General features: G+C 31.1%; 1 protein-coding gene across 7 annotated transcripts; it reads left to right on the forward strand.

Moving 5' to 3' along the window:
• Positions 1 to 13,809: 13,809 nt before the first annotated feature.
• Positions 13,810 to 92,007, forward strand: LOC143234635 (histone deacetylase 4-like). Of its 7 annotated transcripts, none has more exons than XM_076472115.1 (27): positions 13,810 to 14,116; positions 53,857 to 54,003; positions 61,014 to 61,192; positions 61,835 to 61,940; positions 62,746 to 62,860; positions 63,785 to 63,834; positions 66,802 to 66,927; positions 67,763 to 67,866; positions 68,521 to 68,634; positions 72,241 to 72,364; positions 72,981 to 73,155; positions 73,366 to 73,525; positions 74,049 to 74,295; positions 75,394 to 75,525; positions 75,717 to 75,850; positions 76,342 to 76,391; positions 76,796 to 76,863; positions 78,360 to 78,514; positions 79,606 to 79,661; positions 80,657 to 80,744; positions 83,468 to 83,587; positions 86,263 to 86,360; positions 87,086 to 87,204; positions 88,037 to 88,106; positions 88,264 to 88,412; positions 91,101 to 91,251; positions 91,676 to 92,007. In XM_076472115.1, the coding sequence occupies exons 1-27, from the start codon at positions 13,951 to 13,953 to the stop codon at positions 91,725 to 91,727; spliced, it is 3,255 nt and encodes a 1,084-aa protein (XP_076328230.1). In that variant the 5' UTR covers positions 13,810 to 13,950; the 3' UTR covers positions 91,728 to 92,007. The 7 variants fall into 7 exon arrangements, with proteins under 7 accessions (XP_076328230.1, XP_076328231.1, XP_076328232.1 ...); XM_076472117.1 differs by lacking the exon at positions 13,810 to 14,116 and adding an exon at positions 23,741 to 24,109; XM_076472120.1 differs by lacking the exon at positions 13,810 to 14,116 and adding an exon at positions 54,230 to 54,360 and having other exon boundaries at positions 53,864 to 54,003.
• The last annotated feature ends 52,172 nt before the right edge of the window (positions 92,008 to 144,179 follow it).

Genomic DNA, 144,179 nt, shown 5'->3' on the forward strand with positions numbered 1-144,179 from the left:
TCAAGAAAACACTATGTTTTTACACTTGTAGAGGGATCAAGAGAACACTATGTTTTTACACTTGTAGGGGATCAAGAGAACACTATGTTATTACACTTGTAGGGGAATCAAGAGAACACTATGTTATTACACTTGTATGGGGAGATCAAGAGAACACTATGTTATTACACTTGTATGGGGATCAAGAGAACACTATTACACTTGTATGGGGATCAAGAGAACACTATGTTATTACACTTGTATGGGGATCAAGAGAACACTATGTTATTACACTTGTATGGAGATCAAGAGAACACTATGGAGATTATTACACTTGTATGGAGATCAAGAGAACACTATGTATATTACACTTGTATGGAGATCAAGAGAACACTATGTTATTACACTTGTATGGAGATCAAGAGAACACTATGTTATTACACTTGTATGGAGATCAAGAGAACACTATGTTATTACACTTGTATGGAGATCAAGAGAACACTATGTTATTACACTTGTTATTACACTTGTATGGGGATCAAGAGAACACTATGTTATTACACTTGTATGGGGATCAAGAGAACACTATGTTATTACACTTGTATGGAGATCAAGAGAACACTATGATTACACTTGTATGGGGATCAAGAGAACACTATGTTACACACTTGTATGGGGATCAAGAGAACACTATGTTATTACACTTGTATGGGGATCAAGAGAACACTATGTTATTACACTTGTATGGAGATCAAGAGAACACTATGTTATTACACTTGTATGGAGATCAAGAGAACACTATGTTATTACACTTGTATGGAGATCAAGAGAACACTATGTTATTACACTTGTATGGGGATCAAGAGAACACTATGTTATTACACTTGTATGGAGATCAAGAGAACACTATGTTATTACACTTGTATGGAGATCAAGAGAACACTATGTTATTACACTTGTATGGAGATCAAGAGAACACTATGATATTACACTTGTATGAGAACACTATGTTATTACACTTGTATGGAGATCAAGAGAACACTATGTTATTACACTTGTATGGGGATCAAGAGAACACTATGATATTACACTTGTATGGAGATCAAGAGAACACTATGTTATTACACTTGTATGGGGATCAAGAGAACACTATGTTATTACACTTGTATGGAGATCAAGAGAACACTATGTTATTACACTTGTATGGAGATCAAGAGAACACTATGTTATTACACTTGTATGGAGATCAAGAGAACACTATGTTATTACACTTGTATGGGGATCAAGAGAACACTATGTTATTACACTTGTATGGGGATCAAGAGAACACTATGTTATTACACTTGTATGGAGATCAAGAGAACACTATGTTATTACACTTGTATGGGGATCAAGAGAACACTATGTTATTACACTTGTATGGGGATCAAGAGAACACTATGTTATTACACTTGTATGGGGATCAAGAGAACACTATGTTATTACACTTGTATGGGGATCAAGAGAACACTATGTTATTACACTTGTATGGGGATCAAGAGAATTACACTATGGGGATCAAGAGAACACTATTACACTTGTATGGGGATCAAGAGAACACTATGTTATTACACTTGTATGGAGATCAAGAGAACACTATGTTATTACACTTGTATGGAGATCAAGAGAACACTATGTTATTACACTTGTATGGAGATCAAGAGAACACTATGATATTACACTTGTATGGAGATCAAGAGAACACTATGTTATTACACTTGTATGGAGATCAAGAGAACACTATGATATTACACTTGTATGGAGATCAAGAGAACACTATGATATTACACTTGTATGGAGATCAAGAGAACACTATGTTATTACACTTGTATGGAGATCAAGAGAACACTATGTTATTACACTTGTATGGAGATCAAGAGAACACTATGTATTACACTTGTATGGAGATCAAGAGAACACTATGTTATTACACTTGTATGGGGATCAAGAGAACACTATGTTATTACACTTGTATGGAGATCAAGAGAACACTATGTTATTACACTTGTATGGAGATCAAGAGAACACTATGATATTACACTTGTATGGGGATCAAGAGAACACTATGGTATTACACTTGTATGGAGATCAAGAGAACACTATGATATTACTTGTATGGAGATCAAGAGAACACTATGTTATTACACTTGTATGGGGATCAAGAGAACACTATGTTATTACACTTGTATGGGGATCAAGAGAACACTATGTTATTACACTTGTATGGGGATCAAGAGAACACTATGTTATTACACTTGTATGGAGATCAAGAGAACACTATGTTATTACACTTGTATGGGGATCAAGAGAACACTATGTTATTACACTTGTATGGAGATCAAGAGAACACTATGTTATTACACTTGTATGGAGATCAAGAGAACACTATGTTATTACACTTGTATGGAGATCAAGAGAACACTATGTTATTACACTTGTATGGGGATCAAGAGAACACTATGTTATTACACTTGTATGGAGATCAAGAGAACACTATGTTATTACACTTGTATGGAGATCAAGAGAACACTATGTTATTACACTTGTATGGGGATCAAGAGAACACTATGTTATTACACTTGTATGGGGATCAAGAGAACACTATGTTATTACACTTGTATCAAGAGAACACTATGTTATTACACTTGTACAAGAGAACACTATGTATTACACTTGTATGGAGATCAAGAGAACACTATGTTATTACACTTGTATGGGGATCAAGAGAACACTATGTTATTACACTTGTATGGAGATCAAGAGAACACTATGTTATTACACTTGTATGGAGATCAAGAGAACACTATGTTATTACACTTGTATGGGGATCAAGAGAACACTATGTTATTACACTTGTATGGGGATCAAGAGAACACTATGTTATTACACTTGTATGGGAGGGGATCAAGAGAACACTATGTTATTACACTTGTATGGAGATCAAGAGAACACTATGTTATTACACTTGTATGGAGATCAAGAGAACACTATGTTATTACACTTGTATGGAGATCAAGAGAACACTATGTTATTACACTTGTATGGAGATCAAGAGAACACTATGTTATTACACTTGTATGGGGATCAAGAGAACACTATGTTATTACACTTGTATGGGGATCAAGAGAACACTATGTTATTACACTTGTATGGAGATCAAGAGAACACTATGTTATTACACTTGTATGGGGATCAAGAGAACACTATGTTATTACACTTGTATGGAGATCAAGAGAACACTATGTTATTACACTTGTATGGGGATCAAGAGAACACTATGATATTACACTTGTATGGAGATCAAGAGAACACTATGTTATTACACTTGTATGGAGATCAAGAGAACACTATGATATTACACTTGTATGGAGATCAAGAGAACACTATGATATTACACTTGTATGGAGATCAAGAGAACACTATGATATTACACTTGTATGGAGATCAAGAGAACACTATGTTATTACACTTGTATGGAGATCAAGAGAACACTATGTTATTACACTTGTATGGAGATCAAGAGAACACTATGTTATTACACTTGTATGGAGATCAAGAGAACACTATGTTATTACACTTGTATGGAGATCAAGAGAACACTATGTTATTACACTTGTATGGAGATCAAGAGAACACTAGTATGAGAACACTATGGAGATTTTACACTTGTATGGGATCAAGAGAACACTATGTTATTACACTTGTATGGGGATCAAGAGAACACTATGTTATTACACTTGTATGGGGATCAAGAGAACACTATGTTATTACACTTGTATGGAGATCAAGAGAACACTATGTTATTACACTTGTATGGGGATCAAGAGAACACTATGTTATTACACTTGTATGGGGATCAAGAGAACACTATGTTATTACACTTGTATGGGGATCAAGAGAACACTATGTTATTACACTTGTATGGAGATCAAGAGAACACTATGTTATTACACTTGTATGGGGATCAAGAGAACACTATGTATGGGGATCAAGAGAACACTACACTTGTATGGAGATCAAGAGAACACTATGTTATTACACTTGTATGGTATGGATCAAGAGAACACTATGTTATTACACTTGTATGGAGATCAAGAGAACACTATGTTATTACACTTGTATGGGAGATCAAGAGAACACTATGATATTACACTTGTATGGAGATCAAGAGAACACTATGTTATTACACTTGTATGGGATCATTACACTTGTATGGGATCAAGAGAACACTATGATTACAAGAGAACACTATGTTATTACACTTGTATGGGGATCAAGAGAACACTATGTTATTACACTTGTATGGAGATCAAGAGAACACTATGTTATTACACTTGTATGGAGATCAAGAGAACACTATGTTATTACACTTGTATGGGAGATCAAGAGAACACTATGTTATTACACTTGTATGGAGATCAAGAGAACACTATGTTATTACACTTGTATGGAGATCAAGAGAACACTATGTTATTACACTTGTATGGAGATCAAGAGAACACTATGTTATTACACTTGTATGGAGATCAAGAGAACACTATGTTATTACACTTGTATGGAGATCAAGAGAACACTCACTTGTATGGAGATCAAGAGAACACTATGTTATTACACTTGTATGGGGATCAAGAGAACACTTGTATGGGTATCAAGAGAACACTATGTTATTACACTTGTATGGGGATCAAGAGAACACTATGTTATTACACTTGTATGGGGATCAAGAGAACACTATGTTATTACACTTGTATGGGGATCAAGAGAACACTATGTTATTACACTTGTATGGAGATCAAGAGAACACTATGGTATTACCCTTGTATAGAGATCAAGAGAACACTATGTTATTACACTTGTATGGGGATCAAGAGAACACTATGTTATTACACTTGTATGGAGATCAAGAGAACACTATGTTATTACACTTGTATGGAGATCAAGAGAACACTATGTTATTACACTTGTATGGGGATCAAGAGAACACTATGTTATTACACTTGTATGGAGATCAAGAGAACACTATGTTATTACACTTGTATGGGGATCAAGAGAACACTATGTTATTACACTTGTATGGGGATCAAGAGAACACTATGTTATTACACTTGTATGGAGATCAAGAGAACACTGTTATTACACTTGTATGGGGATCAAGAGAACACTATGTATTACACTTGTATGGAGATCAAGAGAACACTATGTTATTACACTTGTATGGGGATCAAGAGAACACTATGTTATTACACTTGTATGGGGATCAAGAGAACACTATGTTATTACACTTGTAGGGGATCAAGAGAACACTATGTTATTACACTTGTATGGGGATCAAGAGAACACTATGTTATTACACTTGTATGGGGATCAAGAGAACACTATGTTATTACACTTGTATGGAGATCAAGAGAACACTATGTTATTACACTTGTATGGAGATCAAGAGAACACTATGTTATTACACTTGTATGGAGATCAAGAGAACACTATGTTATTACACTTGTAGGGGGATCAAGAGAACACTATGTTATTACACTTGTATGGAGATCAAGAGAACACTATGTTATTACACTTGTAGGAGATCAAGAGAACACTATGTTATTACACTTGTATGGAACACTATGTTATTACACTTGTATGGAGATCAAGAGAACACTATGTTATTACACTTGTATGGGGATCAAGAGAACACTATGTTATTACACTTGTATGGGGATCAAGAGAACACTATGTTATTACACTTGTATGGGGATCAAGAGAACACTATGTTATTACACTTGTATGGGGATCAAGAGAACACTATGTTATTACACTTGTATGGGGATCAAGAGAACACTATGTTATTACACTTGTATGGAGATCAAGAGAACACTATGATATTACACTTGTATGGATTACACTTGTAGGAGATCAGAACACTATGTTATTACACTTGTATGGAGATCAAGAGAACACTATTACACTTGTATGGAGATCAAGAGAACACTATGTTATTACACTTGTATGGAGATCAAGAGAACACTATGTTATTACACTTGTATGGAGATCAAGAGAACACTATGTTATTACACTTGTATGGGGATCAAGAGAACACTGTATTACACTTGTATGGGGATCAAGAGAACACTATGTTATTACACTTGTATGGGGATCAAGAGAACACTATGTTATTACACTTGTATGGGAGATCAAGAGAACACTATGTTATTACACTTGTATGGGGATCAAGAGAACACTATGTTATTACACTTGTATGGGATCAAGAGAACACTATGTTATTACACTTGTATGGGAGATCAAGAGAACACTATGTTATTACACTTGTATGGGGATCAAGAGAACACTATGTTATTACACTTGTATGGAGATCAAGAGAACACTATGTTATTACACTTGTATGGGAGATCAAGAGAACACTATGTTATTACACTTGTATGGGATCAAGAGAACACTATGTTATTACACTTGTATGGGGATCAAGAGAACACTATGTTATTACACTTGTACACTCAAGAGAACACTGTATGGGATCAAGAGAACACTATGTTATTACACTTGTATGGGATCAAGAGAACACTATGTTATTACACTTGTATGGAGATCAAGAGAACACTATGTACACTTGTATGGATCAAGATCAAGAGAACACTATGTTATTACACTTGTATGGGGATCAAGAGAACACTATGTTATTACACTTGTATGGAGATCAAGAGAACACTATGTTATTACACTTGTATGGGGATCAAGAGAACACTATGTTATTACACTTGTATGGGGATCAAGAGAACACTATGATATTACACTTGTATGGAGATCAAGAGAACACTATGTTATTACACTTGTATGGGGATCAAGAGAACACTATGATATTACACTTGTATGGGGATCAAGAGAACACTATGTTATTACACTTGTATGGGGATCAAGAGAACACTATGTTATTACACTTGTATGGAGATCAAGAGAACACTATGTTATTACACTTGTATGGAGATCAAGAGAACACTATGTTATTACACTTGTATGGGGATCAAGAGAACACTATGTTATTACACTTGTATGGGGATCAAGAGAACACTATGTTATTACACTTGTATGGAGATCAAGAGAACACTATGTTATTACACTTGTAGGGGATCAAGAGAACACTATGTTATTACACTTGTATGGGGATCAAGAGAACACTATGTTATTACACTTGTATGGAGTCAAGAGAACACTATGATATTACACTTGTATGGGGATCAAGAGAACACTATGTATTACACTTGTATGGGATCAAGAGAACACTATGTTATTACACTTGTATGGAGATCAAGAGAACACTATGTTATTACACTTGTATGGAGATCAAGAGAACACTGTTATTACACTTGTATGGGGATCAAGAGAACACTATGTTATTACACTTGTATGGAGATCAAGAGAACACTATGTTATTACACTTGTATGGAGATCAAGAGAACACTATGTTATTACACTTGTATGGGATCAAGAGAACACTATGTTATTACACTTGTATGGGGATCAAGAACACTATGATATTATTACACTTGTATGGGGATCAAGAGAACACTATGTTATTACACTTGTATGGAGATCAAGAGAACACTATGTTATTACACTTGTATGGGGATCAAGAGAACACTATGTTATTACACTTGTATGGAGATCAAGAGAACACTATGTTATTACACTTGTATGGGGATCAAGAGAACACTATGTTATTACACTTGTATGGGAGATCAAGATCAAGAGAACACTATGTTATTACACTTGTATGGGGATCAAGAGAACACTATGTTATTACACTTGTATGGGGATCAAGAGAACACTATGTTATTACACTTGTATGGGGATCAAGAGAACACTATGTTATTACACTTGTATGGGGATCAAGAGAACACTATGATATTACACTTGTATGGAGATCAAGAGAACACTATGTTATTACACTTGTATGGAGATCAAGAGAACACTATGTTATTACACTTGTATGGAGATCAAGAGAACACTATGTTATTACACTTGTATGGAGATCAAGAGAACACTATGTTATTACACTTGTATGGGATCAAGAGAACACTATGTTATTACACTTGTATGGGATCAAGAGAACACTATGAGAACACTATTACACTTGTATGGGGATCAAGAGAACACTATGTTATTACACTTGTATGGAGATCAAGAGAACACTATGTTATTACACTTGTATGGAGATCAAGAGAACACTATGTTATTACACTTGTATGGGATCAAGAGAACACTATGTTATTACACTTGTATGGAGATCAAGAGAACACTATGTTATTACACTTGTATGGGGATCAAGAGAACACTATGTTATTACACTTGTATGGGGATCAAGAGAACACTATGTTATTACACTTGTATGGAGATCAAGAGAACACTATGTTATTACACTTGTATGGAGATCAAGAGAACACTATGTTATTACACTTGTATGGGTAGATCAAGAGAACACTGTTATTACACTTGTATGGGGATCAAGAGAACACTATGTTATTACACTTGTATGGGGATCAAGAGAACACTATGATATTACACTTGTATGGAGATCAAGAGAACACTATGAGTAGGAAAGAGAACACTATGTTATTACACTTGTATGGAGATCAAGAGAACACTATGTTATTACACTTGTATGGAGATCAAGAGAACACTATGTTATTACACTTGTATGGGATCAAGAGAACACTCAAGAGAACACTATGTTATTACACTTGTATGGGGATCAAGAGAACACTATGTTATTACACTTGTATGGAGATCAAGAGAACACTATGTTATTACACTTGTATGGGGATCAAGAGAACACTATGTTATTACACTTGTATGGGGATCAAGAGAACACTATGTTATTACACTTGTATGGAGATCAAGAGAACACTATGTTATTACACTTGTATGGAGATCAAGAGAACACTATGTTATTACACTTGTATGGGGATCAAGAGAACACTATGTTATTACACTTGTATGGGGATCAAGAGAACACTATGTTATTACACTTGTATGGGGATCAAGAGAACACTATGTTATTACACTTGTATGGGGATCAAGAGAACACTATGTTATTACACTTGTATGGGGATCAAGAGAACACTATGTTATTACACTTGTATGGGGATCAAGAGAACACTATGTTATTACACTTGTATGGAGATCAAGAGAACACTATGTTATTACACTACACTGTATGGGATCAAGAGAACACTATGTTATTACACTTGTATGGGGATCAAGAGAACACTATGTTATTACACTTGTATGGGGATCAAGAGAACACTATGTTATTACTTGTATGGAGATCAAGAGAACACTATGTTATTACACTTGTATGGGAGATCAAGAGAACACTATGTTATTACACTTGTATGGGGATCAAGAGAACACTATGTTATTACACTTGTATGGGGATCAAGAGAACACTATGTTATTACACTTGTATGGGGATCAAGAGAACACTATGTTATTACACTTGTATGGAGATCAAGAGAACACTATGTTATTACACTTGTATGGGGATCAAGAGAACACTATGTTATTACACTTGTATGGGGATCAAGAGAACACTATGTTATTACACTTGTATGGAGATCAAGAGAACACTATGATATTACACTTGTATGGAGATCAAGAGAACACTATGATATTACACTTGTATGGTGATCAAGAGAACACTATGTTATTACACTTGTATGGTGAACTCTCGAAAGGTAAGCTTTCTTTCTGAGAAGTGAACTTTGGAGTCTTCTTTAGTATTTAGTATCCTATGTGTCATAAATTTTGTCTGAGCTCTGTTTGAATGTGTTTGGAGCACAGAACGGTCCGTGATGTCAAACACATCCATAATTGATTTTTTTTGTAATTCGAACTGACTCTTGTCTCTAGCGATGAAAAGAGTTGGCAGAATTAGCTTTGAAGCAAGAACCAAGTTAATAAAACATGTCATATTTTTCTCGTGGCACAACGTATTTATCTTTATAAGTACGAAGTTCAAGATGTTCCATTTATCAGATATCGCCCAATAAACTGGAGTTGTTTGGACGTTACAATACTAAAAGAAGAGGAATTGATATACGACAAAAGACATTTGTAATTCACCACAAAGCTACACGATGGGCTGTCTGTGTTCTGCTCACTGCAGGTAGCTAAACCCGATTTATAGCGTTGTAAGCCATCAGACATATCGCTGTGCCACTTGGAGGTAGGGGGATGACACGATAAAAGAACTTTTAACAGTGAAAAATCTTATAACTAACCAAATAAAAATGTATTTGACAAATATGTTTCAAGAAAAAATACACTTAGTCAATACCACAGACGAAATGGTGTCGTCTCTGTAAATTAAATTTTGTTTGTAGATTTCACTTATAACGTGTAGCTGGATGACTTCTGTTGAGTTAGACAAAAAAGTGGTTAATGATGGCATTCGTTACTTCTGTATAGTGTGAGCTGTTCACGTAAGTGTTTCAACTTTGTAAAAACAAAGAAGCCCGGCATGGCCAGGCGCTCGACTCGTAATCTGAGGGTCCCGGGCTCGAATTCCAGTCACACCAAACATGCTCGCCCTTTCAGCCGTGGGTGCGTTATCATGTGACGGTCAATCCCACTATTGGTTTGGTAAAAGTGTAGCCCAAGAGTCTTACACTGCTAAAATAGAGACGGCTAGCCCTCATGTAGCTTTGCACGAAATTCAAAAACAAAGAAAAAGCTTTGTTTCCATTACACTTGTCACTAAATGGATTGAAGTCGTAATTTATATACAAAAAGCCAACCCTTGTTTTTATCAGGAGACCTATATAAGTTAATTGAGAATGTTAAAGATGCATAACAAGGACTCTAAAATGTAATAATAGCTTGATAAGTCTTACTGGATTTAGGATACTAACTTTATATTAAAGCATCAGTCACTAGATGGCGCGAGTTAAAAAGTGCGTGTCTGTTATCGATGGCTAGATCATATGGAAAACTAAAAGCTCCCAGTCACGCAACTTAACCGACCATTTCCGTAAAATTTATGTTTCTAATTTTTCCAAGAATTCTGCCACAGAAGCTTGTAACCACAAGAACCAAAGAAAGTTGTATATTTCAAGGTCATAAGAGTGAAAGAAGTGGCCCTTTTAGCCACAGTGCAGCAGCTCAAAGAGAAATTGATCCAATGAACACTGAATATTATTCAATGTTTTTCTGTGTTATAATAAAGTGTTAACTTGAGTAACATGCTTACCCAGATATGATTTCTTATGAAACTTTTATCGAAATATAATTACACTCTTGGTATAAAAACGTGCTAACACGTAGTTGTAAACAATTCTAAATAATCCCTGAGACTTATATTTTATTATCAATTCGACTACTGTTCTTCCGTCTTAGATGTTTGTTTCAAGTGCCAAATATGTGGCGGTGATAATTTTGTAGCTTTAATTGGAAAAAGGCTTTCTTTCGAACGAAGTTCCGAGCTACAACAATGGACTGGCTTATCTGTGCTCTGCCCAACACGGGTATCGAAATCCGGTTTCGAGCGTTGTAATTCCATAGACGTACGGCGGTGTCAGTACGGGTAATTTAATGTTATGTGTACGTGTTTTTGTAATAGCAAAGCCACATTTGACTATTGCTGTATTCACCGACAGAAATCAAACCCTTGATTTCCCAAGACTTACTGCGGTCTCACCGGCGAGCTAATAAAGAGAAACTATTTCTTTGTTGTTAATCATATAGATATACAATGGCCTATATATATAATATACATGGTGCCGACCACATGTATCAAAACCCGGTTTTTAACGTTATAAGCCGTCAGACTTATCGAAGTATTACTGCAGTCTAAAAGATTTTTTTTAATTTCCTGCAAAGCTACACGATGGCTATCTGCGCTAGTCGTCCCTAATTTAGCAGTGTAAGACTAGAGGGAAGGCAGCTAGTCACCACCACCCACCGCCAACTCTTGGGGTACTCTTTTTTTTCAACGAATAGTGGGATTGATTGTCACTTTATAACACCTCAACGGCTTAAAGGGCGAACATACTGGATATGACGGGGATTCGAACTCGCGACCCTCAGTGTGCAAGTCGAGAGTCTTAACTTCCTGGCCATGTCAGAAGAAAATAAATTAAGGTTAGATTATAATTAAAATGTCGTTTCTAGAGAACGTTAAGAATATTCTTGTTTCGAAGCTTATTGTGTGACGTCACACTTCGAGACATTCACTTTAAAAAACTACAAAACGAAACAATCTTAGGGAAAAAACAAAACATTTTAATGCAGTTTGTTACTGAGCAGAAAGCTACACAAGGAGTCATCGGTTTCCTGCCCATCATTGTGAGTTGCAGAGTTACCCCTGAATATCTGGCGACGTTATTACGAAGTTTAGCGGAACATTTCTTGGAAACAAGTGGCTAGATACTAAGAAAGGTAGATTAACGGGAACACTGGACTTGTCAGCAGTTGGCTACAGTAAAATCGACTGTGATTTAGTCGAGCGTATTTGTCAACAACAACAAAAAAAAAAAACAACTCCTAAATGTAACAAAAAGAACAAAATTGTAATAAAAAGAAAGAACCGTTTTTTACAACTGTGTTTTTATTGTTTAGCTTATCCTCTTAAACTTCAACGAGTGGAGAGTTCTAAGTCCCAAACCCACCAGTTTTTGTCATCTTTTTTCTTTGGATTTTTCCTGGGTTACCAGGGTGATCGAGGGGACGATAATACTGGTGGGTGTTTCACTGTCGTTAACAGAAAAGTGTTAGTAATACAAACAAATCAATCCACAAAGAATATACGTTTTTTATTCGAATTTTGATCTGGAAAGGTTATTTGTTGCCATAGCTACTACGACCTTCTAATGTAAGCCACACCGTCTCAACGCCATTGTTAATGTTCCTCAGAGCTTATAAACTCTGAGAACGTTAACCGTGCTCCAGTGTTTAGTTTTCAAATGTTGTAAGCTGCAGAATACATCATTGTTAACCAACACTGGGTCTAACCACGATATACTACTGAGCATGCTCTTTCAGCTGAGGGTGTGTTAAAAAAGTGACAGTAAATTCCACTATTCAGTTCAAGGAGCCAGAAAAAAAAAGGAAGCCGTTGTGACTGTGGTATATTTTAACTATCTGCCTCCACTCTGAACAGTGGTTCGAAACTGGACACAGCTATTCCTTAGTTATAGGGATGTTCCATCTGACAATTAAGCCTAAGTTATGATGGCAATTACAGTCTACTTGGTTACAGGTGTGGCGAAACAAAGTTTCTTCAAGATGTGACATCGTTTAATGTGAATAAGAAATTGACGGATAAGACCACTAGCATCAGGTCACACCGTAGTGCAGACATTCGTCTATGAGTAACTAAATCTATCTTCTGATATCGTGCTATTTGACAGCGTAAGTAATCTAAATAACAACATGAAGGATATATGTCGTTAAACTGAATAACTCTAGGATTTCGAATGGATACCTTTTGCCAAATGCGATGCTTACGTCAATGATACCATACAAAGTCTTACCGTATCTGGTATTGTTACAGATTGTTGTCGGCCGCGAGAAGGGAACGTTTAACGTCCAATATGGTGGCGTCGAACGAAACCGGAAGTTTTGTTTCATGACGTCACGTGCAAGGCCTCTACACTAATGGGCTAACGACTCTGAAGGTCACTGCAATGACAAATTACTAGCAGTTAGATTAAAAACTAGTGTTATCATAACACAAAGTGTTGTTGTTTTTCTCTTTTTTTTTTCACTGAAGTTTCTTTCTTTAGCCATGAGGGATAGCATTTCATGTCGATTACGTCAACAGATAAACAAAACTGAAACTGAAACAAGGAAAAGGGCTACAGTTATTAGTTAGCGCTGTTATTCTGCGTGGATATTGTGGTTCAGTTCTGACCTCTTCCTCCCTAGATGGCGCTAGTGATGATGATCCAAGTGCTAAGTTTGAGCCCCGCCAAAACGCGGAATGTTTTTTTTTTTAACGTACAATTTAATCTGTATCAACAGAGTAGTCCAAGATGCACTTGGAGTTTCTCGTGTAAAGACAGATTCATTTACAAGAATGTGCGCGGCCAACGTAAGTCGTTTAAACAACTTAAAGACAAAAAGTAGAAGAAACTAAAACAATTTGTGATAAGAGACTGACTGTGAAACATCGTCATGTTAACAGAGTACAAATGATACGTCGCTATAGAATTTTAAAATTTATTGGTGATTCTACAACTTGTATATTATCCAAATTAGCTGTAGTTTCTTTTTACAAACAGTGTGAGAGACGTGTTAATATTACCATCTAGAAATGTGTGTTAATATTACCTTATAGAGACGTGTCTTAATATTACTATCTAGAAATGTGTGTTAATATTACGTTATAGAAACGTGTGTTAATATTACCTTACAGAAACATATGTTAATATTACCTAAGAGAAACATGTGTTAATATTACCATCTAGATATGTGTGTTAATAATACCTCACAAAAGCAAGTGTTAATATTACCTTACAGAAACGTGTTAATATTACCAGAGAGAAGCATGTGTTTATATTATCATCTAGAAATGTGTGTTAATATTACCTTATAGAGGCGTGTCTTAATATTACCTTATAGAGGCGTGTCTTAATATTACCATCTAGAAATGTGTGTTAATAATACCTTATAGAGACGTGTCTTAATATTACCATCTAGAAATGTGTGTTAATATTACCTTATAGAGACGTGTCTTAATATTACCATCTAGAAATGTGTGTTAATATTACCTTACAGAAACGTGTTAATATTACCATCGAGAAATGTGTGTTAATATTACCTTATGGAGACGTGTCTTAATATTACCATCTAGAAATGTGTGTTAATAATACCTTATAGAGACGTGTCTTAATATTACCATCTACAATTGTGTGTTAATATTACCTTATAGAGACGTGTCTTAATATTACCATCTAGAAATGTGTGTTAATATTACCTTATAGAGACGTGTCTTAATATTACCATCTAGAAATGTGTGTTAATATTACCTTACAGAAACATGTGTTAATATTACCATCTAGAAATGTGTGTTAATAATACCTTATGGAAACGTGTCTTAATATTACCTTATAGAGACGTGTCTTAATATTACCATCTAGAAATGTGTGTTAATATTACCTTATAGAGACGTGTCTTAATATTACCATCTAGAAATGTGTGTTAATATTACCTTATAGAGACGTGTCTTAATATTACCATCGAGAAATGTGTGTTAATATTACCTTATGGAGACGTGTCTTAATATTACCATCTAGAAATGTGTGTTAATAATACCTTATAGAGACGTGTCTTAATATTACCATCTACAATTGTGTGTTAATATTACCTTATAGAGACGTGTCTTAATATTACCATCTAGAAATGTGTGTTAATATTACCTTATAGAGACGTGTCTTAATATTACCATCTAGAAATGTGTGTTAATATTACCTTATAGAGACGTGTGTTTATATTACCATCTATAAATGTGTGTTACTATTACCTGATGGAAACGTGTCTTCATATTACCATTTGGATATGTGTGTTAATATTACCTTATAGAGACGTGTCTTAATATTACCATCTAGAAATGTGTGTTAATATTACCTTATAGAGACGTGTCTTAATATTACCATCTAGAAATGTGTGTTAATATTACCTTATAGAGACGTGTCTTAATATTACCATCTAGAAATGTGTGTTAATATTACCTTATAGAGACGTGTGTTACTATTACCTAATGAAAACGTGTCTTCATATTACCATTTGGAAATGTGTGTTAATATTACCTTATAGAGACGTCTGTTAATATTACCTGATGGAAACGTGTCTTAATATTACCATCTAGAAATGTGTGTTAATATTACCTTATAGAGACGTGTCTTAATATTACCATCAAGAAATGTGTGTTAATATTACCTTATAGAGACGTGCGTTTATATTACCATCTAGAAATGTGTGTTACTATTACCTGATGGAAACGTGTCTTCATATTACCATTTGGATATGTGTGTTAATATTACCTTATAGAGACGTGTCTTAATATTACCATAGAGAAATGTGTGTTAATAATACCTTATAGAGACGTGCGTTTATATTACCATCTAGAAATGTGTGTTACTATTACCTGATGGAAACGTGTCTTCATATTACCATTTGGATATGTGTGTTAATATTACCTTATAGAGACGTGTCTTAATATTACCATCGAGAAATGTGTGTTAATAATACCTTATAGAGACGTGTCTTAATATTACCATCTAGAAATGTGTGTTAATATTACCTTATAGAGACGTGTCTTCATATTACCATCAAGAAATGTGTGTTAATATTACCTTATGGAAACGTGTCTTAATATTACCATCTAGAAATGTGTGTTAATATTACCATCTAGAAACGTGTCTTCATATTACCATCTAGAAATGTGTGTTAATATTATTTTACAGAAACATGTGTTAATATTACCATCTAGAAATGTGTGTTAATAATACCTCACAGAAGCAAGTGTTAATATTACCTCACAGAAACGTGTTAATATTACCATAGAGAAACGTGTTAATATTACCATCTAGAAACGTGTGTTAATATTACCATCTAGAAACATGTGTTATTATAATATAAAAACACGTGTTAATGTTAAAATTTAAAAACGTATGTCAATACTACTATTTAAAAAAGACAAAGAATCGAAACTATTTTATATTAAATATGACCAATCAATATATTTTAGGAAACACTTAACATTAACTACAAAAAGTAGAAGTTAAAAAAATCACATATCAAAGAGGCCCCGGCATGGCCAGGTGGTTAAGGAACTGGACTGGTAATCTAAGGGTTGCGGGTTCGAATCTTCGTCACATAAAACATGCTCGCCCTTTCAGCCGTGGGGGCGTTATATAGTGACGGTCAATCCCACTATTCGTTGGTAAAAGGGTAGCCCAAGAGTTGGCGGTGGGTGGTGATGACTAGTTCCCTTCCCTCTAGTCTTACGCTGCTAAATTAGGGACGGGTAGCGCAGATAGCCCTCGTGTAGCTTTGAGTGAAATGCATAACAAACAAACGAACATATCAAATATATTCATGAATAACATTATCATAATAATGCCTTTATTCCTGTATGTCTTACTTATTTCATATTTCTATTTTTTCATAAATTTCATTTAAATAAACATTTAAACCCAACCGGCGACGTAGCCTTTAAAAACACGTTTTCCACAGAATATCCATACAAGTATTTGCTTGTTTGTTTTGAATTTCGCGCACAGCTACACGAGGGCTATCTGTGCTATATAAGCATTGTTATTCACCTTTGACTAAGCTTGAAAATCACCCTCAAATCTGTAGCTGACGTTCACGCGCTGTTTTTCTGTTTATTTGTACTTGTACTTTGTAACTGTCTACAGAGCTGAGAGAAAACATTGTAGGGGATAATACCTTACAATTAACTGTCTACAGAGCTGTGAGAAGAAATAGTGTATGGGATGAGACCTTGCAGGTATGTGTCTACAGAGTTGTGAAAGAAAACAGTTGTTTTTTGTTGTTTTTTTACTTCTAGTATTAAACGATTCACTACAAGACAAATTTAATAACGAAGCACGGTTCGTGTTCTTTACCCTTTACTGGATAGTTGTTCTCCATGCTTATGTTCAGTTGCTATTCGATATAGAACACAAGATGCTAAAACAATTTTAACCCTTATTGTAAAAGTCCCTCTCTGTGGAACAGCACTAAGTTTAAGGACTTATGACGCTGAAATCCGACGTTTGATTTCCAGCGGTAGACACAACAAATAGCCCAATGTGGCTTTATTCAGAGGCAAACAAACAAATGAAATGTGAAAATAAATATTCAAACAACTAATTAATCTGATGAAACTATCTAAAAATAACTAATTAAAGATCAGTCTTTGCGAATGAACTGCCAACACCATTAATGTGTGAACGTGTTTCATGTTTCACTTTCATTTACGAACAAACAGGCTGAGACACCAGTTTAATGCCCAGGGGCATAAAAACTGAAAACAGGGCTTGAAATGGTACATTAAATCAGTAGTTTGTATTTATATGCATATTTTATTTCAAACATAATTAACTTTAAAACGACCATATTTCATACCTACTTTATCTCACACACATAATTTACACCTACTGTATTTTATACCTGTGACAATTACTTACTTTTACTAATTCTTCTTTACACCCTCAGTGTTTGTTGATATTACTATATTTCACACCTACTTCATCCCACATTAAATAAATGGTGTGACAATTACTTACTTTTACTAATTCTTCTTTACACCATCAGTGGTTGTTGATATTACTATATTTCACACCTACTTTATCCCACATTAAATAAATGGTGTGACAAATACTTACTTTTACTAATTCTTCTCTACACCCTCAGTGTTCGTTGATATCACTATATTTCACACCTACTTTATCCCACATTAAATAAATGGTGTGACAAATACTTACTTTTACTAATTCTTCTTTACACCCTCAGTTTTGTTGATATTACTATATTTCACACCTACTTTATCCCACATTAAATAAATGGTGTGACAATTACTTACTTTTACTAATTCTTCTTTACACCCTCAGTGTTTGTTGATATTACTATATTTCACACCTACTTCATCCCACATTAAATAAATGGTGTGACAATTACTTACTTTTACTAATTCTTCTTTACACCCTCAGTGGTTGTTGATATTACTATATTTCACACCTACTTTATCCCACATTAAATAAATGGTGTGACAATTACTTACTTTTACTAATTCTTCTCTACACCCTCAGTGTTCGTTAATATTACTATATTTCACACCTACTTTATCCACATTAAATAAATGGTGTGACAAATACTACTTTTACTAATTCTTCTTTACACCCTCAGTTTTGTTGATATTACTATATTTCACACCTACTTTATCCCACATTAAATAAATGGTGTGACAATTACTTACTTTTACTAATTCTTCTCTACACCCTCAGTGTTTGTTGATATTACTATATTTCACACCTACTTTATCCCACATTAAATAAATGGTGTGACAAATACTTACCTTTACTAATTCTTCTTTACACCCTCAGTGTTTGTTGATATTACTGTATTGCACACCTACTTTATTCCACATTAAATAAATGGTGTGACAATTACTTACTTTTACTAATTCTTCTCTACACCCTCAGTGTTTGTTGATATTACTATATTTCACACCTACTTTATCCCACATTAAATAAATGGTGTGACAATTACTACTTTTACTAATTCTTCTTTACACCCTCAGTGTTCGTTAATATTACTATATTTCACACCTACTTTATCCCACATTAAATAAATGGTGTGACAAATACTTACTTTTACTAATTCTTCTCTACACCCTCAGTGTTCGTTGATATTACTATATTTCACACCTACTTTATCCCACATTAAATAAATGGTGTGACAAATACTTACTTTTACTAATTCTTCTTTACACCCTCAGTTTTGTTGATATTACTATATTTCACACCTACTTTATCCCACATTAAATAAATGGTGTGACAATTACTTACTTTTACTAATTCTTCTTTACACCCTCAGTGTTGGTTGATATTACTATATTTCACACCTACTTCATCCCACATTAAATAAATGGTGTGACAATTACTTACCTTTACTAATTCTTCTTTACACCCTCAGTGTTTGTTGATATTACTGTATTGCACACCTACTTTATTCCACATTAAATAAATGGTGTGACAATTACTTACTTTTACTAATTCTTCTTTACACCCTCAGTGTTTGTTGATATTACTATATTTCACACCTACTTTATCCCACATTAAATAAATGGTGTGACAATTACTTACTTTTACTAATTCTTCTCTACACCCTCAGTGTTGGTTGATATTACTATATTTCACACCTACTTTATCCCACATTAAATAAATGGTGTGACAAATACTTACTTTTACCAATTCTTCTTTACACCCTCAGTGTTTGTTGATATTACTATATTTCACACCTACTTTATCCCACATTAAATAAATGGTGTGACAATTACTTACTTTTACTAATTCTTCTCTACACCCTCAGTGTTTGTTGATATTACTATATTTCACACCTACTTTATTCCACATTAAATAAATGGTGTGACAATTACTTACTTTTACTAATTCTTCTTACACCCTCAGTGTTTGTTGATATTACTATATTTCACACCTACTTTATCCCACATTAAATAAATGGTGTGACAATTACTTACTTTTACTAATTCTTCTTTACACCTTCAGTGTTTGTTGATATTACTATATTTCACACCTACTTTATCCCACATTAAATAAATGGTGTGACAATTACTTTTACTAATTCTTCTTTACACCCTCAGTGTTCGTTGATATTACTATATTTCACACCTACTTTATCCCACATTAAATAAATGGTGTGACAATTACTTACTTTTACTAATTCTTCTCTACACCCTCAGTGTTGGTTGATATTACTATATTTCACACCTACTTTATCCCACATTAAATAAATGGTGTGACAATTACTTTTACTAATTCTTCTTTACACCCTCAGTGGTTGTTAATATTACTGTATTTCACACCTACTTTATCCCACATTAAATAAATGGTGTGACTATTACTTACTTTTACTAATTCTTCTCTACACCCTCAGTGTTAGTTGATATTACTATATTTCACACCTACTTTATTCCACATTAAATAAATGGTGTGACAATTACTTTACTTTACTAATTCTTCTTTACACCCTCAGTTTTGTTGATATTACTGTATTTCACACCTACTTTATCCCACATTAAATAAATGGTGTGACTATTACTTACTTTTACTAATTCTTCTTTACACCCTCAGTGTTTGTTGACAATACTATATTTCACACCTACTTTATTCCACATTAAATAATTGGTGTGACAATTACTTACTTTTACTAATTCTTCTTTACACCCTCAGTTTTGTTGATATTACTATATTTCACACCTACTTTATCCCACATTAAATAAATGGTGTGACAATTACTTACTTTTACTAATTCTTCTCTACACCCTCAGTGGTTGTTAATATTACTATATTTCACACCTACTTTATCCCACATTAAATAAAGGGTGTGACAATTACTTACTTTTACTAATTCTTCTTTACACCCTCAGTGTTTGTTGATATTACTGTATTGCACACCTACTTTATTCCACATTAAATAAATGGTGTGACAATTACTTACTTTTACTAATTCTTCTTTACACCCTCAGTGTTTGTTGATATTACTATATTTCACACCTACTTCTTCCCACATTAAATAAATGGTGTGACAATTACTTACTTTTACTAATTCTTCTTTACACCCTCAGTGTTTGTTGATATTACTATATTTCACACCTACTTTATCCCACATTAAATAAATGGTGTGACAATTACTTACTTTTACTAATTCTTCTCTACACCCTCAGTGTTTGTTGATATTACTATATTTCACACCTACTTTATCCCACATTAAATAAATGGTGTGACAATTACTTACTTTTACTAATTCTTCTCTACACCCTCAGTGTTTGTTGATATTACTATATTTCACACCTACTTTATCCCACATTAAATAAATGGTGTGACAATTACTTACTTTTACTAATTCTTCTCTACACTCTCAGTGTTCGTTGATATCACTATATTTCACACCTACTTTATTCCACATTAAATAAATGGTGTGACAATTACTTACTTTTACTAATTCTTCTCTACACCCTCAGTGTTCGTTGATATTACTATATTTCACACCTACTTTATCCCACATTAAATAAATGGTGTGACAATTACTTACTTTTACTAATTCTTCTCTACACCCTCAGTGTTTGTTGATATTACTATATTTCACACCTACTTTATCCCACATTAAATAAATGGTGTGACAATTACTTACTTTTACTAACTCTTCTTTACACCCTCAGTGTTTGTTAATATTACTGTATTTCACACCTACTTTATTCCACATTAAATAAATGGTGTGACAATTACTTACTTTTACTAATTTTTCTTTACACTCTCAGTGGTTGTTGATATTACCATATTTCACACCTATTTTATTCCACATTAAATAATTGGTGTGACAATTACTTACTTTTACTAATTCTTCTTTACACCCTCAGTGTTTGTTGATATTACTATACGTTACACGTATTTTAGAACATAATTTCGCTGGTTATGAAAACTGTTCTAAACTATAATGACAGCCATAACATTTTTATGTTTTCATTATTTTTTCTACTTTATTTATACAGTTGATTTGTCTGACTGATATTGATTGAAAATGTTAAAATAATTCTTGTTCGTGTCGTGATATATTTTGTTTGTTTTTAACCAGAAAGATATGAAATGGGATATCTGGGTTCTACCCATCACAGCCGGTTCTTAGCGTTAAAACCTTTCAGACTTATCCTCGATCTAATGGGCCTTATACTATGAATATATTTACAAACAGGCTTTGGATTGTCATATTATTGTTTTTATTAAACTAAATTGTTCAAATTGGCCAAATTTTGTAAGACACTTAGAATTTTTATCGAAAGTAAGTGAAGCTTTGCTTGTTTGTTTATTTCGAATTTCGCGCAAAGCTACTCGAGGGATATCTGCGTTAGTCGTCCCTAATTTAGCAGTGTAATACCAGAGGGAAGGCAGTTAGTCATCACCACCCACCGCCAACTCTCGGGCTGCTCTTTTACCAACGAACAGTGGGATTGACCATCATACATAACGCCCCCACGGTGAAAGGGCGAGCATGTTTGGTGCTACGGGGATTCGAACACGCGACCTTCGAATTTCGAGTCGAACGCCTTAACCCACTTGGCCATGCCGTGCTGTAACCAAAGCACCAAACAGAATGTTCCATATAATTTTCATGTTTTCAAATCCCCTAACTTGTTAATATTATTTATAATACTCAGATAATTTTAACCTAGTTTTAATTGTAATCCTTACCGATTAAACTGAAACTTGCTTTTCGTTTCTAAATATTAATTTTAATATATTTGATTATTTAGTAGCGACAGTTTCCATGTTATTTTAATTATTTGAGTTTAACTACCATTCTGTCTGTAGTACCGAGAGTTCACTTCAAAATATTGTTTTGAAGAACTGAAAACAAATTCAAAGGTTTAAACTATTATGAAAACTACTTACATCGGCAGTGACTTCATAACAATTTTACAACTAGTATATATCATTGCAACGTGAGCTACAATTTACCAAAAAATATATTAGATTGTTGTAAATATGTTTATAAACACAACAGAGAAAGGCGAAAAAATTCGCTTAATCTATACCGAAATGCATAAGGCACTGTGGAAATTTCATTTGAGTGAGTAATAGTTTACTTTATTCTAACGATTAAAGAACGTGTTTTAAAATTACTAAACGTTTTTCAAGCTTTTCATTTAATATTCGACTCACGGGGCAATACGTAAGATGGTTGTATAATTTGTTTTTTCTTAAAAATCAAAGTATCGTTTCCATGACATCGACTCAGCCATATTAGCGTGTTTTGTTCCAAAGAGAGACGTCAAAAATCGATTTTATATCTAAGACCCAGTTTTGTTGTATAACCTTCACGTACGTGTATACCCTCTACTAGTATTTCAGACTCCTGGTTTGACTGTTCACGTTTATTTAAATGCAAGGTTCGAGATCTGCGCAGTGCGTCCATCAAAAAAGCCCAACAGGGCATGCACTATTTAACCTTGATAATGTTTTGACATCATAACACTAGATAGCGCTTATGAGACCAGGATGTTGAAAATGAATTGAAGCTAGTCTACTTTCTATGACACACGAGAAAAAGTTAGAGTAATGATATCGGAAGAAAATTGTGTTTTTTTTAACGGTTAGAGTTAAATTAGATTTATATCTATATGAAAATACAAACAATCGTATTAATAACAACAAGTGAACAATTAAACAAGTGAAAGTTCTTTAGCCTGATTTGCCCGAAGGTCTGTTACAGCGAGACACCCACGGTAATAGGCACAGTGAGTACGGGAGGGAAGTTGTATTTACCGGGAAATAGTCAGGTGAGTTCCCTTATTTCACTCGGCGAGTATTTAAAGGCTATTTGATAATTCATAATTGATTCTCGTTTACGACAAAAATGATAAAAGTGGTGGATTTTGATTAACAATTTAGGGTTAGTTGAAGTTATTAGTAAAATATCTGATAACAAATGCATTAAAATCAAATAGTTTTTAATACGTTAAGTTGTACAACAAATTATTCTTGTTTCTGAAACGGCTTAAAGCTACGCCAATTTAATAAACTTATAAACATCAGGCACGTGATGCATGCGGAAGGCAACATTTTAGTTATAAAGCGTAATATAAGTCTTGTTATATAGGGTTTGGTAATATATTTTCAGCATGCTCCTAATATGCTAAATATCAAATTTCAGCAAACAGAAAGTTGCATCTACTTTTCATATAAAACCACAACGATGTATACTACTTGTAGACAGGTTTTATACTAACTGGAATATTTAGTAATGTTTAGAAGCAAATCCTGTGTACATTTAGGCCTAACAGTGATATTTATTGTTAACTCGCTGAAAGACAAAGTACAGTTAAACAGGCTGTTGGTTACACTCTTGAGAGCAGTTATCAACACAGAACCTTATTTTGACTGTTCCCTTATAATTTATCTGTCTATTTGTCTGTTTTCTTATCGCATTGTATCTATATATATATCTTTTTACCCTTGCTTATGTATAACTCGCTATTTATAAAGCTGACAAACCGTTGATAAATATTATAAATATAACACATTTGTAAAATACCGAACCAATCTATAAATCCATACAGTCGCGTAATTAAAACATTCCTAAAAAGGACATGAACGTAATTCTCTGAATTTGCTGTTACCTTCAACAAATATCTGGATATATTCTCTAAACATGGACATCGCTAATAAATGTAATTCAAGTTGCGGAGGTAAAGCCTAGGCTATCTTGTCCCCATATTCAATGTAATGACAATTAGAAATACTTCATTTCCGCTAGGGTAAACCGCTTTTATTAGTTTTAATAACAATTAAGAATTGACATTAAGGTGATGAAAATTACTTCTTCGTTAATTATTTATTCCACTCGGATCGGAAATCTTAACTACACAGTCTTTTAACTTTCGAACATTAACTTATTGCAATTTTCAGCATTTCAAAGTATTATTTTAAAAACGTTTAATATCGTGTATCCTTAACATAATAGTAAACAAAACGTAAATAAATCCTCTTGAAGTAAGTTTGATTCAAAGTAACCTTCCGGCTACACATTTTAGTGAGGCCCTATTCAAAATTCACCACGTTTTAAAAGCAACTAATATAAACTGCAAGTGTGCTTCAATGTTTTAGTCATAATCTAACTCTTATTGGCGTCAAATCGAGATAGTCAAATATGTGATTTGTACAATAATACACGTTTGGGTGTTTTACGTTACAGTACAAGCACGTTTTAAATTAATGCTTGACATGGCCTGTAGTTAAAGGGCTCCACTCGCAACCTGTGGGATCAAACCCTGTCATCAAAAATGATTGGCCTTGTAACCATGGAGCACTTTAATTTAGCGGTAAAACCTATTATTCGTTGGTAAATACTAGTTCAATAGTTGGTGTTTGGTAGTGTTAACTACAGTAGTTGGTTTTCCTTCTAATCTATCGCTTCAAAATTAGGAACAGCTAGCACACTAGGTGTCTGAGTAACTTTGTGTGAAATTAACAAACTTTCAAATTTACGTGCAGGACTATTATTATTTTACTTGAACAATTTTCAGTTACTTAAAGTATTATTATTTATTGTTTTTCAGACAACTTTATTTGTAATAAAATACCGTTAGTTTACTTATGATGTTCTCGTTCCGGGAAATTAAGAAAAATATGATAATTATTCTTCATGCCTTCCTTTCTATGTGGCGACCTCGTGTCCATTACATCAAATGTAAGGTTGAGTATCATTAGCAAATATAAAAATGTTTATAGCATATAAAACCATATTTACAAAATATTTTGATTGAAAAACAACAACTAAACACGTGTTTTAGAAACATATTTGAATATTAAAAAATATAACCAGATGGTCATTATTAGGCCTTTCCAGACCTTTAGTGTTCTTTTGGGTTATTATGGAAGGCTCTTCGCTGCTTTCGGTGTGATGCCCACAATTCAACCTTTGTCTGTCTCAGGTCTTCAGTTAACATAATGTTTAGAGACAGCAAGGGACCATTTGAGCCATCTTAGCTGTACCATCTCCTAAACTAAGCTAAAACTATTAATTGAAAACAAACAAACTGATATCCAGCCTTTATCATTCATATAATTATCGTGTTTTCTCCTAAACTCGCTTAAATTAACTGCTTTCACATCTGAAGGCAATACGTTCCATAGACCATCCATTCTGTTAGAACAATAAAACTGTTTTAGCCGAAGATGTCTCCTACCTTTCTAAAATGTATATTTGTGTCCCCTAGTCCCACTGTTCTCACCATTAAGTATGAAAAAAGGCGATATATCAACACTGTCAATCCCCTTAAGAATCCTAAACACCTTGCTCAGACTCCCCCCCCCCAACTCTTCATTTTCTCAAGAGAAAACAATTTTGGAAATCTTAACCTCTTTCCATGTGACATTCCTTCTATTCCAAGCACCATTCTAGTAACTCTTCTCCATCCAACAATTCAGTGTTCATCCTATGGTAAGGAACCCACGACTGAACACAGTACTCCAAACGTGGCCTAACCAGTGAATTATACAATGAAATTATAATATCTTTAGACATGATTTCAGGTTTTAGCTATAGTAATGCTGAATACAAATCTGTTTTACCACTTGGATGGTTTAAAAGATTTATCAGCCACTATGAAAAAAATTCCTTTCTTTTATAACACTTAAGGTTATTCACATCCAAGTTATAATTTAAATTATGATAACCCACATGCATTATATTGCAATTATTATTATTATTATCAAACCTTATCTGTTATTTATTTGCCCAACTCATTAAATGATCTAAATCCTTTTGTAAATCAGCAACATCCTCTTCACAGCCATCAACCTCCGAGATCTTAATACAAATTTATTAACCATTCCTTTATCCGTGCCATTGATGCAGATCCAATAAAAGAAGAAAAAGCCCTAAGACTGAGCCCTGGAGTACCCCCACTTGTGACGTTAATCCAGTTTTACTGAACTCCATTTATAACAGTTCCCTGTTTTCTTCCACCCAACCACTCTTCTATCCAATTAGCCAACTTATCTCGCCCACACACATCTACAGAGATAACTTTTTACAAGCCTTTCATGTGGTACCTTATCAGATGCTTTTAGAAAATCCAAATACACCAAATCTACATACTTTCCCTCATCTACCAAACACTTTTTCCACAACTGATGTAAGACTGATTCATCTATAATTACTGGGACAGTCTTTATCATGTACCTTCAAAAGAGGACATATATTAACTAAGTTCTAGTCCTCTGACATCTGACCACTGTCCAAGGACTTGCAAAAAAAATAGTAGCAAATGGCTCATATATCCATCCTTCAAAACAACTGTTGAAATATTATCTGACCCAGGAAACTTATTATTCTTTAAACTTTACAGTTTTTTCTTCAGAAGCTCAGAACTAATGTGATCATCTTGTTCAATCTTGTTTCCACTTATCAACTAATCAAATTGATGACTAATGTTAAATTTCCATTTCTCATGTACTACACCAAGTACCTTCCGGTCTTCCACTGTGTCCTCAAGTTTCTTCTACTTTATTCACACACTTTGAGATATGGAAAAGGAAGTGAAACTTTGGAAAGTATAAACATAATATGGATGTTCTGGTTTGTTTGTTTGTTTGTTGCTGTAAATATTGATATAGGCCAGTTGAAGGTTGGTTATAAAATGGTTCAGGTAACAAGGTTTAGAAATTAAAACGCAAACTAGCCAAGTGCATTGGTAAAACAACTTGTTGTTTACAAGGTTTAGCCTTTACTCTTTTGTTATAAGAACAAATCGGTGAGAAACGCAAATAATTGTTGTATATAATTGTTTTAAGTTGTTTTTATCATAAAAATCAAATGTTTTATGGTCAACCTGGGTTAGTATTAAATGGTGTTTCCTCTGTACTAAAACGTTAATACTAAATACTGTTTCGTACACGTTTCGCTTGCCTGTTGTCGGTTTTGTACAGGTTCAGGATATTTGAACATATTACTTAGAACAGCCTTTCAGTGTATAGTACGTTGTGGAATATGCCGTTGCAGCAGTGAAAACGCCTACCTGGGGTTTGGGCGCGTGTAACATTGTCATAGACTGAAGGGTTGTGCGTTCGTTGTCTTTGTAATATTTACCTACATTTGAAGATCATTTACGATTTTACGTAGTAGTGAAAGCGTGAACAGTTTGTAAGCTGAGAGAACGACAATATGTAATTTTCATGTAAATTAAACATAGCTGTTCATTCTCTGGAGAAATTTATACAAGACAACATAATGGGCTATTTGCGCTCTGTTCACCTTCGGGACATCGAACCCCGGAGTCCAAGTGATTTGTGCTTTTTTTTTCAAGAATGAAAGTAATGATAAGAAATGAAAGGTGTGTAACTGTGTAATATTACTTCACACTATGAAAGGTGTGTAACTGTGTAATATTACTTCACACTTTAAAATTAAACCTCAACAAAATCAAAAATGTTACCACTTGAAAATAAGTTCATTCGAAGGTAAACAACATGCCACTAGTGACATTTAGCGCACGGGTAGGGGTTTTCTTGTTTCTGGGGTATGCCGAGGTGGATTATTAAACAAATCTTAAATGAATCGAAAAACCATTGGCAAAATAAATTGTAGTAAGACAACTGAAAGAAAGAGAACAATAATGGTGTGCTGAGAATCTTCCAATAAACTTATCCTTTCAGTAAGCACGTGTCTGTCATCGAGTTCCCTGGAGTTTGTGTGTGTGTGTATTAGATGATGGGTGGTCCAACATTTCTCTTTTTAACCTCTGCTATTTACCTTTAAAAAAAAAACAATTTTTGAATAATTGTATATAAATACTTTCTTACTAGGATGATAAAAAGCCAATAACAGTAGAAGTCACGTTTTATCTAATTACGTAGTTCGAACACTTTTGGATGTATCTTTTTATCAAATTGTTCTCGCGAAATAAATAACACTATGTAACACAAATTTTGTTCCTGGATAGTACGTGTTATTTCTTAATTACTTGTGTTGTAAAAGTACAGAAAGTGGCCGTTATTCCCTTCAAACTTTGCTTTTGTGATCTGAATAATGAAATTTAGAAATTAACCTATTTGCTATGTAAAAAGGAACAAATTTGCACATTTTCATTTACATAAGGTCTGAATAAAACAACATATGAATCAAGATTTACATGTATTTATACTAAAGTTATACAAAAATGTTTAAAAGTGTGTAGTTTTTCGAGATTTGCGACTGTAATGTAAATCATTTTCACGTATCAGTCCGCAAATATAGTCTCCCATCATGTTTACGTTATAATTCCCAGGTAACAAAAGCAAAGTTTGAAGAGAAAAATAGGTCTTTTCCATTTATTTTAAGCATAAGCAATTGGGAAATAACACTTTCTGTCCAGGAACAAGAAAAAATAAAAATTTTGTTACATAGTGTTATATATCATTATGCTTACCAAACTTTTACCTTCTTTCCTGCCAGGTGGTTAGAGGGCGCTCGACTCGTAATCCGAGGGTCGCGGGTTCGAATCCCTGTTACACCAAACATACTCTCCCCTTTTAGCCATGGGGTCTTTATAATGTTACGGTCAATCCTATTATTCATTGGCGGTGGGTAGTGATGACTAGCTGCCTTCCCTCTAGTCTTGTACTGCAAAGTTAGGAACGGCTAGTGCAGATAGCCCTCGTGTAGCTTTGTTCCAAATTCAAAACAAACATAACCTCCCTACATTGTTTATTAACTGTTTTCCTGGTAATGATATGAGAGTCCATTAAAATTGACTAATAAAGATGATTCGGCTTAATAGTAAACGTTTCTGTGACTGACCAAAGACAGTCTGCGAAGTGATAAACGTTTCTCTGACTGACAAAGCCAAATTAATATAGAATATTATATGCTTCTTTAAAAAAAAAAAAAAATGTGGACTATATTTTTGTTCAAAAATATCACTCAATATCATAACATATTAATTTATTCGTCAGAAACGTAAATTATTTTGTATTCCTCTTTCATACTTATATTACTTTGTTTTTTATAAGAGTGACTTTGCATTGTATTTGGCTGTTTTAGAGAAAAGTCGCATTGGGTTATCTGCGACGAATCGAACCATATATTTTAGAATTTAAAGTCCGTAAACTTTCCGTTATCCCATCAGGGGACGTATTTGTTGCATATCCTTGTTATTCCATTAGACACTAATTGGAGTGTATTTTTATGACGAAGACTTCGATAAGATCCATTTAAACAAAACTAATGTAATAATTAGTAGAATGTGTTTTTTGTTTCTTTCACCACAATAATATGTGCGTTACAACACATTCGTGGTGAAGTTTGAGGCCCGGCTTTAGTGATTTCTTGTAAATACCCTATACGATTAGTTCAGATCACAATGACTTTGTGGAAAATTTAAATAATGCAGATGTTTAAAGAAAAAAAATATTCGTTTAATGATAAATGTTTAAAAATGATGTTTCTCCCAGTCTCAAAATGCAATAAAAATGTTTACTTAATTTACTGTATAAAGATTGTTATTGTTACTTTGAATTAAGCACAAAGCTACACAGTGGGCTACCTGTGCTCTGCCCATCGCGGGTATCGAAACCCGGTTTTTAGCATTGTAAGTCCGCAGACATACCGCCGAACCACTGGGGGGGGGGACCTGTATAAAGATAAAAATACTGTGAGATTGGGAGCAGTATCAAATGCTGTATGCATTTGAACGTGTTGGTGCGTTATCGTCAGGTGTGTAATATTTTTTAAGGGTTAAAACTTTTGAAGAGCAGTACGTGTAGATTTTAAATCTTTCAAATTACTGTATTTTTGTTTAAAATATTTCGCATTGAGCTACTTAAAGGCTGGCAACCCACACAGTCATTCCTAATTTTCAATCGATAAGCTAAAGCAGTGTTTTCCAACCTTTTTCGTTGCAGCGCCCCCTTTATTAAACAATGAGTGCTCATGTCCCTCTCTCTCTCTCTCTCTCTCTCTCTCGGCATCGGGATTTGGTGATTTAATATCAGGTATATTTTCGACCTCCTCCCAACGAATCGGTGATTTAAGAACTGTCAAATGCTACTGATAGTGTTCTAACACAAAACACTAAGTTAACTTTCCCTCTTCAGGGACGTGCCCTTGAATATAACACTAGTAACATGTAGCTTCATTTTAAATTATTTGGCCACAAACAGTTTATACCGTTGTTTTTTGTTTCGTTCGGTTTGTGTGATATCGCAAACAGTTTCGAAACCCAATTACATTTATTGACAAGAATACTTACCAGCGCGTATTTATACATAAAATATCCGTTTTAAATACCACAATTATATCTTACTCTTGGTGTGATAATTTTAATGTCCAGTGTAAGTGGCATTATTTCTTATGTGTATGATATAGCAATCTATGTGTGTTAATAGGTGGCCCGGCAGGGCCAGGTGGGTTAAGGCGTTCGACTCGTAATCTGAAGGTTGCGGCTTCGAATCCCCGTCGCACCAAACATGCTCTCCTTTTCAGCCGTTGGTCAAAGAGTAGTCCAAAACTTAGCGGTGGGTAGTGATAAGTAGCTGCCTTCTCTCTTGTCTTACATTACTATATTAGGGACGGCTAGCGAATATAGCGCCTGAGTAGCTTTGCGCGAAATTAAAAAACAAAACAAATTCTGTTAACAGATCATTTTATATGCATTTTTATTAAAGTAACAGAACAATCAATCTGTCTTTTATTATATATAGGATTGTGTAATAATGTAGAAATGTTAAGTTTGTGGTTCTTGGTTCTCTGAATGTTATGGAGAGTGTTGAGTTTAATATTGTTTATAATTCATTAAGATTTGTGTTTAATATTTAACAATGCTGGTCATGTGTATTATATGACTGGTCTGATATATAAGTTTTAATAATGTTTCCTGTGGATGCTACTATGTTGTTTTAACCTGTTTTTATTTCGAGTTGGTTTATTCATTGACACACCTTTTTCGGATGTATGCTTTCACAAAGTTAATTTTGAATCATACGTTAGGCCTAAAAATTTTGTCGACGAACTGGTATCAATAATAGCTCCGTTCAGGTATAATTTATGAAGATTTCTGCGTATTTTAAGTGGTTTTGTGAATAATATTAATTTTGTTTTCAGTATATTAATTTTGACAATATATTTCTGATAGTTCTCGGCCATTTTATTAAGAATTTATTTTAAATTGTTTCATACTATTGAGGGTGTGTTTGAACTCCTGCAGATGGCCACATCGTCAACAAACTGTGAAGTTCAACTCCAATTAATATCATTTATGGCATGTCGCTTACATACGTGATGTACAGGCTAGGGCTAACTTACCGTCTCTCACCTTCAACATTTACTCTACATTTTTATGCCATCAAGAAAGTTTGGATAACTAGCGAATAACTTCTGTTGCTAATTCCATTTATTTTAATTTTAGTCTTAAACTACATTGTCAAACGTTTTCGTGATATCGTGAAAGCGAACGGTTTTGTTTTCTTTCGGTTCAAGTTATTTGTTACGGTGTTAGTAAGCCTAACTAAGTTGTTTGCTGAAATTTTCTGAAACCATTTTGAACATCAGGTAATTTTGATGTCATTTCTTAAACTATTGATAACTATTCTTTCTTAAATTAAGTTTGGACAATTTATTAAACTGATTAGTCTGTAATTCGCTCGTTTTCCTTCCTTTAAGAACATAAGTATTTTAGCTGCTTCCAAGAGGCAGGGATATATCCCGAATTTAGGGATAGATGAAATAAATCTTTTGTTCGTTATGTGGACGGTATAACCTCAGGTTTACTCATTGTGTTTGTTACTTGTGTGTATGTGCTGGATCGTTTCTAATAAAATTCTAATATAAATAAATACCGAAAGTGGTGCTACAAGTGGTTCGCTCAACGAATGGATGAGAAACATTGAGGGGGCGTTACTTACGACAAACACACCCACACGATGCTTTCTGCTCAAACGTGTTGAAAGAAAAAAAAAAAAACCTCATTACTTATGAATTAATTTTAAGAAATATAATTTTTAAACTAAAAAAAAATTACGTCTGCTGCCTAATTTTTAAAAACCTCCTTTTGGGAGCAGTACAGTACAGATTGGTAAATGCTGGGCTGGAGGGTCTATTAACATGTTACCAACAAAAACAACGGTAAACTCTAGATTAAAAAGTGAGACCTGGTCGTCACTTTAATAACGCACTGACGACCACGTAGTGCAGCACGTATTTTAAAGGCAACAAGATGCGAACCATGAACTTTAGGATTCACAGTTCTGGTACTAACTAACTACTTGGTCACACCCGATCCACACACACACACACACACACACACACACACACACACACACACACACACACACACACACACACACACACACACACAAAAGCGCTCATGAAATTTGAAATGTACTAAATGTGTTGACCCGGCATGGCCAGGTGGTTAAAGCACTCGACTCGTAATTTGAGGGTCGCGGGTTCGCTTCCCCGTCGCGCCAAATGTGCTCACCCTTTCAGCTGTGGGGGCGTTATAATGTTATGGTCAATCCCACTATTCGTTGGTAAAAGAGTAGCCCAAGAGTTTGCGGTGGGTGGTGATGACTAGCTGCCTTCCCTCTAGTCTTTCACTGCTAAATTAGGGACGGCTAGTATAGATAACCCTCGAGTAGCTTTGTGCGAAATTAAAAAAAAAACCAAATGTGTTTAGGCTTACCTAGACTATGTCACATGATACAGTATTTAGATTTTTAATAACATCTTATGTCAACAGAACTTAATTTGTAATTTCAATTTTATTGGTAACAGAGAAATACTTATGACTGTAAAATCTTGTAATATAAGAAGAGAATGCAAAGCTATCAGTTTACGATGTTTTAAAAGTAGATAAATTTGTGTATTGAAACAGCCATAGTTTTAGGGTTTCTTACTGTGCCATTTGTATATTTGAATACGTTTGTTTCCATACTGTTAGATGGGGATCATGTAATCCTTGGTATGATTTACAGTTACTTGTATTAACAAAGAAAAGATATTGGACTGCTTTGAAATATCATCCATTCGTCACTGATAACAAAGAGTCTTTAGTTCGCGCAATTTCTTGGTTTGTATAATAAAGCTATCTTTTTATATAGAACTGCCCTTCACGTGAAACAGTAGTGCTGTGTCAACATCTCCTTGTTGTTTTCCGTTTTAACCCTGTAAGCAGTTAATTGGATTAGTTGTCACGATTTTATTTGTACGTTTTGCTGTTGTCTTTACTTTTTTCCCTTACAAAACGGCCTTGAAGAAAATATCTCAAAGCGAGAGGGCGCTGGCGTCGCCAAAGTGAAATTGGGGTTGTTGAACGTTGTGCTTTTATATATGTTTCTTATTTTGCTGTAACATTGTTATTATCGTATATACGAAAATATAATATAAACCAGAATAGGCTTTCGAGAACACTGTCACCCCGTTTTCCCCTTTTTATCGTAGAATAAGTGATCATTTGAACTGAGCTCGTATTAAATTCAGAAAACACCACAATTAAATCACTTTCAACTTTTTTCAATAATTCACCTTCGTTTTATAATATATTACATTTATTCTTTTAAAATTCAATCTGGCTATTAAATTAATTGCTTAATCATTTTGAGGAAATAATTATTTGTTAGTAAATGTTTAAGCTAGTGGCTTTTAACCTGTTTTTGGCTGCGGTCCAAAATGTGGTCGCGGATCTAACTCGGCGACCATGCCTTTTAAAATAGAACCACTTGACGCAGCCACTGCTGAACTACAGAGAAAAGTTCGGACAATTCAGGGTTGCGATCCAGTGGTTAAGAACCATTGTTATAAGTTGATGAAGCCATTTTGATTTAAGACTTGTGATGTGACCATGTATCCCAGGCTGCAAACTGAAGGTTCAGGGTTTGCGTCCCTTTGCCACAACTTTTTATTTCTCTCTGTTGGGCCGTGGGATCGTGTATACAATTCGATTATGTAATCCAAGAGTGGTCAATGGGCCCTGTTTATTAGCTACATTGTGTCTTGTCTGGTACTTTAGGAATAGCTTTGGTTGATGTCTCCTTCGTGTACCTTTTCGGAAGTACCGAACCAGACAAGCAAACAAGGTTTGAGTTATTGTTTACGTGTCGCCCTTGATTCACTGTCTCAATACGTCCCTACTAATGTGAACAGTTAGAGCGCTTGAATGTTGCACTGAAAGAAAAGGCCAGCTTTGATCAGTCATAAATGTGTTACACCAGGATAATGTACGGCCCCATACAGCAAGGATCACATCTGTAAAGATTGAAGAGCTAAACTGGGAAAAACTTCCACATCCTCCTTATTCTCCAGATCTTGTCCCATCTGATTATCATCTATTCCGAAGTTTACAGAACTATCTTGATGGTAAACAGCTTGTAACACACATGAAGATGTCAAAACTACCCTATCTACATTCTTTTCCTCCAAACCCCAAGAACTTTATACAAGTGATATTCAGAAGCTTGTGAATCGTTGGTAGGAGATAATTAATAATAATGGAACATGCACTACAGATTAAATAACATTAAAATTGTTTGAAATCCTTTCTCTTTTTCTGAAGCTAAAATCGGACATTAGTTCAGGGATGACCCGATACATCATCTCTACCAAAGCAGTGATCAAACTCGGTACCGTCTAAAATTGTTTTTAAACATGAGCTAAGGTTACCAATCTGTGCGTGAACCTGGAGTTGTATACTGATTTGTGTGAGCTCGGATATAATTGATGGAAAGAAAGTCACTAAGTAGACGAACCAAACTTGTATGTGTGCGTTCTTTTTGTTGTTCTCTCGGCACACAATACACTCTCCACCACCACGAATCGAACCCTGGATTTTTGTAAGTTCTAGACTTACCCCTCCCCAACCAGTGGACGTACATGTGTTTATGTGTAAGATAATCATGTAAATAAGTAATTAAATATTATATGATTAGTATATTATAATACAAGTACTTCAGTGAACCAATCACTTTCCACCCAATCCCAAGATGGATGACATCTCATGTGCGTGGGGGGGAGCAGTGATGTCTTCTAAATTACACCCATGTATTTATAAAATATATTGAATATTGAAGTGCAAAATAAAAACACCTTCAGATAGTATCAAAAGATGCTTTTGTCATTTTCTCTCTCTCTCTCTCAAAGTGGACACCCTCATACATTTAAACATGACTCCCACTGATTCAGGTTTTCATAAGTCTGCTTAATTAAGTATGCTACCTATGTATTAAGACAACTGTCAAACAAAGAAAATTTAACTAGTCGTCGTACTCTAACACGTACGCTGCCACTGTGTGCCTTAGCGGTGTTTCAAAGTCAAATTTATCTTGTGGTATACGAGTTTAGGACCACGTGACCGTTCTCTGGCGCTCGTGAATGTTGTTTTATTTATACTTATTTTATAACGCGGCAGCGAACGTGTTAAACAAACAACAGGTTTTATTGTAACGTTTATCATTCGCTCTCAGCTGGAAATGTGCGTTATGGTTTATGTTCAGCAGCATATCGCAGGCAGGAACATCAGATCTTTCGTGACGCAGCCCGACACACTAACACCAGAATAACGCCTGACTCTCAGACACATAATTTAAGTACTTGTGTAAAATAAATTCTGTTCGTAGGTAATTACTGCCATTATTCTTGTACTAATTAAATATCTGAATCTGTGATTACCACGAGAAACAAATGTTATTTCTAAAACAGTTTTGTTCTCCATCAAGGGATGAGACATCTTAATAAAAGCCATTCCATCCTCTTTAAGTCCTCGTAAAGGATTTAATGTTAAAACAGAAGAAGAGATGGATCTACTCTTTGTGACCAGCAACACAAATAAGATTAAAAACAAAACAAGAGCTGGTGAGTTCATTACTGACGGTGCTTTGAGTTTCAACACGTGTATACGAACCTGTTGCTAATCTACTATCAATCTTAACTTCGTCGTGGGCGTAGACAGCTCACTTCTTTTGTTTTTGTCCTGAAACAGTGTGGAGTTGTGTGATGACGTTGAATGGACAGCTTTGTCACGGAACAGTGTGGAGTTGTGTGATGACGTTGAATGGACAGCTTTGTCACGGAACAGTGTGGAGTTGTGTGATGACGTTGAATGGACAGCTTTGTCACGGAACAGTGTGGAGTTGTGTGATGGCGTTGAATGGACAGCTTTGTCACGGAACAGTGTGGAGTTGTGTGATGGCGTTGAATGGACAGCTTTGTCACGGAACAGTGTGGAGTTGTGTGAAGACTTTGCTAGGACTGGAAGCCCAATCTGTTTGAATGTGAAAGATTTATATTAAACTTAAGCCACTTTTTTCTACGCACGACGTAAATGAATACTGATACCAAGGTAGAATGTAGCTGAGGTTCGATGTTAGGTCTGCTGATTGTTGTGGGTAGGTGAGATATGTATCATTAGAACTGGTGTCTTGTATATTGTGGATAACAGAAACAGGACCCCGGTAGCCATTGTTAATCATTGGTTTCAAGAGTGTGATTTCAGTTTGATGGTCGATAATGCGCTGTTCCATCACATACGTACGTCATTGCATACACTGAACAATTTTCTTATTTGTGTTTTTATGACAAAGGCACTAGGGCTACTTTTCAGTTCCTTAACTTTGAATTGCTGGCAGCACCAACCGACGAACCCTTGTAGTACTCTTTAGCAATGAATAGTAAGGTTGGTTGTCCTATTATAACTCTAAACCCCACCCTACCACTGAAAGGGCAGTCGTGTTTGGTGCCGGGTTTCGATCCCACGGTTTGCGAATCGAGCATCATAACTACCCGACCATGCCAGGCTCAAGAAAATGGATTGGTCAGTTTTTACTTCAAACCGTAGCTCTGCGTGTTTCTTAGATTATGCAAACAACAAAGGTAGACATTTTGGTTTTTTGTTGTTTTTAAACAGATTATTTGTAGCCACATCGTGGTATTCGCTGTGTTTACTGCAGGAAATTGAACACCAGGTTTTAGTAAGATCGTAATCTTACCGTTGTCCCACCGGTGGACAGAAGCAGAGTTGGATCTCGTTGTTGTTAAGAACAAAGCCTCACTTTGCCCACCACGGGTATCAAAACCTTAATTTGAGCGTTGTATGCTATCAGTTAGCCACTAGAGGGATTCACAGATTGAACTACATTATTGTGTTGCAGTTTTCTTATTTTCTTTCATGTAAAATAGTTGTTGACATTTGAAAACATTCTTAATATAAAATTGGTGATTCACTCAGCCCATCCTCATAGAAATTATGAGGATTGTCACAATTGTGTTCTGGTTATTGAACTTTCTTAGGCCTAATTTACTTTCGCTTCAGTATGTGAACTTTCGATTACAGTTGTATTGAGTTACGTTTGTATCTGTGTATGTGTTGATTTAGTTTATAGTGTGAAGATATAAAGTAAAACAACAAACTAATAAGGCCCAGCATGGCCAGGTGATTAAGGCACTCGACTCGTAATTCAAAGGTCGCGGGTTCGAATCTCCGTCATATCAAACATGCTCGCCATTTTAGCCGTGGGGGCATTATAAAGTGACGATCAATCTCACTATTCGTTAGTAAAAGAGTAGCCCAAGAGTTGGCGGTGGGTAGTGATGACTAGCTGTTTTCTCTCTTGTCTTACACTGCTAAATTATGGAAGGCTAGCGCAGATAGCCCTCGTGTATCTTTGCGCGAAATTCAAAACAAACAAATAAACACTAATATACATAAAGGAACACTAGACATCGCTGGAATGTTTTAAAACAGTGGCTCCACCCCTTAACTGTAAACAGCAAAAAACTCAGTAGTGTCGCTCATTAGATATAATAATAAAAGAGAGAAATCGACATCAAGTGATGATCATAATTAATTTGATAATACATTTTCGACACAAAACAAAGTAAAGAAACAATCGTTTTATTATGGATTAAGTATCGAACAGATTGTTTGTTTCGTGAATAATAAATTTAGGTACATCTGTGTATCACTGTTGCCCGGGAGACACAGCGAGAAGGAACGACATGATGGACACCTAAACGTCCAACAGGAGGCGTGGTATTTATGTCCGAAACATTCGGTAATTTTGTTGTTGTTTCTGTTTACGTCCAGAAAGATGACTGTATTGTTTTTACCATTCCTTGTTGTTTCGTATCCACACTGGTTTTAAGTCAAGTCTTCGTCAATTTGTCTTCGTTCTCTCGATGCAAGTCGGTACACTTTTCCATGTATTGAGGTGTGAACAAAGAGGCCATTGGTCGTTTGAAACTTTTAGATGGTATTGATATTTGCACGAGACTTGTGTTGTTTACCGTAATCCAACATCCTGGTTCTAGAGTTATGCAAGCTGTAACCCATGTAATGACGAGACTTTAGCGTTGTTTACCGTAATCCAACATCCTGGTTCTAGAGTTATGTAAGCTGTAACCCATGTAATGACAAGACTTTAGCGTTGTTTACCGTAATCCAACATCCTGGTTCTAGAGTTATGTAAGCTGTAACCCATGTAATGACAAGACTTTAGCGTTGTTTACCGTAATCCAACATCCTGGTTCTAGAGTTATGTAAGCTGTAACCCATATAATGCAGTCATTATATTCCATCTGTCTGCGATCACTGAATTATTCGAGTTAATTAAGGGCTATAGAAACAGTCCGACTAATACTGCCCCACCCCCACATAACAAAAATCCGGGTTTCTATACTCTTAATAGGCACAACACACGTAGTTCATTCTTACAATAAACAAATAAAAACTCCCAACAGACAAAGTGTAACAGTTCAACTTCCAGAGCCCCCCGCTAGTGCAGCGGTATGTCTCCGGATTTACAACGCTAAAATCAGGGGTTCGATTCCCCTCGGTAGGCTCAGCAGATAGCCTAGTGTGGCTTTGCTCTAAGAACACGCACGCACGCACAACTTGCAGAACGTTATTTTGTCGCAAGATGTCGCTTCTTTAGTTTTGAGACTAAAGAAATTATGCAGAAATACGTGTTGTGTATGTGGAAAGTTAAACCATTATGGGCTTATTTTTGGTCCGACTGTCAAACAAAATATTTCAAAAATATAACATGATCATACTGAATCTACTTTTTACTAACCCTAGGGTGTATTCGATGTTTAGAGTTGAGGAAACTGCACAAATATTGCACATCGAGCAGTAAAGTGCAACTTGACAATGTCACAGTATAATGGGCCCTAGCTTATCTCTGTGATTCCTTAGTAACGTGTAGTGTCTACCTGTTTCTTTGTGTAATTATTACCTTCATTCAAGCTGAAGGTCGGGCCTGGTTTACTGGTTAGCGTATTTGAACTGTGGATATTAGGATTCAAAGTTCGCGACCTGTTGCGACAACAAATGCGCTTCACACTTTGGGGCCAAGGGTGCTCTATGACTTAGTGTCATCCAGATCTGGTTTTTCGATCAGACAAGAATTGGGTGCTATTGACTAGCTTGTTCAAAATCGAGAACTGCTATGTGCAGATCATCCCCGAGTCGCCCTGCATGGTTAGGTGGTTAAGGCACTCGACTCGTAATCTGAGGATCGCGGGTTCGAATCCCCGTCATACCAAACATGCTCGCCCTTTCAGCCGTGGGGGTGTTACAAATGTAACGGTCAATCCTACTATTCGTTGGTGAAAGTGTAGTCCAAGAGTTGGCAGTGGGTGGTGATGACTAGCTGCCTTCCCTCTAGTCTTACACTGCAAAATTAGGGACGGCTAGCGCAGATAGCACTCGTGTAGCTTTGCGCGAAATTAAAAAAAACAACAACAAATAAACAACCACACAGTTACCTCGCGCGAATTTCTGAAAGAAACTTCGAGTGAAAGTTAACGTTATTAATTAAAGTGGACTTGTTTATCACAGAGGTACTCATGTATTGTTGTTTTCACGTGCTTCTTAAAATCCTTCTATTAAATGCAAATGCGCAGATAGCCCTCGTGTAGCGAAATTCAAAACAAGCAAACAAAATTTCAAATACGCCAGCGAAATTACTTACTTAAATTATTTGTGGCTTATAGTGTAATGTTCTTTTCATTATAATCATAGTGTTAAAATATTAAAACTACATCCACAATTATACACTACTTTTGTGATCCTATGAAACTTCATGACCTTCTAACGCCCTCTATATACACACAAAAGAACGAAGGCACTGCGATACAAATAGTCCACAAAAGCTACGAAACTTCTTACTGGTCCATAGTTTCATAGTCACTTATTGATAGCTAAAGGAGTTCTTTCGTGTTTTTTGTTGTTGTTTTTTTATTTAAAGAAGACAGTCACACACCCCCTCCCCTTCTACTGTAGGTGTTGTATACTGGTGACCAATGACGAAGTGTGTAAAACAGTCCCTATATTTATATGTGGGGATTTTAGTATTTTAAGTTGCTGCACGAGACTGAAGGTGACACTTGTTTTAATTATGTTCACTAAATGTGATCGCGCTGCACGAGACTGAAGGTGACACTTGTTTTAATTATGTTCACTAAATGTGATAGCGCTGCACGAGACTGAAGGTGACACTTGTTTTAATTATGTTCACTAAATGTGATAGCGCTGCACGAGACTGAAGGTGACACTTGTTTTAATTGTGTTCACTAAATGTGATAGCGCTGCACGAGACTGAAGGTGACACTTGTTTTAATTGTGTTCACTAAATGTGATAGCGCTGCACGAGACTGAAGGTGACACTTGTTTTAATTGTGTTTACTAAATGTGATAGCAAAAACCTTGAAGAACAACAGGTACCAATCTAGTATCTATTACGCAGTTCTGATAAAACCGTGTTCCTAATTAGATCAGTATCATATTGTACTCGTACATCGGATTGTTGTGTTCTAAGTGTACCTTTCCGCATGATGCAGCTGTCAACTATTTGAAGACAATTGGATGACGGTGTCTTTAGAGGGGCCCGGCATGGCCCAGCGCGTTACGGCGTGCGCTTCGTAATCTGAGGGTCGCGGGTTCGCGCCAAACATGCTCGCCCTCCCAGCCGTGGGGGCGTTATAATGTGACGGTCAATCCCACTGTTCGTTGGTAAACGAGTAGCCCAAGAGTTGGCGGTGGGTGGTGATGACTAGCTGCCTTCCCTCTAGTCTTACACTGCTAAATTAGGGACGGCTAGCACAGATAGCCCTCGAGTAGCTTTGTACGAAATTCCAAAACAAACAAACAAACAAAGTCTTTAGAGGTTAGTTTCCTGATGTCATTCGAGTTGCATTGTTCTTGTCCTTAAGGGTTCTTATTTTGTTTTACCTCCCGATTTATTTGTCAGTGAAATTTTATGATGTGACACGTTGACCAAACAGCCATATCGGAGATCCCAAGTCTCAGACAAAGCTGCCCCAAACGTGTAATTATTGATCAAAAGAAGGGCAATCAGTCGTCAAAACACGCCACCCAGCGGAATTTAATGCCACTTTTTAACGCGAACGCAGTTGAAGATGCTGAGCTTATTCAGCGCCTTATAGCATCCTTGAACTTTAGACCTCTCGAACCACAGCCTGGATCGTTTGCCACTAGATTGCATCTGTTTAAAGAAGACTAGTATATTTCTACAATGAAATTAGGTGATTTTTTTTTAAATTTTATTATCAAGTGTTTGTATAACCTTAAAAACACTCATCATGATATACACGTGTAGAATATTTGATTTTAGTATTTTTGCGCAATGCTACGCAGAAGCTGAGCTATCTATTCGTAGCCTTAATTTTGAACCGAATGCTAAGGAGGAGGTTGGCTCTTGCTGCCTGTTACTGGGCTACTCTTATGGGATCGAATAATGGGGTATAATCCTTATTCTCATGGAGCATACACAAACTCATGTGTGACGAGTTGCGAACCACAAATTATCGGATTCGCTCGTATTTCTGGAAGCGCTACTTTACATTACCACTACAGTAAGTCATTTCGTGGGACATTAGTACACTTATAGCGTATATCGCTAAAATTCGGAGTTCGATTTTCCGCGGTAGACAGAGCTAGTAGCCCATTGTGGCTTTGGTCTAAAACAAATGATGGACTCAGCAGATAGCCGTAAAATAAATAAACCACTGCACTGGATTTAATAAGTCATTGTATCTTCCATCTGTATTTGTATACAACTTTTGTTGCTAGTACAATAGGCCCGGCATAGCCTGATAGTGACGGTGCTTGACTCTTAATCTGAGGGTCGCGAGTTCTAATCCCCGTTACACCAAATATGCTCGCCCTTTTACCCATGGAAGCGTTGTAATGTTACGGTTAATCTCCTATTCGTTGGTAAAAAAAGTAACCCAAGAGTTGGCGGTGGGTATCAATGAGTAGTTGTCTTCCCTCCAATGTTACACTACTAATTTAGGGAGGGTTAGTGCAGATAACCCTCGTGTGGCTTTGCGCAAAATTAAAAACAAACTAAACCACACTTAATACAAAATAATCTTATTTCATCATTACGCCAATTCTTCGCTTCGGTAAACAACCACGATGTTTGTTTTTGGACTTTAGTGCAGATAAAAACTCGTAGCTTTCTCTAGGATGGCAGAAGCGGCAGCTGAATGAATTGTTTTGGTTGATACAAATTAAAAATATCAAGAGCACTTTGTGGCAGCAATTCCTGTCTGCAAGAACGAATATTAACTGTTTGCTACGTCTAGCTTAGCTTTGTTTATCAGCCTTCTTCGGCTGCATTGCGCGTGCGTTTTCGTTGCTGTTTGTAGTTACACTTGTAATAAGAACGATTTTGAGTGTGTTTTTGTTTTTTTTAACTTCTAGTTGGTTAAGTCATAAGCTACAAGTGTTCCGTATAATATATATTTAAAGATAATTGTGAAATTACGGATGACAACTGATGTATGCTCGCAAATTACTGAAACAAAAGTGGATGACACATTTTATTACTATTATTATCACACAAGGTACTCTCTAAAATAGTCGCAGACAACCAAGTATAACAATGAACTCGAGAAACAATGAAGAACGGTAAAGTCGAAGAATTTTGTGAATCCTAAACATGGTAGTTTCCAGTTAACGTGTTATGAGTTAGGTTATTTTCCAATTAATGTGTAGTAGGAAAATACAAACAAACACTTGACTTAATGTCTAACACTATCCTATGACATACTCGATACTGTATTCATTACTATTGTCCAATTTTCAGTAAAATGCTCGTTGTCGTTTTATCAGTGATGCTTGTAAAACTGTAATCATAAGGCTGGAGATACTTGTAAACATTATTTGCTGTAATAAAACGAAACATTTCCGCTAATTTAAATAATCTCGAAGAGCTTAGATTGGTAGCGAAGAAGAACTTGGAAGTTTTAATGAGTAGAAATCTCGATTTTCAAGAATCAACTTAAAAATAGCCCTACAACCTTAATAGGAGTTTGTTTAGTAGCTGTACAATGATTTTTGTGCAATATTCCTAGCCGTTTTTGCTATAGGCTTCGGTGCTTCAATGGTTTCGAAGAGAAACTTGGTAACTATAAATTAAAATACAAACGAAAATAGGTCCTTGTCTTTTAAAATTCAATATACAAATTATCTAATGGCCTGCAAAGACGTTTTTAGTAGGTTTTCTCAGGGTTTAGTAAAATATTCTTAACCGTTCATTCTGTAGGCTTGTGAAACAAAAATAATATAGATGATAATATAAAGAATTAATGGTGAATCGACTTTTTTTGCTATTATCAGTATTTTAGCAACATTAACAATTGAGATAAAAGTTTCTTTTGAAGAAAGTTTGTTTTTAAGATGGTGTTTGTTCGTGTTTTCTATTAGAATTTTGTGAAATTACTGGGCGACCTAACTATGAACCATTATTATGTTGCATGGTATGTTACGTTCTATTAGTTCCTTCACAAGAAGTTTTTCTTGTGTTTACCTTACAAGAAAAATTACATTACTGGCAAAACTTTGAGGGGGGGGTCACACTTTTATGATAGTTATAGCATGGGATCAAAACCCATCGCCAATCATGCTAGTTCTTTCAGCGTGATATAATAAGATGGTCCATCCAACTTATCATTAGTAAATTGTAACTTAGTGGTTGGCAGTTGGCCATGTTGAATAACTACCTTCTTTTCAAAATTAGTGCAAACAGTCCTTAAGTTGCTTTACGTAACAAACAGATCGCCCATTATATAAACGATGTTGCAACATCTTGCTACCTTCTTTGGATTTTCAAGACCACAAAATCAATTGGAGTTCACCCCTTTAATCTAAACAGCCGTTGAATTTGTTTATAATTAAACACAGAGCTACATAATGGACTATCTATGCTTTGCCCACCACGGTGTTGAAACCCATATTCTAGCGTTTTAAATCCGCAGACATACTGCTGTTCTACTTGGGGCATTGATTTTGAATTCATCCTTCGATAACATGGATTTATTATTTGTTTGTTTTTTATCTTGTTAATCGTACCAAGAAATGTGTTCAGTTTCATTGCAATGTTGTTTTGGATTTGAGTGTTCTCTTTGGTGACTGCATCTTTCATCTTGCAGATGAGGAAGTTGATAAAGTTGATTTGAGTGTGTGGTGTTAGTCCATGATGTTCTAAACACTCCTCTATGAGTTTTCCATTTCTTGATAACATGTGAAGTCTTCTTTCACCGAAATGTTTTTATTTTAACCCTACAATCTTATATTAAGTAATGTCTTTTTTTGTTTGTTTGCAAATTTTTTTACAGTTTTGATCTAGCAACACCAAATTTGACATGCGAACCCCATGAAGCCTGGAGTGTGTCCTTATCTTAATGACCTGCAGTGCTACCCATTAATGATCAGATACACGATTAGCGTTGCAAGGTCGTTAACTCAAATTTAACCTTGGAGTTCATATTCGTGGTACTCTCCTAAGATCCTTGAGCTGCCGTGTTTGAAAGTTTATTATGCTCCCACTTACAAGCTAGGGGGACCAAATGTGTCACACGTTCTCGTGTACCACAAAAGCGTGTCATAATAGAGTTAGCAACTGCTTACAGTTTTCCTTAGGGAACAATTAGAAGTAACTGGGAATGTTGGAGGACCTTGATCGGTACATTGGGATCGTTGTGAATAACTAGTGGGGGGAGGGCTATGAATTCGGTAGCGGAATGCGGATATTTTATGTGAGAAGTTAATCTCGTTATATGAATATACTTTCACAGAAAGATCTGTGACAGTTACCCATCCATAAGTCGAACCGTGGTGGCATTGCACTGTCTAATACTGGGGAACTCGCCGTGAATAGAATATATAAATATATAGGTACTAAATAAACCGTAAAAAAGCAACATAATTCTTATATACAATTAAAAATCTTCACAAAATTACATGCATATCCTGTCGTATGGAGACAACCACCACTTGTAATCCACTCTTGTACAACGTGACGTTTTACCTACAGTCGTAATAAAAGTAGCTCGCACTTACCCGTCATGATTCACGTGGATCTTTACTTTTCACCACGAAGTAATGTAAAACCTCCAAGTGAAAATGAGTCACCTGCTGATGATGATGAATCTGCAGGAATCTCTTATTGAACCCTAACTTGAAAGTCGATACGTCTTGAACAATGCATTTAACTCAAAACTGTATAGCATTCTCTTCTTCTCTTACCCGGATTTAGGTCTAAAAACTTGGGAGGGTCGGATTCAATGACCTCTTCGTTCCTTGTCACCTGATGAATGTATTTGAGAAATGCTACATGAGGGCCAGAGTACACCACACTTACTCCGGCCACTCTCAGGACAATTGATGTCCATGTAATAGTTTCAGATATATTCGTGTAAAACTACAGCTTCTGACAAACTGTTCCATATTCTGCACTATTATTGTTTTTGTTTTAATTTTGCGCATATCTGCGATAACCGTCCTTAATTTAGCAGTGTAAGACGGGAGGGAAAGCAACTAGTCATTACCGCCAACTCTTGGGCTACTCTTTTACCAACGAATAGTGGGAGTAATCGTCACATTATAACGCTCCCACGGCTGAAAGGACGAGCATGTTTTGTGTGACGGGGATTCGAACCCGCGACCCTCGGATTACCAGTAGAGTGCCTTAATCACCTAACCATGCCGGGCCAAAAAAATATATCTGTTGTTGTTGGTCTTTAATTAAGCACAAAGCTACACAATGGGCTATCTGTGCTCTGCCCACCACGGGTATCGAAACTCGGCTTTTAACATTGTAAGTCCGCAGATATACTGCTCAGCCACTGGGAGGCGACTACACAGAGATGTTCCACAGTTCAGGTCTAATCATGTCAACCAGATTCATGAGCCATTGTCTGCTTTAGTTCAAGTGTAACCACAGTTAATCCGTCTATTCATTGTGTTTAACATATAACTCGTTCAATATTTGAACCACATTAGCTCAGTTCAACAGATCACTTTCTAAAGTTACAATCTACCGTACTCTCTTCTGTTTACCTTATATCTTGTTAGTTTTACTGATCTATCCTCATCTGTTTCTCTTCTTCAGTTAATCCATGTTCTGTTTCCAGATCCTGTACCAGTCCCACTCTTCGTTAGTAAAAATAGCACTTCAACAGTCGGCGGTGGGTGGTGTTAGAACAGAACGAGAGCAGACAGTTATCACGACTACATTAGAGACATGTAATACACCGAGTAGGTGTGAGTGGAATTCACCAAACACACACTCTTCAAAATCACTAATATTCAGGGCTAACTCTCGTGAGAAATGATCGTTAACTCTTAGAAAACACAGAAATAAAATGAATGTGTTAAATTGAGGTAGAACAGTTGACAAAGTTTGTTACAGTCTTGTCTTCAGTTTATTATCTATATTACTAGCACTGTTACAAAGTTCGTTACAGTCTTGTCTTCAGTTTATTATCTATATTACTAAATATTGTCTTGAGTTCATAGTGTTTCTTTTCAAATTTTCAGGTTTGATCAACTAAATGGTAGCTGATAAGAGAAGTGAAATAAAACAGTTTATTTATATTTTATTATTGTTAATTTATATTAACTTTACATGTAATGTTTTAATAACATAAATAAAGACAACATGTATTCAATACTGATCTTCATTTATTGAATCTTTTAATTTTTAACCATTTTATTAGAATTTATTATTTTTAATGTATGAAAGACTTACAGTGTTTATCGAACGCTTGACAAATTTTGTGAAGATACTTAAACTGTATCACAACTTAGGTACGACACTCGTACTGCCACACTTTTAATATCTGAATGAAGCCTACTTTAGATACAATAATATTTTATTATCTGGTAAGCATTCAAAAGAATCATATACCGTTAAAGTACCTTGGTCAACAGCATCGAAACATAACTGGATTATAAGGCGGTGTATTTACGTTTACACATGTGCATTTATTATTATAATCTTTGTTTTTTAATTGATATAATTAGTTTGGTTTTAATAACGATAGTTTAACCATGAGTAAGATGTTGCACAATTTGTAACTCGCCAAATGATCTCCTTGACAACGACCTGCGTCTCCAAACAACCAACGCCCAGAATAGCAGCATCTAAACTGTCAAGTCGTATATTCTCCCTACCTCACTTACATCCCGCCGTGTTCTTCGCTGTCAAGTGGTCACATGAATGTTGGGCAGAGACATATTAATTACGTTTGTTCAATTATTTAGTGTAACTGGCATTTCTGTATCAGGTTTTGCAGTTGTCTCGCTTGAGTGAATTACGCACGGAGATGAAACGAAGAAGGAAAAAAAATCGTAACTAAAGTAGAATTACCGAAATTAATCTATCAGTGGACGTTTGTTTGGTCGGTATATCAAAACAAGACATACAATCAATGTTTCGTTTCGAAACGTGTACGTTGCTTTCATAGTTACGGGTACTTGTGTACAGCGACACAAGATCTTAATGTTGAGACGACTGGTTATAATCAGCCAACCAGCTGAACCTACCGCCAGCGCTTGGGCTACTTTTTACAACCAGTTAAATTCAACAGTTACTCTTGTAACGCGTTCACAGCCTGAAAGTGCGGAGCGCGCTATTTTGCGGCAATGGGACGCGAATCGTGAACCCTGAGATTCACGGTCCAACACTCTAACCTTAGATCACGCCTGCTTCACAAGTACAAAAATAGTGTTTTTTGCAGATTAACAAAGTTTTTAAAAATATGTTTAGTTTTCTTTCTTATCTTCAGCAATAACGACCGTTTCTCTGCCGTATACAAATTACTATAAAATCATCTACGTTTTTTTCCAGGCAGGCACACGTACGTTTTTAGTCCCCCGCTAGTACAGCGGTAAGTCTAGGGATTTACAACGCTAAAATCAGGAGTTCGATTCCCCATGGTGGGCTCAGCAGATAGCTCGATGTGGCTTTACTATATGAAAACACACACACACACACACTCACTCCTGTTGTTTCATTATTGCGGCTTCATAAAGGCTTAAGTGTGTTGTTAGATATTAACAGACGGTCCCTAACCGGTGTTACTGCCGGTAATAATATGTTTATGATGTGTTCACATACCTTCTAATCAAAATATAATTAAGTTAAAATACAAACGGGTCTTTCCACGAATGAGGAGGACCCGATAACATTTGTACTTAATAATTTTCGTAACAGATGTAATAACTTTTGTATGCTGTGCAATAAGTTTGTGTTATCGTCTTGTAATGAGACTCGTTTTTAAACGACACGTGTATTTAGAATAAATATAAAAAGTTTCTTTTATGGCCTGTGGAAATCATTAAAAGATACTTTAAATGTAAAGTTTGAAAAATAACTTAACAATACTTTTATGTTGTTTTCCTTTTCGAAAGAAAATTTAATATTAACGAGCACGTGGCGTCATTGAAATTTATAACATCTAAATAACTCAGTGATACTAATAACATTCAGCCACTCAGTGGTGCACAAGCATGTCTGAGAACTTGCAGCGCTAAAATCCGGGTTTCGATACTCGTTGTGGGCAGAACCCAGACAACTCTGTACTTAATTACAAACAGTAACATGCGATACATGTCACTTTATGCCACGTCATAGCAAGAGGAGAACTTGATTTATCATGGTTATATTTTACCACTTTTCTTGAAACTTACCTCCTAATCTTTCGTTAGCAGCTTTATATTTAGAAACAAAACTTTCTATTCTAGTGACTCGGAAAGCGTTATGTAAATAAATCAACACTTAATGCTCTGTGCAGACTAAAGACTTCCTATCTTAAATTGAACGTAAAATGGAAACGTCAGTAAGAAAAAACAAAAGTATTTCGTTTTACATACTTTGGAAGAGATTTGAGTTCCTGTTTGACAAATTGGTTTATAGCATACGTCCATTAGGCTCGACACGGCCAGGTGAGTTTAGGCGTTCGACTCGTAATCTGAGGATCGCGGGTTCGAACCCCGGTGGCACCAGACATGCTCGCCCTTTCAGCCGTGGGGGCGTTATAAGGTAACGGTCAATCCCACTATTCGTTGGTAAAAGATTAGCCCAAGTGTTGGCGGTGGGTGGTGATGACTAGCTGCCTTCCCTCTAGTCTTTCACTGCTAAATTAGGGACGGCTAGCACAGATAGCCCTCGAGTAGCTTTGTGCGAAATTGAAAAAACAAGTATACTTCCGGTACGCGCAAGCCCCCAAGCGACAGGTTATACAGACCACTTATAGCTAGCGGTAGGTTTGAAGGTTTGGTTTGTTTTTAATTTCGCGCAAAGTTACTCGAGGGCTATCTGCGCTAGCCGTACCTACTTTAGCAGTGTAAGACTAGAGGGAAGGCAGCTAGTCATTACCACCCATCGCCAACTCCTGGGCTACTCTTTTACCAACGAATAGTGGAATTGACCGTCACATTATAACGCCCCCACGGCTGAAATGGCGAGCATGTTTGGTGCGACGGGGATTCGAACCAGCGACCCTCGGATTACGAGTAGAGTGCCTTAATCACCTGGCCATGCTGGACCAGGTTTGAAGGAAGGTGGGATTTTCTCTCATTTGTCTTTTTAATTAGGGCTTATCTTAGATGGTTGTTTTATTCTTTTTTATGTCTAAAATTCATAAAATCGTTAATGGTAATGCGTTTTACTCGGAAAACAGACGGACGAAACCAGACAACTGTGAAATTTAACGAAAAAATTAATTTTGGAGTGCCCTCTAGCACACTTATTCTGAATAATTTTTAATTTATTGTAACGGGGATGTTTACTAATTTTAATGGATGATAAATGGGTTTAACAGTTTACCTACTGCACAAGTTATCTTCTCGTCTAAAGGTATAATAAACTTGAATGTTTTTCTTTCAAGATCTTCATCTGGTTTTATTTGTATATTTTATCTTTTCTCGTTATAATTTTATTACTTAAGTCATGTTAAGTACAGATATTTATTAGACATGCCGACAAAAGTTAAAAAAAACAACAACAAAACTCGACCTCTTAACTTATCTTGCGGACATAGTTAGGCCCTAGAGTGACCCGGTTTGTAGCGTGCTGTTTAAGGGGCCTTCAGTTCTAGAATCGGCGTCTATCTCGTAAACAGAAAAACTAAAAAGTTCGTTATAAGGATGACTGTATAATCTCTCCATTACATCAAGGGAAGAGTATCCCAGGAGTTGGCGGTAGGTGATCTCGACTATCGGTTTGCCTTTGGTGTATCAAATCCAAATTAATTACGTTTAGGGTAGATATCCCTTTGGTAGCTTTGTGGTTATATCGGAAAAGAAACAGAACTGTTTTGTCTAGCAGCAGTGTCTTAGGACTGTGCAATACAAAAGAAACAGAACTGTTTTGTCTAGCAGCAGTGTCTTAGGACTGTGCAATACAAATGATTTGGAAAAATGATCAACATAAACAGTTTCTTGATAAGCTTACGAGAGCTGGTAAAGGAATTTCACGGAGGACCATTGTTCCGTTTTACGTTTCATTCCGTTACGTAAAGTCAACTATATTCTCTCTTTATTTGTCAATAACTGAGTTGAACGTGTCTTAATAGCGCGCATGTTTGGACTGTGGGTATAAAGGATTGTGATTTCTAAAGATACGTTTCCATTTCGGGTCTTTGACTACCCGATAAGAGTACTAGTCAGATTCCGCTGTTTCATCAGACAAGAGTTGACCAGAACTTTGACTCATTAACTGTAGGCTGTCGTTTTAAAATTAAGGACGTGTTTACACAGATAGCCTATTGTGTAAATTTATGCAAGTTTCTGAAACAGATTGGAAATAATTCGTAATGGAACTGATAAAATTACCAGAGCACGATTGACGTCTTACAAAGGAGTACCTGGGCAACACTTACCTCCCGCTTTGGAGAGACTACGCCAGCGTCCTCTTGTGGAATATGTTGAAAATTCCGAATTTGAAATAATTGTTTATAAACAACTGATTCATGAACATTTCTAGCTAGTTTTATGTACATCACGTAATAAAATCAGCCCAATCTGTTGTCGATTCTTGTTTACTTTTTAATTCAACATTGAATTTTAAATTGTTCTCTGATGTTTCAAATGAGTTCGAATCAGGAAGGTTTGTTAAAATTAATACTTTGTAGACGGTTAGAATTTGTTTGTTTTGAAGTTAAGCACAAAGGTACACAATGGACTATCTGTGCTTTGCCCATCATAGGTATTGAAACCCGGTTTCTAGTGTTGCAAGTCCGTAGGAATGCCGCTGTGCCACTAGGGGGCGCGAAGTGAAAAACTGAGTTTAAGGCTTAAATACTACTAAACGTTATAGAGGTTGATAACAGTCACTTCTATACATCACTTAATACCAGTTTTTCTTTACTTGATCTTAATAAATAATTATGTATCTTTGTGTAATATATAAATTCTACTTCTGTGTATACTTGTTACTCCTTTTTATCAATATCAGCGCCCCCTAGTGGCACAACGGTATGTCTGCGGATTTACAACGCTAAAAACCGGATATCGATACCTGTGGTAGGCAGAGCACACACAGCCCATTGTGTAGCTTTGTGCTTAATATAAAAAACAAAACACAACTATCAGTGTTATTACGGGTAAAAATGTCTTTGTTCTGATGACCATTGTGACGTAATGCACGAAAATAAAGATATGTTTGAACAACGTGAAGTGACGTAACTTCATTTCCTTAAAAAAAAAAATAGTTTTGCTGTTTAGTTTTACCTGGTTTTGATTAAAGTATTTATTTAATAATTAATCTAAATTAATATTTCACTTCTTTCAGAGCCCAGCATGGCCAGTTGATTAAGGCACTCGATTCGTAATCCGAGGGTTGCGAGTTCGAATCCCTGTTACACCAAACATGCTCACCCTTTCACCCAAGAGGGCGCTATAATGAAACGGTCAATCCCACTATTCCACATTAGTTGGTAAAAGAGTAGCCCAAGAGTTGACGGTGGGTGGTGATGACTAGCTACCTTCCCTCTAGTCTTACACTAATAAATTAGGGACGGCTAACGCAGATAGCCCTCGTGTAGCTTTGCACGAAATTCAAAACAAACCAAACCACCTCTTTCATGGACTAAGTTTTTAATCTAATTAAAAATTAAATTGTCGCTAAGTGTAGAGTAAATCGGATTAACTAAAAATAGGAATTTCGTACTAATTAACACTTAATTGTATTAAGAACTTTATTCCAACAATGTAGAGCATTAGTAATTTCTTTAATTTTACAGATCAGCAACGGTTGCTAAGGGGGAGGAGTGATACTTTTTATTCTTTATGTATCATTCTGTCCTCCGAACTACTTTTCTATCGTGTGAAGTGCTGGTTTTGCTGCCACACATTGGCAAGTCTCATGAACGAATCAAAGTCGACCCCAGGTAAGTCAACAACCATCTTACGTTTCTTGGCTTTGGTTTTGTTAAATTTGGAACTAGTTCAGTTTGGAGAGAATGTTAATTCATAAAAAAAAATATCGGGCCATAAATCGAGAAAATACTCAATATCATGACTCTATGTTTGTAAACAAGTTTGACAAAGATATTTCTCTAAGGATTGTTCGTTTGTTTCGTTATTTCTCTAAAAATGACATTAGTTTGTTGATAGATGCTATTTCTACTTTGTCGACCTTAATTCTGAACTGGTGAAGTAAATGGAAGTCAGTTAATCTGGAGGATTCACCACCACCACCTCTTGGACTGGAACTGAACATCATTGAGGGACTTTGATTACACTTAGTGAGTGTTTTCAGCCTACTTGAATAGTGCGATTGACCATCCAGTAAGGGACTTTGATTACACTTAGTGAGTGTTTTCAGCCCACTTGAATAGTGTAATTTGACCATCCAGTAAGGGACTTTGATTACACTTAGTGAGTGTTTTCAGCCTACTTGAATAGTGTGATTTGACCATCCAGTAAGGGACTTTGATTACACTTAGTGAGTGTTTTCAGCCCACTTGAATAGTGTGATTTGACCATCCAGTAAGGGACTTTGATTACACTTAGTGAGTGTTTTCAGCCTACTTGAATAGTGTGATTTGACCATCCAGTAAGGGACTTTGATTACACTTAGTGAGTGTTTTCAGCCCACTTGAATAGTGTGATTTGACCATCCAGTAAGGGACTTTGATTACACTTAGTGAATGTTTTCAGCCTACTTGAATAGTGTGATTTGACCATCCAGTAAGGGTCATTGACTAGAGAGACTGTTTTTGTCCAGTCACCTACTGTAGATTATGAACTATTAGAAATGAGAATCTTAGAAATATAAATATTAGGTTGAATAGTCAAAGTAAACCATCGCATTCAGTATTTCTACCCACAGTGGTTACTCATAGTTAAGATGAAAGGATTTTGCTAAGATAACTGTTCTGTAAGATGTTTGAGGTTGTTGTTCTGTTCCCAGTATTTCTACCCACAGTGGTTACTCATAGTTAAGATGGAAGGATTTTGGTAAGATAACTGTTCTGTAAGATGTTTGAGGTTGTTCTGTTCCCAGATATCATTAAGTCTAAGATTGTGGATATCTGTTTCTGTTTATTATTTTGTAACACAACTAGTAATCTAAAGATGTTCGAGATCGTTATATTTTACCTTTATTATCTGTTAGTTTCGTAAGACAAAGTGTTCTTGACATCTGGCAAACCTTGTTAAAATAGTTGATACAATCCAGGAATCGTATGTTTACCATGTAACAAGTACATCGATGTGCAGATGATGGAAAATATTTCGGAAAGCGGACACTTCCTGTTCAGAGTTAAACAAAGGATTTGACATGAATGTTACATGAAAATGTTCACATTTTACTGCAACAAAAATGTTAGGTTATGAACTGCAAGTGCCAAGGTTCGAGACTCCGCTCAAGATACTGCATACTTTCAGCTGTGAGTGCATTGTTATGAGATTCAAAGAGCCGGATGAAAGCAATAACAAAACAAACTCTAATGCTACCGTTTTTAACTTTTGTCCGTAATTCAAAATTAAAGACAGCAATATCTGAACTTTCGTGTTTCTTAGGAGGCTGCTGGCTCTCGTGCGCAGTGGGTGTTATTCAGTTTCAAACTTCTTATTCTGACCAGATTAAATAGTTTTGTGAGAAACTTTTTTTGAGTTGAGGCGAACGACTATGTAAGTGGTTCAGTCGCCTGTATGTAGCCAGTCTCTGAATCTTGGTTTGTCTCTGCATGACCATGCCCTACACTTTGGGGCCATGGCTGCGTTATTAGAGAGACTGTCAAATTCCACCATTCGATTAAACTAGCCAAGAAATCTGTGGTGAGCGCTGTTGATCAGCTAGTTTTAGTTCGAAGATTGTGACAGCTAGTACAGATACTCTTTGTGTAGTAGTCGAGAATATCCAAAACAAACTCGGATACAAATTCATTACAGTAACAAGGAAAACTTCAGTTCAACGTTTATATATTTTAAAAAATTCACTTTTGTTTCTTTTACTTTCGTGTCCGGTAACATGACGCTAATTGAAACTTAGTTGCGATCTCTCGCTATGAAAGTTGGGAAATTGTAATTATAAAACTAAGAGCAAATTACGTGTAGAGCTGACCTTGTATATGGAGTGTCTGTTCATCATTGGACGACCACAAGAACAAATCGTTGACGAGTGTGACTCAGCTGTTTATTCAAATTATTTTATGACCTTATCAAAAGTCAACGGAATGTCCTTACTGAAGAGAACTTTCTCATACGTAAACTCAAACCTTCAGTTAATTATATCAGCTCCCTGTTTAAATCACTAATGGTTCGTAAAGTTAGTAGAAAAAAAATGACAACTCATTTTGTGAACAGAGAAACGCAGATCGTTAAGAGACCGATTTTAGTGCAAATAGTTCACATTAATATCTGTATGTATACCTACCTGCGAAGAGACAAAACGGCTTCCAGTATTTACACAGAACGGCAGTTTGCTTCCTTTACACTTTGAATTAACGTTCCCTGACGCGTGCCAGTTACCATGGTTACCGTGAAATGATACGTTCTGCGTATGCGCAGGTTAAAAATAGCACAAGATCAATTATTGTTTTAGTGGAAACAAAGTGAAATAGAAGAAACACAATATCTAAATATAACTGGCTCGTAAATAAGTAACACGAATTTATTGATGTGTTTACACGGTAAAAAAAATTCGCTACAATGTACGAGCAGAGCTAGAGATAATTTAATTTATTCGTAGATAATAAAATACGAACAGTTAAAGTAAAGCGTAGCTATCTCGAATATCGGATAATTTCAGTCTGACAGGTCCGCCACGATCTGTTTTAAGTAATAACTAAGCATTCTGAATGAGTTGTATAGGTAGTTTCTGTTTGAAGCTTTGACACAAGATATATTAGTACAACGCTAACGTTTGACAATCCACAATGAAGTTAAAATACGACTGACCCCTGCTTCAAAATACAAGTCGTTTTCGCGTAATAATTTTACTGTACTTAGTTTAAAAAAATACTGAGAGACCGGGAACAGTCTCGTGCATACTTTGTGTTAATTTGTTACCGCATCATCGTCTTATACGTCTGTATGAAAACGTGCACAGATTCTGTGGTTAGATTACAACATATTAAATCTCGTAACATGTTACTTTTTTACTCGCATAAAAAAACATTGCAGCATCGTTTCGATTAAAATATTACGAAACGCAGAATATACGATGCAACATTATCAATACACATGTAAAGTTTGTAAAATGCGTAACTTCAAGTTATTGAAAAATATTCAATATAACAAATAAATTTAATTTCGGAGAGACGCGTATCGAAAAACTTGTATCCATGTCTTCCCTGCGAGTTAAAAGGGGCCGAAGACCGCCTGGAAGAGTCACCTATTTGCGCTACTTCCGCCACTGTACAGTAGTATGTTGTGTGCTAGTCAAATAGTTGATACTAGTTACGTGATGTAAGGAAACCTTTACGTTGCAGTTTGTACTGTCGTGACGTCAGTGAAACGTGCGCGTACCATGAATCATGAGGAGAATTATGCACTGTGTAGCCTACAACACATGATGACAAATGAACTTTTTATAAGCAATAAGTACGTCTAGTAACTGTTTCGTTTTACTGTTAAGCACAAAGCCACACAATGAGCTAGCTGCGCTGTTCTTACCATGGATATCTAAACACCGATGTTACAAATCTGCAGTCGTCCAGCTAAACCACAGGAATAACGAGAAAGAATCACACTATTACGTGTATACTTAAACACACGTATACATAAAGTGTGACTATCTGTAATAATGTTTCCCCATGTGTGTGACCGCTATAGCTCCAACAGAAAAGAATCTAGAGATGTGAAACTTTGCGCGCATACTAAAGGGATTTTGAGGGTATACATAAGAATATTATTTATTTATATTTGACATAAAAAATTAACCAATAGCCCCTTCATGATTCTGCTTCCTTGGGGGTCTATAAAAATCATATATTTCTACTTCTATCTTACTGGATGAACAATATGTAAAGATATTCCATCACGTATTGTTGGTCTAAAAATCTGTCAAAACTGGGAAAAAAATCCACATAGTTTACCCAAAATGAAAAAAAAGGAAACCAAAAGAGTATGGGTCAAATATTTATTAGCCAGTCAAAGGCATCAGGACCCATGGAACAGTCCCTCGAAATACTAGAAAGGGTTTAAATAAATAAACTTTGGGAAATGACACCAAGCAAAATAGTTAAAGAATATTAGTGAGTGAAAAAAAATTCAAACAAACATTGGAAGAAAAATAGAATTAAAAAAATGAACTAAGTTTGAGAAAAGGCAGAAAAACAACGGGAAGAAAAATATGGATTATATATTATTGGATAATTTGTTGAATAAAAAAAATATAATAAATATACATAAAAAATGAACACAAAAATGGTAACAAACAAATCAGTTAGAATTAGCGTATTGTGGTAGGTATAGAAGAAAATATAGTAGTGGAGACGCTTGAATGGTACGTTGAGACCTCTTTGAATCAGGAGGAGATCTCAGAATCTCTCAGCGGATTGTGGCTATCTTATGCTAGTAGTGGAATAAAATTAATATAAAATTATTATATCTACTTCTCCTGATTAACATTTAATAATCGCGTGCTATATTCAGAAAATCATTGCAGTGATACAGGGTGGTTCAGAACCTTTCTAATTCTCTCCTTCCGCCTCCACTAGTGGTTCAGCGGGAAGTCTGAAAGTGTATAATACTTAAAACCAGGCTTCAACTTGTGTTGGGCACAGTACAAATAGCCTATTGTGCTTGAGAAACATATTTCCGTAATGTTTGTCTAAGTCGTTTACCTTGCAAACTATTTGACTTTTTCATCTTTATCTCTCTTTGAAGGTTGAACATTAGAACACAATCAAAAGATTGTGCGACTGTTATTCAACTGTCTTCAAAATAATAGTTTTACTCCGGTAAAAAAATCCAAAGAAAATATAAACGTTTTCTTCCTGATCCTCGAGCTTTGCGCGAAATAAAAAACAAACAAAATAAGCAAAGTTACACGAGGGCTATCTGCGCTGCTTCTCCCTAATTTAGGAGTGTAAGACTAGAGAAAAGGAAGCCAGTCTTTACCACCTACCGCCAGCTCTTGGGCTAATCTTTTATCAACGAATAGTCGGATTGATTATAACATTATAATGCTCCCACGGATGAAAGTGAATAACGGGGATTCAAACCTGCCACCCTCAGATTACGAGTCGAGCGTCTTAACGAACTAGCCATTGCACCAACACATAACTGACTGCAAAGTCTTCTCAAACGGAAAGACTTGTAGAAATGGCCACAAAAGTTGGAGGACTTGAAAAAGGGTTGTGAGAAAACTGTTCAGAATAGCCAATGACATCTGTGACGTCGTGTATGAGTCGGCTTTTAAAACTGACTAAAAACCATATTGAATTTCTCCCTGACTATGTGTGTGCTTTTCTTACAGCAAAGCCACATCGGGCTATCTGCTGTGTCCACCGAGGGGAATCGATCCCCTGATTTTAGCGTTGTAAATCCGATGTGACATCGTGTATGAGTCGGCTTTTAAAACTGACTAATACCATATTGAATTTCTCCCTGACTATGTGTGTGCTTTTCTTACAGCAAAGCCACATCGGGCTATCTGCTGTGTCCACCGAGGGGAATCGATCCCCTGATTTTAGCGTTGTAAATCCGTAGACTTACCGCTGTACCAGATTTCCTAACATTCTTTACCAGGTCCAAACTTTTTAATAAAATATGCAATGTGCTTCTTCTGACGTTTTTGTATATCGGTACTTTTTATATAGCTATCACACGTTTATATTATACAGACGTTTTTGAAAATATTTTAATAGCTTTGGGTTTTGCTAGAAAAGTACCCGAAGAAAGTTCTTTATGATTATAAACTATCAGTTACTGCTTTGCCACTAGGGAGCGTGAAGAGTTTCACGTATGACGTAAGTAAATAGTGGCACGTTGTTGTCAGAATATTTCGGAAACTTTAAAATATAAAACGTTAAAAATATATATATCCTTTAATGTCGCATGTGGTTCTGTGGTTAATTTAAGTCAAACAATAAAAATGTTTTCAAAAGCATATTGTAAATGAATGTGTAAACACGAGCCCAAGAGATTAAAGTTATCTTTAGACGGTTTGACGTCATTAGTCAGTGTCATCATGACGTTGTGGGTCACCATAGACGCATGACGAAATAGAGTAACGTAACAATAAGCTAACGGAATACATTGTTCGTTGTTTATAAAAACAACGATATACCCCTAATGTTGACGGGACACGACAAACTGAAAGTGGCCGTAATATAACGTGCATTTAAGAAATTCGGATATCTAAATTGTAAACTAAGCCTAAACGTATACGTGTTTCCACTCTGAAGCCAAACAGATCTGATTATTAGTCCTAAAGTTAAAGGATTTATAAGTAGTATCCAATTAGATGATTTTATGTGGCGTACAAGGTTCGGAGTATTACCTTAATAATCTATATAGTATAAATATTTAATAAGTTACGTCATAAAAGAATAAATTTGGTTGCTTGCTGTCTACATGTCAGCAGTTTAACGTCTGTTGTTCTGATATTTATAGTTTAAAATTTGATTTAAACTTGATCGATTTGCTTTGTCGTTCTGGAATCAGTTTAGTAAAATAATAATTTATAATTTGGTTGTTTTATTCAATACGTATTTCCTACCAAGTGTACTTTAATTGTTTGTAAACAATATTAATGCGCTATTCGTGCCTCATTTATAGCTGTTAATCGTATGGTAGAACTTAATCATCGTCTGTGATTTGACTGTAAAACGTTTTTGTGAATCCACCGCTGCCATTTCTGTGATATATAAACAATATATACGTGTTTGTGCGCGTGCACGAGAAACACGCGACCGGTAACAGTTTCATTTGTTTTCTCGTGCAGATCTTAATGGAGAGCGGATGGAGGATATTACCAGCAACGTTAGCGTACAATTTCAACAGCAATTACTACAACTTAAACAACAACACAACTTTCAACAACAGCTGTTGTTGCAACACTTCCAACAACAGCAGCAGCAGTTAGCAGAGCAGCACGAGCTCCAACTTCAACAGAAAATCAAGGCACGTAACGAAATCTTAGTTGTCGTATGTATCGTTGGAAAGTATGTTGTAAGGTTTATAGTAGGAAGTTTTAGAAATATTAACTTAATCGTGTATATTTGACTTTACTTAACAGATGGTTTGAGGAATAGTCTACCATGTATGTTTGTTTTTATGTTACATATATTAATTTTTAATATATATGGATTAACGACAAGTGTCAATACGTTCTTTTTATCAACTGAATACCTTACAGTTGATTTTTTCTCAACTACACAAGTTGAGATACATTTTCGGAATTACTTGTAGAATAATTTCATCGCTTCTCAGATAACCTTGTTGAACGTCTCAGGTTTGTTAGAATGTACTGCTCTGTTGGGATGTCACGGCCGTCTCCTATGCCATTTTGTTTGTGAGTGGTTTAAAGATAAGAAACCCAGTGAAGAGAAGTACTGGGTACTTGGTTCCAGATTTTCATGCAGTGGTACTGGAAGGGTGAGTGATGTGTGTAAATGAGTTTTGTCACGTATTATGTTCATAGCGTTTCCATATTTCACGCTATTTTGATGTAGTTTTACGTTGTACTGCTGCACATCGACTGTTTTGATTCTTTCCTTCATAGCTGGTATTCTGTCTTCATTGTTGTTGTCTTTCGTCTTCCAGGAATTCTTGGAGCAACAGAAGAAAGATGAGGAACAGAAACTGGATAAAGAGAAAAGAGAAAAAGAAAAACTGGAAGCTTTGAAAAAGAAGAACAAACACGAACACAGTAAGAACGTGAAATGTTAGACAAACACGAACACAGTAAGAACGTGAAATGTTAGACAAACACGAACACAGTAAGAACGTGAAATGTTAGACAAACACGAACACAGTAAGAACGTGAAATGTTAGACAAATACGAACACAGTAAGAACGTGAAATGTTAGACAAACACGAACACAGTAAGAACGTGAAATGTTAGACAAACACGAACACAGTAAGAACGTGAAATGTTAGACAAACACGAACACAGTAAGAACGTGAAATGTTAGACAAACACGAACACAGTAAGAACGTGAAATGTTAGATTATTTCTATTTTTTTACATCAACCAATATTTCTTATCAACTTTGGAGAACTAAACTGTTTTAAGGGAACATTCTACAGGAATCCTACTTAGCATATTAAGAATCGAACAACCCAGGCATCATTTTGTATATTTGAATTTAATGGTTTGTGTACAAAATATTGGTGTGGCCTACTATTCCACATAGACTGACATTAATTGTTTGACACTAGTTTTTTTCGTGGTAGAATTCTCAAGAGTTGACACATTATTCTTTTGACATGACAATGAACGTGAGATAACTAATCAGGTTGAAAGATGCTAATATCGAAATACGAGACAGCTGCTCATTTAGATTGTACGTGCAAATAATTTAATTTTTTTCCTAGTATAAAAAGAAAAAACCGTATTTTGACTTGTTTCTTTTTTATTTGTATGAACGTTTGCAATGTAAATAATAGCTTTATCCAGGCTACAATTTATCTATGTAGATTTGTCAGACTAATCGTTTCCACTTTGTTTGTAGGTGCTGTAGCATCTTTAGAAGTTAAACAACGGCTTCAAGAGTTCGTTCTCAGTAAACGACAGAGAGAGGCGACCTCTAGTAGTGCTAACAATTCTCCCCCTAATTTACGAAACTGGTAAATGTTTTCTTGATTTCATGAGTTGATAACTAACCATGACCAAATGGAAAAGTTTTTTTTTTTTTATAAAGAGAAGAAACGACTACTCTAGACCGAGACCTTTTCAAACGATTTCCTGAGATTTAAAAACTAATAGACGTGAATGAAAATATACAATTAATTAGAAAGATAATATGCTTTTGTTAAATACTGAAACAATTTTAAGTAATAATTTCATAAATTAACACAAAGAATAGGATAATGTTTCAATAATCGTACGAATTACGACTGTTGTTAATGTACGTTTTTCGTTGTATTCTGAAGATTGGACGTAACCGTCCTATTTATTAGCATCGACTGTCCTCTCCCAACTTGCACGTATATTTTACTCATTATGACTTTAATTTGTTTTTAAACACGAAGCAGCAACTATACTAACGTGTTCAGTTTGTTTCGTCAGCTTCCTTCTCTAAATACTTAGTTTTGTTTTTTAAGACGTCATGTAAGTTTTAGTTTTCTCTTAGCTCAGTAATACGAGAACTTTATTGCGAAATGACTTTGATTTTTATAATACTGTATTAAACTATATATCGCAGATAAACCTTGCTATAAAATGTTATCTAACTAAATACGGGGTTGTCTTCACGGTACTACAACACTGTATGAGCCATTACTCGAAAGGTAGTTTTCCCTGTGTTGGTTATCGGAAGTCAGCACCCTTCTTCCGGTTCGGCTGCAAGCTAACGTTTCAAACCGCCATGTTAAGCCTTCTTGTTTGAATTAAACGACCACATTACACATACATGATTATACCCGTTTAACTTGCTGTTCTAACTTAGAATATGATTACTACCATCTTCTTTTCTCTAGGGTTTTCATAACCAACATCGATACACGTATATAATCCTGTTCTTTTTTCTTTTCTTTTTTTTTCCGCTGTAGGCATCCTTTGCTCGGCAAATATGACGATGACTTCCCGCTCCGGAAAACAGGTAGGCCTAGTCTGTTTTGTGAACTTTTTAATCTTATGTGCTGCACAACAAAATGTTATACTTTTCCTGGATTAATGCATCAAGTAAACTAAAAAAAATTTGTTTTGTTTTTTGTTTCGTGCTGTAATTTGAATGTTTAATTAACAGTTTTGAAACCGTTCTAAACGACTGTATTGTATGCAAAAGTAGTACTCATTAGTAGTAGTAAAGAAACAACACATCAACCCTTAAGTAACTTTCGTAAGCTAAAACAACATATATTATTGTCGATTTCGTTTTTAAACAATTTTAATGCAAAATTAATCTTATTTCATTATACAAATTTATTTGTTTGTTTCACATATGTTTAACACAAAGAAAGAACAAACAAGTGTTTTGTCTTAGAAAAACATGAGGGGTTTTATCAAGAACTAACTCTAGAAATGTAGATAATCATTGATAATTAGGTGGTTAGAGCGTTCCACATGCAATCTGGGTTAGTTAGGCCTAAACTTTACAGTACTGTCAATAAATAAACTTAAAATGTTATTCTACGACCTAATGTTAGACCTTTTTAAAAACTTTGATATGATGTTACCGTGTTGTTATACGAAACGCCCTAAAGTATATTTACATCCGGTAAAATGAAGTGCGTGCACATTTCCACAATGGACACAAATTGAATTTTTATCTATTTCCGATAGCTATCATATAAATTAATATTGGCTACAACACTCATCGATTAGTTTAATCTATATTCGATTATCAAACAAATCGATTTGCAGTATCTTCAGCATAAATCGGAGATCACAGTGTAAAAATTCCAACCATTTTATTCGGTTTATGTAATTATGCAGGTAATATTGTTTCTTTAATCCATTTCGATGGACCTGCCTTAACTTTACAAACTTGTTACGTTAAAATGTGGAGTTCGATTCCCCGCGGTGAACAGAGTGTATATAGCCCAGAGTACAGTTTTGTGGTCGAAATACAAGAATAACAGTGTTTCATAACACTTCACGCCACACAAAAGACCAAACATATGGTATTATTAAAAAAGTTGTCTAATATAACGTGATTATTAAATTAGTGAAAATAACCTAGTTTTGTCTTTTCTTAGTTAACATATACTTCAGAAAGCACTTAAACGTATTAGATTTAATCAATATACACCATTTTTAGACGCAAAGACAGAAAACGAAATAGTTGTTGTTTTTTTCTCTGTCCTTGAAGGGAAAAAATAATTAAATCTGAGAAACTTTTTCCTGAATTTCGTACAAATATCGCGAAGTTACGGTTTCGTTTGATACTGTAATCGCATATGTGGTACAAACAAGGATACTGTATGGGGATTGGTAAGTTAAAAGACGTTTTTAAAATAAAGAATCCAATAGCGTTTGTGTAACCAAAAATAAAACAAGGAATCTCTACGTTTCTTGCGCATTATTTGTCATTAACCTTTCTGTGATGATAAGACTATTTCGGTTGAGTCTGGCGTTTCCAGCTGGACATCACGTGATTTTAATGTTTTGTATAAGCCGTGTTTCACATACGTTGCCAACTTAATTTTTGTTATCAGCGAACTGACAAGTTACATAAATAACAACAACTAGCAAGTTTGTGTACTACTAACGCAATAGACAGAAAACTGGTCTTGCCTCCTGTCGTGATAGCGTCACTTCATGACGTCATTGGTACTGGACCTCGTGGTGTGGCTTTGTCACTTTCATTTCGGAACTGGTGCTTATCTGAAAAAGATTTACGTGTAATTCAACACTACGGAAAATGCATATGTATCTAATGTAGTTGTTTTACTTTGTTACTGGAGTTTGGACAATTAAACATAGCTAATCCTTTCACAGCAGATGACCATGTAAACCTCTGTAATCATGACGTAACAGTCTCGTCACAGCAGTAAATCATTACAAACCTCTGTAATGAATCCTGATGTAATGCTCGTACACGTGAACTACATAAACTTGCCATAGCAGTTGAACGTGTAAACCTCGATGAATTTCACGTCTTGTAATTCGTCATAGCAGTTAGTTGTAATTAGCGCTAATTAATCGGAAAACTATAGAATTTGACCAATGACTTTTGTAAATTTCAAACATTATAAACCGTTTAACTTCAGTCAATTAACTTCGTACGTTAGCATTTCTACGAGGGTACTGAATGTTGTCATCGGTGTAAACTTACGGGTGACTTCATACTAGCTAGCTAGAGTGCGAGGCTGTCACGAAAAACTTAATCCGCTTTCCGTGAACGTCGATAAAATATTCATTTCCAGACTAGATACAAGACTCAGTATTACTTGTAAGTTTGGTTTGTTTTGCATTTCGCGCAAAGCTACTCAAGGGCTATCTGCGCTAGCCGTCTTTAATTTAGTAGTGTGAGACTAGAGGGAAGGCAGCTAGTCGTCACCACCCATCGCCAACTCTTGGGCTACTCTTTTACCAACGAATAGTGGAATTGACTGTAATATTATAACGCCCCCACGGCTGAAAGGGCGAGCATGTTTGGTGTGATGGGGATTCGAACCCGCGACCCTCAGTTTACGAGTCGAGTGCCTTAACCACCTGGTCATGCCGGGCCTACTTGTAAGTTTGTAAAACTCTTGTATATAAATCATCATTGTTAATAACTATTAGTAATAATCGTTACTATAAATATTTTTTTGTGTACATGATAATCAGTGGCATAGCGCTATGTCTGCGGACTCGTATAAACCGTGGTTTGATACCCGTGGTGGAAAGAGTACAGCTAACTCTGTGTAGCTTTGTACTTCTAAAGAATAAGTTGTGGGTATCAGTATTTATAACAGAAGTTAATTAAATGTTGATAAATGTTAATCCTAATTTCCGGCTATTTAATATAATAAATCGGAGACTCTTCCGAGATAAAGTATAGTACGTAACAGATGGAATAGTGAACAAGTTATACTACGTGGTTTACGAGTCAGTGATGTTATCTTTCGTCTTTCTGAAGCATCCGAGCCTAACTTGAAAGTCCGTTCTATTCTGAAGCAAAAAGTGTTAGACAGACGTAGTAGCCCATTGTTAAGACGTAAAGACAAGGGACCAATCCCCACGAAGAGGAGACCGCCACTTGCAAGTACGTTCAAATCCTGTTACTCAATGTACTCTTTGTTGTGATTTTTGTGGTCTGTTTGACACAGCTGATGCGATTGGTTGTTTTATTAAATGGTTTGGTAACTTTGCATGTTACTTACAAAGTTGAATAGAATAATGTTTAAAATATTTGTAAATATAAAAAAATAAATATTAAAGCGTTATTTTACTTCGTCGACGTATGAAATCTAATTATTTAATAATTTTAAAAAACATTTGATTTAAAAAATACCTCGCTTTATTCTAATTCGTACAGTTTTATTTGTATCTGAAACTTTCTATGAAATACAAAATTAATATCCTAAAACTTAAATATGATTACCATGGTAATTATTTTAAATATTTTTGTTTAAAGGTATTGGTGGATATTTTTTATTATTCCATAGGTTAGGGTGAATAATATAGCCAAGAGTGGCGACATCTGTATTTTGGTGAAACTTGCGGACAGTCTAGGCTGTCGTTTTGTTTACTTTTTATGTAATTGTAAAATGTATAACAAAAATTTGGTGATAAGTAATCGCTTTTAATATTTTACGTTTGTATATTTTGCGTACCACTATGTTTTCACGAGATGAGAAACCCGAGAGCGTGCTGGAGGTAAACAGACCTTCCTTCATCAGAGATTGATTGGTTGCGAATAAGTGAAAAACTTGTAATTTCTGAAGAAATTACCGGTGGCGTCCGGGTTATCTAATTCCATGTTTTTTAAAAGCTAGAAATCTGTCCCGAAACGCTTGGGTGATTGGATTCTATATCTTAAAGTAAGTTTTTGATGTGACATGATTTCTGTTGAAACGATTAAAGCCGTCTGTTTACAGGAGACGGAAGTAGCAGTAAATCTGATTCAGGATCAGGATCACCGCAAGAGGGAGCTAGTGCTCATTCCTTCCATTCAACCAGTGAAAGCACTCCGATACAGGAAGTAAGAAGTTGTGAATAGAAAGCTTAGGTAGCATAGATGTAATTGAGTAACAGTTTTAACAAAACGTAAAAATCGCAATGATTAATTTTTTAGAAACTATAAAATACTTGTTTGAAATTGGTTGAAACATTGTCTTTGTACTCGCTACATGTTCATATATATAATACGTTAATAAATACGTAAAAAGGGTTTTAAATATTATATTAACAATAATCATTTATAAATATCGAGGATGATGGTCCACTTCCTTTGTATATTTACCACTGTTCAACAGGGCGACAGAAAACTGTATGAAATATTCATTAGCTCTCTCCAATCTAATAAACATAATTAATAAAGTTTCACGTAAATAATAATTATTAGGTGATTGGTACTAGAGAGAGTACACAAACCTGTTTACTTGTATACTCCTTTTACAAAAATCACATGACTACTATTCATTGATGGATTGGGAGACCACACAAGGGCAGCATTACCATTGGTTGAATGCATGAATAATGTTAATTAACTGACTGATTGAAGAGGAATTGCTTAGTTTAATGGAACAAAATGTTAACTGTTTGGTAGGAAGACAACATATGGCTTTTTCTATTAGCCAATTGACTTAAGAGAGTACATTTGTAAACTTAAAGTTTGTATTTTATCAACATCCAGGAGCCGGGCCCACATTCTGCACTAGGTCACGGGAAAGATGTGGCACTTCGTTCTTCTCCATCTATGCCAAATATTACCTTGGGGCGTCCACCTTTACCAACGAGTAGTAGTTTGGTGAGTTCTATGTTTACATTTCTATGTAACTCCCACATCCTTATTTTATCTAAAACTGTCTTTGGGCCTGTTTTGCTTTGTATACTTTCAATCCTGTATGGAAACAAACTAAACTATTTTTTTTAAAGTACCTATTCTATTGAAGATGTTGGAAAAATACATTATATGTCTGCATATTACACCATTAGTTATGTTCATGAATCATAGGTTTTACTGTAAGAATATTATGCTTTTTTGGTTTGTTTGTTTGTCTTTTTAACAAACTATCCTGGAAAAAAAAATTACCCATTTTGTTATTTGTCTTTCAATAAATACTTCAGTAATATATATTCATTTATAATGGTTTGACAGTGCTGCATGGGTATTATGGGGGGCACTCATTTATTTAAGGGAGAAGATTTTGTAAAACGTAACCAAAATCAGTAAACTCGTGTTCACTGCTGTTACACATCACTGTATATTAGTATTGTTTTTGCTTTAGTTCTGTTGTATTTTAGTTTTAATTTGTATTTATCATATTTTTCATATTAATCTGTTACTTGGTGTAGTACTGGCCCTGCATTGTTATCTCCTGGAAAAGACGGGAGAAACATTTTAAATTACAGACTGTCTTAGCTTGTTACAAACTTGGACAAGTGGTGGCTTAGATAGAGAAAAACGTTGCTTAATGAAATATGAAAACTTTGATTGGATCCATCCTTCCTGGAATCTGTTCCTTTCCCCAAAATTGGTTATCTGTTTTAACCACTTACCATTATACAGTAGCGTGTCATCTGTCAATTAGTTAGTAAGCATAAAAAGGACATCACATAAGGGACGCACGTTGTATTATCGTGATGTCGGTAAAATATGCTATAAATCTCGAAGAATTATGAACTCTAATCAGTGATGTCGAGAAACCCACTTGTTGAGAAATTTATATGCAAAAACGGCTCGTTTGGGTTGAGAAAATATTTTACATAGAAGAGCGAACTATGTAAAATATTTTCTCAACCCAAACGAGCCGTTTTTGCATATAAATTATGAACTCTGTAGACTGATACAGCACTACATATGAACTACAAAAACGGGAAAAAATAAAATTGTTACTCCCAATGTTGATTCCATTTCCTCTTGAAATGGATACTGTAGATGTGTACATCCAGTTAATGGAACACTTATCTGTTACTGAATAAAGTATGGATACTGTAGGTGTGTACATCCAGTTAATGGAACACTCATCTGTCACTGAATAAAGTATGGATACTGTAGGTGTGTACATCCAGTTAATGGAACACTCATCTGTCACTGAATAAAGTATGGATACTGTAGGTGTGTACATCCAGTTAATGGTACACTCATCTGTCACTGAATAAAGTATGGGTACTGTAGATGTGTACATCCAGTTAATGGAACACTCATCTCTTACTGAATAAAGTATGGATACTGTAGGTGTGTACATCCAGTTAATGGAACACTCATCTCTTACTGAATAAAGTATGGGTACTGTAGATGTGTACATCCAGTTAATGGTACGCTCATCTGTCACTGAATAAAGTATGGGTACTGTAGGTGTGTACATCCAGTTAATGGAACACTCATCTCTTACTGAATAAAGTATGGATACTGTAGACGTGTACATCTAGTTAATGGAACACTTGTCTGTTACTGAATAAAAATTGCATGGCATTCTATAAGTGCAGGGAGATCAAATCTTAATTTGGATTGCATCGAATAAGGAATAGAACATATCTCTCCTCCCCAAATGTTATCCATCTACTAGTATAAATATAAAGAAGTAAAAAATGCAATGTAGCTACAGACAAAACATCAGCACTTTGTGGGGCTAGACTCTGATTGCTAAATGTAACCTTTTGAATCAAGGTGATTTAATCAGATTTAACTCATCATTCTGAAATGGAGGGAGGGGGGGCTCTTTTCATAGGTTGTAAACATGTTCATTATTTGTATGTAGTGAACTAAGAGTATATATTATAACTTGAACTCTGCTACTGTAAGAAAATGATTTCGTTTGTTCTTTTTAATTTTTGATGTAAATACAAAACAACATTTCGATTTAATATTTCTGTTAGTCATAAATTGTGCTATATTGGATGTTTCAAAGATTGTTTTTATGAATAGATATTGTATAGAGCACTGAAAGTGTTATGAAAACACTAGATTTATATTTTATTGTAAGTATTTACACAGTACAATAGTGACATATCTTTTAATACTTCTGAATTGTAAGAAATAAAAAGGTAAAAATTAGTTTAAAAAGTGCATTTGGCACGGCTGTTGAAGTACTTGTGTTTAAAATAGTTTAACATAATCTGGAAATCAATTATTCAAGGTGGACATATCAAATAGCACCTTTGCACAACAGGTTTAAATCTATATGCAAAAACAGCTCGTTTGGGTTGAGAAAATATTTTACATAGAAGAGCGAACAACGTTTCGACCTTCTTCGGTCATCGTCATGTTCACAAAGAAAGAGGTAACTGACCGGAAGCTGACCACATGTTTGAAAGGGGTTGTGTAACTGAGTGTCGGAATGTAGAGGGTGGTATTAGATGTTTGAATATATAATTTTATTTATTTTATTATATTAATATAGGTATAAAGGCGTTCCTTTATATTGGTTTATTTTGGGTTTAAGTTGTTGTATAAATAAGGCTTCTTTAATTTTGTGTTTGTTTATGTTTGTTTCTTTATTTAGTATTTGAGTGTTTTCTATGGTTATGTTGTGTTTATTTGACTTGCAGTGTTCGAAAACGTGTGAAGGTGACTTTTTATGTTCTTTGAATCTGGTTTTCATTTTTCTACTTGTTTCTCCAATATAGAAGTTGTGGCAGTTATCACATTGTATTTTGTAAATAATGTTGGTGTGGTGTTTGTCAGTGTAGTTTTTACATAGTATAGACCTCAGTTTTGTGCCTGGTTTTGAATAAATTTGGTATTAACTGGAATGTCATATTTTGTTACTAGTTTTTGCCAAATGTTGGTTATTTGTTTGCTGATGTCAGGAATATATGGTATACAGCAGTATATGGTTTCGTGATTTTTTGATTCGTGAGATTTAGTTGGTTGATTTTGCTTTCTGTCTAGGTGTGTGCGTATAATGTTTTCTACGGTTTGTGGAGGAAACTTATTGATGTTGATGAAGTATTGTTTTATTTTGTCTAATTCATCGTTAATTTTATCTGGTGAGCATAGTTTTATGGCTGTGTTTATTTGGTTTTAGTATGTTGAGTTTTGTTTTGTTTCATGTGCTGAGTCCCAAGGAATGTATAGTCCAGTATGGGTGATTTTTCGGTGGATTTCTGTTTTGAATTGTGTGTCGGTTCTTGTAATTTTGAGGTTAAGAAATGATATTTGATTGCTTTCTTCCAGTTCACATGTGAAGTTAATGTTGGGATGTATAGAGTTAATGTGATTGAAAAAATTAAATGTGTTCTGTAGATTTGAATCCTGCAAACGTGTCATCTACATATCTGTACCAGTATAGTGGAGGATGTAATGCTGTATTAATTGCTTGTGTTTCAACTTGTGTCATAAAAATATTGGTTTAAATCTTTCCCTATCCAAGAGACATCTAGGATTTTTTTTTTTTTTTTTTATCCACAGGAAGGTAAGGGAATGACATCAGTGTCTGAAGCACAGGTTCGAGCCATGGCTGCAGCAAGATTAGGTGTACCTCTGACATCACATATGTTGCATTCCTCCCTCCCTTTCTACCCCTCCTTACCTGGTAAATGAAGATTTCACAATAGGAGTAATCATATAATTGAGATTGTATTACTTGACGAGGATTTGGTTAACCGAGTGATTAATTTTGACAACTTATTTTATCAGCTCGATTTGTCAGATGTTAAATGTTAGTCCTATTAACGTTATTTAAAATGCATACAAAATAACACTTACCTTTAGACTGTAAGTACTGTCAGCTGAACCACCACTCCAGTGTTGTACAGGTCAGAGTGTCGGCTGGTCATTAAGAGATTTCATGATTAACACCCAAAATTAATTATTTGTTACTTTCTCTTCAAAATAATGCTTAGCAAGTTATGAAGTTGAATACCATTTTGTATGTGTATACATGTTAATGAACTTCTGTATATCACATGTCATTCCACATCTTTTTTTGTCAGCTGAATATGTTAAGGGTAGAGATACTGGCAGCACTGAGACTGGACTACTTTGAAACTTTAAACAACCAGCTTTTTTAACTATGGTAGCAGCTGACATTTAAAACGTATATTAAAATATGATATAAGGTTTTTTCTGAAAGTAATCTTAAAAACTAGCTAAGTTACTATGTAAAAAAGTCTTTCTTTACTAACTAATAAAACACATTTTGACTTCAGTTATTGATGGAGAGTTCACTCCACCAACTAGTCCTAGTTATGTTCAGCCACACATGAAAGCCTTGGAGCAAGCCAGAAGCTCAGCACAGATTCCTCAGGCTTACGGTGCCCCTGGAATGTACTCGTATGGCAGTGTGATGAGTGGTGCTCAAATGGTTCAGGCACGACTACACAGGTGTGTCAGTCTCTGATGCTCTTTTACTTATATCAATAGATAAGACTGAATAATGTGTGTGTATGAAAATCATGTGTTTCATAAACATTGCTTTAACATTTTACATGTTGGGCTCGTAGATGTTGAATGTCACTTTGATTGTTCCATTATCCTTCATCACTCGTATCATTTACAGCTTACTGGACTGTTACATATTTTTTACTTTGGCAGAAACATTCTCAGGCCTCTAGGTCGAACACAGTCTGCTCCACTACCATTAGGACACCCCATGCTGCAGCCCCACGGAATCATTCTTCCTCCCCAGCAAAGTGAACAGTTTCCAAAAGAAAAATTACTGTATGAACAGCAGCAACACAGCCTACTTAAACAGGTATATAAAATGTGTTTATGATCACTACATTATGACACACAGTGATGTGGTAGTTTGAATTGTTAAAAGTTGACTTGCTATTAAGCATTGGCAGTTGATATAGCTCCCATCTGAGGTGCAATACGTTTCAGATCCAAGTAGAACATCATAACTATTGGAAATAGATAAAGTACCACACTGATGCTCAAATTGGGACCATTCATTGACCCTGAAATAAGAGATGAATATGAACCTCGTTAGCAAGAGTAATAGTTTGAATTGTTAAAAAGTAACTTTAGGGAATGAACCTTTCAGTCCAGTTGGTAGAATACTCACCTTGGATGTGACAGGTGTTAGAGTTTAAATCTAAGATATATAGTATGTGAGTGTGGCTTAGAATCATGTTGTTGTAAGATATATAGCATCAAAAATTATATTCCTTCACTTTGTTTGAGTGGGTTAAGCAGAAGTTATAATGAGAGTTTTGAAATATGCGAGTTGTGATAAACTTAAGTGAGTTTATTTTTCTCATTCTCTATCTCAGCACATTCGCCAAACTGTATTGACTCGGGTAACCAGCAAGAACCAAGTTGAAAACGTTGAAGAGGAGACGGAAGCTGCAGTAGCTCAAGAAATGAAAGATGTTTCCGTGCCCTCTGAGCCAGAAAATAAACAGGGGTCAAAAGGTTCTGAGGAAGAAAGTGACCCATCAAAGATGAAATGTGACCACGAAGCATTCCTTCACCAACAGCAGGATGTTGTGATGAAGTCACCTCTTCAGATAAGTGAAGGTAAAACTTATCCTAGCATCTTCAGTCTAGGATATCTGTGACCCCTACATTTTTGGAATTTAATACACACCTGTTTAATTGAATTTTTTTATTAATATTCAGAGGTAGTCCTGTTGCTCGTGGACTATCCTGAAAAAACAAGACCTATTGTGAATTTTAGTTTTGTTGGTTTTTTAACATTAGATTTTAACCCCAGGAATGTTTGACCCTTAATCTGCCCCTATTGACTTCATTGGTCTAGAAAAGTTGTTAATAGAAACTCGTGAATGCTATTGACTCAACAGTTTATTGTGTCATATGTTATTTGGTGTAAATATGTATAGATTATACATAGCATGTGATCAAGAAAACCGTTAATCTGATGTTTCCTTTGTTGATTTGTTATTCTTTAAAGTAGAAAATTACTTTTACAGTCGTAGGAGAATATTGTTAATGCAGTCTTGTCTCAACAGCATACCAACAGCAAGTGTCTTTCAAAGGTTGTTCAGGCAATATCTATAAGTTATGGCCTATGTAAATTGTAATAAGAGTTGCTAGTTGTGTGGTAGCACATATGCACTGGGTAAATGTGAGGTTTCCTTGAGAGTAAGGAACCTTCGATTTGTCAGTCTAGTCTGGAACATTACTGAAACCAAACCAGAACTTTGGTGTCATTAGTGATTCCACTAATCCAGTGGAAACGGTAGTCTGAAGTGAGTAAACACACACAGTGTGTGTTTGGAATGTAATAAGATTACTCATTTATCACTGTTTTGTCCAGTCTGGTAATAACTTGATGTTAAATGAAATAACCACTCTCAAATTCACATCTTGAATGAAATACTTTTATTGAGTGGTCCTACATGTCAGAGACCAAACTTTTATTCATTTCACCTGAATGCACCATATCATCTGTTGAATAAGTAAGTCTTAAGCAACGGAGAATGGAGGTCATTGGATAAATTCTTCAATATGTAATCTATTCAGTCAGCTTGTGACTTTAAGATATTGATTCTGTTTTATTCCATCTTTTAAGTTTCAGTTTGTTTGTTTGTTTTTTTCAGGTTCATGTGCATTTGTTTGTTTAAAATTATTTTAAATTTTATGTATTTTGTGTAGATTCAGCATTCACTTCAAAACACAATGTGGCTAAACCTTTGTTGCGCACTTTGTCTAGTCCACTGGTTTATCTAAGTCCGACAGGAGGGTCTCAGGAAAGTCCACTTTCTGTCCACTATACCTTCACTACAGGCGAGTTTGTAATTAAATTGTATTATTTGTATATTGAGTTTTTGTCTAAATCATATTACACACCTCTATGAAGTAGTAAATAGGTTTATCCTCAGAGTTGTCTTTATATGATATTAAAAAGTTTTTCATCTTTGTTGCAAGTTGTATTTTTAACGATTTAACCACATAACCATTTTGTTTCCCATAAACAGGACTAGTCTATGATAGTATCATGTTGAAACACGTGTGTATCTGTGGTGATAATTCTTATCATCCCGAGCATGCTGGTCGACTCCAGAGCATCTGGGCTAGGCTTCAAGAAACGGGACTTGTGGCAAGATGCGAGGTTAGTATTAATGAATTCCTTACTCTTTGTTGTGAAAACAAAGTTCGTTATGTTTGTTAAGTTAGTGATAGATTTTTCTTCATGTGTTTGTGTTTGTTTCATCCTTTTTATTAACTTTGATTTTTTGTTTCTTGTTCTACAGAAACATAGAATTATTAAATATCTTTAAAAATGTTAATTTTTCTCTCCTATGGATGTACATATTTTGTTACTGTTGTTGGAGACAACCAAATGTAAGTTTGGATGAGAAGGCTATGAACTCTTAGAATCTTTTGGAAACTAGGCTTTGATTTTTTTAGTATTCCAAACTAAAGACTTTTGATAATTATATTTTAAAATCTGTGTAAGTCCTCATTGAAATGAAACTGCATAATTTCTTAAAAATTAAGGTCACTTGTATTGTGTGAGAAGTAGATCTGTTTCTTAAAATAGGTTTCCGTTAAGACTAGTTTACAAAATGTGTGTTAGTGTAGGAATATTTTCCATTACAGAGGATACGTGGAAGAAAAGCCAGCTTAGAGGAAATACAGACCTGCCACAGGTTAGTGTATGTTCAACCAACGTAATATGAAGATTTAACTTAGTATATAGTGTTGCAATGTGATGTAAAGAACTGGTCATCACAAGATGTCACTACTGTCTTTATTATATCCTTTACAAATGAAGAAAAATATTTAGCAACTAAGGTGGCAGCTGATAGAGTTTGGCTGCAATATATTGGTGATAATCTCAGGTTTCGTTAATAATTAACGATGTAGCTAAATTAATTGATACTCTAAGTTTCCAAACCAACTGTTTTGAAAGAAATAATGTGAAAAAAAAATTTAGAACAAAATTTTAAGCAGTATATTTTTAATACAGAACTGAAAAAATAACCAAAATTACCTTACATTCTGTGACATACAAATTTACTAAAATTATTTGTCGGTATTTGGACTGTTTCAGCGAGGCCTACACAATGTTGTTTGGTACCAATCCCTTGAACAGACACAGACTAGACATGAGTAAACTTGGTGAGTGCAAGTTGTTAACATTTTAATTCTTTTTTTTTTTTTATTGGGTTAAAAAATATTTTGATAACTTGAACTACAGGTAAATGACTGAAGTCAGTATTATACAGGGTGTTCGGAAAGTCACTGTGTAGTCCTTGTCTGTTAATAAATATACAAGTGACTTTCCGAAGACCCTGTACAATTGCTCTGAGAGAGGTTTTACCTTTTATCGTATATAAAAGTTTCATATTTTTTTTCACACAAAGTATTCATATACATTACAATTAAACGTGTGTTAATAGTTGGTGTTACTCTAATAATTTTCTACTCGCACATTTTGCTTCAGTTAAAGAATTTATAATAGTTTGTATTTGGAATCAAAATTGGTCTTTCTCTTTTTATAAACATGTTTACCTAATAAAGTACTGTAATTTTTGATACCAAATTAAGATTACACTATTAATTGATTTTACTAACGCCACCTGAAGGTTTAATACCTGTCTGATTCTTCTTTCATTTGAACTTTGGCCTGAATTAGACTTTTTTTCAAATTAGTTAAATAATCATACACTTAAATCTCACTGCAGTTGTATACACAGCTACCAGGTGGCCATGTAAGGTTACCTGATTGGTGTGCTCAACTTGCAACCAACTCATTGTGGCTTTGAAACATGCTAGCCCTTTTAGCCATGGCGGTATTATAATGTAATGGTCAATCCAACTTTCATTGTTAAACTATGGATGGCTAGTGCAGATAGCCCTTTGTGTAGCTCTGAATGAATTTCCAAACAAACCAAACCAATTAATTTATATTTACAATACAAAAATTGTTACCATATGGTGGACAAAGTTTTTAAATAGTCCGTTGTGTGGCTTTGAGCTAACAAAACCCAATCATGCAGTGATTTCTAATTATTTATCTTGTACCAATTGGTTTTAGAGGCTTCAGTTTTTATCATTAATATAGTTGTTTAGCCTCTCTGTAAACACAAGTAACTCGTATCTTCTTGAGTTCTTACACTGATGGAGTGGACACCTGTTATGGTGACAGAAATCTTTTAAAGCAATGCCTCAAGTTGTACCATTTGGATCACCATTTAACCATAATGGTTCTAAAAAGCAAGAAATTTCAAACTGTTTGCAACACACACACACACACACACACACACACACACACGTTTATGTGTGTTGTTATTGTACATGCATTTAGGAAGGCTGAAAATTAAAAACTAAAATACATCAAAATAAAGGATAGTATGAATTGTACACAACATATCTAATATTTAGATAAATTAGAATTATATACTATCCCAGTCTATGACTTTGGGTCCTAATGTTAAATGTTTGTACCATGGCTACAATTTTTTTTCACTATTGTTTTGTTTTATCTTTTCATCAATATAATCCAGTTTTATGATTTTTAATGTATGTATAATAATAAAATAAAGAATATTTCACTTGACTATGTGCAGTTTTATCACTAATCTTTCTATTCTATCCTTTTATCTTGTTTTCAGACTTGCCTATTAAGAGTTTTGTGATGTTGTCATGTGGAGGAATTGGAGTTGATTCTGACACAGTCTGGAATGAACTTCACACTGCTAGTGCTTCTCGCATGGCTGCAGGATGTGTAACAGAGCTAGCCCTGAAAGTAGGGACTGGGGAAATTAAGGTAAATCAAATTAGCAGCACGGTAACCCTTGTTGTCGTACAAGTAAATTAAGGTGAAAAACAAACAAATTAGCAGCACGGTAACCCTTGTTGTCGTACAAGTAAATTTGTTGGGAATATTTTATTGTGCTACTGAAGAAATAAGAACATGATTGGTTGCGTTATAGGAAATGTATGGCTGAATGTTGGGTAAATGTTGCTACTTTTGTAAAGGTTACTGTAGAATTTTAAAATGTGTGATTGGTGCTAATGAAAGTAAGAATTCTTAGTGTCCCTTTAGTTGCTGTTGCTAAACATGTATACTAATCAGTGATAGTTATTAATGGACACATGAAGTGTGGAGTGGTTAATGATGCATTATGAGTAATAATTATGAAATAAATTGATGGAATTGTTAAAACACTCTAGTAGCTACTGGAGAAACAAAGTAGGTAAAGATTAAATATACTGATGCTGGTATTAGATATGTGTTATGTGTGAAAGTCATGATGGTACAACAGTTGGTAGAGTGAGAAGAGATTGAAGGTTGCTTATTGAACATTAAAAATGTAAAATATTCTAATGATACAAAACAAACATCGTCTTTTAGGGTTTTTCTGTACCGAACATACAGTTATTTTCTCTTATTGTCTCATGGTGGGTCAGTTACAATGCTGTGGTCCAAGGTTTGGTTCTCCATAGTGAATAGAGTGAATTATGTAGCATAACACGTAGAAAACAACAACTTTTCTCCATTAATATCGAATTTAAAACTTGTGTTTGGATATAGATGGAGAAGCTCTTATGTAATGGAAGTCAAAAGTAAGGATTAGTAGAAATAACTAATATATGGAACAAACAGAGGAGTGATTTGAATAAAGAAATTAGGTTCTTTTATTTTGTTAGTTACCCAAGTAATTTTATTCACAAAAGAAAGTGTTCTTGTATACTCTGAGTGAACATCTGATTTGACACTGTGACTACTAAATTTTAGGTGCTTTATTGTCTTATAATTTTTCAAGATCAGATATCTTCAGTTCTAAGTCTAGTTAGGTGAAGACTGTCTGCTAAGTACTGAAGACACTTCTTTTTCTCACTTATATTTCTCAACAGAATGGGTTTGCAGTTGTTCGACCACCAGGTCACCATGCTGAGCCCCAACAAGCCATGTAAGTGAACAGACTGTTTATTTGTTAGTAAATACAGAGTTTCTATTGATAATGTTATATTGGAAATAACTTCTTTTTTTAATCGGTAACATACGATACAATGTTTTTGTTATCACATGCAAATCACAAAGAAAGTGCACCATATTGATATAAAAGTGTAATTTGAATATATTGTATTATACTAATGTCTCTTACAATTGAGAAAAAAAAACACCAAAGATAATTGTATGTTTCATTTATTAATAACTGTTTGCCAATAAAAGCATCATATATGTTGTTTCATATTAACATTATATTATAGATTAAAATACTTCTGTTTTTGTTATAAAAGTTGCACTAGAAGTAACTGATAGTTCTAGCACTTCATTAATCAGAGTCTTGTTGGAAAACAGTTCTTTGTAAAATGAGTGTTTGTTAAACTTCACATATCTCAGGTAAGAGATAAGGAAATGTATGTTTCTTATAGCAGGAGAATAACTCATTCATTCTACAGAAATACAATCAGTGAAGTGTATTTTTGTATTGTATTTTATTTATGGTTGGCAGTGATTTTGGACTAGATGTAACATACAATAACTAGTTTTATTCAGTGAATATTGTTGGTACATATTTTCTGTTTTGGTTTTTTCCTTCAGTGAATATTGTTGGTACATATTTTCTGTTTTTGTTTTTTCCTTCAGTGAATGTTGTTGGTACATATTTTCTGTTTTTGTTTTTCCCTTCAGTGAATGTTGTTGGTACATATTTTCTGTTTTTGTTTTTCCCTTCAGTGAATATTGTTGGTACGTATCTTCTGTTTTTGTTTTTCCCTTCAGTGAATATTGTTGGTACGTATCTTCTGTTTTTGTTTTTCCCTTCAGTGAATATTGTTGGTACGTATCTTCTGTTTTTGTTTTTCCCTTCAGTGAATATTGTTGGTACGTATCTTCTGTTTTTGTTTTTCCCTTCAGTGAATATTGTTGGTACGTATCTTCTGTTTTTGTTTTTTATTTCAGGGGATTTTGTTTCTTTAATTCCATCGCCATCGCTGCAAAACAACTACGACAAAAATTAAAATTTGAAAAAATCTTGATTGTTGATTGGGTAAGTTGCTTTGTTTGTCTACAACAAATACCAATAAATACTAGACCTCCTTTCAAAGTGACATGATTTTAATTAATATTAGTAGATACTCAGTAGTTCACATTTATGAAGATGGTTATTGAAACCTTGGATTCATCATTTAAATATCTGGGGCTTGTGTATTCCTTTCAGAATATCTGTTTAGTGTCTACTACATAGAACTAAGTTCTTTATATAATCACTATAAAACATCTGACGTACAACATAATCTCTTGAAATAAAATGTTATATAATGTGTCTCTCCTAATGTTTTTATGATTTTATAAGAAATAGAACTAACTGACAAGATAAATATAAGAAATGATTACATAGTAATATCCTACATCATTCTAACCATTATAATCACAGTATCTTTAATATATTGTTTTATTGGCTTGGTGGTTAGAGCTTTCTACTCACAATCTGAGAAGCATGAGTTCAATTCTCTGTTGCTCAATGTGCCCATTTTATATGGTTCTCAACTGTACCAGAGTGTAAAAATTCTTGATGCACAAAAGGAATGAATTATCCTCCAATATAGTTGAGATTAATGTAATAATGGGGGGGGGGAGGAATTATTGATTTAATTAAGTTTAGCTGATTTAATATTTATTTTAAAGTAAACCTTTCAGGTACTATATTTTATAAACGTACTCGTGAGACCGAGTATTTTGGGGCAGTACAGTCTAACAGAAGTAACTCCGTCTTAAGACATCTTTCAACAACTATTCTAGTTACAATAAGTTATATATATTCATGGTTATTTTAATTATTATTATTAATATATTTAATTATAGCAGAACTGAGTTTCATTTTAAACTAAACATTAGTAAGTAATTTTATATAATTATACAAGCAGAGAGAACTAACATAGAGGTGGTGCAGACCAGATAAACTTATTAAAAAACTCGCCACATTTATGAAACTGTAAGGAAGTGAACAATACTTACATCAGACTATCTATTGCCAGTAGATACCTGATATTACCAAAAGGTTCAAGAATATATTTTGCTCTTCTCTCCTCCTAACGTGTTTAATGAAAACCCTTTTTTCGATAAAAATGTGGCTATACATGACATTTGAAATGTGGTTATATTAATACATTAAATGCAACCAGGATGTATATTGTCCACTATTTGTACCCCTTCACACTGTGACTGGGACAAATGTTTCCCATTGTCAAAGCTGTGTATGCCTTCCTCTGCTGGGTCTAGGTTCAACATCTGGACTGTCGTTGCTAGATGGAGAACTAGCTCCTTGTCTCATTTTCACCTTCTTCTAAGCTATCTACCTCAAGTGCATCAAGCATATTTACATAGTAATTAGGGTTACTACCTGCAGCTCTCGCAATGCAGGCATGTAAAGTTCACAGTTCTTGTATATTCTACTCAAGCATCTTGTTGGTTACAGAAGAACTGAGTGGAAGACACTGAGAGGAAACTTGTATCAACATTAGGTGGGATACCAATAAATACCTTCCAATTCATTGTATTCCCATATTTCACACTTGAAAATTTTGAATGAAACATTGAATTTAACCATTTGTCCTGCATGGTGATGGAGTAAGGTTACTGGAAAATGTGTGTTCCAGGTGCAGTGAAATGTTTAGATAGAAAGTGTTTTAATACACATCTTAGATCTACTAGCTCATATTTAGAACATCTTAGATCTACTAGCTCATATTTAGAACATCTTGATACAATAATATGACTTTAAATTGATGTGCTAGAAATTACATTTTAAGACTTCTTAAAAACACTTTGTAAACATCGAAGTCAGTTCGTGTAAGTTAGCATTTAACTAAAACTTATTTTGCTTTGAAATGTGGTATATACTGGTAAAACTGAATTCACCACAGAGTGGAAGGATAGGTCTTCTTAACGACAGAAGATTTGGTGAAGCTAACGATTAGAAACGGGTGCTATATTTCTGAGTTATGATGTTGAATTAAGAGAGGAAACACAAAATGAAACAATAAGTTAATAACCTTTACCATATTGTGCATAAAACACAAATACAGTAGATGTACTTGCTTTATCGTGCATAAAACACGAATACAGTGTGTGTACTTGCTTTATTGACATGGAACAATAATTTTTTATTGAAAACTTGTGATTTCAATTCCTCAAGCTAAATCACTGTACCAGATTAAATAAATATAGCATTTCTTACCCCACAAGAAACACTGTATTTCTACAGAGCAACTAATGTTACCCAAGTGACTGGTCGTTCTCTTTCTAATATTACCAGAACTACCAATAAGTGATCCTGCAGTATTGTTTATAGATGGAGTAGTTGTTTATTTTGTTATTCTTAAGAACAATGCCAGCTATAATTAAACGAACTTAACTTCATTAACAGCTTGTTACATAAAACCTGTACACATACAGAAGAAATTCTGTTATCACACGAAATTAGAAATGAATAGTATGTTCATACAGAAAACATATTAAATATGAATATACAGATCTTTGTACAGTTTTGTCACCATGGTTGTAAGAACTTGTTTATTAAATATGAACATACAGATCTTTGTACAGTTTTGTCACCATGGTTGTAAGAACTTGTTTATTAAATATGAACATGCAGATCTTTGTACAGTTTTGTCACCATGGTTGTAAGAACCTTAATCCCCTATAGGCACGTGTTTAAAACAGATCTGTATGTACATGTAGGTATTAATTGATTTGCTTTTTTATCCACAGGATGTTCACCATGGTAACGGTATTCAGGAGATATTTTATGATGACCATCATGTTCTTTACATCTCCCTTCATCGTCATGACGATGGTAACTTTTTTCCAGGAACTGGCGATCCTTTAGAGGTAGAAAGTATTCCTGTGCTTTAGTTTTATGGGTTAGTTGGATATACACCAAGTTACAGAAATAGTTAAGATATTTTCAGAATGGATTAACTCTTTACATCTTTTTAGCCTTTGTGTTTATTGCTGGATGCAAGAATCAAAAGCAACACCTTCACGTGGATTGACTAGTAACATAATTATGAGCCCCTCGGTAATATCGAACGTGGATTGACTAGTAACATAATTATGAGCCCCTCGGTAATATCGAACGTGGATTGACTAGTAACATAATTATGAGCCCCTCGGTAATATCGATAGTAACATAATTATGAGCCCCTCGGTAATATCGATAGTAACATAATTATGAGCCCCTCGGTAATATCGATAGTAACATAATTATGAGCCCCTCGGTAATATCGATAGTAACATAATTATGAGCCCCTCGGTAATATCGATAGTAACATAATTATGAGCCCCTCGGTAATATCGATAGTAACATAATTATGAGCCCTCCCCGGTAATATCGATAGTAACATAATTATGAGCCCCCCCCCCGTAATATCGATAGTAACATAATTATGAGCCCCCCGGTAATATCGATAGTAACATAATTATGAGCCCCCCGGTAATATCGATAGTAACATAATTATGAGCCCCGGTAATATCGATAGTAACATAATTATGAGCCCCGGTAATATCGATAGTAACATAATTATGAGCCCCGGTAATATCGATAGTAACATAATTATGAGCTCCCCGGTAATATCGATAGTAACATAATTATGAGCTCCCCGGTAATATCGATAGTAACATAATTATGAGCCCCCGGTAATATCGATAGTAACATAATTATGAGCCCCCCGGTAATATCGATAGTAACATAATTATGAGCCCCCGGTAATATCGATAGTAACATAATTGAGCCCCGGTAATATCGATAGTAACATAATTATGAGCCCCGGTAATATCGATAGTAACATAATTATGAGCCCCCCCGGTAATATCGATAGTAACATAATTATGAGCCCCCCCCGGTAATATCGATAGTAACATAATTATGAGCCCCCCCCCGTAATATCGATAGTAACATAATTATGAGCCCCGGTAATATCGAACATGAGATATCATATATTCAAACCATTGCATTTTCAAGTTTATAATTTACTAGTCTTAGTTTAACACTGGTAATAAAACATTTTTACTGCAGTGTAGTGGCTCCTGAAATGTCTCCAACACTTTTTGGGATACAAATTTTTAGCTTGTAGCACTATCTTACCTTGACCAATTTTATATCTAATTATATATTTGGGCTTGGGATGTCCAACCCTTTTAATTGATGTATTTGACTACAACCAACGTCTCGTCGGTTATTTCACTAAAACTGCTTAAAATAATTTCAATTTGAGAGTAGTCTGGTCTGATAAGTAATAAACTTGAACCAACTATAGGTGCACCCCACACTTGGTATTGCTGGCACATAAAAATGTAGCTAATAAAACAAAAGGTCTTGTATATTGCTCTAATTGTGCCTGAAAGAATTTCAGGTGCCATGGCTATTCATGATTCCCTATTGTTTAAAATTATTATTATGAAAGACTTGTATTAAATGTTTCAGGTATTGCATACATAGTTCCTGTGCTATGGAGGTGGGTGTTATTTCTGAGCTATGAAATATATATTAGTTGATTCTTGTGTTTATTTTGTGTGTAACCATTTTAAAACTAAACATCAAATGTACTTAACATTTCAAGCCCCAGGAAAAAAAAATTACATTTTAATTCAAGCTCATCAGAAAATCTGGCCTTTTTAAGCATTGTATAATTACAATCTATGTATGTAGTCTTTAAAAGATTCTAATGTTTAGAAACTGAGTTTGAAAACATACAGTAACAGTAACTGTATACACGTGTAGTTTACACACAACCACTGTACTGTAACTGTAAGCACGTGTGTAGTTTACACACAACCACTGTACTGTAAGTACTAATGACTAGGATGCAGTAATAATCTACCATAATGTTCGTACAATTACTGTTAAAAGCAGAGGCATAGCCGAAAAACCTGGGCATATTTATCGCATATCTTCCAGCTTTGGTTTGTTTTAATAACCATTTTATTAAATATTTAGATTAATTTCAGATTTTTAATTTACTGCCAGAGTAGACAACCTGGCTGCCCATGACTTGTCACACACTAAGTTAAATAACTGTGGTACATGTAGGCTTTGTGCTATCTACACACTTTCTATGTAGAGAAATAATGTATGTAAAGCCATAGATATTTCTTAAGACACTCAACAGTGGAGATAACCTTTTCTCACACACATTTGAACCACAAAATTTGTTAAATAGTGTAATATATGTATTTCACACATTTGATTATAAATAGATCAAAGTGATATGTTTTTCTCTTACATGTAATATCCTAGTGTTTAAATTCTATCTCCATCATTATAAAGCATAGTGTGTTGGCTTACTTTGTGACACACACTGCCGAGGTAAACACATCTGTACGAGAGTTGTGAGTAGATCTTAACAGGAAATATTACAAAGCTCCCTTTTTGTACATGAATGAGTGTATGAAGACACAATCAACTTGCACATAATGTTAACATATAACGTCCACTGAAGTGAAAATATATTGACTTGTATATAATATTGTGAAAGCGTATTAACGTAGCAGTTTGTTTTTTGTAGGTTGGAATTGAAGATGGTATTGGGTTTAATGTCAACATTGCCTGGTCAGGTGCACTAAACCCACCAATGGGAGATGCTGAATACATTGCTGCATTCAGGTATGTAATAGTACAATGTGAAAGGTAGAAGACTGTGATGTTATAGTGATGTTTGAACTGATTATTAACAACAGTAAGAAGAATATCGACCATCTATAACACTTCACAACTTGGTTACATTGTTTGAACTGTTGTCACTAAATACCATTTGAAGTTTTTAACAAAACTTGAAAAATGGACAGTATCATCTCTTATATTGTTTACAGTGAGTAGTTGTCATCCACTATACTAACATAACCATCAGTAAAACATGAACATATAAGTAGTGAAGTGAGATAGACCTTAAAAACATTTCAAACTGAGTTAACACTAATTTTTGTGGTGTTTACTGTTTCAAATTAAACTATTTTAATATATTGTTAATCGGTTATTCTATTTGTAGATTTAAATAGGCTAGTAAAATAATGCTATGCAAAATAAAATACAAAACGTGTATTATTAAGGTTCTTTTAACTAGGACTAGACCATGTCTAACTTCACTGGGCACTACAATAATTTTCAGAACACTATATATCTTCAGTGTATGTCAGATTTGCTAAGTACGTTAATGTTCTAACTCAAATTCATCGCTTTATTTAATGTGTTTGGCTGGCTTCACATAGTGTGATCCACAGAAATGTATTTCTGGAAGAGTCATACTTCATTGTATAATATAACCCTTGAACCATTTACCATGTGGCAAGATATAAACACATTTCCATAAGTTTTTTAACATTTCTTCACAGAAGTATTATAATGCCCATTGCCAGAGACTTTGATCCCGAAATCGTCCTTGTAGCTGCAGGCTTTGATGCTGCCAATGGACATCCTGCACCACTAGGTGGCTACACTCTGTCACCTTCGTGTAAGTAGTTATCAAAACTTGTCTGACAACTTCATTAAAGTCGGTGGCATCGTATAATTTCTAATATTTAAAACTTTAAGTTGTTTGTATCCCAAGACTGTTGATATGGGTATTAAAACTTTATCAAATTAAAGTGGAGAACAACATTTCGACCTTCTTAGGTTGTCATGAAGATGACCTAGAGAGGTCAAAACGTTGTTCTGTGATTAATTAAAATAGTTTTAATACCCATTCATGACGTTTTTACATCAGGTGGGTTTCTCATCATCATGAAACCTTTAAGTTATGTGAGAAATCCTTCTAATTGGCAGTGAAAATGAAGAATGTGATTAGTGGCTCTATCATAACCTTATATTAACCACATGCTTGTTCACTCTTTATAACCATGATTTATATTTATTAATCTTTAGTTTAGTTAACCTGCTTTCTTGTAAACTGTTTTGTAAGGTCAGACAATTACTTGTATACTTAACTTCTCAATGACTTGTATCTTTCTATAAATCAGAATCTGTTTCTCATCTTTAACAGAACACTTATTTAACAAAAATTAAAATAGGAATTGATTACATAAAAAAAAAAACACTAGGACAAGAGAAAAATACTTTTGTAATACAGTTGTTTTAAAATAAATCCTTCCTTGTTATCTCCCTCCACTTGTCTCCCTGTCTTATTACGATAGTCAAAAGAGGTTAGTTTTCTTTTGAAGAGCTATTTTAAAGGTGGCCTTATGTAAAAACTTGCATTACATTATTAATTAAATGGTTTACATGACACTTTGTTCTGATTTACAAACACTTTTTTCTAATTGCAACTATGCACATTAATTTTGCAGGCTTTGGTTATCTAACCAGACAACTGATGACACTTGCTAAAGGAAAGGTTGTTCTTGCTTTGGAAGGAGGGTGAGGTTTTCCTTAACTTTTTCATTAAAAATTAAAAAAAAAATCTATGTTCCTCGAGTAGTTTTAGATTTTTTTTATATATATATAAATTGTTTTCATATGTAAAACTATTTGGTAAATTATAATTTTCATAGGTTCACTTTGTTGTTATTTCCAGCTATGACCTCCCATCTATCTGTGACTCATCTCAGGAATGCATCATGTCTCTTCTGGGAGATGAAGGATCATCAATAAGAGAAGAAGAAGTTGCTCGTAAGCCTTGTCCAATAGCTGTACAAGTTCTGCAGCGAACTGTTACAATTCAAGGTGGATATATATGTATATATTTTAATAGTTGCATTACTGAATTAACTATTTCATGACAGGCTCAGTACAAAATACGTAAGTTCATATACTTTTACACAAGTTATGTATTCATACTATAACTTTTAGTGCTGTATGTGTACCTTCATAAAATTTGGAAAACTTTTACTAATTATTACAAGTCTTTTGTACACAAAAATTCAGATCTTTTTTTATATGAAGTATTTTTACTAAAGATTTGTTTGAAAATATCGAGTCTGTTTTGTTTCTAGTCCAAGTGTAAAGTGACTTATGTCATTATTAAAAAAAAAAAAAACTATTCATTTCAAAAATCCCAAATATTATTTGTGTAAGCTCTAAAACCTTCTAAATACATTTCAAATGTTTGTTTTCATTAAAACTTTATTATGTTTTAGTTTATATTTGGCTGTTATTTTCTCTACCTAAATATAGGTGGGGGTCTGTGAATTTGACCGACCTCGTAACCAATATAAAAAATTAGGAAATTAATGTAAAATTTTTTTGTTCCAGAATGACAGTTAGATTATAACAAAAATGCAAATGTTTAGTGCAAATAGCTTAAATATCATAATATTATACATTTAGATATATATTTATTATTCTTATTATATTGACCTTTCAACAGTGCTTGGCTAACAATACTAAAATTCAAATGATGCAGTGCACTAGTATTTGTTATCATAACCAGTAATATAAAACTGGCCTTTAACCTGTACAAAGTGACCTGTCTTGACTGTATTTTAGTAGAGTAACACTTTGTAAAATACATTCACATTTTACTTATACATTATATGTACATATAGATTATTTCTGTTTTTAGACAATCTCTTAAAACATAGAACACTAAACAAAGAAGTAAGGCAAACATTTATCTCATCTTGTTTGTATGTTGCTTCTCACAGCCTGCTAACCCTTAAGTAATTTCTGATGAATAGGATGTGTAAAAAAATTATTTTTTAAGGTTCATATATACATTTAGAACAACCAAAAAATAATTAATTACTGTATTGATACAGTATAATTCCATTATAATTTATCAAGTGTAGTAACTAACCTGTATTTTGCTTAAACAAAATGAAATTTTGAGCGGATTAAAGACACAACCTACCTCTTTAAAATCTTGTTTTGAAAGAACAAGATGGCATTCAAAGACATAAATATAACTGAGGAAGTCAAAATGGTGACACAACCTACCTCCTTAAAATCTTGTTTTGAAAGAACAAGATGGCATTCAAAGACATAAATATAACTGAGGAAGTCAAAATGGTGACATTATCAGCTTTCAGGTGGTTATTCATGTGTCATATACACAGGTAAATGTATGTGGGAATATTTCCAAACATGCGAGAAGATAAGCAGGAACTCTATGTTTGATTAGTTACATGAGTGATATCTTGGCAAATAAAAAATATAGAAAGCTCTTTTATATTATAGCTTGTTAATAGTAGTAATTTGAGTTCCTAAGTCATACAAAACCGTAACCTTGTATTTTGACATCACAAACATCTAATTTTAAACAGTGCTACATTTAACATATCACATGACACACAAAATTCCATATTTAAGTGTTTTTCAACATTTAGTTTTAAATTAAATTGAATAATCTAATATATACTAAAATTTGAATTATAATTTACAATCAAACTTATCGACATAAATTAATAAAATAGTAGTTAAATAGAATTCTGAGTGCAAGTCAACAAACATAATAATATGACCTTTGACCTGTAGCTATGAATTTTTCTTTTTGTAACTATAATTAGAAATGATTATTGACAAAAGGAATGGTTTTATTAAATGTTAAGAACATTTCTTTATTGTCATCTTAAAACTTGTGTGTTTTAGATAAGCCTTAAAAACCAGTATTTTAATTAGGTCAGAAAACATCTTATGTCATATATTACTGGCACAGATAGCCTGGTTGCTCTGCACCGTAAAATGTCCAGCCAAGTGTTTTTTTTATTTTCTGACAAATACCATGTATCAGAATGTTTAGATATTAATCTTTAATAAAGTACAGGTGGTTTTGTTAAAAGTGGAAAGAAATAAGACAGTTTTCAACACAATGGTATTTCACTCGTATTTTAAGTATTCAACAAACCTATTGAATGTTTTATCTTGTATAGCTTTACATAAAAATAGTTTCTTGATAATTTAATCTAATATTGTTTTCAAATTTTATAACTTGCATAATATTATAAATTTGTTCAAAGATTTTGTTTTATTTTGCCCATATTTATTTTAACATGTAAATTTATAACTTAAATACATGTCTCATTGTTTTTTATTTTTTTGGAAAATGTTTTGAAACATACATAGAATTTATTGATACATTTTAAGATATTTTATTAAATTTCAATTTTATCAATAATAAAAAAATAAACTAAGTTCATGTTCTAGTGATAACTGTTTTGAATATTATCCAGAGTTCAGTGGTAAGTTTCCTGACTTAGTAATAACATCTGCAGATAATCCATCGTGAATATCTGTGCTAAAAAACAAATTCCTTTTATTTTTCCTACAAAAATGTTATTTCTTTGCAGCTCAAACTACTTTTGTTGTTTCTTGGATTAGTTATCAAAGTATGGTTCTCTTTATTTTGTTTTTAAACATTTTTTATTTCTATTGGGAAATGTAAATTTTTTTTTTTGGGGGGGGTGTTTTTCGTAGCTTCTCACTGGCCGTGTATCAAACGCTTTGCTCCCATGATTGGTTTCTCACTCTTGGAAGCACAAGAAAGTGAGAACATAAGTGAAGAGATGGACACCGTTACAGCTCTCGCATTGCTCTCTATGACCATTCCACAAGGAACTTGTCACCAGTGAGTTGGATACATCTCTCCTTTATATAATGTTACCTTTGTTTCTTAACTGTAGGATCTCAGTGTGTGTGTGTGTGTGTGTGTGTGAAGTTGCTTTATCTACTTTCATAGGATAGGAAAACTGTTTTTGTTTTGTTTTACATTTTAAAACTTGCACGAAGGTTGAAGTCAAGTGATAAATCGTAAGACCTAACCCTGCTGGTTACTCTCTTTCCTTCAGTACAAACTTTATTGTGTTATGATGTTTAATATGTTTTATAAAACATAGAACTGTAGCAGTAAACAATTTTGTGTACATTATTTGTATGGATGTAAATAGTGTTAACAAATATTTCACCAAAGAACTACACTCCAAAAAAGTTTTATTAGATATAATTGTGAAACTTAACTTCAGATTTTTCAAACTTTTAAGTGTTTATTACAGGGAGTCGGAGCCAGACTGTCCCTCCAAGGAAGTTGAGGACCCCATGGAGTAAGATGAAGACCAGAATAAGAACCAGTCATTACTTACTGTACTGGACAGTTGGCTGTCATCACTTGCACATCATGTACTTCTTACACTAATTTACCCACGCAAGTGCTACAAAAGCCTATTTGCTGAGACTTTCAATCCACATGCTTCACAAACTTGTATGTTGTAATGTAGTGTGCCATTCTGCTTTCATTGTTATTGTGTATATATGTCATGTGAGTATACATTTAATAAAAGAAATATAGTTTTTCAGTACCTAGCAGGTTCAATGATATCGTACAAAAGAGAAGAAATCCCATTTGTGCTTTTTGCCATGATAGCATTTGATAACATAACTAATTAGCGCACACAGCTGACGTAAATCCTGCCACATCCAATGTTTTTGTAAATTGTCACCACGTTGCTAAAAGTGCATCATTTTATAGACTTGTAGACGACATTTGCTAAAACATGTTCTTGCACTGTTACCATGAAATGTGGTTTTATCTTGAAAAACCAAAAGAATGTATGTATGTGAATGAAAATCTGACAGACTTTCTCATTATGATTTGTGAAAGCTCATATCCCATAATCCTTCTCAATATGTGGTGTCCAGGGTTGCAGATAGAATTTGTGGTTGAACTGACACCCACAAACTGTGTTATGAACCAGGTTTGTATAATGTTTCTCTTGGACCAAACATTACAGGTTGTTTTTTTGTCTTTCCTATGTTATGGATATAATGCAGAAAATGAAACAGAAGAGAAATCCAGCATTTATATTTGTTGTCAAATGTGTCATGTTGTTAGTTGTGGCCATATAAAACATTTTATTCACAAGTTAAGTTGAGTAATATAAGATGTTCATTATACTTAGATTCATAATTTATATATTGTTATATTGTTACAATCGAAAGCACATTGTGAATGTATCGTAGTTACATATGCCAAAAATTATATTTCGTGTAACGTTACATTTTTTGTTGAGTCAAAATGATGGTTTGGTATGGCTTTATATGTAACACGTTGTTGTATCAGTCAGAGTGTGATCTGTGACATTTAGAACATGAGTCTGCGTTGATATATGTATAGAACGTGTTTCACAAGACACTGTAACATCACAAAATTATACAGTTCAATGTTTTTATTGTACCAAATGTGTATTCCACTGCATTGTTAATTTCAGATTGGTACGTAGTTACAATCTCAACTTTACTCATAAGTATTGTAAGATATACATGGAACTTGTACATTGTTATAAAAACGTGGAAATGATTTATAGAACATTGTTATATCCTATTTATAAGTTAGTTATATGATACAGAATATGGCAAACAGTGTATTATGATACAGAGTGTGGCAAACAGTGTATTATGATACAGAGTGTGGCAAACAGTGTATTATGATACAGAGTGTGGCAAACAGTGTATTATGATACAGAGTGTGGCAAACAGTGTATTATGATACAGAGTGTGGCAAACAGTGTATTATGATACAGAGTGTGGCAAACAGTGTATTATGATACAGAGTGTGGCAAACAGTGTATTATGATACAGAGTGTGGCAAACAGTGTATTATGATACAGAGTGTGGCAAACAGTGTATTATGATACAGAGTGTGGCAAACAGTGTATTATGATACAGAGTGTGGCAAACAGTGTATTATGATACAGAGTGTAGCAAACAGTGTATTATGATACAGAGTGTGGCAAACAGTGTATTATGATACAGAGTGTGGCAAACAGTGTATTATGATACAGAGTGTAGCAAACAGTGTATTATGATACAGAGTGTGGCAAACAGTGTATTATGATACAGAGTGTGGCAAACAGTGTATTATGATACAGAGTGTGGCAAACAGTGTATTATGATACAGAGTGTGGCAAACAGTGTATTATGATACAGAGTGTGGCAAACAGTGTATTATGATACAGAGTGTGGCAAACAGTGTATTATGATACAGAGTGTGGCAAACAGTGTATTATGATACAGAGTGTGGCAAACAGTGTATTATGATACAGAGTGTGGCAAACAGTGTATTATGATACAGAGTGTGGCAAACAGTGTATTATGATACAGAGTGTAGCAAACAGTGTATTATGATACAGAGTGTGGCAAACAGTGTATTATGATACAGAGTGTGGCAAACAGTGTATTATGATACAGAGTGTATGTATTATGATACAGAGTGTAGCAAACAGTGTATTATGATACAGAGTGTGGCAAACAGTGTATTATGATACAGAGTGTAGCAAACAGTGTATTATGATACAGAGTGTGGCAAACAGTGTATTATGATACAGAGTGTAACAAACAGTGTATTATGATACAGAGTGTAGCAAACAGTGTATTATGATACAGAGTGTAGCAAACAGTGTATTATGATACAGAGTGTGGCAAACAGTGTATTATGATACAGAGTGTGGCAAACAGTGTATTATGATACAGAGTGTGGCAAACAGTGTATTATGATACAGAGTGTAACAAACAGTGTATTATGATACAGAGTGTGGCAAACAGTGTATTATGATACAGAGTGTGGCAAACAGTGTATTATGATACAGAGTGTGGCAAACAGTGTATTATGATACAGAGTGTGGCAAACAGTGTATTATGATACAGAGTGTGGCAAGTGTAAATACAGTGTATTATGATGATACAGAGTGTGGCAAACAGTGTATTATGATACAGAGTGTGGCAAACAGTGTATTATGATACAGAGTGTAGCAAACAGTGTATTATGATACAGAGTGTGGCAAACAGTGTATTATGATACAGAGTGTACAAACAGTGTATTATGATACAGAGTGTGGCAAACAGTGTATTATGATACAGAGTGTGGCAAACAGTGTATTATGATACAGAGTGTGGCAAACAGTGTATTATGATACAGAGTGTGGCAAACAGTGTATTATGATACAGAGTGTGGCAAACAGTGAGTATTATGTATTATGATACAGAGTGTGGCAAACAGTGTATTATGATACAGAGTGTGGCAAACAGTGTATTATGATACAGAGTGTGGCAAACAGTGTATTATGATACAGAGTGCGGCAAACCAGTGTATTATGATACAGAGTGCGGCAAACAGTGTATTATGATACAGAGTGCGGCAAACAGTGTATTATGATACAGAGTGCGGCAAACAGTGTATTATGATACAGAGTGCGGCAAACAGTGTATTATGATACAGAGTGCGGCAAACAGTGTATTATGATACAGAGTGCGGCAAACAGTGTATTATGATACAGAGTGCGGCAAACAGTGTATTATGATACAGAGTGCGGCAAACAGTGTATTATGATACAGAGTGCGGCAAACAGTGTATTATGATACAGAGTGCGGCAAACAGTGTATTATGATACAGAGTGCGGCAAACAGCGTATTATGATACAGAGTGCGGCAAACAGCGTATTATGATACAGAGTGCGGCAAACAGCGTATTATGATACAGAGTGCGGCAAACAGCGTATTATGATACAGAGTGCGGCAAACAGCGTATTATCTTGACCAAAATTTAAATACTTTTGTTTTTACATTCAGCATAACGCGATCTATCGTACAGTGTAACATGACACACGATACATCCAAGAACATGGAGTTTTGTGTTCTCGTATGACTTATGTTTTTAAGATACAAGTATGTTTTTACTTGTTTTTCTAAGTTATAAAGGAGAAATACAAATATCCTCTCTAGAAGGAATGTAAAACTTAACCTGAGTCATTGTTGGAGTTTTTACACTTGTTAAAGAAAGGAAGGAAAGAACAAACAATGAAGTATCTTTCTGGTTTTCTGATAAAAGATGTTTGTATTCTAGAGAAAATATATATGTACATATCATTTGTTTCACTGTTTTTAATACTAGATACTGTGTTAGAGCAAATATTATATTCTGTAGTGGTGGCTTTATTGTTTTTTTTAGTGTAACATAATTGTGACTTAAGAACGTGCTAGAGACCTGTACCCATGACTTTCTAGTCAACTTGTTTTACTCAGGTTTCAACTGGTTCTAATGATATTATACTTACAAACAAGGTGTATAACCATTCTATAAACACCTTTTCTCTTACAGACGACTTGTATTAAACATTTAAAAAGTCACTCAGTACCACGTTGTAAGTTAACTTCTTGTCAGTTTTAGTTAGTCTCAAAAATGTGTTGTTGTTTTTTTTCGTACATGAGTATTATTTGTTAAAATAAACATACTTATGACGTTAGAATACTACTGTTATAAATGTACTGTATCCTTATGGTTCTGTAAGCTTAATGTGTTTGTCATTTCTAAAGATATATATTGGTTAAAACATGACATTATTTTCTTTTTATTTAAATATCACATTAATCAATGCTGTGAAACGTTATATATATATATATATATAAAACAATTTTTTGTTACAATTTTAATATTAAAGAGAATAAGAGAAAGGGATGGAAAATATCCCCCCCCCATCTTAGTAATAGGCTTAGCTCACATTGGCTAACTTGGAAGTCTCAGCTGTTCATAAAATGGTTTTCTTATTTGAATTATAGTTACAATAAACATGGGAAGTTGACAGTTTAGCACCGGAACTGTATTATGTCACTTGTTAAAACATCCGTGAAATCAACATTCCAGATTTACACACTGGTCAAGGCAGGATATCCTTGTTTGTCCATATACTCCTTACAATTTCTGTCTTCATTATAACAAACTATTGTACAAACTTTATTCTTATGACAAATTTTAATTTTTATGTTTTAGTGGCAGTAAAAGCCGTTTGACGTTCACCTTTATTTTATGAACATTTGAAAGTTATATGTTCATTTGGATTTTAGTATAATTTGTAATTAATCTATATCTATTTATAAATGTATTTCACGTTACAACACATACCAGTCAGAATTGAATAACTCTTTGATGTTTGTTGTTTTTTTTTTTAATTTTGCACAAAGCTACATGAGGGCTATCTGCGCTAGCCGCCCCTAATTTTGCAGTGCAAGACCACAGCGAAGGCAGCTAGTCATCACCACCCACCGCCAACTCTTGGGGTACCCTTTTACCAACGAATAGTGGGATTGACCGTCACATTATAACGCCCCCACGGCTAAAAGGGCGAGCATGTTTGGTACGACGGTAATTCGAACCCGCGACATTCCGATTACGAGTCGAACGCCTTTACCCACCTGCCCATGCTGGGCCCGAATAACCCTTTGACCAATAATATATGGTTACAAAGGATTTCTAAAAAAGTAGATTTGTGTTAAGAAAACAAAAAAAATCAAATACGTTAATCCGTGCCACAGGTATATTAAAACTGCTATTTGAGTGACGTCAACCTAGTTTGGGTTCATGATGTTACTTAATCCAAGTTTCCTGTTTTTCTGTTTCATATGGCTCACCCTAAAGAAAGCCTAGGAACTGTTTTTTCGAGTGAATATAAAAATCAAGGATTTGCTTATCTTTGAGATAAGATAGTGGATGGGGGACAAGTTACATTTTCGTTAGTGTTAGAAGTAGTGCGGACCTCTTACAAAACTCCTGGGGTTGCTAATCATTTTCTGACTAGAAAAACTGTGGTTATTGCAACTTTGTTTTAAAGTGAAAAATAAATCTTAAAATAATATATACTAGTATTGTGGACGTATAAAGGTGGAGGGGACACGTTCTCCCTGTGATAAAGATGTGTGCGTTCGAAACAAATCATTCTTTTTTTTACCAGAAATAAATATTTGAAATGATTTATCATGTGTATTTCTCTTATAAAAAAAAAAAAAAAAAAAAAAAGTTAATTTTATTAAACAAATAAACTGTGTTATTAAAGTTTGTTTGCAATAGTTTACCATAAGTTAAAATAATTCTATTACAAATAACATGCTCCATTTATCATCCTTCTCGGGTGTATCAACACAATTTTAAACCTACCTGAAGTATTAAAATCGTACATAATATTATGAGTTGTTTCTAGCCCCAAAGTGGTAAGTTTGAAGGCTTGTATTAAAACCTGACTTTAATGCCTGTGGTTGGTACAGCACATTATAGCCTATAGTGTAGCTTTGTGCATAACTTAAAACAAATAAGCTTGTTCTGAACTGTATCTTTAACTGTGACGTCAAAAAAAATAAAATATGGTTGAACGTTTTTCTTTCCCTTAATGTAGTTTAATATAAGGCTTATCCCAACATATTTCAATGTTATCACTTCTGTGTTGCTTTTTTACCGACCTTGGCAAATTTGTCAAACATTTTTTTACCCTTGTATTTCATAACAATGATGGTAGGACATTTGTGGTTTATATATAAATAAAATATGTTAAAATTCTTTAAGATTTAGGTTTATAATAGAAAAATCTCTAGGATATATATATATATATATATATAATATTAATAATAATAAAATGTGTTAAACTTTGTGTTAAATATATTAACTTTCTGTGATTATTTTGAAGATTGAGTTCATGATCTCTCAAATGAAATGACATATTTGGGAGATACGAGTCATTTACATGTAAAACGATAGGTTAATTTGTTTCTTCCTGTTGAATAATTTAATTTCTAATGATGTATTACGTGGTGTTTTCTGGTTGACCAATATACTGGATCTTAAACATCGTAAAATCGTTTATATACAACGGTTTATTGTAGGTTATAGAATTTGTTTTCGATAAAGGTGAGTTATTTCGGTGATTTTTCAAAGCCATAATATTCCAGTCATTCACATTTAATAGCTTAGGTTAACACTTAAATCTAGCTAGTTTTTCTTTGTTCTGATGTATCAGATCTTTAGGAACTCATTTTATATAGTAGAATATTTCAGTTGTGAGTTGATGTGACTTTAGAATTAGAATGTATAGGGAATTTAACGTTTGAAAGTTTAGCTTTGCTGGGCACATGGTATTAAAAGAAGATATTACATATTACTTAACTTTACAAGGTCGTGACCCATTTATTGGGATTACAAGTTTTGTGTAACATTTTGTACGGTGAAAATATTGACTGTTCTGTACTAGGACTGATCTGTATTACCAATAAAGAAGTTGCTGTAAAAACAAATTGTGTTTTGTGAATTCGTTAAATTTTGTGCACAAATTTTGCCTTTCTGTCCGTATGCAAGGCTATAAAAATTAATTTTAAACAGAGTAGGAAAAATGTTATTTAGCAACAAGTTACGAAAGGGATGAAAAACATTTTATTTGGTGATAGAACTGTACTTGAGTTATAAATATTTTGTGACATATACAATGCGTGTATATATTTATTTTTCCATACGAAACCGATTACATTTTCGTATCTTAAGATACGATAGGGCTATGCTATCTGTGGTCATGTTGAATAACATGACATATGATGTACAACAAACACTCTGATATCCTTGCCTGAGGGACTAGGTCGAAGGTCAGACTATAACAGCATGGGTGTTGTGTAAGATACTGTAATGTATCTCCAGTATTTTTTTCCAGAGAGACCATGATGAGAGTCAAATCACAGAAATGTGAACCATGTTAGGCTGTTAAATAAATACAGACGCCATTAACATTTTTTAAAGGTGCATAAGTGAACAATTAATTTTAGAAATTTCAATCATTTCTTTGAAATATTTGTTTATCCCAGCCAAAAGAAAATTTAAAAAGATTAATATATGTATATATTTTTTACACATCTTGTATGCAAAAAATGTTGTTTTGCTTGAGGAAAACAAATTTACTTTCTGGAAAGTATACTGGTACGGGAAAACTGCCATCCAATATTAAAATGATGTTACTTGTTTATTTTAATAATACTTAAATGAAATGTAGTAGACGTCGGCAAACAAAAATAAAAAAAATTCCAGATTTCTCGTAACTTGATAGAACAGATTTTAACTGCAAATACAGAAATATTTCGACCAGAGAAAACTTTTGTCTACGTTGATCAACATATGGGTATCGCTTGATCACCTCCGCCAATCAGCATGTCTTATGCTTAAGGTTAAAAAGGTTGGCGTAGTGGCCTATATGTCACTACTTACAGCTGTGTATTTAAAGATTATAATTTACCACTTGTATCCTGTTTTGGGAAACTTGGGTGAGGAGATTGGACAAATCCATAACTATTAAATATTACTTTTATGGTTTTAAAAAGGATTAAAATTTCAAATCTGTTTATCTGATGCTCAGACAATGTTACAACGTTAACATTGAAAAACGTGACGAAAATAATTTTAATGAACAAAAAATAGTGGTATTAAACTCACTATATTGAGTTTTTAAAATTAAAAATGTTGAAACAAACATTTATTAACTTTACTGAATACAAGTTTCATGATAATATTACCAGTAGATACAGAGATGTCTTTTTTATTGGCAAAAATGATCAAATCAACATTGTAATTTTTATGTTACGTAAGTAATGGTGAACGGGACCATCACCGTTGGAGGGAAACTTTTTCAATTTTAGGTTCTGTATTAGCTGCCTTTCCAAGGTTCAGATTCGGAATTGACATAAACATATTCTTTGATAAATACAAAGCAGCCATACTAAAAATGTAATATAAATTACAGTACTGTTATGTGTTAATAAGTGTTTGCTTCAAGTTCGTGTTGACTTAGGAAGTAAACAAAATTTATAATTAAAGTATTCTAAACAGGGAAATGACTTGGAACTAAAGTTGTGTTCAAAGTCAGATCAGGTTTATATTTCTTCGTTTAAGCTTTAAGAATTCGTCTCACTTAAATGATTTTGTGTTATTTTAAATGAAGTTTCTGGATCAGTTATTTTACCAAAAGAAAAAATTAAGTTGTAATTGTTCTAACGAGATATTCTAGTCTGAAGACTGCGTTAAACGTATAGAAATTAAGTGATTTAACTATTTTAAATATTTAAAGTTATGCCAACTATAACCTACTGTCTGGATAGCGTAATATTACAATATACATAAATTATTAATTCGCAGCTCATAGGTTTATAACATTTAATATTAAGTTAGTTTTATTGAATAACTGAATATGTTAATACATAAATACAGTAGCATTTGTTAAGTCAGTATAGGCCTAAAGTTTAGCCTAATTTAGGCCGTAGACCTCGCTCAATAATAAAATGGACGGCAAAGAGATTGAATGGTATTAGCTTTGTAAAAACCAAAACAGAAAAAAATAAATTTGTGCCCTACCTTTTAAACTGAATTAGACTTTTTTTTTTTTTCCTTTATTGACCAAAAAACGTTAGATCCAATAAGAAAACTGTTTTCACTTTGCTAACTAAACTGAAAACGTTTGTCAAATGAAAATTTTATTCCGGTGTTGAATAAGCATTTCATTAGAGGAATATTTATAGGTGAAATTTATGAAAGTGTAGTAATGTATAACTTAATAGTATTCACATCCAAGTGTACAACGTGATCGTGAGTGAAACATGTATTTTAAATTTTCATCCCAAAGATAAAAACATGAAGTATCAGCCCATTGGTATGCAGTACTTGTTAAATGTTCTGAAGATTCTTAGTCCACGTGTGATATGGTGCATCACGTTTGATAGTTAGTAGTATGTTAAACTCAATAGGACCTATTATTATTGATATTATAGTGATGTAATGTCGTACAAAACCTTCTGATGCACAAAAACAACAAAGAGCAAAACATGTCCGAACAAATAAGGGAGCTGATAATAGCTTTCTAAATAGTTAGTCTCTACAGTTGTTCAGATACAAATGTAGTTGTGATTAAAATAATTAAATTCGTGAAGTTATTATTATAACTTGTTTTGTACCATGTAAAACTGTGTTGCATAATCTTTGAAAGCTGTTTAATAATTTACAGTATACTTACAATTTTCATCAATCTTAAATAGTACTTTAATTTCTTTTTAAAACTAATTAAGTTTTAGTAAATGTCAAATGGAACATCAACTTGTTAAGATAAGTCTGCAGTATATACTTACTTTGCATTTTGTTAACACTAGTAGTGGTATGTAATACTTAAAACTTTGTTTTTACTCGATAAATTACTGCTTAATCTGAAAGTAATGAGATTATGTTTCAAGGTACTTCTCCACTGAGAGGAAGGACCTCCAAAGTGACTGTCTTGAAGAGACACTTGAAACGTCTCTTCTGTCCATCTCTTGTCTGCTGGCCTTTGCTTCGCTGAGAAAAGAAAGCTTGTTTTTGGAAGCAGGTATCGGGCATATGGACAACTTAGCCAACTCAGCGAAGTTGGTGACAAATAACTGGCCTCGATACTTGCGGTAATAGCTTTGGACAGAATACTGATTATATTAATGGAGATGTCTTCCCACTTGATTCACAGAATCTGACAAAGACAGTATTGAAAATACATCTCTGTTTTTCATATACACACGTGGTCCAAGTCTCTGGTCCATACAGCAGAATTGGAATTATAATGGATCTTGATCTGAAGCCAAATCTCCTGATTCTCGAGCACCGTTTTTCTTTTGAGATATTTGAAAGTCACACTTGTGTGTTCCAAGAAAAAATTCTTTGTATGATTTTATAATAGGATAATATATTAGGTCTTCCAGTGGGGACCTTTTTCATTCCATAGGCCATTTATTTGTTTGGGTCTTCCAGTGAGGACTTTTTTAATTTCATACGTCATTTTTTGTTTGGGTCTTCCAATGGGGTCCTTTTTAATTGCATACGCCATTTATATGTTTAGGTCTTTCAGTGTGGACCTTTTGAATTCCATACGCCATGTATTTGTTTGGGTCTTTCAGTGTGGACCTTTTTCATTCCATAGGCCATTTATATGTTTAGGTCTTTCAGTATGGACCTATTGAATTCCATACGCCATGTATTTGTTTGGGTCTTTCAGTGTGGACCTTTTGAATTCCATACGCCATGTATTTGTTTGGGTCTTGCAGTGTGGACCTATTGAATTCCATACGCCATGTATTTGTTTGGGTCTTTCAGTGTGGACCTATTGAATTCCATACGCCATGTATTTGTTTGGGTCTTTCAGTGTGGACCTTTTGAATTCCATATGCCATGTATTTGTTTAGGTCTTTCAGTGTGGACCTATTGAATTCCATACGCCATGTATTTGTTTAGGTCTTTCAGTGAGGACCTATTGAATTCCATACGCCATGTATTTGTTTAGGTCTTTCAGTGTGGACCTATTGAATTCCATACGCCATGTATTTGTTTAGGTCTTTCAGTGTGGACCTATTGAATTCCATAGTCATGTATTTGTTTGCACTCATCAACTCAGATTTTTTAGGCCGTTTTACCAGCAGAAAAGTCTAAGCAAGAGGTAAATGTTAAATTACAACATTACTAAATTTGTAGCAATACATCAAGATTGCAGATAAAAAGTAGCTCCACATGATATGAACATTAAAAATGTCAGGTTATTGGTGATGCATTATTAGGACCTGCCTTTTTTTAAACCTTGTCCTGTGTTATCAGTATTAGAAGGGAAGTGGTACAAGTACTGTTCACATTAATCGTGTTTTTGTCACGTCCTTGTGATGTGGATGCTACACCAACTTTAAATTCAAGTCACTTTGCTCATATCTCCAGAAAAACATAAGTTACTCCGTGGGCTTGTTGTCCTATGAACTTGTAACTTTTTGCTTTGAACAAACAATATACTCTTGTGCTCATTTCCTTAAAATTGTTCATAAAATATGTATTTTAGCAAGAATGATTGATTATATGATGTCTATTTTAAGTTCAAAATTATTTATATCCAGTGTTGTATTAAATAAGAAGTGTTATTTCAAAAACATATTGAAACATTTATATTTAATCTTCTCAAACTATAGGTAAGATTGTGTATAAATGTCTTTGAAAATGTAACATTGGTACGAGATTTTAAAGAGGTTATAGTAGAAAGATAATTTGTCCAATCCCTGCCAACTTCTTTGCCCTATAAATTTAACTAAATCATTACCTAATTCGTTGGACAACTCAAATTATAACATAGAAATAGGCGGATGGATACATACGTTGGTAGGTCTGTAACATAAAAGTTATTTCTTGTATTTAGTTGTAACTTTAAGTGACTAATACATAAAGATTTGAATTTCTAGTAAAATAGGTGTTTGTAATATATATCAATTTTATCTTATAGCCAGAACATCTTATCGGCTACTTCCTTCCGTTTTTCTTTTCTTATTAAATATTCCTACAAATAATATACACATAATTGTTTTTCGGTGTTAAATGATATCTTTACAAATACATTTGATAGTGGTTGGTTTCAAGATGGAGAATATTTACAAATACATTTGATAGTGGTTGGTTTCAAGATGGAGAATATTTACAAATACATTTGATAGTGGTTGCTTTCAAGATGGACAATCTTTACAAATACATTTGATAGTGGTTGCTTTCAAGATGGACAATCTTTACAAATACATTTGATAGTGGTTGCTTTCAAGATGGACAATCTTTACAAATACATTTGATAGTGGTTGCTTTCAAGATGGACAATCTTTACAAATACATTTGATAGTGGTTGCTTTCAAGATGGACAATCTTTACAAATACATTTGATAGTGGTTGCTTTCAAGATGGACAATCTTTACATATACATTTGATAGTGGTTGCTTTCAAGATGGACAATCTTTACATATACATTTGATAGTGGTTGCTTTCAAGATGGACAATCTTTACAAATACATTTGATAGTGGTTGGTTTCAAGATGGACAATTTTATTTTCTATTAACTCTTGTATTTTAAGTATCCATTCACTTCTATTTTGCCTTGGATTTAGTTATATGGTTCTATAAATCATAAAATCAAATTCAGGCTCATTTGTTTTAATTATTTGTATTAAAAATAACAATAATTATTTCTGAATCTTTGGAAGTACAATACATGAATAAACTTACATAAACGTTTCTTTTGACCCAGAATACAGAAAACAACATTGATAAAGTAAAGTAGATGGAATACCTTATAAATACGATAAGAATAAGTTACTTTTTACCAGTTTTATTGTCATCCAAAAGTTAATAAAACTACGGTTTTTTGTTAGTCAAAAAACACTAATATTTTATCAGGTATATGCCTTACTTATTTCATATTTTTGTAACATAAACTGTAACTTAACTATTTGTCTATAATTTGAAACGAAGAACAGTGCTTTCATTTGTGTTTACTGTTTGAGTACGTTAAGCCTAATAATAAAAAAGTTGTCAAATTCTAAGAAAGATGGATCCAATTTTGTTTACTTTTTCTGCTCGTCTAGCTTAAACCGTTAACATCTTTAAAAACCTGAAACATTGGGAGCTGCACGTCTAATTGAATGTTGGTTTTACCGCTGGTGTTTGTACGTCTAATGGTTGTGGTCATAGATAATGTATCTCTCTTGGTATTACGTGGTTTGCTGCTGTATGTTCTCAGCGACACCTCATAAAGTTTTCTGATTATTATTTACTTTTTTTTTTCTCATTCACAAACTTAAAACAATGTTGATTTGTTTGTTTTTCTGAATTTCGCGCAAAGCGACACGAGGGCTATCTGCGCTAACCGTCCCTAACTTAGCAGTGTAAGACTAGAAGGAAAGCAACTAATTATCACTACTCTTTTACCAACAAATAGTGGAATTGGCTGTAACATTATAACGGGGGATTCGAACCCGCGGCGAGTCGAGCACCCTAACCACCTGGCTATGCTCAAATTGTGTGAAATCTTAAATGGCATTTAACTGTGAAGTTTTAAGATTATAGTCTGTTTTCGAATTTCGCGCAAAGCTACTCGAGGGCTATCTGCGCTAGCCGTCCCTAATTTTGCAGTGTAAAACTAGAAGGAAGGCAGCTAGTTATCACCACCCACCACCAACTCTTGGGCTACTCTTTTACCAACGAATAGTGGGATTGACGGTCACATTATAAACCACCCCCACACGGCTGAAAAGGCGAGCTTGTTTGGTGCCACAGGGATGCGAACCTGCAACCCTCAGAATACGAGTCGCACGCCTTAACCCACCTGGCCATGTCGGGTCATAAGACTATAGAAACTGTACTTTTTAAAGTGAACTGTGAGAAGTGTAAATGTTTGTAGCCTATCGCTTGTAACTTAACTGTTATGAAACAGATACGTCATGACACAGGCCGATCGTGGCTCCAATTTTTACTTATCTAGTAGGGTGGGGTAGAGAAATAAATGTGACGTATAAAATAAGATGAACACTAAATTACAATAACTTTGGGAGAGAGGAAGTGACGACATTTTCAGGAGGACCTGTCCCCCCCTCTCCCATGAAAGGGGGAGACTCGAATAATTGTTATAAGAATTTGTTTGAAGTTAAGCACAAACTAACACAACGGGATATCCTTGCTCTGCCTACCACGGGGATCGAAACCAGAATTCTAGTGTTGCAAGTCCGTAGACATACCGCTATACCACTTTGGGGGGGGGTACATCACGAGAATTAGTTTTGAAAAGTCTGCGTCACGTGAAAGTGTTGCTGTGTGATAACCAATATAACGTAAATATCGATAACTTATCAATAATTTCATAATATTTTCACACTTGTCGTGAATATTAATCCAATCGGCAGAATTATACGATTCTCATCTAAAAATATCAAATGTATAACACGCTTCTTTCTTGAATGTACATATGACGACTTTCAGTTCACGCAGTTTGTCCACGTTATAGCTTCGTGAATGCTAGTCGAACTTTGACATTTGCTTCTCCATCTGACAAGAGGCAGAAGTCTCAGTGTATAAACATCGATTTACTAGCTTTCAACGACTGGTTAACGTTTACGTGGGAGGAAAGCTTAGCCCGTCCATCCTTAGAATAAATTGAGGAATTTCGACTCGGGGAATAACGCTGTTTTAGTACACGTATATTGTGTAAACGTAGAATTTATAGTCAAGTTATACGTTGTTGTTGTGTAAGCCTTCTTTGTGGAAATCGTTATTTCAATACATAATAAAATAAAGGTGTTATCGTATAAGCTGATTCAACTTTAAGTTTACTCACTGTTATATTTTGTTATTTTTCCACCGTTAACCAAGTGTTCGATGTTTAATTAATCTTACCGTAATGTTTATAAATGAAACTCGCTGATTGTTATCGAATCGTCAGCACGAGTTTCTTGTTTGTTTTATTTCTATGCTTTGTTGTTTCAGCTGACCGCTTGCGTCTGCAAATTTTCTAGACCAAACGCTACAATTATCAGTTCAGAATGGCCTTCCTGTTGTTTTTACTCATTCAAACCTTTTAATGCAATAAAATATACGACTGCACAATGCCATTATCCTCACGTGACGACTGGCTTCGATTTTAACTTCAGTTGTTGTCATTTTTATTGCGAAGTATTTCACAGAAACGTAACCCATGTGTAATTCCTTAGAAAGGAGAGAAAATGTCACGTTAAATATAATTTCTATGTGCTCTCCCAATTTATTTGAGTCTAAAATACGTGTGCGTTGTTCGTTAAAAACAACATTCTTATCACTCTGTGAACACGAATTCAGACACTTCTGCATCTTCAGCTAAGTTTGCCTTCATTACAACTTGACATTTACTTTGTAATACTGTAGCATCGGTTCGTTTCATAGACTGCTATAAGCAACTTTTCCCTTTAGTACGGGTTTCCTTCTTTGTTTTTATGAGTTGCTTTAAAACTATATCATACATTGAAGGCTGCTAACTATTTCATCTTCTTTACACTATTACAGACAATGTTACTTTATGTATAGTTTTTATTAAACAAAGTTTGTTCGTCTGACAGCGTACTTTCTTATTTTCATATATAACAGGATTTATCAACTTAACATACAATGCCACAAGAAAGCATAGCTTAAATAGTGTAAGTTAAAATGACAAAATAAGTAAAATTTAAACAAAGGATACGAAAACTACAGATAAAGTTCCACAGGCCGCGGCTACCATCACCTATCTGTATCTATTACTTGAACACATTCTGTGATGGATAGTTTATGTTTCCTAGTTCTGTAATCACCATACGGTCATATATGTATATATGTGTTACTGTAAACTTGTAGTTTCTGTATTATTTGTTTTGCTTACTGTAAATATGTAGTTTCTGTATTATTTGTTTTACTTTAACTTACTGTAAATTTGTAGTCTCCGTATTATTTGTTTTACTTTAACTTACTGTAAATTTGTAGTTTCTGTATTAGTTGTTTTACTTTAACTTACTGTAAATTTGTAGTTTCTGTATTAGTTGTTTTACTTTATCTTACTGTAAATTTGTAGTTTCTGTATTAGTTGTTTTACTTTATCTTACTGTAAATTTGTAGTTTCTGTATTAGTTATTTTACTTTATCTTACTGTAAATTTGTAGTTTCTGTATTAGTTGTTTTACTTTATCTTACTGTAAATTTGTAGTTTCTGTATTATTTGTTTTACTTTATCTTACTGTAAATTTGTAGTTTCTGTATTATTTGTTTTACTTTATCTTCCTGTAAATTTGTAGTTTCTGTATTATTTGTTTTACTTTATCTTCCTGTAAATTTGTAGTTTCTGTATTATTTGTTTTACTTTAACTTACTGTAAATTTGTAGTTTCTGTATTATTTGTTTTACTTTAACTTACTGTAAATTTGTAGTTTCTGTATTATTTGTTTTACTTTATCTCACTGTAAACTGGTAGTTTCTGTATTATTTGTTTTGCTTACTGTAAATTTGTAGTTTCTGTATTATTTCTTTTACTTTAACTTACTGTAAATTTGTAGTTTCTGTATTATTTGTTTTACTTTAATCTACTGTAAATTTGTAGTTTCTGTATTTGTTTTGCTTACTGTAAATTTGTAGTTTCTGTATTATTTGTTTTACTTTAACTTACTGTAAATTTGTAGTTTCTGTATTATTTGTTTTACTTTAACTTACTGTAAATTTGTAGTTTCTGTATTATTTGTTTTACTTTATCTTACTGTAAATTTGTAGTTTCTGTATTATTTGTTTTACTTTATCTCACTGTAAATTTGTAGTTTCTGTATTATTTGTTTTACTTTATCTTCCTGTAAATTTGTAGTTTCTGTATTATTTGTTTTGCTTACTGTAAATTTGTAGTTTCTGTATTATTTCTTTTACTTTAACTTACTGTAAATTTGTAGTCTCCGTATTATTTGTTTTACTTTATCTCACTGTAAACTGGTAGTTTCTGTATTTGTTTTGCTTACTGTAAATTTGTAGTTTCTGTATTATTTGTTTTGCTTACTGTAAATTTGTAGTTTCTGTATTATTTGTTTTTTATCTTACTGTAAATTTGTAGTTTCTGTATTATTTGTTTTACTTTATCTTACTGTAAATTTGTAGTTTCTGTATTATTTGTTTTACTTTATCTTACTGTAAATTTGTAGTTTCTGTATTATTTGTTTTACTTTATCTTACTGTAAATTTGTAGTTTCTGTATTATTTGTTTTGCTTACTGTAAATTTGTAGTTTCTGTATTATTTGTTTTACTTTAACTTACTGTAAATTTGTAGTCTCCGTATTATTTGTTTTACTTTATCTCACTGTAAACTGGTAGTTTCTGTATTTGTTTTGCTTACTGTAAATTTGTAGTTTCTGTATTAGTTGTTTTACTTTAACTTACTGTAAATTTGTAGTTTCTGTATTATTTGTTTTACTTTAACTTACTGTAAATTTGTAGTTTCTGTATTATTTGTTTTACTTTATCTTACTGTAAATTTGTAGTTTCTGTATTATTTGTTTTACTTTATCTTACTGTAAATTTGTAGTTTCTGTATTATTTGTTTTACTTTATCTTACTGTAAATTTGTAGTTTCTGTATTATTTGTTTTACTTTAACTTACTGTAAATTTGTAGTTTCTGTATTATTTGTTTTACTTTAACTTACTGTAAATTTGTAGTCTCTGTATTATTTGTTTTACTTTATCTCACTGTAAACTGGTAGTTTCTGTATTATTTGTTTTGCTTACTGTAAATTTGTAGTTTCTGTATTATTTGTTTTGCTTACTGTAAATTTGTAGTTTCTGTATTATTTGTTTTACTTTATCTTACTGTAAATTTGTAGTTTCTGTATTATTTGTTTTACTTTATCTTACTGTAAATTTGTAGTTTCTGTATTGTTTTACTTTATCTTACTGTAAATTTGTAGTTTCTGTATTAGTTGTTTTACTTTAACTTACTGTAAATTTGTAGTTTCTGTATTAGTTGTTTTACTTTAACTTACTGTAAATTTGTAGTTTCTGTATTGTTTTACTTTATCTTACTGTAAATTTGTAGTTTCTGTATTATTTGTTTTACTTTAACTTACTGTAAATTTGTAGTTTCTGTATTAGTTGTTTTACTTTAACTTACTGTAAATTTGTAGTTTCTGTATTAGTTGTTTTACTTTAACTTACTGTAAATTTGTAGTTTCTGTATTAGTTGTTTTACTTTAACTTACTGTAAATTTGTAGTTTCTGTATTAGTTGTTTTACTTTAACTTACTGTAAATTTGTAGTTTCTGTATTATTTGTTTTACTTTATCTTACTGTAAATTTGTAGTTTCTGTATTATTTTTTTACTTTATCTTACTGTAAATTTGTAGTTTCTGTATTAGTTGTTTTACTTTAACTTACTGTAAATTTGTAGTTTCTGTATTATTTTTTACTTTAACTTACTGTAAATTTGTAGTTTCTGTATTATTTGTTTTACTTTAACTTACTGTAAATTTGTAGTTTCTGTATTATTTGTTTTACTTTAACTTACTGTAAATTTGTAGTTTCTGTATTATTTGTTTTACTTTAACTTACTGTAAATTTGTAGTTTCTGTATTATTTGTTTTACTTTAACTTACTGTAAATTTGTAGTTTCTGTATTATTTGTTTTACTTTAACTTACTGTAAATTTGTAGTTTCTGTATTATTTGTTTTACTTTAACTTACTGTAAATTTGTAGTTTCTGTATTAGTTGTTTTACTTTATCTTACTGTAAATTTGTAGTTTCTGTATTAGTTGTTTTACTTTATCTTACTGTAAATTTGTAGTTTCTGTATTGTTTTACTTTATCTTACTGTAAATTTGTAGTTTCTGTATTAGTTGTTTTACTTTAACTTACTGTAAATTTGTAGTCTCTGTATTATTTGTTTTACTTTAACTTACTGTCAGTTTGTAGTTTCTGTATTATTTGTTTTACTTTATCTTCTGTAAATTTGTAGTTTCTGTATTATTTGTTTTTGTTACTGTAATTTTCTAGTTTCTGTATTATTTGTTTTACTTTATCTTCCTGTAAATTTGTAGTTTCTGTATTTGTTTTACTTTACTTACTTCTGTATTATTTGTTTTTCTTACTGTAATTTTCTAGTTTCTGTATTATTTGTTTTACTTTAACTTACTGTAAATTTGTAGTTTCTGTATTAGTTGTTTTACTTTATCTTACTGTAAATTTGTAGTTTCTGTATTAGTTGTTTTACTTTAACTTACTGTAAATTTGTAGTTTCTGTATTAGTTGTTTTGCTTACTGTAAATTTGTAGTTCCTGTATTATTTGTTTTACTTTAACTTACTGTAAATTTGTAGTTTCTGTATTATTTGTTTTACTTTAACTTACTGTAAATTTGTAGTTTCTGTATTATTTGTTTTACTTTATCTTACTGTAAATTTGTAGTTTCTGTATTATTTTTTTTACTTTACTGTAAATTTGTAGTTTCTGTATTATTTGTTTTACTTTATCTTACTGTAAATTTGTAGTTTCTGTATTATTTGTTTTACTTTAACTTACTGTAAATTTGTAGTTTCTGTATTATTTGTTTTACTTTAACTTACTGTAAATTTGTAGTTTCTGTATTATTTGTTTTACTTTAACTTACTGTAAATTTGTAGTTTCTGTATTATTTGTTTTACTTTATCTTACTGTAAATTTGTAGTTTCTGTATTATTTGTTTTACTTTACTTACTGTAAATTTGTAGTTTCTGTATTATTTGTTTTACTTTAACTTACTGTAAATTTGTAGTTTCTGTATTATTTGTTTTACTTTATCTTACTGTAAATTTGTAGTTTCTGTATTATTTGTTTTTCTTACTGTAAATTTGTAGTTTCTGTATTATTTGTTTTACTTTAACTTACTGTAAATTTGTAGTTTCTGTATTAGTTGTTTTACTTTAACTCTGTACTGTAAATTTGTAGTTTCTGTATTAGTTGTTTTACTTTAACTTACTGTAAATTTGTAGTTTCTGTATTAGTTGTTTTACTTTAACTTACTGTAAATTTGTAGTTTCTGTATTAGTTGTTTTACTTTAACTTACTGTAAATTTGTAGTTTCTGTATTATTTGTTTTACTTTAACTTACTGTAAATTTGTAGTTTCTGTATTATTTGTTTTACTTTAACTTACTGTAAATTTGTAGTTTCTGTATTATTTGTTTTACTTTATCTTACTGTAAATTTGTAGTTTCTGTATTTTTGTTTTACTTTACTTACTGTAAATTTGTAGTTTCTGTATTATGTAAATTTGTAGTTTCTGTATTAGTTGTTTTACTTTAACTTACTGTAAATTTGTAGTTTCTGTATTATTTGTTTTACTTTAACTTACTGTAAATTTGTAGTTTCTGTATTATTTGTTTTACTTTAACTTACTGTAAATTTGTAGTTTCTGTATTATTTGTTTTACTTTATCTTACTGTAAATTTGTAGTTTCTGTATTATTTGTTTTACTTTATCTTACTGTAAATTTGTAGTTTCTGTATTATTTGTTTTACTTTACTTACTGTAAATTTGTAGTTTCTGTATTATTTGTTTTACTTTATCTTACTGTAAATTTGTAGTTTCTGTATTATTTGTTTTACTTTAACTTACTGTAAATTTGTAGTTTCTGTATTATTTGTTTTACTTTAACTTACTGTAAATTTGTAGTTTCTGTATTATTTGTTTTACTTTATCTTACTGTAAATTTGTAGTTTCTGTATTATTTGTTTTACTTTAACTTACTGTAAATTTGTAGTTTCTGTATTATTTGTTTTACTTTAAATTTGTAGTTTCTGTACTGTAAATTTGTAGTTTCTGTATTATTTGTTTTTCTTACTGTAAATTTGTAGTTTCTGTATTATTTGTTTTACTTTAACTTACTGTAAATTTGTAGTTTCTGTATTATTTGTTTTACTTTAACTTACTGTAAATTTGTAGTTTCTGTATTATTTGTTTTACTTTATCTTACTGTAAATTTGTAGTTTCTGTATTATTTGTTTTACTTTATCTTACTGTAAATTTGTAGTTTCTGTATTATTTGTTTTACTTTATCTTACTGTAAATTTGTAGTTTCTGTATTATTTGTTTTACTTTATCTTACTGTAAATTTGTAGTTTCTGTATTATTTGTTTTACTTTATCTTACTGTAAATTTGTAGTTTCTGTATTATTTGTTTTACTTTAACTTACTGTAAATTTGTAGTTTCTGTATTAGTTGTTTTACTTTATCTTACTGTAAATTTGTAGTTTCTGTATTAGTTGTTTTACTTTAACTTACTGTAAATTTGTAGTTTCTGTATTAGTTGTTTTACTTTAACTTACTGTAAATTTGTAGTTTCTGTATTATTTGTTTTGCTTACTGTAAATTTGTAGTTTCTGTATTATTTCTTTTACTTTAACTTACTGTAAATTTGTAGTCTCCGTATTATTTGTTTTACTTTATCTCACTGTAAACTGGTAGTTTCTGTATTTGTTTTGCTTACTGTAAATTTGTAGTTTCTGTATTATTTGTTTTACTTTATCTTACTGTAAATTTGTAGTTTCTGTATTATTTGTTTTACTTTAACTTACTGTAAATTTGTAGTTTCTGTATTATTTGTTTTGCTTTACTGTAAATTTGTAGTTTCTGTATTAGTTGTTTTACTTTAACTTACTGTAAATTTGTAGTTTCTGTATTATTTGTTTTACTTTAACTTACTGTAAATTTGTAGTTTCTGTATTATTTGTTTTACTTTAACTTACTGTAAATTGTATTAGTTTTTTACTTATTAAATTTGTTTTATTATTTGTTTTACTTATCTTACTGTAAATTTGTAGTTTCTGTATTATTTGTTTTGCTTACTGTAAATTTGTAGTTTCTGTATTATTTGTTTTACTTTATCTTACTGTAAATTTGTAGTTTCTGTATTATTTGTTTTACTTTATCTTACTGTAAATTTGTAGTTTCTGTATTATTTGTTTTACTTTATCTTACTGTAAATTTGTAGTTTCTGTATTATTTGTTTTACTTTATCTTACTGTAAATTTGTAGTTTCTGTATTATTTGTTTTACTTTAACTTACTGTAAATTTGTAGTTTCTGTATTATTTCTTTTACTTTAACTTACTGTAAATTTGTAGTCTCCGTATTATTTGTTTTACTTTATCTTACTGTAAACTTGTAGTTTCTGTATTATTTGTTTTACTTTCTTACTGTAAATTTGTAGTTTCTGTATTATTTGTTTTACTTTAACTTACTGTAAATTTGTAGTTTCTGTATTATTTGTTTTACTTTAACTTACTGTAAATTTGTAGTTTCTGTATTAGTTGTTTTACTTTAACTTACTGTAAATTTGTAGTTTCTGTATTAGTTGTTTTACTTTAACTTACTGTAAATTTGTAGTTTCTGTATTAGTTGTTTTACTTTAACTTACTGTAAATTTGTAGTTTCTGTATTAGTTGTTTTACTTTAACTTACTGTAAATTTGTAGTTTCTGTATTAGTTGTTTTACTTTAACTTACTGTAACTTTTTTAGTTTCTGTATTGTTTTACTTTATCTTACTGTAAATTTGTGTTTCTGTATTAGTTGTTTTACTTTAACTTACTCTAAATTTGTAGTTTCTGTATTATTTGTTTTACTTTAACTTACTGTAAATTTGTAGTTTCTGTATTATTTGTTTTACTTTAACTTACTGTAAATTTGTAGTTTCTGTATTGTTTTACTTTATCTTACTGTAAATTTGTAGTTTCTGTATTAGTTGTTTTACTTTAACTTACTGTAAATTTGTAGTTTCTGTATTAGTTGTTTTACTTTAACTTACTGTAAATTTGTAGTTTCTGTATTAGTTGTTTTACTTTAACTTACTGTAAATTTGTAGTTTCTGTATTAGTTGTTTTACTTTAACTTACTGTAAATTTGTAGTTTCTGTATTATTTGTTTTACTTTAACTTACTGTAAATTTGTAGTTTCTGTATTATTTGTTTTACTTTATCTTACTGTAAATTTGTAGTTTCTGTATTATTTGTTTTACTTTAACTTACTGTAAATTTGTAGTTTCTGTATTATTTGTTTTACTTTAACTTACTGTAAATTTGTAGTTTCTGTATTATTTGTTTTACTTTAACTTACTGTAAATTTGTAGTTTCTGTATTATTTGTTTTACTTTAACTTACTGTAAATTTGTAGTTTCTGTATTATTTGTTTTACTTTATCTTACTGTAAATTTGTAGTTTCTGTATTATTTGTTTTACTTTATCTTACTGTAAATTTGTAGTTTCTGTATTATTTGTTTTACTTTATCTTACTGTAAATTTGTAGTTTCTGTATTATTTGTTTTACTTTATCTTACTGTAAATTTGTAGTTTCTGTATTATTTGTTTTACTTTATCTTACTGTAAATTTGTAGTTTCTGTATTATTTGTTTTACTTTATCTTACTGTAAATTTGTAGTTTCTGTATTATTTGTTTTACTTTATCTTACTGTAAATTTGTAGTTTCTGTATTATTTGTTTTACTTTATCTTACTGTAAATTTGTAGTTTCTGTATTATTTGTTTTACTTTATCTTACTGTAAATTTGTAGTTTCTGTATTATTTGTTTTACTTTATCTTACTGTAAATTTGTAGTTTCTGTATTATTTGTTTTACTTTAACTTACTGTAAATTTGTAGTTTCTGTATTATGTTTTACTTTAATTAAATTTGTAGTTTGTATTATTTGTTTTACTTTAACTTACTGTAAATTTGTAGTTTCTGTATTATTTGTTTTACTTTATCTTACTGTAAATTTGTAGTTTCTGTATTATTTGTTTTACTTTAACTTACTGTAAATTTGTAGTTTCTGTATTATTTGTTTTACTTTAACTTACTGTAAATTTGTAGTTTCTGTATTATTTGTTTTACTTTAACTTACTGTAAATTTGTAGTTTCTGTATTAGTTGTTTTACTTTAACTTACTGTAAATTTGTAAATTTCTGTATTAGTTGTTTTACTTTAACTTACTGTAAATTTGTAGTTTCTGTATTATTTGTTTTACTTTAACTTACTGTAAATTTGTAGTTTCTGTATTATTTGTTTTACTTTAACTTACTGTAAATTTGTAGTTTCTGTATTATTTGTTTTGCTTACTGTAAATTTGTAGTTTCTGTATTATTTGTTTTACTTTAACTTACTGTAAATTTGTAGTTTCTGTATTATTTGTTTTACTTTAACTTACTGTAAATTTGTAGTTTCTGTATTATTTGTTTTACTTTAACTTACTGTAAATTTGTAGTTTCTGTATTATTTGTTTTACTTTAACTTACTGTAAATTTGTAGTTTCTGTATTATTTGTTTTACTTTATCTTACTGTAAATTTGTAGTTTCTGTATTATTTGTTTTACTTTATCTTACTGTAAATTTGTAGTTTCTGTATTATTTGTTTTAGTTTCTATTTGTTTTACTTTACTGTAAATTTGTAGTTTCTGTATTATTTGTTTTACTTTATCTTACTGTAAATTTGTAGTTTCTGTATTATTTGTTTTACTTTATCTTACTGTAAATTTGTAGTTTCTGTATTATTTGTTTTACTTTATCTTACTGTAAATTTGTAGTTTCTGTATTATTTGTTTTACTTTATCTTACTGTAAATTTGTAGTTTCTGTATTATTTGTTTTACTTTATCTTACTGTAAATTTGTAGTTTCTGTATTATTTGTTTTACTTTATCTTACTGTAAATTTGTAGTTTCTGTATTATTTGTTTTACTTTATCTTACTGTAAATTTGTAGTTTCTGTATTGTTTTACTTTAACTTACTGTAAATTTGTAGTTTCTGTATTATTTGTTTTACTTTATCTTACTGTAAATTTGTAGTTTCTGTATTATTTGTTTTACTTTAACTTACTGTAAATTTGTAGTTTCTGTATTATTTGTTTTACTTTAACTTACTGTAAATTTGTAGTTTCTGTATTATTTGTTTTACTTTAACTTACTGTAAATTTGTAGTTTCTGTATTAGTTGTTTTACTTTAACTTACTGTAAATTTGTAGTTTCTGTATTAGTTGTTTTACTTTAACTTACTGTAAATTTGTAGTTTCTGTATTAGTTGTTTTACTTTAACTTACTGTAAATTTGTAGTTTCTGTATTAGTTGTTTTACTTTAACTTACTGTAAATTTGTAGTTTCTGTATTATTTGTTTTACTTTAACTTACTGTAAATTTGTAGTTTCTGTATTATTTGTTTTACTTTATTTTCTGTAAATTTGTAGTTTCTGTATTATTTGTTTTACTTTAACTTACTGTAAATTTGTAGTTTCTGTATTATTTGTTTTACTTTAACTTACTGTAAATTTGTAGTTTCTGTATTATTTGTTTTACTTTATCTTACTGTAAATTTGTAGTTTCTGTATTATTTGTTTTACTTTAACTTACTGTAAATTTGTAGTTTCTGTATTATTTGTTTTACTTTATCTTACTGTAAATTTGTAGTTTCTGTATTATTTGTTTTGCTTACTGTAAATTTGTAGTTTCTGTATTATTTGTTTTACTTTAACTTACTGTAAATTTGTAGTTTCTGTATTATTTGTTTTACTTTATCTTACTGTAAATTTGTAGTTTCTGTATTATTTGTTTCTGTACTGTAAATTTGTAGTTTCTGTATTTTTTTACTTTACTGTAAATTTGTAGTTTCTGTATTATTTGTTTTACTTTATCTTACTGTAAATTTGTAGTTTCTGTATTATTTGTTTTACTTTATCTTACTGTAAATTTGTAGTTTCTGTATTATTTGTTTTACTTTATCTTACTGTAAATTTGTAGTTTCTGTATTATTTGTTTTACTTTATCTTACTGTAAATTTGTAGTTTCTGTATTATTTGTTTTACTTTATCTTACTGTAAATTTGTAGTTTCTGTATTATTTGTTTTACTTTAACTTACTGTAAATTTGTAGTTTCTGTATTATTTGTTTTACTTTAACTTACTGTAAATTTGTAGTTTCTGTATTATTTGTTTTACTTTATCTTACTGTAAATTTGTAGTTTCTGTATTATTTGTTTTGCTTACTGTAAATTTGTAGTTTCTGTATTATTTGTTTTACTTTATCTTACTGTAAATTTGTAGTTTCTGTATTATTTGTTTTACTTTATCTTACTGTAAATTTGTAGTTTCTGTATTATTTGTTTTACTTTAACTTACTGTAAATTTGTAGTTTCTGTATTATTTGTTTTACTTTATCTTACTGTAAATTTGTAGTTTCTGTATTATTTGTTTTACTTTATCTTACTGTAAATTTGTAGTTTCTGTATTATTTGTTTTACTTTATCTTACTGTAAATTTGTAGTTTCTGTATTATTTGTTTTACTTTAACTTACTGTAAATTTGTAGTTTCTGTATTATTTGTTTTACTTTAACTTACTGTAAATTTGTAGTTTCTGTATTATTTGTTTTACTTTAACTTACTGTAAATTTGTAGTTTCTGTATTATTTGTTTTACTTTAACTTACTGTAAATTTGTAGTTTCTGTATTAGTTGTTTTACTTTAACTTACTGTAAATTTGTAGTTTCTGTATTATTTGTTTTACTTTAACTTACTGTAAATTTGTAGTTTCTGTATTAGTTGTTTTACTTTAACTTACTGTAAATTTGTAGTTTCTGTATTAGTTGTTTTACTTTAACTTACTGTAAATTTGTAGTTTCTGTATTAGTTGTTTTACTTTAACTTACTGTAAATTTGTAGTTTCTGTATTAGTTGTTTTACTTTAACTTACTGTAAATTTGTAGTTTCTGTATTAGTTGTTTTACTTTAACTTACTGTAAATTTGTAGTTTCTGTATTAGTTGTTTTACTTTAACTTACTGTAAATTTGTAGTTTCTGTATTAGTTGTTTTACTTTAACTTACTGTACTTTTAACTTACTGTAAATTTGTAGTTTGTATTATTGTTTTATTTTATCTTACTGTAAATTTGTAGTTTCTGTATTATTTGTTTTACTTTAACTTACTGTAAATTTGTAGTTTCTGTATTATTTGTTTTACTTTAACTTACTGTAAATTTGTAGTTTCTGTATTGTTTTACTTTAACTTACTGTAAATTTGTAGTTTCTGTATTATTTGTTTTACTTTAACTTACTGTAAATTTGTAGTTTCTGTATTATTTGTTTTACTTTAACTTACTGTAAATTTGTAGTTTCTGTATTATTTGTTTTACTTTAACTTACTGTAAATTTGTAGTTTCTGTATTATTTGTTTTACTTTAACTTACTGTAAATTTGTAGTTTCTGTATTAGTTGTTTTACTTTATCTTACTGTAAATTTGTAGTTTCTGTATTAGTTGTTTTACTTTATCTTACTGTAAATTTGTAGTTTCTGTATTATTTGTTTTACTTTATCTTACTGTAAATTTGTAGTTTCTGTATTAGTTGTTTTACTTTAACTTACTGTAAATTTGTAGTTTCTGTATTATTTGTTTTACTTTAACTTACTGTAAATTTGTAGTTTCTGTATTATTTGTTTTACTTTATCTTACTGTAAATTTGTAGTTTCTGTATTATTTGTTTTACTTTAACTTACTGTAAATTTGTAGTTTCTGTATTATTTGTTTTACTTTATCTTACTGTAAATTTGTAGTTTCTGTATTATTTGTTTTTCTTACTGTAAATTTGTAGTTTCTGTATTATTTGTTTTACTTTAACTTACTGTAAATTTGTAGTTTCTGTATTATTTGTTTTACTTTATCTTACTGTAAATTTGTAGTTTCTGTATTATTTGTTTTACTTTAACTTACTGTAAATTTGTAGTTTCTGTATTATTTGTTTTACTTTAACTTACTGTAAATTTGTAGTTTCTGTATTGTTTTACTTTAACTTACTGTAAATTTGTAGTTTCTGTATTGTTTTACTTTGTAACTTACTGTAAATTTGTAGTTTCTGTATTATTTGTTTTACTTTATCTTCTGTAAATTTGTAGTTTCTGTATTATTTGTTTTTCTTTACTGTAATTTTCTAGTTTCTGTATTATTTGTTTTACTTTATCTTCCTGTAAATTTGTAGTTTCTGTATTATTTGTTTTTCTTACTGTAAATTTGTTTTACTTTCTGTAAATTTGTAGTTTTGTATTATTTTTTTACTTACTAAATTTGTAGTTTCTGTATTATTTGTTTTACTTTATCTTACTGTAAATTTGTAGTTTCTGTATTATTTGTTTTACTTTAACTTACTGTAAATTTGTAGTTTCTGTATTATTTGTTTTACTTTAACTTACTGTAAATTTGTAGTTTCTGTATTATTTGTTTTACTTTACTTACTGTAAATTTGTAGTTTCTGTATTATTTTTGTTTTACTTTATCTTACTGTAAATTTGTAGTTTCTGTATTATTTGTTTTACTTTAACTTACTGTAAATTTGTAGTTTCTGTATTATTTGTTTTACTTTAACTTACTGTAAATTTGTAGTTTCTGTATTATTTGTTTTACTTTACTTACTGTAAATTTGTAGTTTCTGTATTATTTGTTTTACTTTAACTTACTGTAAATTTGTAGTTTCTGTATTATTTGTTTTACTTTATCTTACTGTAAATTTGTAGTTTCTGTATTATTTGTTTTACTTTAACTTACTGTAAATTTGTAGTTTCTGTATTATTTGTTTTACTTTAACTTACTGTAAATTTGTAGTTTCTGTATTGTTTTACTTTAACTTACTGTAAATTTGTAGTTTCTGTATTATTTGTTTTACTTTAACTTACTGTAAATTTGTAGTTTCTGTATTATTTGTTTTACTTTAACTTACTGTAAATTTGTAGTTTCTGTATTATTTGTTTTACTTTATCTTACTGTAAATTTGTAGTTTCTGTATTATTTGTTTTACTTTACTTACTGTAAATTTGTAGTTTCTGTATTATTTGTTTTACTTTATCTTACTGTAAATTTGTAGTTTCTGTATTATTTGTTTTACTTTATCTTACTGTAAATTTGTAGTTTCTGTATTATTTGTTTTACTTTAACTTACTGTAAATTTGTAGTTTCTGTATTATTTGTTTTACTTTAACTTACTGTAAATTTGTAGTTTCTGTATTATTTGTTTTACTTTATCTTACTGTAAATTTGTAGTTTCTGTATTATTTGTTTTGCTTTACTGTAAATTTGTAGTTTCTGTATTATTTGTTTTACTTTATCTTACTGTAAATTTGTAGTTTCTGTATTATTTGTTTTACTTTAACTTACTGTAAATTTGTAGTTTCTGTATTATTTGTTTTACTTTAACTTACTGTAAATTTGTAGTTTCTGTATTATTTGTTTTACTTTAACTTACTGTAAATTTGTAGTTTCTGTATTATTTGTTTTACTTTAACTTACTGTAAATTTGTAGTTTCTGTATTATTTGTTTTACTTTAACTTACTGTAAATTTGTAGTTTCTGTATTATTTGTTTTACTTTATCTTACTGTAAATTTGTAGTTTCTGTATTATTTGTTTTACTTTACTTACTGTAAATTTGTAGTTTCTGTATTATTTGTTTTACTTTAACTTACTGTAAATTTGTAGTTTCTGTATTATTTGTTTTACTTTAACTTACTGTAAATTTGTAGTTTCTGTATTATTTGTTTTACTTTAACTTACTGTAAATTTGTAGTTTCTGTATTAGTTGTTTTACTTTATCTTACTGTAAATTTGTAGTTTCTGTATTAGTTGTTTTACTTTAACTTACTGTAAATTTGTAGTTTCTGTATTATTTGTTTTACTTTAACTTACTGTAAATTTGTAGTTTCTGTATTATTTGTTTTACTTTATCTTACTGTAAATTTGTAGTTTCTGTATTATTTGTTTTACTTTAACTTACTGTAAATTTGTAGTTTCTGTATTATTTGTTTTACTTTATCTTACTGTAAATTTGTAGTTTCTGTATTTGTTTTGCTTACTGTAAATTTGTAGTTTCTGTATTATTTGTTTTGCTTTCTGTAAATTTGTAGTTTCTGTATTATTTGTTTTGCTTACTGTAAATTTGTAGTTTCTGTATTATTTGTTTTACTTTAACTTACTGTAAATTTGTAGTTTCTGTATTATTTGTTTTACTTTAACTTACTGTAAATTTGTAGTTTCTGTATTAGTTGTTTTACTTTAACTTACTGTAAATTTGTAGTTTCTGTATTATTTGTTTTACTTTAACTTACTGTAAATTTGTAGTTTCTGTATTATTTGTTTTACTTTAACTTACTGTAAATTTGTAGTTTCTGTATTATTTGTTTTACTTTATCTTACTGTAAATTTGTAGTTTCTGTATTATTTGTTTTACTTTAACTTACTGTAAATTTGTAGTTTCTGTATTATTTGTTTTACTTACTTAAATTTGTGTAAATTTGTAGTTTCTGTATTAAATTTGTTTTGTATTATTTGTTTTGCTTACTGTAAATTTGTAGTTTCTGTATTATTTGTTTTACTTTATCTTACTGTAAATTTGTAGTTTCTGTATTATTTGTTTTACTTTAACTTACTGTAAATTTGTAGTTTCTGTATTATTTGTTTTACTTTATCTCACTGTAAACTGGTAGTTTCTGTACTGTAAATTTGTAGTTTCTGTATTATTTGTTTTACTTTATCTTACTGTAAATTTGTAGTTTCTGTATTATTTGTTTTACTTTAACTTACTGTAAATTTGTAGTTTCTGTATTGTTTTACTTTAACTTACTGTAAATTTGTAGTTTCTGTATTGTTTTACTTTAACTTACTGTAAATTTGTAGTTTCTGTATTAGTTTAACTTACTGTAAATTTATTAGTTTTTACTTTAACTTACTGTAAATTTGTAGTTTCTGTATTAGTTGTTTTACTTTAACTTACTGTAAATTTGTAGTTTCTGTATTAGTTGTTTTACTTTAACTTACTGTAAATTTGTAGTTTCTGTATTAGTTGTTTTACTTTAACTTACTGTAAATTTGTAGTTTCTGTATTAGTTGTTTTACTTTAACTTACTGTAAATTTGTAGTTTCTGTATTAGTTGTTTTACTTTAACTTACTGTAAATTTGTAGTTTCTGTATTGTTTTACTTTATCTTACTGTAAATTTGTAGTTTCTGTATTATTTGTTTTACTTTAACTTACTGTAAATTTGTAGTTTCTGTATTATTTGTTTTACTTTAACTTACTGTAAATTTGTAGTTTCTGTATTATTTGTTTTACTTTAACTTACTGTAAATTTGTAGTTTCTGTATTATTTGTTTTACTTTAACTTACTGTAAATTTGTAGTTTCTGTATTATTTGTTTTACTTTAACTTACTGTAAATTTGTAGTTTCTGTATTAGTTGTTTTACTTTAACTTACTGTAAATTTGTAGTTTCTGTATTATTTGTTTTACTTTATCTTACTGTAAATTTGTAGTTTCTGTATTATTTGTTTTACTTTAACTTACTGTAAATTTGTAGTTTCTGTATTATTTGTTTTACTTTATCTTACTGTAAATTTGTAGTTTCTGTATTATTTGTTTTACTTTAACTTACTGTAAATTTGTAGTTTCTGTATTATTTGTTTTACTTTAACTTACTGTAAATTTGTAGTTTCTGTATTATTTGTTTTACTTTAACTTACTGTAAATTTGTAGTTTCTGTATTATTTGTTTTACTTTAACTTACTGTAAATTTGTAGTTTCTGTATTATTTGTTTTACTTTAACTTACTGTAAATTTGTAGTTTCTGTATTATTTGTTTTACTTTATCTTACTGTAAATTTGTAGTTTCTGTATTATTTGTTTTACTTTATCTTACTGTAAATTTGTAGTTTCTGTATTATTTGTTTTACTTTATCTTACTGTAAATTTGTAGTTTCTGTATTATTTGTTTTACTTTATCTTACTGTAAATTTGTAGTTTCTGTATTATTTGTTTTACTTTATCTTACTGTAAATTTGTAGTTTCTGTATTATTTGTTTTACTTTATCTTACTGTAAATTTGTAGTTTCTGTATTATTTGTTTTACTTTATCTTACTGTAAATTTGTAGTTTCTGTATTATTTGTTTTACTTTATCTTACTGTAAATTTGTAGTTTCTGTATTATTTGTTTTACTTTATCTTACTGTAAATTTGTAGTTTCTGTATTATTTGTTTTACTTTATCTTACTGTAAATTTGTAGTTTCTGTATTATTTGTTTTACTTTAACTTACTGTAAATTTGTAGTTTCTGTATTATTTGTTTTACTTTAACTTACTGTAAATTTGTAGTTTCTGTATTATTTGTTTTACTTTATCTTACTGTAAATTTGTAGTTTCTGTATTATTTGTTTTACTTTAACTTACTGTAAATTTGTAGTTTCTGTATTATTTGTTTTACTTTAACTTACTGTAAATTTGTAGTTTCTGTATTATTTGTTTTACTTTAACTTACTGTAAATTTGTAGTTTCTGTATTAGTTGTTTTACTTTAACTTACTGTAAATTTGTAGTTTCTGTATTAGTTGTTTTACTTTAACTTACTGTAAATTTGTAGTTTCTGTATTAGTTGTTTTACTTTAGTTTCTGTATTAGTTGTTTTTCTTACTGTAATTTTCTAGTTTCTGTATTATTTGTTTTACTTTAACTTACTGTAAATTTGTAGTTTCTGTATTATTTGTTTTTCTTACTGTAATTTTCTAGTTTCTGTATTATTTGTTTTACTTTAACTTACTGTAAATTTGTAGTTTCTGTATTATTTGTTTTACTTTAACTTACTGTAAATTTGTAGTTTCTGTATTAGTTGTTTTACTTTAACTTACTGTAAATTTGTAGTTTCTGTATTATTTGTTTTACTTTAACTTACTGTAAATTTGTAGTTTCTGTATTATTTGTTTTACTTTAACTTACTGTAAATTTGTAGTTTCTGTATTATTTGTTTTACTTTAACTTACTGTAAATTTGTAGTTTCTGTATTATTTGTTTTACTTTTATTTGTTTTGCTTACTGTAAATTTGTAGTTTCTGTATTATTTGTTTTACTTTATCTTACTGTAAATTTGTAGTTTCTGTATTATTTGTTTTACTTTATCTTACTGTAAATTTGTAGTTTCTGTATTATTTGTTTTACTTTATCTTACTGTAAATTTGTAGTTTCTGTATTATTTGTTTTACTTTATCTTACTGTAAATTTGTAGTTTCTGTATTATTTGTTTTACTTTATCTTACTGTAAATTTGTAGTTTCTGTATTATTTGTTTTACTTTATCTTACTGTAAATTTGTAGTTTCTGTATTATTTGTTTTACTTTATCTTACTGTAAATTTGTAGTTTCTGTATTATTTGTTTTACTTTAACTTACTGTAAATTTGTAGTTTCTGTATTATTTGTTTTACTTTAACTTACTGTAAATTTGTAGTTTCTGTATTATTTGTTTTACTTTATCTTACTGTAAATTTGTAGTTTCTGTATTATTTGTACTTTAACTGTAAATTTGTAGTTTCTGTATTATTTGTTTTACTTTATCTGTAAATTTGTAGTTTCTGTATTATTTGTTTTACTTTAAATTACTGTAAATTTGTAGTTTCTGTATTATTTGTTTTACTTTAACTTACTGTAAATTTGTAGTTTCTGTATTATTTGTTTTACTTTAACTTACTGTAAATTTGTAGTTTCTGTATTATTTGTTTTACTTTATCTTACTGTAAATTTGTAGTTTCTGTATTATTTGTTTTACTTTATCTTACTGTAAATTTGTAGTTTCTGTATTATTTGTTTTACTTTATCTTACTGTAAATTTGTAGTTTCTGTATTATTTGTTTTACTTTAAATTTGTAGTTACTGTAAATTTGTAAATTTCTGTATTATTTGTTTTACTTTATCTTACTGTAAATTTGTAGTTTCTGTATTATTTGTTTTACTTTAACTTACTGTAAATTTGTAGTTTCTGTATTATTTGTTTTACTTTAACTTACTGTAAATTTGTAGTTTCTGTATTATTTGTTTTACTTTAACTTACTGTAAATTTGTAGTTTCTGTATTATTTGTTTTACTTTAACTTACTGTAAATTTGTAGTTTCTGTATTATTTGTTTTACTTTAACTTACTGTAAATTTGTAGTTTCTGTATTAGTTGTTTTACTTTAACTTACTGTAAATTTGTAGTTTCTGTATTAGTTGTTTTACTTTAACTTACTGTAAATTTGTAGTTTCTGTATTAGTTGTTTTACTTTTAACTTTAACTTACTGTAAATTTGTAGTTTCTGTATTAGTTGTTTTACTTTAACTTACTGTAAATTTGTAGTTTCTGTATTAGTTGTTTTACTTTAACTTACTGTAAATTTGTAGTTTCTGTATTATTTGTTTTACTTTAACTTACTGTAAATTTGTAGTTTCTGTATTATTTGTTTTACTTTAACTTACTGTAAATTTGTAGTTTCTGTATTATTTGTTTTACTTTAACTTACTGTAAATTTGTAGTTTCTGTATTATTTGTTTTACTTTAACTTACTGTAAATTTGTAGTTTCTGTATTATTTGTTTTACTTTAACTTACTGTAAATTTGTAGTTTCTGTATTATTTGTTTTACTTTATCTTACTGTAAATTTGTAGTTTCTGTATTATTTGTTTTACTTTAACTTACTGTAAATTTGTAGTTTCTGTATTATTTGTTTTACTTTAACTTACTGTAAATTTGTAGTTTCTGTATTAGTTGTTTTACTTTATCTTACTGTAAATTTGTAGTTTCTGTAAATTTGTAGTTTCTGTATTTGTAGTTTCTGTATTATTTGTTTTACTTTAACTTACTGTAAATTTGTAGTTTCTGTATTATTTGTTTTACTTTAACTTACTGTAAATTTGTAGTTTCTGTATTATTTGTTTTACTTTAACTTACTGTAAATTTGTAGTTTCTGTATTATTTGTTTTACTTTAACTTACTGTAAATTTGTAGTTTCTGTATTATTTGTTTTACTTTATCTTACTGTAAATTTGTAGTTTCTGTATTATTTGTTTTACTTTATCTTACTGTAAATTTGTAGTTTCTGTATTATTTGTTTTACTTTATCTTACTGTAAATTTGTAGTTTCTGTATTATTTGTTTTACTTTATCTTACTGTAAATTTGTAGTTTCTGTATTATTTGTTTTACTTTATCTTACTGTAAATTTGTAGTTTCTGTATTATTTGTTTTACTTTATCTTACTGTAAATTTGTAGTTTCTGTATTATTTGTTTTACTTTAACTTACTGTAAATTTGTAGTTTCTGTATTATTTGTTTTACTTTAACTTACTGTAAATTTGTAGTTTCTGTATTATTTGTTTTACTTTAACTTACTGTAAATTTGTAGTTTCTGTATTATTTGTTTTACTTTATCTTACTGTAAATTTGTAGTTTCTGTATTATTTGTTTTACTTTATCTTACTGTAAATTTGTAGTTTCTGTATTATTTGTTTTACTTTATCTTACTGTAAATTTGTAGTTTCTGTATTATTTGTTTTACTTTATCTTACTGTAAATTTGTAGTTTCTGTATTATTTGTTTTACTTTATCTTACTGTAAATTTGTAGTTTCTGTATTATTTGTTTTACTTTAACTTACTGTAAATTTGTAGTTTCTGTATTATTTGTTTTACTTTCTGTATTATTTGTTTTACTTTACTGTGTAAATTTGTAGTTTCTGTATTATTTGTTTTACTTTAACTTACTGTAAATTTGTAGTTTCTGTATTATTTCTTTTACTTTAACTTACTGTAAATTTGTAGTCTCCGTATTATTTGTTTTACTTTATCTCACTGTAAACTGGTAGTTTCTGTATTACTGTAAATTTTTACTTTATTAGTTTCTTATTACTTACTGTAAATTTGTAGTTTCTGTATTATTTGTTTTACTTTAACTTACTGTAAATTTGTAGTTTCTGTATTATTTGTTTTACTTTAACTTACTGTAAATTTGTAGTTTCTGTATTAGTTGTTTTACTTTAACTTACTGTAAATTTGTAGTTTCTGTATTAGTTGTTTTACTTTAACTTACTGTAAATTTGTAGTTTCTGTATTAGTTGTTTTACTTTAACTTACTGTAAATTTGTAGTTTCTGTATTAGTTGTTTTACTTTAACTTACTGTAAATTTGTAGTTTCTGTATTAGTTGTTTTACTTTAACTTACTGTAAATTTGTAGTTTCTGTATTAGTTGTTTTACTTTAACTTACTGTAAATTTGTAGTTTCTGTATTAGTTGTTTTACTTTAACTTACTGTAAATTTGTAGTTTCTGTATTAGTTGTTTTACTTTAACTTACTGTAAATTTGTAGTTTCTGTATTATTTGTTTTACTTTAACTTACTGTAAATTTGTAGTTTCTGTATTATTTGTTTTACTTTAACTTACTGTAAATTTGTAGTTTCTGTATTATTTGTTTTACTTTAACTTACTGTAAATTTGTAGTTTCTGTATTATTTGTTTTACTTTATCTTACTGTAAATTTGTAGTTTCTGTATTATTTGTTTTACTTTAACTTACTGTAAATTTGTAGTTTCTGTATTAGTTGTTTTACTTTAACTTACTGTAAATTTGTAGTTTCTGTATTAGTTGTTTTACTTTATCTTACTGTAAATTTGTAGTTTCTGTATTAGTTTACTTTTACTTTAGTTTTACTGTAAATTTGTAGTTTCTGTATTATTTGTTTTACTTTAACTTACTGTAAATTTGTAGTTTCTGTATTATTTGTTTTACTTTAACTTACTGTAAATTTGTAGTTTCTGTATTATTTGTTTTACTTTAACCTTACTGTAAATTTGTAGTTTCTGTATTATTTGTTTTACTTTAACTTACTGTAAATTTGTAGTTTCTGTATTATTTGTTTTACTTTAACTTACTGTAAATTTGTAGTTTCTGTATTATTTGTTTTACTTTATCTTACTGTAAATTTGTAGTTTCTGTATTATTTGTTTTACTTTATCTTACTGTAAATTTGTAGTTTCTGTATTATTTGTTTTACTTTATCTTACTGTAAATTTGTAGTTTCTGTATTATTTGTTTTACTTTATCTTACTGTAAATTTGTAGTTTCTGTATTATTTGTTTTACTTTAACTTACTGTAAATTTGTAGTTTCTGTATTATTTGTTTTACTTTATCTTACTGTAAATTTGTAGTTTCTGTATTATTTGTTTTACTTTATCTTACTGTAAATTTGTAGTTTCTGTATTATTTGTTTTACTTTATCTTACTGTAAATTTGTAGTTTCTGTATTATTTGTTTTACTTTATCTTACTGTAAATTTGTAGTTTCTGTATTATTTGTTTTACTTTATCTTACTGTAAATTTGTAGTTTCTGTATTATTTGTTTTACTTTAACTTACTGTAAATTTGTAGTTTCTGTATTATTTGTTTTACTTTATCTTACTGTAAATTTGTAGTTTCTATTATTATTTATTTGTAAATTTGTAGTTTCTGTATTACTTTAACTTACTGTAAATTTGTAGTTTCTGTATTATTTGTTTTACTTTAACTTACTGTAAATTTGTAGTTTCTGTATTATTTGTTTTACTTTAACTTACTGTAAATTTGTAGTTTCTGTATTATTTGTTTTACTTTATCTTACTGTAAATTTGTAGTTTCTGTATTATTTGTTTTACTTTACTTACTGTAAATTTGTAGTTTCTGTATTATTTGTTTTACTTTATCTTACTGTAAATTTGTAGTTTCTGTATTATTTGTTTTACTTTAACTTACTGTAAATTTGTAGTTTCTGTATTATTTGTTTTACTTTAACTTACTGTAAATTTGTAGTTTCTGTATTATTTGTTTTACTTTAACTTACTGTAAATTTGTAGTTTCTGTATTATTTGTTTTACTTTAACTTACTGTAAATTTGTAGTTTCTGTATTATTTGTTTTACTTTAACTTACTGTAAATTTGTAGTTTCTGTATTATTTGTTTTACTTTATCTTACTGTAAATTTGTAGTTTCTGTATTATTTGTTTTACTTTATCTTACTGTAAATTTGTAGTTTCTGTATTATTTGTTTTACTTTAACTTACTGTAAATTTGTAGTTTCTGTATTATTTGTTTTACTTTAACTTACTGTAAATTTGTAGTTTCTGTATTATTTGTTTTACTTTAACTTACTGTAAATTTGTAGTTTCTGTATTATTTGTTTTACTTTAACTTACTGTAAATTTGTAGTTTCTGTATTATTTGTTTTACTTTAACTTACTGTAAATTTGTAGTTTCTGTATTATAGTTTGTTTATTTGTTTTACTTTATCTTACTGTAAATTTGTAGTTTCTGTATTATTTGTTTTACTTTATCTTACTGTAAATTTGTAGTTTCTGTATTATTTGTTTTACTTTATCTTACTGTAAATTTGTAGTTTCTGTATTATTTGTTTTACTTTATCTTACTGTAAATTTGTAGTTTCTGTATTATTTGTTTTTCTTACTGTAAATTTGTAGTTTCTGTATTATTTGTTTTAAAAATTTGTAGTTTCTGTATTATTTGTTTTACTTTAACTTACTGTAAATTTGTAGTTTCTGTATTATTTGTTTTACTTTATCTTACTGTAAATTTGTAGTTTCTGTATTATTTGTTTTACTTTAACTTACTGTAAATTTGTAGTTTCTGTATTATTTGTTTTACTTTATCTTACTGTAAATTTGTAGTTTCTGTATTATTTGTTTTACTTTATCTTACTGTAAATTTGTAGTTTCTGTATTATTTGTTTTACTTTTCTTACTGTAAATTTGTAGTTTCTGTATTATTTGTTTTACTTTATCTTACTGTAAATTTGTAGTTTCTGTATTATTTGTTTTACTTTAACTTACTGTAAATTTGTAGTTTCTGTATTATTTGTTTTACTTTTACTGTAAATTTGTAGTTTCTTATTATGTAAATTTGTAAATTTAGTTTCTGTATTATTTGTTTTACTTTAGTAAATTTGTAGTTTCTGTATTATTTGTTTTACTTTAACTTACTGTAAATTTGTAGTTTCTGTATTATTTGTTTTACTTTAACTTACTGTAAATTTGTAGTTTCTGTATTATTTGTTTTACTTTAACTTACTGTAAATTTGTAGTTTCTGTATTATTTGTTTTACTTTAACTTACTGTAAATTTGTAGTTTCTGTATTATTTGTTTTACTTTAACTTACTGTAAATTTGTAGTTTCTGTATTATTTGTTTTACTTTAACTTACTGTAAATTTGTAGTTTCTGTATTATTTGTTTTACTTTAACTTACTGTAAATTTGTAGTTTCTGTATTATTTGTTTTACTTTATCTTACTGTAAATTTGTAGTTTCTGTATTATTTGTTTTACTTTAACTTACTGTAAATTTGTAGTTTCTGTATTATTTGTTTTACTTTAACTTACTGTAAATTTGTAGTTTCTGTATTATTTGTTTTACTTTAACTTACTGTAAATTTGTAGTTTCTGTATTATTTGTTTTACTTTAACTTACTGTAAATTTGTAGTTTCTGTATTAGTTGTTTTACTTTAACTTACTGTAAATTTGTAGTTTCTGTATTAGTTGTTTTACTTTAACTTACTGTAAATTTGTAGTTTCTGTATTAGTTGTTTTACTTTAACTTACTGTAAATTTGTAGTTTCTGTATTAGTTGTTTTACTTTAACTTACTGTAAATTTGTAGTTTCTGTATTAGTTGTTTTACTTTAACTTACTGTAAATTTGTAGTTTCTGTATTAGTTGTTTTACTTTAACTTACTGTAAATTTGTAGTTTCTGTATTATTTGTTTTACTTTAACTTACTGTAAATTTGTAGTTTCTGTATTATTTGTTTTACTTTAACTTACTGTAAATTTGTAGTTTCTGTATTATTTTTTACTTTAACTTACTGTAAATTTGTAGTTTGTAAATTTGTAGTTTGTTTTACTTTAACTTACTGTAAATTTGTAGTTTCTGTATTATTTGTTTTACTTTAACTTACTGTAAATTTGTAGTTTCTGTATTAGTTGTTTTACTTTATCTTACTGTAAATTTGTAGTTTCTGTATTATTTGTTTTACTTTATCTTACTGTAAATTTGTAGTTTCTGTATTAGTTGTTTTACTTTAACTTACTGTAAATTTGTAGTTTCTGTATTAGTTGTTTTACTTTAACTTACTGTAAATTTGTAGTCTCTGTATTATTTGTTTTACTTTAACTTACTGTAAATTTGTAGTTTCTGTATTATTTGTTTTACTTTAACTTACTGTAAATTTGTAGTTTCTGTATTATTTGTTTTACTTTATTTACTTACTGTAATTTTCTAGTTTCTGTATTATTTGTTTTACTTTATCTTCCTGTAAATTTGTAGTTTCTGTATTATTTGTTTTTCTTACTGTAAATTTGTAGTTTCTGTATTATTTGTTTTACTTTAACTTACTGTAAATTTGTAGTTTCTGTATTATTTGTTTTACTTTATCTTACTGTAAATTTGTAGTTTCTGTATTATTGTTTTTTACTGTAAATTTGTAGTTTCTGTAAATTTGTAGTTTCTGTATTAGTTTATTATTTGTTTTACTTTAACTTACTGTAAATTTGTAGTTTCTGTATTATTTGTTTTACTTTAACTTACTGTAAATTTGTAGTTTCTGTATTATTTGTTTTACTTTAACTTACTGTAAATTTGTAGTTTCTGTATTATTTGTTTTACTTTAACTTACTGTAAATTTGTAGTTTCTGTATTATTTGTTTTACTTTATCTTACTGTAAATTTGTAGTTTCTGTATTATTTGTTTTACTTTATCTTACTGTAAATTTGTAGTTTCTGTATTATTTGTTTTACTTTATCTTACTGTAAATTTGTAGTTTCTGTATTATTTGTTTTACTTTATCTTACTGTAAATTTGTAGTTTCTGTATTATTTGTTTTACTTTATCTTACTGTAAATTTGTAGTTTCTGTATTATTTGTTTTACTTTAACTTACTGTAAATTTGTAGTTTCTGTATTATTTGTTTTACTTTAACTTACTGTAAATTTGTAGTTTCTGTATTATTTGTTTTACTTTATCTTACTGTAAATTTGTAGTTTCTGTATTATTTGTTTTACTTTATCTTACTGTAAATTTGTAGTTTCTGTATTATTTGTTTTACTTTATCTTACTGTAAATTTGTAGTTTCTGTATTATTTGTTTTACTTTAACTTACTGTAAATTTGTAGTTTCTGTATTATTTGTTTTACTTTAACTTACTGTAAATTTGTAGTTTCTGTATTATTTGTTTTACTTTAACTTACTGTAAATTTGTAGTTTCTGTATTAGTTGTTTTACTTTAACTTACTGTAAATTTGTAGTTTCTGTATTAGTTGTTTTACTTTAACTTACTGTAAATTTGTAGTTTCTGTATTAGTTGTTTTACTTTAACTTACTGTAAATTTGTAGTTTCTGTATTATTTGTTTTACTTTAACTTACTGTAAATTTGTAGTTTCTGTATTATTTGTTTTACTTTAACTTACTGTAAATTTGTAGTTTCTGTATTATTTGTTTTACTTTATCTTACTGTAAATTTGTAGTTTCTGTATTATTTGTTTTACTTTAACTTACTGTAAATTTGTAGTTTCTGTATTATTTGTTTTACTTTAACTTACTGTAAATTTGTAGTTTCTGTATTGTTTTACTTTAACTTACTGTAAATTTGTAGTTTCTGTATTATTTGTTTTACTTTAACTTACTGTAAATTTGTAGTTTCTGTATTATTTGTTTTACTTTAACTTACTGTAAATTTGTAGTTTCTGTATTATTTGTTTTACTTTAACTTACTGTAAATTTGTAGTTTCTGTATTGTTTTACTTTAACTTACTGTAAATTTGTAGTTTCTGTATTATTTGTTTTACTTTAACTTACTGTAAATTTGTAGTTTCTGTATTAGTTGTTTTACTTTAACTTACTGTAAATTTGTAGTTTCTGTATTATTTGTTTTACTTTAACTTACTGTAAATTTGTAGTTTCTGTATTATTTGTTTTACTTTATCTTACTGTAAATTTGTAGTTTCTGTATTATTTGTTTTACTTTATCTTACTGTAAATTTGTAGTTTCTGTATTATTTGTTTTACTTTATCTTACTGTAAATTTGTAGTTTCTGTATTATTTGTTTTACTTTACTTACTGTAAATTTGTAGTTTCTGTATTATTTGTTTTACTTTAACTTACTGTAAATTTGTAGTTTCTGTTTATTTGTTTACTTTACTTACTGTAAATTTGTAGTTTCTGTATTATTTGTTTTACTTTAACTTACTGTAAATTTGTAGTTTCTGTATTATTTGTTTTACTTTAACTTACTGTAAATTTGTAGTTTCTGTATTATTTGTTTTACTTTAACTTACTGTAAATTTGTAGTTTCTGTATTATTTGTTTTACTTTATCTTACTGTAAATTTGTAGTTTCTGTATTATTTGTTTTATTTTACTTTACTTACTGTAAATTTGTAGTTTCTGTATTATTTGTTTTACTTTAACTTACTGTAAATTTGTAGTTTCTGTATTATTTGTTTTACTTTAACTTACTGTAAATTTGTAGTTTCTGTATTATTTGTTTTACTTTATCTTACTGTAAATTTGTAGTTTCTGTATTATTTGTTTTACTTTACTTACTGTAAATTTGTAGTTTCTGTATTATTTGTTTTACTTTAACTTACTGTAAATTTGTAGTTTCTGTATTATTTGTTTTACTTTAACTTACTGTAAATTTGTAGTTTCTGTATTATTTGTTTTACTTTAACTTACTGTAAATTTGTAGTTTCTGTATTATTTGTTTTACTTTAACTTACTGTAAATTTGTAGTTTCTGTATTATTTGTTTTACTTTATCTTACTGTAAATTTGTAGTTTCTGTATTATTTGTTTTACTTTAACTTACTGTAAATTTGTAGTTTCTGTATTATTTGTTTTACTTTATTTATCTTACTGTAAATTTGTAGTTTCTGTATTATTTGTTTTACTGTAAATTTGTAGTTTCTGTATTATTTGTTTTACTTTAACTTACTGTAAATTTGTAGTTTCTGTATTATTTGTTTTACTTTATCTTACTGTAAATTTGTAGTTTCTGTATTATTTGTTTTACTGTATTATTTGTTTTGCTTACTGTAAATTTGTAGTTTCTGTATTATTTGTTTTACTTTATCTTACTGTAAATTTGTAGTTTCTGTATTATTTGTTTTACTTTAACTTACTGTAAATTTGTAGTTTCTGTATTATTTGTTTTACTTTATCTTACTGTAAATTTGTAGTTTCTGTATTATTTGTTTTACTTTATCTTACTGTAAATTTGTAGTTTCTGTATTATTTGTTTTACTTTACTTACTGTAAATTTGTAGTTTCTGTATTATTTGTTTTACTTTATCTTACTGTAAATTTGTAGTTTCTGTATTATTTGTTTTACTTTATCTTACTGTAAATTTGTAGTTTCTGTATTATTTGTTTTACTTTATCTTACTGTAAATTTGTAGTTTCTGTATTATTTGTTTTACTTTAACTTACTGTAAATTTGTAGTTTCTGTATTATTTGTTTTACTTTAACTTACTGTAAATTTGTAGTTTCTGTATTATTTGTTTTACTTTAACTTACTGTAAATTTGTAGTTTCTGTATTATTTGTTTTACTTTAACTTACTGTAAATTTGTAGTTTCTGTATTATTTGTTTTACTTTAACTTACTGTAAATTTGTAGTTTCTGTATTATTTGTTTTACTTTAACTTACTGTAAATTTGTAGTTTCTGTATTATTTGTTTTACTTTAACTTACTGTAAATTTGTAGTTTCTGTATTATTTGTTTTACTTTAACTTACTGTAAATTTGTAGTTTCTGTATTAGTTGTTTTACTTTAACTTACTGTAAATTTGTAGTTTCTGTATTAGTTGTTTTACTTTAACTTACTGTAAATTTGTAGTTTCTGTATTAGTTGTTTTACTTTAACTTACTGTAAATTTGTAGTTTCTGTATTGTTTTACTTTAACTTACTGTTGTTTTACTTTTACTTTAACTTACTGTAAATTTGTAGTTTCTGTATTAGTTGTTTTACTTTAACTTACTGTAAATTTGTAGTTTCTGTATTATTTGTTTTACTTTAACTTACTGTAAATTTGTAGTTTCTGTATTATTTGTTTTACTTTAACTTACTGTAAATTTGTAGTTTCTGTATTATTTGTTTTACTTTAACTTACTGTAAATTTGTAGTTTCTGTATTGTTTTACTTTAACTTACTGTAAATTTGTAGTTTCTGTATTGTTTTACTTTAACTTACTGTAAATTTGTAGTTTCTGTATTAGTTGTTTTACTTTTTGTAACTTACTGTAAATTTGTAGTTTCTGTATTAGTTGTTTTACTTTAACTTACTGTAAATTTGTAGTTTCTGTATTAGTTGTTTTACTTTATCTTACTGTAAATTTGTAGTTTCTGTATTAGTTGTTTTACTTTAACTTACTGTAAATTTGTAGTTTCTGTATTAGTTGTTTTACTTTAACTTACTGTAAATTTGTAGTTTCTGTATTATTTGTTTTACTTTAACTTACTGTAAATTTGTAGTTTCTCTATTGTTTTACTTTAACTTACTGTAAATTTGTAGTTTCTGTATTATTTGTTTTACTTTATCTTACTGTAAATTTGTAGTTTCTGTATTATTTGTTTTACTTACTGTAAATTTGTAGTTTCTGTATTATTTGTTTTACTTTATCTTACTGTAAATTTGTAGTTTCTGTATTATTTGTTTTACTTTATCTTACTGTAAATTTGTAGTTTCTGTATTATTTGTTTTACTTTATCTTACTGTAAATTTGTAGTTTCTGTATTATTTGTTTTACTTTATCTTACTGTAAATTTGTAGTTTCTGTATTATTTGTTTTACTTTATCTTACTGTAAATTTGTAGTTTCTGTATTATTTGTTTTACTTTATCTTACTGTAAATTTGTAGTTTCTGTATTATTTGTTTTACTTTATCTTACTGTAAATTTGTAGTTTCTGTATTATTTGTTTTACTTTATCTTACTGTAAATTTGTAGTTTCTGTATTATTTGTTTTACTTTATCTTACTGTAAATTTGTAGTTTCTGTATTATTTGTTTTACTTTATCTTACTGTAAATTTGTAGTTTCTGTATTATTTGTTTTACTTTATCTTACTGTAAATTTGTAGTTTCTGTATTATTTGTTTTACTTTAACTTACTGTAAATTTGTAGTTTCTGTATTATTTGTTTTACTTTAACTTACTGTAAATTTGTAGTTTCTGTATTATTTGTTTTACTTTATCTTACTGTAAATTTGTAGTTTCTGTATTATTTGTTTTACTTTAACTTACTGTAAATTTGTAGTTTCTGTATTATTTGTTTTACTTTAACTTACTGTAAATTTGTAGTTTCTGTATTATTTGTTTTACTTTAACTTACTGTAAATTTGTAGTTTCTGTATTATTTGTTTTACTTTATCTTACTGTAAATTTGTAGTTTCTGTATTATTTGTTTTACTTTATCTTACTGTAAATTTGTAGTTTCTGTATTATTTGTTTTACTTTATCTTACTGTAAATTTGTAGTTTCTGTATTATTTGTTTTACTTTATCTTACTGTAAATTTGTAGTTTCTGTATTATTTGTTTTACTTTAACTTACTGTAAATTTGTAGTTTCTGTATTATTTGTTTTACTTTAACTTACTGTAAATTTGTAGTTTCTGTATTATTTGTTTTACTTTATCTTACTGTAAATTTGTAGTTTCTGTATTATTTGTTTTACTTTATCTTACTGTAAATTTGTAGTTTCTGTATTATTTGTTTTGCTTACTGTAAATTTGTAGTTTCTGTATTATTTGTTTTACTTTATCTTACTGTAAATTTGTAGTTTCTGTATTATTTGTTTTACTTTAACTTACTGTAAATTTGTAGTTTCTGTATTATTTGTTTTACTTTACTTACTGTAAATTTGTAGTTTCTGTATTATTTGTTTTACTTTAACTTACTGTAAATTTGTAGTTTCTGTATTATTTGTACTTTAACTTACTGTAAATTTGTAGTTTCTGTATTATTTGTTTTACTTTAACTTACTGTAAATTTGTAGTTTCTGTATTATTTGTTTTACTTTAACTTACTGTAAATTTGTAGTTTCTGTATTAGTTGTTTTACTTTAACTTACTGTAAATTTGTAGTTTCTGTATTAGTTGTTTTACTTTAACTTACTGTAAATTTGTAGTTTCTGTATTAGTTGTTTTACTTTAACTTACTGTAAATTTGTAGTTTCTGTATTAGTTGTTTTACTTTAACTTACTGTAAATTTGTAGTTTCTGTATTAGTTGTTTTACTTTAACTTACTGTAAATTTGTAGTTTCTGTATTAGTTGTTTTACTTTAACTTACTGTAAATTTGTAGTTTCTGTATTATTTGTTTTACTTTAACTGTAACTGTAAATTTGTAGTTTCTGTATTAGTTGTTTTACTTTAACTTACTGTAAATTTGTAGTTTCTGTATTATTTGTTTTACTTTAACTTACTGTAAATTTGTAGTTTCTGTATTATTTGTTTTACTTTAACTTACTGTAAATTTGTAGTTTCTGTATTATTTGTTTTACTTTATCTTACTGTAAATTTGTAGTTTCTGTATTATTTGTTTTACTTTAACTTACTGTAAATTTGTAGTTTCTGTATTATTTGTTTTACTTTAAATTTACTGTAAATTTGTAGTTTCTGTATTTGTAGTTTGTTTTGTACTTTTTACTTTAACTTACTGTAAATTTGTAGTTTCTGTATTATTTGTTTTACTTTAACTTACTGTAAATTTGTAGTTTCTGTATTATTTGTTTTACTTTATCTTACTGTAAATTTGTAGTTTCTGTATTATTTGTTTTACTTTATCTTACTGTAAATTTGTAGTTTCTGTATTATTTGTTTTACTTTATCTTACTGTAAATTTGTAGTTTCTGTATTATTTGTTTTACTTTATCTTACTGTAAATTTGTAGTTTCTGTATTATTTGTTTTACTTTATCTTACTGTAAATTTGTAGTTTCTGTATTATTTGTTTTACTTTAACTTACTGTAAATTTGTAGTTTCTGTATTATTTGTTTTACTTTAACTTACTGTAAATTTGTAGTTTCTGTATTATTTGTTTTACTTTATCTTACTGTAAATTTGTAGTTTCTGTATTATTTGTTTTGCTTACTGTAAATTTGTAGTTTCTGTATTATTTGTTTTACTTTATCTTACTGTAAATTTGTAGTTTCTGTATTATTTGTTTTACTTTATCTTACTGTAAATTTGTAGTTTCTGTATTATTTGTTTTACTTTATCTTACTGTAAATTTGTAGTTTCTGTATTATTTGTTTTACTTTAACTTACTGTAAATTTGTAGTTTCTGTATTATTTGTTTTACTTTATCTTACTGTAAATTTGTAGTTTCTGTATTATTTGTTTTACTTTAACTTACTGTAAATTTGTAGTTTCTGTATTATTTGTTTTACTTTAACTTACTGTAAATTTGTAGTTTCTGTATTAGTTGTTTTACTTTAACTTACTGTAAATTTGTAGTTTTATTTTTTTTTACTGTAAATTTGTAGTTTCTGTATTATTTGTTTTACTTTAACTTACTGTAAATTTGTAGTTTCTGTTTCTGTTTACTTTATCTTTGTAAATTTGTAGTTTCTGTATTATTTGTTTTACTTTATCTTCTGTAAATTTGTAGTTTCTGTATTATTTGTTTTTGTTACTGTAATTTTCTAGTTTCTGTATTATTTGTTTTACTTTATCTTCCTGTAAATTTGTAGTTTCTGTATTATTTGTTTTACTTTACTTACTGTAAATTTGTAGTTTCTGTATTATTTGTTTTACTTTAACTTACTGTAAATTTGTAGTTTCTGTATTATTTGTTTTACTTTAACTTACTGTAAATTTGTAGTTTCTGTATTATTTGTTTTACTTTAACTTACTGTAAATTTGTAGTTTCTGTATTATTTGTTTTACTTTAACTTACTGTAAATTTGTAGTTTCTGTATTATTTGTTTTACTTTATCTTACTGTAAATTTGTAGTTTCTGTATTATTTGTTTTGCTTACTGTAAATTTGTAGTTTCTGTATTATTTGTTTTACTTTATCTTACTGTAAATTTGTAGTTTCTGTATTATTTGTTTTACTTTATCTTACTGTAAATTTGTAGTTTCTGTATTATTTGTTTTACTTTATCTTACTGTAAATTTGTAGTTTCTGTATTATTTGTTTTACTTTATCTTACTGTAAATTTGTAGTTTCTGTATTATTTGTTTTACTTTAACTTACTGTAAATTTGTAGTTTCTGTATTATTTGTTTTACTTTAACTTACTGTAAATTTGTAGTTTCTGTATTATTTGTTTTACTTTAACTTACTGTAAATTTGTAGTTTCTGTATTATTTGTTTTACTTTAACTTACTGTAAATTTGTAGTTTCTGTATTATTTGTTTTACTTTTTACTTACTGTAAATTTGTAGTTTCTGTATTATTTGTTTTACTTTAACTTACTGTAAATTTGTAGTTTCTGTATTAGTTGTTTTACTTTAACTTACTGTAAATTTGTAGTTTCTGTATTAGTTGTTTTACTTTAACTTACTGTAAATTTGTAGTTTCTGTATTAGTTGTTTTACTTTAACTTACTGTAAATTTGTAGTTTCTGTATTAGTTGTTTTACTTTAACTTACTGTAAATTTGTAGTTTCTGTATTAGTTGTTTTACTTTAACTTACTGTAAATTTGTAGTTTCTGTATTATTTGTTTTACTTTAACTTACTGTAAATTTGTAGTTTCTGTATTATTTGTTTTACTTTAACTTACTGTAAATTTGTAGTTTCTGTATTATTTGTTTTACTTTAACTTACTGTAAATTTGTAGTTTCTGTATTATTTGTTTTACTTTAACTTACTGTAAATTTGTAGTTTCTGTATTGTTTTACTTTAACTTACTGTAAATTTGTAGTTTCTGTATTAGTTGTTTTACTTTAACTTACTGTAAATTTGTAGTTTCTGTATTAGTTGTTTTACTTTAACTTACTGTAAATTTGTAGTTTCTGTATTAGTTGTTTTACTTTAACTTACTGTAAATTTGTAGTTTCTGTATTAGTTGTTTTACTTTAACTTACTGTAAATTTGTAGTTTCTGTATTAGTTGTTTTACTTTAACTTACTGTAAATTTGTAGTTTCTGTAAACTTTAACTTACTGTAAATTTGTAGTTTCTGTATTATTTGTTTTACTTTAACTTTGTTTTACTTTTAACTTACTGTAAATTTGTAGTTTCTGTATTATTTGTTTTACTTTTATTTGTTTTACTTTAACTTACTGTAAATTTGTAGTTTCTGTATTATTTGTTTTACTTTAACTTACTGTAAATTTGTAGTTTCTGTATTATTTGTTTTACTTTAACTTACTGTAAATTTGTAGTTTCTGTATTATTTGTTTTACTTTAACTTACTGTAAATTTGTAGTTTCTGTATTATTTGTTTTACTTTATCTTACTGTAAATTTGTAGTTTCTGTATTATTTGTTTTACTTTATCTTACTGTAAATTTGTAGTTTCTGTATTATTTGTTTTACTTTATCTTACTGTAAATTTGTAGTTTCTGTATTATTTGTTTTACTTTATCTTACTGTAAATTTGTAGTTTCTGTATTATTTGTTTTACTTTAACTTACTGTAAATTTGTAGTTTCTGTATTATTTGTTTTACTTTTATCTTACTGTAAATTTGTAGTTTCTGTATTATTTGTTTTACTTTATCTTACTGTAAAGTTTGTAGTTTCTGTATTAAATTTGTAGTTTTACTTTTGTTTTACTTTACTGTAAATTTGTAGTTTCTGTATTATTTGTTTTACTTTAACTTACTGTAAATTTGTAGTTTCTGTATTATTTGTTTTACTTTAACTTACTGTAAATTTGTAGTTTCTGTATTATTTGTTTTACTTTAACTTACTGTAAATTTGTAGTTTCTGTATTATTTGTTTTACTTTATCTTACTGTAAATTTGTAGTTTCTGTATTATTTGTTTTACTTTATCTTACTGTAAATTTGTAGTTTCTGTATTATTTGTTTTACTTTATCTTACTGTAAATTTGTAGTTTCTGTATTATTTGTTTTACTTTATCTTACTGTAAATTTGTAGTTTCTGTATTATTTGTTTTACTTTAACTTACTGTAAATTTGTAGTTTCTGTATTATTTGTTTTACTTTAACTTACTGTAAATTTGTAGTTTCTGTATTATTTGTTTTACTTTAACTTACTGTAAATTTGTAGTTTCTGTATTATTTGTTTTACTTTAACTTACTGTAAATTTGTAGTTTCTGTATTATTTGTTTTACTTTAACTTACTGTAAATTTGTAGTTTCTGTATTATTTGTTTTACTTTAACTTACTGTAAATTTGTAGTCTCTGTATTATTTGTTTTACTTTAACTTACTGTCAGTTTGTAGTTTCTGTATTATTTGTTTTACTTTATTTTCTGTAAATTTGTAGTTTCTGTATTATTTGTTTTTGTTACTGTAATTTTGTAGTTTCTGTATTATTTGTTTTACTTTAACTTACTGTAAATTTGTAGTTTCTGTATTATTTGTTTTACTTTATCTTACTGTAAATTTGTAGTTTCTGTATTATTTGTTTTACTTTAACTTACTGTAAATTTGTAGTTTCTGTATTATTTGTTTTACTTTAACTTACTGTAAATTTGTAGTTTCTGTATTATTTGTTTTACTTTATCTTACTGTAAATTTGTAGTTTCTGTATTATTTGTTTTTCTTACTGTAAATTTGTAGTTTCTGTATTATTTGTTTTACTTTATCTTACTGTAAATTTGTAGTTTCTGTATTATTTGTTTTACTTTATCTTACTGTAAATTTGTAGTTTCTGTATTATTTGTTTTACTTTAACTTACTGTAAATTTGTAGTTTCTGTATTATTTGTTTTACTTTAACTTACTGTAAATTTGTAGTTTCTGTATTATTTGTTTTACTTTAACTTACTGTCAGTTTGTAGTTTCTGTATTATTTGTTTTACTTTACTTACTGTAAATTTGTAGTTTCTGTATTATTTGTTTTACTTTAACTGTATTTGTTTTACTTTAACTTACTGTAAATTTGTAGTTTCTGTATTATTTGTTTTACTTTAACTTACTGTAAATTTGTAGTTTCTGTATTATTTGTTTTACTTTAACTTACTGTAAATTTGTAGTTTCTGTATTATTTGTTTTACTTTAACTTACTGTAAATTTGTAGTTTCTGTATTATTTGTTTTACTTTATCTTACTGTAAATTTGTAGTTTCTGTATTAGTTTGTTTTACTTTATCTTACTGTAAATTTGTAGTTTCTGTATTATTTGTTTTACTTTATCTTACTGTAAATTTGTAGTTTCTGTATTATTTGTTTTACTTTATCTTACTGTAAATTTGTAGTTTCTGTATTATTTGTTTTACTTTATCTTACTGTAAATTTGTAGTTTCTGTATTATTTGTTTTACTTTAACTTACTGTAAATTTGTAGTTTCTGTATTATTTGTTTTACTTTAACTTACTGTAAATTTGTAGTTTCTGTATTATTTGTTTTACTTTAACTTACTGTAAATTTGTAGTTTCTGTATTATTTGTTTTACTTTATCTTACTGTAAATTTGTAGTTTCTGTATTATTTGTTTTACTTTAACTTACTGTAAATTTGTAGTTTCTGTATTATTTGTTTTACTTTATCTTACTGTAAATTTGTAGTTTCTGTATTATTTGTTTTACTTTAACTTTACTGTAAATTTGTAGTTTCTGTATTATTTGTTTTACTTTAACTTACTGTAAATTTGTAGTTTCTGTATTAGTTGTTTTACTTTACTGTAAATTTGTAGTTTCTGTATTAGTTGTTTTACTTTAACTTACTGTAAATTTGTAGTTTCTGTATTATTTGTTTTACTTTAACTTACTGTAAATTTGTAGTTTCTGTATTATTTGTTTTACTTTAACTTACTGTAAATTTGTAGTTTCTGTATTATTTGTTTTACTTTGTAAACTTACTGTAAATTTGTAGTTTCTGTATTTTATTTGTTTTACTTTATCTTACTGTAAATTTGTAGTTTCTGTATTATTTGTTTTACTTTATCTTACTGTAAATTTGTAGTTTCTGTATTATTTGTTTTACTTTATCTTACTGTAAATTTGTAGTTTCTGTATTATTTGTTTTACTTTATCTTACTGTAAATTTGTAGTTTCTGTATTATTTGTTTTACTTTAACTTACTGTAAATTTGTAGTTTCTGTATTATTTGTTTTACTTTAAATTTTACTGTAAATTTGTAGTTTCTGTATTATTTGTTTTACTTTAACTTACTGTAAATTTGTAGTTTCTGTATTATTTGTTTTACTTTAACTTACTGTAAATTTGTAGTTTCTGTATTATTTTACTTACTTTAACTTACTGTAAATTTGTAGTTTCTGTATTATTTGTTTTACTTTAACTTACTGTAAATTTGTAGTTTCTGTATTATTTGTTTTACTTTAACTTACTGTAAATTTGTAGTTTCTGTATTATTTGTTTTACTTTATCTTACTGTAAATTTGTAGTTTCTGTATTATTTGTTTTAC

Source organism: Tachypleus tridentatus, chromosome 12, assembly GCF_004210375.1.
Source record: "Tachypleus tridentatus isolate NWPU-2018 chromosome 12, ASM421037v1, whole genome shotgun sequence".
Classification (NCBI taxonomy): Eukaryota; Metazoa; Arthropoda; class Merostomata; order Xiphosura; family Limulidae; genus Tachypleus; species Tachypleus tridentatus.

Excerpts from the sequence above, each read along its gene's own strand:
- LOC143234635 (XM_076472115.1), top strand. The coding sequence starts at position 13,951 with ATGGCGCTAGTGATGATGATCCAAGTGCTAAGTTTGAGCCCCGCCAAA. Across the intron at positions 63,835-66,801 it reads CTTCCCGCTCCGGAAAACAG|CATCCGAGCCTAACTTGAAA; the intron begins GTAGGCCTAGTC and ends GTCTTTCTGAAG. Across the intron at positions 91,252-91,675 it reads CCACAAGGAACTTGTCACCA|GGAGTCGGAGCCAGACTGTC; the intron begins GTGAGTTGGATA and ends TGTTTATTACAG.